This window comes from Sorex fumeus, unplaced genomic scaffold, assembly GCF_029834395.1.
Source record: "Sorex fumeus unplaced genomic scaffold, SorFum_2.1 ptg000014l, whole genome shotgun sequence".
Classification (NCBI taxonomy): domain Eukaryota; kingdom Metazoa; phylum Chordata; class Mammalia; order Eulipotyphla; family Soricidae; genus Sorex; species Sorex fumeus.
The window spans coordinates 25,076,605-25,220,783 of record NW_026606071.1 but is presented as its reverse complement, the minus strand read 5'-3'; the positions used below and the strand labels follow the sequence as shown (position 1 = coordinate 25,220,783).

At 40.8% G+C, this 144,179-nt stretch overlaps 1 protein-coding gene across 3 annotated transcripts; it reads left to right on the top strand.

Moving 5' to 3' along the window:
• Window positions 1-32,457: 32,457 nt before the first annotated feature.
• On the top strand, window positions 32,458-127,966 carry KLF7 (KLF transcription factor 7). 3 transcript variants are annotated; one of them, XM_056111565.1, is made up of 5 exons: window positions 32,493-32,560; window positions 32,768-33,007; window positions 76,959-77,586; window positions 114,556-114,679; window positions 121,676-127,966. In XM_056111565.1, exons 2-5 carry the CDS (start codon window positions 32,906-32,908, stop codon window positions 121,725-121,727), a joined length of 906 nt encoding a protein of 301 aa, XP_055967540.1. In that variant the 5' UTR covers window positions 32,493-32,560; window positions 32,768-32,905; the 3' UTR covers window positions 121,728-127,966. The 3 variants fall into 3 exon arrangements, with proteins under 3 accessions (XP_055967541.1, XP_055967539.1, XP_055967540.1); XM_056111566.1 differs by having other exon boundaries at window positions 32,458-33,007; window positions 76,959-77,583; XM_056111564.1 differs by having other exon boundaries at window positions 32,458-33,007.
• The last annotated feature ends 16,213 nt before the right edge of the window (window positions 127,967-144,179 follow it).

The following is a 144,179-nucleotide window of genomic DNA, read 5'->3' as shown; positions in this document are numbered from 1 at the left end:
GCCAGGTTCTCCAGAGTAAGAACAAGATAATAAGATGTCACACGGCTGCATTTGCAGCTGAGCACTTCCGGAAGCAGGGTTTTATAGTCTCTGGGTTTTGGCCTTTGATGGGATTACAAGGCGCCTGGGGCAGTTGGTGGGTGTAATGCCTACGTACCGGAAGATGGGGGATCTGAGTGGAAGAGGCCCCAGTCCCAATCTGAGCAGGCTTGGACATCTACACCCCGGGTCCCGCACACCTGGGTTCCTCTGCTGGTTCTTTCATGTTTGAGGCTCGTCCAAATGTGTGGAGAGTGGTCTTAAGCATGGCTGTGGCTGGAACCGGAGGTCTTCAGCTGCCGGGGCTTTGCTCGGGGTGGGGAGGGAAACTCAAGCCACGCTCCTCCAAGGGGCCCCAGTGAGGACAGTTAGGTGCAGAGTTAGGAGACTCTGCACTGTTCTCTTCCAGGAGCAGGGTTTTATAGTCTCTGGGTCTTGGCCATTGATGGGATCACAAGGCGCCAGAGGCAGTTGGTACGTGTAACGCCTACATACTGGAAGATGGGGGATCTGGGTGGATGAGGCCCCAGTCCCAATCCAAGCAGGCTTGGAGATCTACGTCCCGGTTCCCGCACACCTGGGTTCCTCTGTCGGTTCCTTCATGCGTGAGGCTCGTCGGAACATGTGGACAATTTGTTACTTTATGTTCCCCAGATGAATGCAGACTTTCTATGTCTGTTCCTCTCTTTCTGACTCATTTTGCTTATCATGATATTTTCCATGGGCTAGAGCGATAGCACAGTGGTAGGGCATTTGCCTTGCACGCAGCCAACATGGCCGACCAGAGTTTGATTCCTCCACCCCTCTCAGAAAGCCCGGCAAGCTACCGAGAGTATCGAGCCTGCATGGCAAAGCCTGGCAAGCTACCCGTGACGTATTCAATATGCCAAACACAGTAACATCAAGTCTCTTGATGGAGACGATACTGGGCCCGATCGAGCAAATCGATGAATAACTGGAGGACTGTGACTGTGACTGATATTTTCCATGTAGTACCACTTGTATGTAAATTTCATGACTTTATCTTTTCTAACAGCTACATAGTACTCCATTGTGTAGATGTACCAAAGTTTCTTTAACCGGTCATCTGTTCTCAGGCACTCAGGCTTTTTCCAGATTCTGACTATTGTAAAGAGTGCTGCAATGAACAAACAAGTGCAGATGTCACTTCAACTATACTTTTTTGCCTCTCTAGGATATATTCCCAGGAGTGGTATTGCTGGGTCAAATGGGAGCTCAATTTCTAATTTTTTGAGAATTGTCCATACTGTTTTCCAAAAGGGCTGAACTAGTTGGCATTTCCACCAACAGTGAAGGAGGGTCCCTTTCTCGCCACATCCACACCAGCATCAGTTGCTTTTGTTCTTTTGGATGTGGGCCCATCTCTGTGGTGTGAGGTGATATCTCATTGTTTTGACCTGCAGCTCCCTGTTGATTAATAATGTAGAGCATTTTCTTATGTGCCTTTTTGCCATTGGATTTCTTCTTTGAGAAAGTTTCTGTTCATTTTGCCGCCCCATTTTTTGATGAGGTTGGATGTTTTCTTCTTGTGGAGTTCAACCAGTACTTTGTATATCCTTGATATCAACCCTTTGTCAGGGCAAGTAGTTTTTAAAATTCAACCTTACAAAAACCTCAATTAGCGGTGTATGCATGCTAAGATGCCTAATTGTTGGTACAATAGCATGAGGATATAATTTACAAACAACTGAATTAGAAAATATTCTTTGACCATGTCTGCTTAAAATGTTCTTAGAGTTTGGAGTTGCCGGTCATGACTTGACAGCCTCTGCATGAAATGGTGGATCAGCTGCTTTGTTTTTGCACCTTTATCTCCCTTTTGTAAATGGAAACTCCTCTCAGCTCTCTTTCGGTGCCCTCCCTTCCTGAGAAGTTGGGAGGTCAAGAGAGAATAATGTTGCCCTAAAGAGCAAAATTCCATAAACATTATGCATTAACTGGGGTAATTTAATTCAGATTAAAAATTGTTTTATAGCACTTATTTTAGTTCATATGTTAATGGTCTCCATTTCCTGTGCTTAATTCATGCATGTGGGCATTCTCCCAAATACATATTCTGAATTAAATTAAGAAGCAAAAAAATGTCTAGCAAAGGCTTTTTGCTCTACCTGACAGGTTCATATTAAATCCCGGTGTCTTAATATATGAGTGAAGGGGAATAACATAAATGGACTCTGAATTTCTCCCATGTAGCTCATTTACAAGAGTACCTCAGCTTGCTAAGAATTTTCCTCTTGTTGGCCATTAGAACACTTACTAGAATATTTATTAGTTATTAACATGGGAAGTATGTTTGTATGTGTGCGCACGTGCTGAAAGAACCGTAGCTCTCTAGTTACTTATTGTTGAGGCTGGCTTAGAATGCAATATCTGGATTAAAAAAAATGAAGAGATGCAAGAGCGAATTGAGGTGAGACTCAGAAGAAGGCAGATGGGCTGACAGGGGCAAAAGAGAAGAGTACCCTATTGCCTAATGTATCTGTGCTCCTGGGCTGGAGGGGCTCCATTGCCTAATACATTCAGGCAGTAGAGCTCTTTAGGCCTGACACAATGGCTGTATTAGTTTACGCAGGCTGGCATACAAAGTACCACTGAGTGGGTGACTTAAAAAGTAGAAATTAATTTTGTTACAGTTCAGGAGACTGTGGTTCTGAGATGAAGGTGTCTATAGAGCTGCATTATGCTGAAGATTGTATCCTTGACCTGTGATGGTTGCATTTTCCCTGTGTCTTCACGTGGTTTTCCCTTTGTCTTTCTCCCAATCTCCTTTTCTCTTTCTTGTCTTTTCTTGCTTTGTCTTTTCTCCTTCCTTCCTTCCTTCCTCCTGGCTCTGAGTTCAAGGATCACATGAGAGACTTGGGGGACCATATAAGATACCAGGGATTGAAACATAAGGCAAACGCCTTACCTGCTGTACTAGCTCTCTGACTCTCTGACTTTCCTTTACTTAAGACTCTATTATATCAGGGAAAATATATAATGTACTATTCACACTCTCAGGACTTCATTTGAACTCTTAGGACTTTATTTGAACTCAGGTATAAAAGATCTAATATTAATTATTGACATTCTGAGATTTGGGGGAGTTAGGTGTTGGGGGGGCAGATACAATTCAACCCATTGATGGTGGCATTCCCACAAGATTATGAGTACACAATCATCCTACTAGCATTTCACTTAAGCTTTAGATAAATTCATACTGGACAGGAGGTCTCTTTGACTCAGACTATTCTCATACACTATTGTGAAATAGCACAGTGGGTAGGGCATTTGTCTTGCAAGCAGCCAATATGGCAGACCCAAGTTCAATTCCTCTGCCCCTCTCAGAGAGCCTGGCAAGCTATGAGAGTATCTCGCCCACACGGCAAAGCCTGGCAAACTAACTGTGACATATTCGATATGCCAAACACAGTAAGAAGTGTCACAATGGAGACGTTATTGGGCCTGCTCAAGCAAATTGATGAACAACAGGAGGATAGTGACAGTGACAGTAACTATTAAATAAAGTTTGCTGGATTCCATGCCATAAGTGGCTAAATTCCAGAATTAACTAAAATATTTCCTGTGCCTTTTCTGTAATAAGAGGAGAGAAAATTGTTACTGTCAATTGCCTTTATAAATTACTCAGTAGTGCAGAATTTATCTATAAGTTTAATTTTTTTGGTATGAATTATTTATATATTAACGTAAATTTGGTATATGTTCCTCCTGGTTCAGTTCCACTTGAGAGAACTTGAACTTTTCACAATATGGAGGAGAGTTTTGAAATATGATGGATTTGCTAAGCTGCCACATAGATTCTCTCGGTAACATTTGTAGGATTTCCCTTGGCTGACCAAGCACTTTTTATCTTTGGAAAGTAAATAGCAAATATCTATCTATGAAATGGGTCAGAGCAAATGTATTTAGTCAGGTATAGGATAAATAGATCTTTGATTGACTGAAACAGTATTAAACAAAACAATCCATGCTAATCCAACCTGAAAGTGTTCAAAGATAAAGCAAATGAAAGAGAATACCAAATGTATTCATGATGAGGTCATAATTTATATTAAAGATAAGTTTTATAAAGCTTTATTCTCCTAACTTTGGTGGCCCAAACACCAAAAAATCTGAGCTGGACAGAATGTTTGAAACTCTAATTCTCTGATGTCATACACCATGGAGATGGTCTGGGGATTCTGGAAATCTCAAGCTTATAGAGAACATTACATAATGGTTATGACCTCACTGTCACTGTCACTGTCCCTGTCCTCCCATTGTTCATCAATTTGCTCTAGCAGGCCCAGTAACATCTCTGCTGTGACACTTGTTACTGTGTTTGGCATATTAAATACGCCACTGGTAGCTTGCTAGTCTTTGCTGTGAGGGTGAGATACTCTTGGTAGCTTGCCTGGCTCTCTGAGAAGGGTGGAGGAATCGAACCTGGATTTGCCAAGTTGGCCATGTGCATGGCAAATGCCCTACCCACTGTGCTATCACTCCAGCCCAATATGGACCTCAAGACTTAGGAAAATGCAAGAATACTCTTGAATTTAGAATCAAATCTTATACTACAGTTGATAATAAAAAAAGGTAAAGGCCCTCCCGTTGATCATCGATTTGCTCGAGCGGGCCCAGTAACGTCTCCATTGGAAACTTTGTTGTTACTGTGTCTGGCATATCGAATACTCTCGGTAGCTTGCCGGGCTCTCCGAGAGGGGCGGAGGAATCGAACTCGGGTCGGCCATGTTGGCCGCTTGTAAGGCGAACGCCCTACCCACTGTGCCATCACTCTAGCCCGATATGGACCTCAAGACTTAGGAAAATACAAGAATACTCTTGAATTTAGAATCAAATCTTATACTACAGTTGATAATAAATATAATTTTATGACCAAGAAATATTTGAGGAAGTACAAGACAGGACAGGAATATCAAGAAAGAGAGTAAGTCATAAAACAAAGCCCATCACAAAGAAACACAATATTTCTCCATTTTATTTGCAGAGAAAATGAGACTTAACTAACGCTTTGGTACCAATTTCTAAAGACTTTCCCCATTCTGTTTCAATTATATCATCTTGCAGCAAAACAGCATTATTATATCTGTCAAGTGGGATCATAGAATTCTAGACTTCAGTGGGAACATAGAGTTTTTCTTACTGAAACTCTCACAGTTTCAATAAGATACTTATACCTTCACTTTTCTTGCAGTGATCTTGTTGATTTTTGTCTTCTTTCCAATCTTCATTGTTTGGCCTAGATGCTCCAGGTTTCTTTGTGTTTTTCTTATTCTTTCCGGATGACATTCACCCCTCTGTCTTCAGCTGTCATTTTATACTAATGACCTTCATTGCACATTTCCTCTCATCCACAACTTATAAACCCAGTTTTTTGTTTAAAGCCAATCAGATTGGCACCTTCGACCTCTGTCCAGTGGGAGTTGGTTGCAGAGAATGAGTCAAACACATAATTAGAAAAACACACACACATGGATGTCCAAGCTTTAGGGTTTCCTGGGCAACCATCAGTGAGTCCACAAGCTTACCGCTTATTCAATAAAATATCACTCCTCCAACCCGGATCCCAATACATTAGTCATTGTTTAAGTTGACAGACACATTAAGCACAGTTAGAAAGTACACCAAAATTCAATAGGTATGTGAGGAGCAGATGTTGGGATATTACACATAGCCAATCCAGCAGACACCCTTAAAGTATAAAATCATGAAAATTTCCTATTTTTCTTTTGCCCAGGTTGTCCTTTACATCTAGAAGACCCTAAATTGTTTTATTCTATTTTTTCCTGAGTGTATTTTTGCTTGCCCAGGTAATATTCTAAAAAAAAAAACACCATTAGTTTGTGCCCAGGGGACTGTCCCAGCCTTGAGGTTCTGTTAGGGAGATGAGCTTAGATGATCTTCCACAGTTTTCCACTCTCTCCCCTCCCCAACTTGATAATATATAAATGCTTTACAGTCAAAACTGAGATCTCCGTTATTTTTTAATCGTCTCTAACTGTGGTCAGTTCACAAGAGCACCCCCATGATGCTTCTTGTGTCCTTGTGTTTTGCTTCCCATGTTTGATACAGGTAATCCATAGAACCAAAAAACAAATTGTGCCTTAGGCTTAGTTATGAGACAATGTGGCTTCTTATGTGGCTTCTTTCTTGCTTTTCTGGGGATCACTTATCCTAGAGAAAACTTGCTGTTATGTCTTGGGGACACTTATCAGTCCCATAGGGAGGACAGTGTAGCATGAAAGATATTTCCTACCAATAATCAACACTAATTTGTGAGACACATGAGTGAACCAAACTGGACGATATCTCTAGCCTGATGAATCCTTGAGACAACTGCAATCCCGACCTTGGGGACCTTGACTTGTAACCATTTATCTAAGCCAGTCTCAAAGCCCAGCTGGCATTATAAAATCTCTGTGAAATTGTAAATGTTTCTTGTTGTTTGGGGGTCACTAAATTTGAGGTTCATACAGCAAATACATAACCCATCCTCCTACTGATATAAACTCCTGCAATTCTTCCTTGGACATGTATACTAATTTCTTCTTACTCAGAAATGTACCTTACCAACTAATTTCAGGACTCATGAAAGAAGTAATACAGACCATGCTTATGGTAATATCAATAGATGTAGCAAGAAATGAATGGGTTAAATGGACACTAAAAAGTACTTGGTAGAACTCAGTGATAAGAGGTGTGTGTGGCGGGGGGAGTAGTGGGAGTGTGTGATGAAAAGCTTGTCATTTGCTTTTGTGTTTTATTGATCTCAGTTCCAAAAGAAATGGAATAAAATTCTAGCCAAATACAGTTTAATGTGCTAGGTCTCCTTTCACAAATCATTTTGCACAATTTCTTCACAAGAATCAGATTTTAAATATTATGATTGAAGAGAGAAAACAAGAGAGTTGCCTTTATGAAACAAATTTATGCTTATGCTCTTGAAGTTTTCTTTACATGCAGTCTTGTAGTTGCTATTCACAACAATATTGCGCATTATGTTAGCCCGTTTCTATGAAAATTCAGAAAGTGATAAAAATGACAATGTGCCAGTTTGTGGAGTTTTAATTGAAATTATGACAGAGGACCAAAAAAGCCTGCTTAATCTAAAAAGGGATTTTATTGCTAAAAGGAGAGGATTAGGAAATACTGCTGGTCAGTGGGACTCAGTACTTAAGACTACAGGGTCCGTTTATTGGCTTTGCTTCATTCTTTGGGTTCTACATGGTACCTGTTCTTGGGCCTTGTTGCAGTGGTTCTGGTTCCTAGCATGACAACATCAAGCTCTCAGAAGAATAGAGCTAAAAAAGTCTCTTCAGGTAACTTCTATGAAAGTTCTGGAATTCACTTTGATTGGTTGCGTACCCTTGAATCATACATATAATCCAGAAAAATAGAAAATGCTAAAGGGCCAGGCTATTTCCATACTTCTTCCCTGAAACTAAAAAGAGATCCAGTTCATAGTGATATTTATGGGCCATGACAGGAGGAGAAAAAGTTCTCAGAGAAAGATCAGAGTGGGGTTACCAAATCTGGAAACTTAAGATGCTAGATATTTCCACATTAATGATTGTCCAAAGACTACTAATTAAATGATGGTTGGAGGGATGGCTCCAGATGGAGATGCTTGCTGCAGGTGGACTAAGGACCAAACATGATGGCCTTTTAGCATCTCTATTGCAAATAATAATGCCCCAAAGTAGAGAGAAAGTAAATAGGAAGGTGTCTGCCACCACAGAGGCAGGGTGTGGGATGGGATGGGGGTAGCAGGAGGGATACTGGGAACATAGGTGGTGGAAAATGCTCACTGGTGAAGGGATGGGTACTTGATCATTGTATGACTGAAACTTAACTATGAAAGTTTGTAACTGTATCTCATGGTGATTCAATAAAAATAAAATTGTCCAAAGAAATATATTTAAAGGCAGGAAATATATGCCTGATGCATAGTCACATTAAAGATATTGATAGGTCTAAATGTGAAATCAAGGCAAAGAATATGCCTAAGCTAAAATCCACATAATCTAGATGTTTATGTGGATGAACAGGATGAACTTGTTCTGTTTCTACTTGACCAGGCGTGAGATGGGAGGAGAAAAGACTCATAAATTGCAAAGTTCGTGGTTGCCCTGACCATCGACCTCCTTTCATAGTTGGGCCGAGTCATCATCCTGAATTCTAAATGTTGACAGTGGAGATCATGATCGTGTCCAAATACTCTGTTTATCTCTAAGTCTCCAATGATTATGATTCCATAGATTTTCAGAACAGAACCAGGGGTGGACGTGAGGAAAAGGTTCAGCACCTATGAATCATGCGGCAAACTGGAGACAAAGGTCATGTCTTCCCAAGGCAGGTGACTGGAATCATGGCTGAGCAATGGATAGATTGTGTATTTGTCACTAGCTCTGAGACTGATCTCTGACCTGGAGTCTATGGAAGGGAAATAACCCTCTGCACAGATTACTAGGTCCAGTAGAGTCACTGCTGCAGAGTTGCAGCAAAGACTGGAGTGCTGTAGAAAAGCAGGTTTCCAAGGAGGCACTAAAATGTTTCTTCAGAAACACAGTGCTGGGAAATGGTGAGTAAGAGGTGGATGAAGCAGTCAAGGCATGATCACTGAGTCATAAGAATTCTATTCAGTGTCATTCAAAGATTGTCCAGAAATGCCTGAGTTTAAGTGACTTATATTTTCAACCATTTACCATACCTAGTCATCTGTACTATGTTTAATATTCCTAATTTGGAAGGGTATTCTAATGCTGAAGTACCACTCTTCTAATGGAATTTTTTTCTTAAGAATGACTCCATTTGAATGGGCACTGGTGAAGGTACGGGTGTTTCATTATTTGACTGAGACTTAGACCCAAAAGCTTTCTAACTGCTTTCACGGTGATTCAATAAATAAAAGTATAAAAAAATTAAAAAGTAAGGTGGAGTTCATGCCCAATTCAATCAGCTAATCAGTGGCTGAATAAATAGCAGTACTCCTACATTAAAGAGAAAGAAGAATGACTCCATTTTCTATCTTCACGGGAGCTAAATGGTCTGAATATAAGAAATGAATGGAAGGATCCATTTTTCATGACTGTTAGACTGCATAGCATGTCACTCTACTTTTCCTGGCCCTAATTTTTACATCAGTCAAGCAGAAATTATAAGTCTTCTTCTTTATAGGGAACACAAGGAATAGGAGAAAATATAATATTAATATATATTGAGCTAGAAAGAAAAAGTGCTACTGAAATAAGTTCAGTATTATAACACAAATTATTATTAATAATGATGGTTGTAGTTGCATTACCACATCTTTGTGTAGAATAAAAAGAGAATAATTTCTATTGGGAAAATGTACACACACCTTAAGGGAAGAGTAGGAAGTTATATATCACTTGATTTTGCATTCATTATTAGGAAATGATTGAAATTTTGGAGAGAGAATATGTGTGTATTTCTCTGTGTGTGTGTGAGAGAGAGAGAGAGAGAGAACCTTTGTATGTAAACTGCATCAACTACAGCAATATTTTGAATTCAGAACCACAACTGGAAATGACTTCAAGTTGTGATGATTAATTCTCATACCTGTATAGTAATAGTCCCTAGGAGGTCAAAACCAATCCTGTAGTATCTAATTTGGAAGCATTTTCTCATGCAGAATGTCATAGATCTCCGTAGGAATTGGTTCCTCCCTTTTAGGAGTGAGTGGTGATTCCTTGCTGGGAGCAAAGCATCAGCTCTCATCACGACACACATCAGGTTTTCCGCAGTAGATGCTAATACTGGTCTGGTAGCTTTGGCGGTGCCAGCAAGTCCATGGTTACTGTCCGACTCTGAACAGGTACATGGCCTCACTTTTCTTTTCTAATGCCATCTTATCTTCCTAGAATCTCTTATAGTATTTAATATAGATAGGGAAGATCTTTTTTTTTAGAGTGCACAGTCATGTTAAAGGATAAGCCCCAGAGAAATGCTTTCAATTAAAATTCATAAGGTTTAAGAAAAAATCCAGGCTAGAAAGGAATCCCCTGACCTACAAAGCCTAATAAGATTTTCCTTTCCTTTTGTTCCCTCCCCATCCCCTCTACATATGTGGAGCCGTCCTGCTTTCTTACCTGATCGCCCCATTTAGCTCTACCCTCTAGACATTTAAGTCAGAAAATGACTTGAAAGAATATTTTGAGGAAACTTGACTTACTGATCTACTCTCGAACTCAATGAATTTTTTTTTTAGTTTAGAAAAGAGAACAAGCACTACAAAAACATAGCAATGATAAAATCATTTTCCACAAGAAAGAAAAATCTGACCAGGTGATGAAGAGATAGAAAACATGGTGGTATGGGAATTAAAAGAAGATCAGCATGAAATCAGGGGTTGTGAGACCCGAGGGAGGGCGTCAAGCTTTAGAGATGGGGGAGGCAGAGTCCTGTTAGAGGAACCATATGTTCTGAAGGCCTCAGGGACTCTTACACTCCCGCTCCCTCTCCAGGATTTATCTGCAAGACAGCATATGATGCCTGGGGCACAGACTCTTTTAGTGAGAGTTACACATAGTGTATGTAAAACACCTATATCTTTTATGAACACAGGTATTCCCTTTTCCTTTGGATTATTGTTGTAAAAAAATTATAAAGGCCTAGGTATGTGGTAAAAGAAAATTCTTTTTCTGTGAATGTATTCTTACTGATTTTCCCATTAAAAGCAAAAATGGGGGGCAGGGATGGCTGATGGACAGATGGTACAGGGGTTAAGGCACTTGTCTTGCATGGGGCAACACAAACTTGGATTACTGGCGTCTCATATGGTTCCTCTGAGCAAGGCCAGGAGTGATTCCTGAGTATAGAAACAGGAGTAAACCCTGAGCGCAGCCAGGTGTTGCCCAAAACAAAACAAAGGGGAAAAATCCCATAACTATTCAACAAAAAATTAACAAAACAAGTTAGAACCAAGAAGCTGATATGTAGCTACTGAAATGAATTCAAGCAATTAATAGTGCCTAACAGAGATTGTGCTTCCTCAGGGGCAATGGGTGAGAGAGAGAAAAGGTGGGAAGTGCTCAGACTAGCTTTAAGAAACTCACCCTCACCCTCAGGATCCTGCTTAGGCTGGATTCTACATCAGGGCCTCCTAAAATTCCCTCCAGAGATGCCTTTCCTCCATCGCTGTCCTGGTCAGAGGCTGCAGGCCTGGCCCATTGAAATTGGCACTTCCACCCCATTCCTCAGAACTTTCTTTGACTCTGAAGATATCCGGAGACACAACAGCCATTGTTGTCAGACCTCTGTGACTTCCCAGAGAATTACAAAAAGGGATCATAACAGGACGTGGCATGTGAGAGAGAACAGAGGTGCATTGAAGACTATAAATTTTAACAGCCGAGATGATCTCATTTGCAGTCGTCAAGAAGTACATGGAGGGACTTGTTAAATTTCCACGGTGGAGGGTAACAAGTCATGACCTCATTCTCTCCCACTCTAGCCTCCATATATACACTAAGAATTGCAAATTGCAAGTCAGGATGCTTTTATGGGAATGTCAAGAACAATGCTGGGACTGGAAGACACCAGTTGCCCCTAAGAACTGGCAACAAAGAGGAGGTCGATGGCCATCGGTGCACAGCCTTCAACACACACATTTTTTCCTTAGACATTGTTTTAAGAAGGTCTGTAAAGGTGTGATCCTTTCATTTGTCAATGCATTCACTCTTATCTTCAACCAAAATAATTTCTAAATATAGTCCGATAATCACTAGCACTCTTACTCTGGATTAACTGGTATTACTTGATCAAGCTATATAAAGTCAGTGTTTTGAGAACGGTAATATATTAGGAATGTGTTTGGCTGTAAGTAACAGGAAACTCAAGGACTTTTTTCACAGGGCTTTATTTTTCTGATGTAAGAAGATATGTAGAGTTAGGCAGTTTATTATGCTGATTCATCTCTTTACAGTCTTTGCTTCAAAGTCTCAGTAAAACCAGGCAGTCCCTGCCCCGCCCCGCCCCCCCCCCCCCCCCCAGTAGTATAGAAGGGAGAAGAGAGGAGGGACAGTGGAAGAATGGTATACCATGGTGGTCCCCTTTTACAAGGTAGATAAAAACTTCTTCCAAGATGATACTGTTTTGGACATTTACTGTACTCCCCTCCAAAAGATATGTTGCCATACTGAGCCCTAGGACTTAAATGAAACCTTATTTTAAGATAGGATCTTTACAGAGATAATAAAGTTAAAATAGATTCAACCAAATGTGGCCTGGACCTTCATGAATAAGGGGAAATCTGGACATGAATGAGTATATAAGGAGACTGCCATGTGAGCAGAAGATAGTCATTCATATAGCAAGGAGAAAGGCTTGGAACAGATCATTCCTTCATAACTATTAGAAGAATCCCACCTTGCCAATATATTGATGCTACCAGTGTGATGAAACAATATATTTCTGTTAGTTAAGCCAGATGATTTGCGGTAATTTGTTGTAGTAGCCCATACAAACTTACATCCCAATGTAGATCCTAATGTATCTAATACATTAGCCTGTGCTTCTGGTGACCCCTAATAACAAGTATCTAGAGAGCTAAACCTATTCCAAGACACTGGGATTCTGGTGGCAAATGTATGAAGGAATATGGACATTGGGTGAATAATTAAGAACATTTCCCATAGGAGAATGAAAGCTTATGTTTGCTTGTACCTTTGAACATATTATAGTTTATTGAGGTATAAAAGGACAATTAGGGATGAGATGAACTCATGTTTGAGGAGTGAAGATGGACTTTCACCTCCCTACCTTCCCCCTCCCCCTTTCTCTCTCTCTCTCTCTCTCTCTCTCTCTCTCTCTCTCTCTCTCTCTCTCTGTCTCTCTCTGTCTCTCTCTGTCTCTCTCTGTCTCTCTCTCTCTCCTTATCAGGAATTGAATTCAGGGCCTCACACATCCAAGACAAGTATTTGACCACATTCCTACCTAAATCTATTTTGTTCTGATAAGAAGATACTGGCAGATGAAGAAAAAGTGACTTCTTAGGGAGCATCTCCATTATCCTACAGTAAATTGTAGTCAGGTAGCCAAACAAGGCCAGATGAAATTGTCTTTTGGCTTAAGGAATCTACTGATAACAAGCTCTGAAATGGAGCACTTGACCCATATCAATGCTTCTCAAGCTATGTGCATGTGCAAACCACCTGAGGATTTGTGTGGATACTTATTGTAATTCAGTAAGTCTGAGATATAGCTTGTCATTCTGCATCTTAACAAGCTCTCAGGTCAATAGTTATGATCTGGGGACCTCACTTTGATTAGAAAGACACTAAAAGACAAGCTGAACCCAAGGGAAAAGGAAGTTTTCAAAACCTATTGAAGAATGACTCTACCAAGGTTAAAAATAAAAGCAGCAAGAAAACTGTGCCCTGACTGCCTTAGTGATTCCCCCATAAGTTTCAGCATCTGAAAAATGTATAAAAGTTGGAAGGAGAGATATATAACCAAGAACAGTTGTAAGAAAAATTTGCAGACATGTATAAGACATTTAAACAGAATGAGTCACATTATTTAAAGAGTGATTGAATGCATGGGTCAGAGATATAGCTCAAGTGATAAACTTCACCTGAATTCATCACACATACACCTTTCACTACACATACCCCTGTTTATTCCCACCAGCAAGCATCACCAGACTCCAGCATCAGGGGCAAGCATTACCAGGAGAGGGGCTTGTCTCTGCTATGTTCCCCCAACTCAGGATTTGTCGGTGCGGCTACTACATTAAAATCATTAATTAAAATGCTAGGCTAATGAAGAGAGAAAATCTTTTTTAAAAAAAATTTTTATTAGTGAAACACCATGAGGTACAGGTGTAGATTTACAAATTTTTGTGCTTGGGTTTCGATCATACAATGATCAAGTACCCATCCCTCCACCAATGCCCATTTTCCACCACCATGGATCCCAGTATCTCTCCCACACCCATCCCGCCATCCCACCCTGCCTATGTGGCAGGGCATTCCGTTTTGTTCGAAGAGAGAAAATCTTGATCCAAAATCTGTTTTTTTTTTCACTGTGATGAACATTTTTTAACAATCTATTTTGGGGTCACTAAATCCACTTTTTGGACACATTATATTTTAATTATTAACATTTTTTTAGCAAAATCATAAAATTTAAAATATTAAACTAATGGCTAATATGTACCCAGAAGGAAAGCTACAACTCATAGTAACCAGCATGGATTTTCTGAACTGAGAGTTAGTCCAAAACAGCGCAATGTTGTCATTTGAAAGATATCCCACTCTGAAACAAAGGGATAGTGGACATGATATAACAACAACAAAAAACAGCCAGCAAATCCTTCTGGTAGCCTCATGAACAAATGATAAATGTACAATGTATGCTAACCAGTCTATTGACTTTTTTAAGTCCTCCTAGAGAGAATCGGTTTTGCAATCTTGTTTGTATCTATTATCCTCTGAATTTGATGGGGCAAGGCAATGACTAAGGGCTTACACTATGAACTCGGGTCATGTGCCCTCCAAGATAGGAGCTATGTGGCCTTAATATGTTCGGTTACTTAAGTTCTCTATGTTTCAACTTGTTTGTATTGTCTGTATAATTGGCATTTGATTAGCATCAAACTAATACTCAAAGTATATTTGTAACTTTTATGCTTGTTAGCTTGTATTATTATGTTTAGCTAATTAATAAGTGATATAGAATTAAGGATACCAAATAAACTGAACTATAAAAATCTATAGACTTTAAGGAGGTTTACGAGACAAATATAAAAAAAATAAGCTTGATAAAGATAGAAGTTCTGTCCTGGGAATAAATCAACAAGAATAATATATGAAAGAGGTCTGTTTTAACATCAGCACATGATGTGAAAAAAGACCTGTGACTTGTAAGTTTAACACCTACCCAAAAGTAGACTTAGATCACACTAGTGGAAGTTGGTTGGAAACAAAGACATAACTCCACTCAGTTCACTGATCAAACTACACTTGGAAGAAGAGATTCCATTCTAGTCTATTTGAACCGTTGGTGCTGGAAAATAAGCATACCCACAGAAATTACAAGCTCAAGGGATAGAACCCATTGGAAAGAGATATTTGGTTGGAGAAAGGAAGAATTTGCAAAGACTGATAGTTGCCTTAACGTTCTTTTGTTTGTGTTTTTGGCACCTTATCTCCTGCACCATCTCTCTGGTCAACCTTAATGCCCTTTAAAAGCTGGTATATTAAAGGAGAAGAAATGTATGGGGACCATGGTGATTGAGGGGCTCCAAAAAGCAGAGTTGGAAGAATTTTAAGGTCAGATTTTAACTAGATCATAGAAGCAACAAAGTGCCACCTGAGAATGGAAAGGGCTTGCTTTGGTGGGGGAAAGATGCCAGATTCGTGCTTAGCTGAATGCTTCAGCCTTAGCTGACAGTTATCTCCCTGTGAAGGACGTTGCCAGGAGATGTGTTGGCAGGAAGAGGAAGAGGTGTGGTTACTAGTACAAAGGTTGCTTGAGGAGCAGAGCGTTCATATGCTAAGCTTGGTCTGCCATTGCTTTTCCTACTTTCAACACTACCCTCCACAAACACCCCCTACCCCCACCACACCCCCTAACCCTTTTTGAATCTACATTCAAAAGTCAGAAGATATAATCAGGAGCTATCACATTAAAATCCCTTTTCTTTTCTTTCTTTCTTTTTTCCCTTGAAAAATCAGATGACCTGGTAGCACTTCAGGGAGTCTTTCAGTCGTCAAGGGTACAAAGGACTGGGGTGAAGGGGCTTGTCTTCTTCAATTACCCACAGTCCTGACCTGCTCCCCCTACTCATTTGCTGAGACCTACCTGGAATTTCTGATTCAAGAAGCTTCTAGGGTCTCTCCTTATTCTGATAAACATTGCCTATTGTCCTGTACATGTTATACATGATTTAAATCTGTAAAGGGTGGATAAAAATTGAGATAGAGATAGGAGATGCATTCTATCCATAAGTGACAGATGCTTAAGCTAGTAAATGTTTGAAGATTCATCTACAGTTAGCAACAAGCAAAAAATGCCAAAATTTGCATTTGTGTCTTTGCTGAAATGTATAGAATTTATATACATATGTGGCTATTGCCGACATCTTCCTAACTGTGGCCAACCATTAGATGTTTTATAGTTATCGTGAACTATTGCATTGATAGATAGACATAGATAAAAGGCATGCTGGAAGGTTAGCACTGTAGCACTGTCCTCCTTGTTGTTCATTGATTTGCTCGAGTAACAAATCCAGTAACATCTCCCTTCATTGTGAGACTTGTTACTTGTTTGGCATATTGAATATGTAACTGGTAGGATAGAATAGAGAGAAAAATGCAAACAAATGAATACTATTACTTCCTTCTGTGACATATATTGTGTAAAGAATAGTTATTTAATAGCCATTCGGTGTCCTACAGAATGTTGGGTTCTATAGGGCACCAAAGAAGAGTGGGAAGAAATGGATTTACTTTTGAAGGCCTTTGATTTGCTCTTATAATCAGTTCTAGACTAGAGCATGGGGCTCTGAGACGTGAAATCCAGGATTACTGAGTTAAATTCTGAACTCAACTATTTACATGGTCTATAGTCTTGGACAATTTACTTAGCCTCTCAGGAAATGAGAGAAATGCCAATAATATCTATTTTCTGGTGGTGTTTTTGGAGGATTAAATTAGAGAATTCATGTAAGAGCACTTAGTGAAGTATTTGTAACATAGTGAGCATTCAGTAAATTATTCTAAACTAGCTTCAAGTACCTATAGATGGTATTCACACACACACGCACACACGCACACACACACAGAGTCAAAATTCATCTCTTACTTTCTCCTCTTTATTTTTTCTTCTTTCCCTTTTCCTTCCTCTGTGACTCTGTAATTGTAGTTTTTTCAACAATTCATTATAAATATTTTCAAATATAAAAAGATAAAAAGAATTTTCCAGTGAATAACCAAATATTTGTCACTTACATTCTATTGTTATGACAGTACTTTGTTTTCCCTATTGCATATTTCCATGTATATCATATTGAAGTATTCAAAATACATTTTAAAATTATTATGATATTGTCTTGAACTTGTTGGGTATTTTTCAATTTTACTTACAAGGACTTTAAAGTTATCTTTTCATTATTGATTTCTGGCTTAACTCCTACTATAGTATAATTGATGTGTCTGATTTCTTTGGTATTTGCTGAGATTTGTATATAACAGACTAGCTGTTCTAATTTTGGTAAATGTCCCACATGTCATTGAAAATGTTTGCTATAGGCAGAAGTGCAATCTTCTATACAGTCATGTGTCACTAATAATGAAGATGTATCATTAGTTTAACTGTGCAAGTATTGTTAAGTGACACAAGACTATTCTACAATTAGGTTGTCATCTTGTTGTTCAAATCTTATATATCTTCGCTGAATTTTGTTTGTTCTAGCAGTTAACAAGAAAATTAAACTCCATCAGTATGATTATAGATTTTTCAATTTCTTCTTTAATTCTTAAAAATTTGCTTTATTATGTTGAGGTTATATAAACAGTTTCACACAGATTTAGGGGTCTTTTTATGTTTTGATAATTTGATTATTATATTCCAAAGTGGTATTTTTGTGTTTAGCTTGTTTATTAAATTAAAGCCTAATTTGTCTAATTTCTTAGTGCTAAGCTTATTTTATTTTGATTATATTTTCATGATTGATTCTTTCCCTTCCATTCTCAGCCTGTATTCTTTTTTTAATTAGCATATCATATAGGCAGCATATATTTTCTGTTCTATCTCTTTTTCTTGCTTTCTTATATGAATTTTTTATTCCCACACTCTATTAGCTTATTAATATTTTAAATTCAATTACAATTCTTTTAATGGTTACCTTAGAAATGATAATTTTGTCTTTAATTTACTAAAGGCTAATACACATTTGTACTTTTCTCATGTTGTGGGATAGTGCAAGATTATTAGAATAATTTAATTTTAATTACTTCCCTATGTTTGTGCTACTTTTATGTGTATTTTAAAATCAACACAACTTAAAATCACATGTTCCTTGTTGTATAGTTGATATTTATATTTGGTCATAAATATATTTTGTCTATGCTCCATTCCCCTTCTTCTATCTGCATAGATCACTGCACATTCAACTGATATTATCACCCTTCTAACTGAATTCTATTTAGTACTATGTTTCAGGATCTTCCCTGCAACAATTTCTGAAGGATATTTTTCCTGCTGGCAGTCTCTATCTTTGTTGTCTACGCACCAACATCCAATTGCGATGAAGAAGAAATTGAAGAAGTTCTACATGGAGCTGAAGAAGTTCTATAAAGAAGACTGCACCTTCCACAAGATCATTGTCTGTGATTTTAATGTCAAGATAGGACTGAGAAGATCAGCTGAAGAACTCCACATCGGGACCCGTGGCCTAGAATGGAATGAAAGGGTGAGAGACTGTCTGCGTTCATCATGTCGACCAAGACCATCCATGGTAACTCACAGTTCCAGAAGGCCGAATCTAAACGCTGGACATGGGAATCTCCTGGTGGACGGTCCCACAATGAAATTGACCACATCATATTAAATCAACGGTTTTGCCTGACTGATGTTGCTGTTGTCCCAAAATTCCAAATGGGATCAGACCACTGTTTCCTTTGTGAAAAATTCTACTTCACAGAGCGGGGAGAAAGGGCTGCAAAGTTTAAGAAGAGAACTCCCAGAATGACCACCAATAGGGAACTCTTTGGCACTATTGCGGCAACATGGGAAGATGCCATTGTAGACAACATTGACGAAGAATATGATTGACTGGTTCAGCACCTTCATGATTGTGTGAGGAACACCGAGAGAGAGATAGCCACAAAAAGACGCCTGTCTTTGAAAACTCTCAAGCTCATTCATCAACGTGGCTTGGCGCGAGCCTCGGGCAACTGCAAGTGAACGTCCGAGCTCGCAAAGCAGTGCAGAGAAGTGATAAAAGACCACCTCAAAGAGAGAAGAGCAGCAATGCTGGCAAATGCGGCAGAAGCCTGGAAGAGCATTCGCAATACCCGCCTGTCCTTTACCAACTACAAGACCAAGATGACTGCCACGTCCACCTGCCCACATACGAAATTCCGCAGGATGGATATGTCTTTCCCAATGTTCTCCCTTCCAAAATCCGACACACCATTTTGTTGGTAAAGAAGCAAATAGCACCTGGCCCAGACGAGGTGAGAGCTGAACACCTGAAGAACCTGCCTTCAGTACTCATCAGTACACTGGCTTGGCTCTTCACACACTATCTGTCTAAATGCAAGGTTATGTCCCAGTGGAAACCAGCAGGACTGTTCTACTGTACATGAAGGGAGACACCCACAACATTGGCAACTACTGCCTGATCTGCCTATTGTCTGTCATCTACAAACTGTTCACTCAAGTCATCCTGAATAGGATTGGCAGAACGCTAGATGAAGGACAACCATGCGAACAAGCCAGGTTCCAAAAAGGATTCAGCACAATCGACATATCCACATGGTAACCAAGCTCATTGAGGTTTCTCAGGAGTTCAAGATGCCGCTCCGTCTAATGTTCATTGATTTAAAGAAGGCCTTTGATTCTGTTGAGACTGAAGCAGTCATCAAAGACCTAACCAAACAGGGCATTCAGACTCAATACATCAGGAACTTCCATGAGCTGTATTATGGATTCACTACCAGGATCTCACCATTCTCCAAGGAAGTGATCATCCACGTCAAGAGAGGGGTTCAGCAAAGTGATACCATTTCACCAAAACTCTTCAGTGCCACGCTCAAGAACATCATGAGACTACTGAAATGGGAAGGAATAGGAGTGAAGATAGACGGTTGGCAACTACACCACCTCCACTTTGCTGATGACATCATTCTAATAACACCAAACATTAGCCAAGCAGCTCAAAAGCTGGCCGACTTTGACCATGAGTGTGGAAAGGTCGAACTACAGCTGAATCTCATGAAGACAATGTTTATGAGAAACAGACACATTCCTGATGTTCCATTTGTTCTCAACAGAACGAACACCCCCAAATGCAACAGTTATGTGTACCTAGGTCGAGAACTCAACATGGTGAATGACCTGACACCTGAGTTGCACAGGAGGAGGAGAGCAGCTTGGAACACCTTCAAGAGTGTCGAAGAACTAGCTAAGAGGATGAAGAACCTCTGGCTCTTGGCACATCTCTTCGACTCCACCTTTCTTCCTGCATTAACATACACCTCAAAGACCTGGGCCCTACGAAAACAGGATGAGAACACTAATCGGGTCTCCCGAAGCAGAATCGAAAGAGCTATGCTTGTAATATCACGCTTCACTCAAGTGAGAGAAAGAATCCGGAATTCCAACCTCTGTCAATGATCCAGAATCAGGGATGCTGACTTGTTTGCCAAGGCATTAAAAATCAGATGGGCTGGACACGTAATGCGATTTGGAGACGACTGCTGGACTAGAGCTGTTACCAACCGGATTCCACAGGATGTCAAAAGATCACCTGGCTGCCCATCTACGAGATGGTCATACTTCTTTGTCAAGACTCTGAACGATCGGTTTGAGGCTCTTCGTGTTCCTGGAGCGATACCATTGGGCTACACTAGCAGTTGACAGGGATGAATGGAGACATTATTGGCGGGAGCTCGAGCAGGTCAATGAGTAACAGGATGTCAAGTGATCAAATGATTTTTCCTGGTATGGAAATATAAATTGGCATTTATTTTTATTCAGCCCTTTGGGTTAATTATTCCATTGTCTTTTGCTTCTAATGTTTCTGTTGAGAACAAAGAATTATTTTAAATTTTATATATTTAAAAGCAAAATATCTCTCCCCTATATGTTCTTCAGATTTTCTTTTTGATTGTTAGCATTTTTTCTGTAATTATTTTTTAGCAGTAGTTTTGCTACACATATAAACTTTAAAAGTCTACAGCTTTTTGTACCTAATGCCTTTTATTCAATTTTGGAATTTTTTCATTTTCCCTTCAAATATTGCTACTGTACAATGGTCTCTGTTCTCTTTTATGTATTTCAGTGATACATATGAGAAAATGTTTGTCTATTTACCTTTTATGACCTTTCCCCATCTTTTTGTGTTTCCCTTTTTTCTTTTTTTTGTCCTACTTCTCTCTAACCTACAAATGATCTCTTATTCTGTGGCCAATCTATTGTTAAACTCTGTACTAGTCACGGTTCTGTAGGGAAAAAGAAACCGATAAGGAGAGGTTAAAGCAAGATACTGGTTTATGTAATTATGGAAGCTGAGAAATTCCCACAATCTGCCATTTGGAAACTGAAGTCCCAGAAAAGCCAGTAATACAAAGCAGTAACAAGTTTAAATGCCTGAGAACATGGGCCACCACTGATGTGGCCTCTTTTCTGGGTTAGAAAGGCAAATGCTCCTCTCAAGGTTCAGGCCAGAAGACACAAACCTCCCTTCCTCTATCTTTTTTTTTCTGCTCTGGCCTTCTGAGTATTGGATAAAAAGCCCAACACAGTGGGAAGGGCCACTACTCTACTGAATCCATTGCATCAATATTGCCTTAGGGAAGTTTTACCTCTTCGTGCCTCTTTTTTTTTTAAATAAATGCTAGACATTGAAGTAAGTATAAACTAAAATTAAAATTCTTGAATTAGTTCAAGGTTCTAGTTTATTGTTTTACAGAGAGGATTAACAAACTCACCCCAATCCCCTTTTCAAGCAGCCTGTTGAAAGACAGTTCCCTGGATTCAGAACAGATACTACGATAACTCAAAATCATACATCAGTAAGGGATAGTCTATTTATACCCAATACTTCTCCTCCAGTCTCTTGGCTGAATCTAGACTTTAGTATTTATACTCTTGTCTTTTGAATTTACTGAAGTTTTTGTTCACCCATCTTAAGCTATATGTATTTTTTTAGCTTCATTAATTTCTCTTAGGTATGACAGAACCAAGCTGATTTTTAAATTTATCTTTGGGTTTCCTTTTGCTCCAGGATCAAGATTTGGTAAGCTCTTGCTATACTGCTAGTTATTCAACATCTTTATCATATATATATATATATACATATATATATATAGGCTTTTAGCGATGCTCAGGGGTTATTCCTGGCTCTTGCACTCAGGAATTACTCCTGACAGTGCTTGAGGGACCATATGGGATGCTGGGAATCGAACCGGTGTCGGCCATGTTGGCTGTGTGCAAGGCAAACACCCTACCCGCTGTGCTTTCGCTCCAGCCCTATCTTATATTTTTAATTTTGTTTTAAGCATCAGTTTTTCTCAGAAAGAAAGGTTCTCCTAATGCCACCTAGTCTAGGTTGAAAGTACAGGTTTCTCAGTGGTTTTTTTGTTTTGTTTTGTTTTGTTTTGTGGTCATACCTAGTATTACTCAGAGGTCACCCAGTGTTGTTTAGGAATCATGTACTGTGTGAGGGATATAACAGGGGTTGGCTGCATGCGAACCTACCTCCTTAACCCATGCATTATCTCCCTGGCCCCTACCCAATGGTATCTTTCAGAAACTTTGTAACACAGGCAGTGCAAAGCATACTGAATTAAAGAGTGCTGCTCACTGCCACAGTAATGGTGGATTTCACTTTTACTTATATTTTAGTCCAATAATTCCTTATTATCTTGTCAGCTCATCAATACTTATAGCCATAAACGTATTTTGAGTATTGTGACTGTTTTTACATAAAGTTTGTATAAAGAATACAGTTTGTTATATTATCCACATTATTTCAATTTTTCTTCAGTTAACATGCTAGTTAGTTACAGAAGGGTAAGGATTGTATTATATTGATTCTTATAGCCTTGGCTCCCAGTCTGGTGCTTACATAATAGGTGTTCGATAATTGTTGGGTAAATGAAATTATATGACTTTAAAAGAGAATCCATCTTAGTGGTTCTACCAGAATTAAAGGAGATAAAGTTCAGCTTACCTGTTGGAAAGCAAATGGTGAATTTCAAAGAGGTGAGATTCTGTGTTCTCAGGTCACTAGTTCATGAAGCAAATTGGCAAGGAAGTAATTTATAAATAACAATATAACTTTATCAGTACCTAATGGGAGACATGGCTGGAATTGTAATAAGATTTCTTCTTTTTTAGCCTTTAATTTCTTTTATTTAATGGTAACATATTCTGTATTTTTCTATGTATTTATTAATAACCTACCTCTGGAAATAAATGAAATAATAAATAAGTTAATAAATAAAATAAAAATTAAAGCTGCATGTTTACAGTGGACAATCTAATATATACAAATCTAGTTAAGAGATGAAATTAAAGGGTGTTTTGGTAAAAACAGGTGAGAAAGGGGAAATACAGAGTTGTCAAATAGCTTCAAGCTACTGGAAGTAGATCTCTTTCTGTTCAAAGTGATCTTTAAAGGTCATTTAACATCAGGACACCCTTAACTCCAGGCCAGTGTAAAAGAAACTCAAATTTAACAAATTCTTGTTCTTTAGCTTCCCTTTGGCTAATACTGTTACTAGTTCTCAGAAGTCTGTTATTACATCACCTGTGGAATGTTACAATATTCAAGATTACAGTTTCTCTTTAAAGGTAACTAATGTAACAGGCCATTTCCTGAGAGACTGGAAAGTACCTTACTTAAAAAAAATATCTCCAAGCCAGGCTATAAAGTGGATTCTTTGACAACGCGTCTCAAAGACTTTGTGCAAATTTTAATAATTTTAATTAGAGATTTTTGCTGGGATCTTTAGAAATTCTATTTTTTTTCCAACCATATTTGATGTTATTTAGATAATACCCTTGCTCAGGCCAACTTAATGGAAGCCAGCACAAACAAAACAATCCCCCAAGCAATGCCGGAGAAAGAATAATATTATTTTAAAATGTACCTAAACGTTTTTATGCTTTTTATTTATTTTTAAATAAATAAATTTATTTTAAATTAGCATTGTACACTGTAGCACTGTCCTCCGGTGGTTCATCGATTTGCTTGAGTGGGCACCAGTAACATCTCAAAACAAATTTTTGGACTTATTGTTACTGTTTTTGGCATATCAAATACATCATGGGTAGCTTGCCAGGCTTTGCCCTGAGGGTGAGATACTCTTGGTAGCTTGCCAGGCTCTCCGAGAGGCACGGAGGAATCAAACCCAGGTCAGGCTCATGCAAGGCAAATGCCCTACCCACTGTGCTATCGCTCCAGCCCTTATTTTTAAATTATTTAAATAAATTTAACTTATTTAAATAAATTTAATTTTAATTTTATTTTAAAATTTATTTGGTTTTTGGGGGTCACAACTGGCAATGCTCAGGAATTACTCCTGGCTCTGCATTCAGGAATTACTCCTGGTGGTGCTCAGGGGACTATTTGGGATGCCAAGGATAGAACCCTGCTTAGCTGTGTACAAAGCAAACACCTTCTCTGCTGTACTATTCCTCTGGCCCCTCATGCTCTTTTTAAAATATAATAATTTATACACACTTATAGAAGAAATTTAATTCCATGCAGAGTGATCAGAGAAATTTTCCCTAGTAATTTGTCATCTCAAAAGGGCAAGTAAGTACATGACACGTGGAAAGGACAGAAACAATTCGAGCAGAGTTTAATGCAAACATCCCTCTAAAGCCAAGAGGCGATCATGCAGATATGCAGAGTATAAGTTAATTTGTGCCACAGAGAACTGGATGGGAGTGTACATTTGAGTCAAGTGGATGAAGACAGGAAGTCTTCTGAGTGATGCCATCTGCACTAAATGGGATTCCCCTAGCTTCCCAAGCAAGGCAGGACCAATGAGGAAGCCAAGCAGGAAGAAGAGCATTTCTCCTGCAAGGCCCAGTGTGAGAGACTGAAATGACAGTGCGGAGCATGACCACATTCTCTTACCACAATGTTTGAGCATTAGCAAGCTATCAGGAGAGAAGAGAGCTGGAGAGCGGGCAAGGATGCTGAAGTGGACAGTGAAGCTTATGCCCCCTACATACTGAGAACGTGCAGGGGTAGGGTGATGGCTTCGGTAGGGCCTGAGAGGGGCACAAAGCAGTGTGAAAAGCTGTGACTCAGTGGACTCTGCTAACCCTCCAAATAATCTTGCTTCTGGTAAAGAAAAATTCAGTGAAATTCAAATGAGCAACCCGTCAGCAAAAAGAAAAAAAAAACTGCTGCTGACATTATGAATCTTTCAAACTACCCAGCTCTATCATACACATAAAAACTCATCAGTGGGCACTTGTGGAATAGATGTCCCTCACTTAAAGGAATGGTCACCGTCAGCAAAGTTTGCAGTGCAGAGACTTTCTATCAAATCAATCTTGTTCTCTCATTGATTTCCATTATCAAATGTGAGATGCTTTGTACGGTTAAATCCCATTAACTGTGTACTAAACCCTTTGGAAATGGCATGTTTGAAAGAAAAATTATAATGTTCTGATAAAACATTGACAGTGATATTTAATATATTAATCGGAATGCTGTGCTGTATTCAACATGTCACAACAAAAATTGCTAAGGATGAAACACAACACAGTCCTGCAAACTGTCTCACATACTGCAAACGATAATAATATTATCCTAAAATTTAGCAATGAAATTTCTCAGTAGTTTCACAACTGCCTTGGCATCTCTAATCAAAGGAGCTCTGTTTTATTATTTAAGGTTTTTTTTTCTTCTTCTTCTTTCCTCTGGGCCTCTTTTTTTTTTTTTCCAAAATCTTAGACCAGAACCTCCTGAACAGCTTGTGATGTTATTCACAGAAGAGAGAAAATTAACCAGCAGAGCTGTCAGAGTGGTTTATCCCAATGCCTGCTAGGATTTCCCTATCATTTGATATGACTGGGCATCTCCTGATGGGAGAAATGTTGCAGAGGAAAGCAGTAGAACACTGAACAAGATGCTCAAAATACTTTTCAACTTCTGAGAGATAGTAGTATCTGACATTGGTAATGGGTCTATTACCCATAGGTTTACCACTTTCAACTTATGCACTTTCCATAATACATGTTGAATGATTCAGCATTTTGCATAATATACGTTGAATCACTGATTGAATTTAGATGGATTTTGTTCATTAATGAATATCAATACTTCTAAGTATCAGCAGTTCACCCTGGAAAAGTGATGATAGACAGTAATCTCCACAGGAATCAGATGCCACAGATCTTGGTTATAAATTTTTTTCAAACCATTGAGTTCCTTACCATTACCATTATAGTAAATCCATTTTTGTTTGACAAGAGACTACTTGAGTCAGAGTAACTCACATGTTCTTTACCAACAATATACTATGTCCTTGCTTAATCCATTTTGTCTGACCCCTTGTAATGTGAAATTCAAGTTCAGAATTAACTTTGGCATTTTGTTCTAAAACAAATGTATTTATTACACTACAACATACCCACAGAATTCTGAAAAGTTCTGGTGGTATTTTAGTATGCTTTCTGGAGAAGCAGCTGTTTGTCAAGAGTGTTTAGGTAACTCACCAAGACTAAAGTTTTGTTTGAGTTCATCATATTTAGAAACCTCAAGATGACATCAGTCTCAATATTGAACACATCTAGGGAGTCAGACCCTGCTAAATAAACTCAAGAATACACAGAAGACTCAAGTGTTTCAGTACTGACAACACTGTCCAGTGACTGACCCCAGACGCTCTGGTGGATGAAACCAGCACATTCCTTCCATGCAGAGACAAAGAGAACCCACAGTAGGGGCAGAAAATTATTTTTGTTCTTTGCAGTATCAGGGATTGATCCAGGCCTCATACATACTAGCACTCTAGTGTAGTTCTTCCTTTTCAGCTCTGAGGAAATGTGTATTTGAGGAAGACTTTATCCAGAATAAGTGTCTGATGCTGCTACCATGAGTTTTCAATCATGAAACAACTTAATGTCTAAATGTATGTCTTAATAAATAAACTATATATGTGTTCTTCTACATGCAAACCATATTTCTATTTCTTTACCAGTTGGTATCACTGACACTTGTTTTTTATAGCTTCTTCCATACATTCATTTTTTTGGTCATTTTAGTTAATATTTGGAAAAACAAAAAAAACATTACTACATGAAATTATTTATTCTGCCACCACTTATAAATTAATCCCTAATTCAAGCACATTTTCTAATATCAGGTTCCCCTCCATTGCTGGTATGCATTTATAATGCAATGCAAGGACTTTCAATTTTAGTGCAAAGCAAAAGTGAAAATATTGTAGAAGGTTTCATGGTATCAATGAAAATGATGTAAGTAAAGCTGTTGAATAACTATAGAATTATGCTGGTAAATGACAATGAAATGAAAGAATGATGACTATTGGTGCTTCCAAAAAATAATTTGAATTAAAAAAACTAACTAAGGCTCTCGAGAAAACTGAGGAAGTCCTCAAATGGTTTTACAAAAATAAGCCTTCTTTTGATTATGCCATAAAAGTCAAATATGAATTAAAGTATGATGGAAAGTACTACACAATTTTTTGCTATTCTTTGGGGGACACACCCAGCAATAATTAGGACTTTTTCTGGTTCTGCACTTAAGAAATAACCCCTTGCTGAGCTCAGGAGACCAAATGGGATTCCAGGGACCAAACCTGGGTTCGCCATGTACAAGGCAAGCACCCTCTGTATTATCGCTCCAGCCCCATTTACTTCTTTTTTCAGGAAAAATTAAGCCAACAATCAAGCTTAATTTATTATTTATGTATTAGCTTATTTAATGTTAAGCTTCTTAATTTATTACTTATTATGTACTTAGCACATAATTATACATATAACATATTTTTTTCAATATAGAAGGATGTTTTCTTTTTGTAAACACCAAAAATTGCACTGAAAATGATGCTAAGGGGTTACTCCTGGTTTTGCACTCAGGAATTTCTCCTGGTATGCTTAGGGAACTATATAGGGTGCTGGGGATCAAACCCAAATTGGCGGCATGCAAGACAAGTGCCCATTGTTATCTCCCCAGCCCAAATAAATATCTTTAATAACATTTTATCTTCAAATAGAGTCCTTAGCAAACTTTTCTACTAATAGTTCTGAAATCTGGTCCCTGTTTTAAGTAGTCTTACTGTGAGGAAGCTTTTCTAGTGCTAATTAATTAGTTTCACAACCATATTACCATAATAAGGACTGACCATATTACACTTATAAGGAGTGTCTCTGACAATGAAGTGGGACATTTTCTAGTTTTTACAGACTTAACACACTAATTCCTTGACTGTGTCTATGACATTTTTACTAGTTTTTCATAAGACATCCCGATTTCTTAATATTAGGGAATAGACAATTTGCTTGCTTTTGACTATTTTCTATAGGGTCACTTTCAAAGTCTGATATGATTAAAAATATTATCAGAACTGGGCAGAGAGCTCAAGAGGTTGAGCAAAGGCCTAGCATGTGTAAGGTCCCGAGTTCAATTCCCAGCAAAGTTTGACCCTCTTCCCAGCAACTCCAGGTGTGTACTTAGTGACCCCCAAACACTGGAAGTGACTCCACCTCACAGCACTAGCAGACAAGGTTCCTATCAAAAATTTTCTTTATTTTTTGGTGGTGGGGGGCACCTGACTGTGTTAAGGGTTTACTCCTGGCTCTGTGCTCATGGAAAAATTCTGGCAGGGCTTTGGAAGTCCTTTTGTGAAGCTGGAGGTCAAAGTTTGGGTTGACTTTATGCAAGGCAAAAACCTTACCTACTATACTATATTTCCAGTCTCAGAGTGAAGTCTCTTAAGGAAACACATATGGATAAGGTAGACTTTAGTGTTTACTGGGAGTCAGAACTTTATTCGAATCTAATTCTGCCACTCCAGAGTCACAGAGTATTAGGAAAATCATGTGCCTTCTCTGAACTTTAATATCTTAATGTGTGAATATGGAGCAACATTATCTCCCTTATGAGACTGGTAAAGATCAGATGTAAACATGTGTAAAATATCAGGTACAGAGGAGGCACTCAATATGCCATGGTTATAGCAATGTTGTTTATTTTTAGTTTGTTTGACTGCCAAAGTTCCCTTGTAATTTTAATTTGTTGATTATTTCACACATCTGAATTCTTTGCATGTGTTTTAGAATGTGAACTTAAGGTCTCTAGGCTATAAAAAGTAGCTAAATATGACAAATATTGAAAATGTGCCTTTATGAGTGCCTAGCTGCATAATATCTTAGAATATATTCTGAAATATGTGATAACACTTTGAAAGAAGTCATGATAAGGTTTTCAGGATTTACATTGTAAATTTTTGGTTGAGTTCTTCTGCAAGTTGAATGGCTAATTTTTACATACGATGAGCTTTAATGGAAGCCTCCTTCTCCATATCAAATTTTTAGACAAATCTAGATTTAGAACCAAGAAAATCTAGTTTTTTACCGTGTAGTAAGTCTCCATGTAAAATCAATTTTAGATGTGAGATGTACCTGGATGTACCTCTTTTCTTCTGTATCCTACTTGAGTAATTTTGATCAATTTAGTATCATATCACAGCGGTAGGGCGTTTGCCTTGCACGCAGCCAACATGGGCGACCCGAGTTCAATTCCTCCGCTCCTCTCGGAGAGCCCTGCAAGCTACCGAGAGTATCTCGCCCGCACGGCAGAGCCTGGCAAGCTCCCCGTGACGTATTCGATATGCCAAACACAGTAACAACAAAGTCTCCAATGGAGACGTTACTGGGCCCGCTCGAGCAAATCGATGATCAACGGGAGGGCCTTTACTTACTTACTTACTTACTTAATTTTGGTTTTGGTTTTGATTTTTTGGCCACCTCTATCGGGCTTACTTTTGGCTGGACTCAGGTTATCACTTCTGGAAAAACTTGGAGGACCACATGTCTTGCTTGGGATCAAACCCAGGTCAGCTGCATGCAAGGCAAACACCAACAGGTTCCATGATCATTCCAGCCCCCCACTTAATATTTTAAAATCTGGGTATCTTTATTGATACATTTGGAGATAATAACAACCCATCTCAAGGTTGTTGTAAGGATGGAATGAGACATTACATTAAAAGTTTTTGTATGCCCATATACCCCAGCATGTTGAAAGTGACTATTAGTAACTATTATTTGTTAAATATTAAAATTCAAAGATGTTATACTTTGTCCAGAAATGGAAATAGTTTAACATAAAATACAAATTAAGTCCACTGTGTGACAAGAATTGTACTCTAATCTTTGGTTTTACCTTTCAAATGTCTTATATGTTTTTTTTCTTCCTCTATAGCTTTTCTGCTCCAGGATTTCTGAGCAGCCTCCTCCAGCTGGTATACACAATGGAAATAGCATACTTCTAGGCAGAAGGGCTGTCCTTACCAAAAACTGACAATGAGGTATCTCTGTATTAGGTAAATTTTACTTTGACTCTTCATAGCAACATTATTTTGGGTATTCATAGAATGCAAGAAAGGCAGATATCACTACTATTTCTCAAGTGGGTAGACTGGAAGTCTGAGCCAGTAATTTGCTCAAAGTCACATAGCTAGTAAGTGACAGCACCAATGACCATAAGAATCAAGTTAATGCATTAATTGGGACATGATGGCTCTAAGTGGTTTTCTACTTCTGGGAAAGGCCTATCCAGCCTTTCAAAAAGAGACAGTTGCTTCTCACAGTGGTGTTAACACAGATTTGTACTATCATGTTATCATTTTATCTGGATATGACTTTTAACTTTCTATGCCATTCACCCAAACACCAAGAGAGTTCTTAACAACTGAAGTACCAAGATCCTTGTGTATTCCTACAAACACGTGTTATAGCGAACATACCTATTGTACTCATTCAACAGATGTTATAGATTTGACTAATAGAATTGCAAGCACCAAAACATAAATGAGTAAGACTTTCTTGATTCCTGGTAATTCCTGATTAGTTTTCCCTGCCAATAATGAGTTTCAAACTGCTCTTGCACAATTTTTCAAATATTGAGATGGAGCCCTACAACGAATGCGGAAAGCTGAGAAAGGCAATTAAAAGTGTGTGTGTGTTTCCCACAAAAAGGAGAATTATAGTTTCTCAGCTCTGAATCAATGCAGATTTGTACAATCATTCCAAAAGTGGAAGTTCACCTCAGTACGTTTCTGGGGAAAGCCTGAACCACACTAACAACTTAAGGTCAAGCAGTCAACTGGTTCTGCGTTGTGTATTATCTAACAGGCTCTGCATCTATAGATGTCCCTAAGCAGTTTCCTCCTCCTCCTCCTGTCACAGGCAGACACCCCTTTCCAAAGCCAAGAGGGTAGGGGGCTCACGTGTAAGCCTAGCAAGCTGCAGGCTCCTGCACGTGCCACCCATCAGTCTACCACGACTGTCCTATTCAACACATTCAAGGGGTAAACCCTCTTCCCAATCCAGTCTAACTATAAATCTGACTTGCAGCCAAGTTTGCCCCTCGGGGTCAGAATCTAAGGCCGGGCAAGAGAGGAGGCAGCGGCGGCGGCGGCGCGCACTGGGCGCGCGCATATCGGGGCGGGGCCTGCGCGGCGCAGTGCGCGGGGGGCGGGTTCAGGCGACAGGCTCGGCGCTGCACCCCTTTGTTCTGCTCCATTGTGTAGCTCTTCCTCCTCGGCACCCTGGCAGGCCGTGGGGGAGCGGGGCCGGGGTGCCTATTTCTGTTTGGGGCTGATTTTATTTTATTTTTTTGCAGTGTGGTTCTCCTTTGCACTCCTTTTCCCTTGCAGTTCTCCGCCCCACCCCAACTCCCAAGCCCTGCAAGGGGGGACGGGGGTGGGGGGGTGGGGGCGACTGGTTGGGAAGTGTCATTCCCGGCTCCCCGAGCCGGCACCTCGGCCTTTCTCCCACCCCCTGCTCCTCCAGGAGACGGCTTGACCCCAGCCTTCGGGACTTTTCACCTCCCGACCCGCCGCGTTCCGCGCCACGGCGGCCACTCGTGACCTCCTCCCCTCCGAGGGGCACGCGCCCCGGTCGCCCAGGACGCTGCCAGGCAACACAGCGAGGGTCGGAGGCCGCCGTGCGTTCTCGGCCCGGTCACCTCCGCGTCCCGGGAGCTGCCGCGAGTGTCGCCGCGGCCCGGCCCGCCCCGTCCCTCGCGCTGGCTCTCCCCGGCCGCCGCGCGGCCGCCTCAGCCCCCTTATATAGCCCTCTAAAAATAGCTCGCTTCGCACCGCCTTGTAAGGCAGCAGGGAGATCCGCCACGCACCAATCCGCGCTCGCCGTCGGGGCCAAGCCCCGCCCCGGGTCCCGCTCCGCGCTCTCGATTGGTCCTCAGTGACTTCATGAGCCCCCTGTTTACCTTACATGGTCACACGCGGCCTAATGGGTGCCCTCCTCCGAGATCCCACGGCTGCGCGGAGAGAGGGGCGGAGGGAGGGAGTTTGGGGAGGGGGAAGAGCAGGAGGAGGAGAAAAGGAGGGGGGGGGAGGAGGGAGGAAAGAGACTACAAACTAGCAAGGATGGGGTGGGGGGTGGGGAGGGAAGGAAGGAGGGGGGGAGAGAAGCGATCGCGAGAGAAAAAAAATGCAACCTCCCAAAATAAAGAGCAAAGATTGCATTAGGAGCGAACAGCGCTGCAGAAATAGATGGCAGCTTCGTGTCAGTGAGTTTGCATCCCCTTTGCTGATCCACGAGCGGGAGTGATTAGAGCCCTGGAAGGGAATTGTTACTCCCGTGGAGAAGTCCCCTTTTCCTGGCAGCGGTCTGCACTGTACACGCTGGATGCCTCTCTCCATCCACCCCACTCACTCTCTGCTCTCTCACCTCCTCTCTCCCTCTCTCCAGCATTGATTTTTTTTTTCCTTTTTAGTTGACTGAAACAAAACAAAACAAAAGGGCCACTGGATGTCTGCCTTCTTGGGGGGTGAGCCAGACAGACTGACAAACAAACAGACCCAACTGTGTTCGGGGGAGGGTTTCTCCTCCCGTTTTGCCCGGCAGCAGCAGCATGGACGTGTTGGCTAGTTATAGTATATTCCAGGAGCTACAACTTGTCCACGACACCGGCTACTTCTCAGCTTTGCCATCCCTGGAGGAGACCTGGCAGCAGGTGAATGATTTAAATTACTTGTGTAAATCGTGTGGTGGCGGCGGAGACGCAAAGGGGCTGCGTTGGTGTGGGCTCGGGGTTGAATATTTTTTTGTTTTGTTTGTTTTATTCTCTCTTTCTCTCCCCCCCCCTTTTTTTTTTGACTGTTTGTTGTTTAAAATGTTTTCGGAAACAGTCATCTGCGCTTACCTCTCCACCCACCCCCTAACCCCCATCGTGCTGGAGCTGAGCAGCCGGTCCGAGTTGCTTGCGTTTCAGTCACCAACGCGTCCTTGCGCACACGTTGTCGGGGCTCCCTGTCCCCCAGCAGCGACCTGCCTAACTTCTAGGGGTTCGGAGAAGCTGGGTGGGAAGATAGTTTTTGGGTTTTGACCGGCTTGCGCGGACGGGATCCCGAGCCCTTGTAAGCGGGAGCCTTTCCCGACTTGCGTGTCTGGAACCTGGTTGACCGCTTTCAACTGGTGCTGAGGACTGTCAGAGGTGGTGGAGGTGGGAAGGCAGGAGCGGAGCGGAGCGGTTTCCCTGGTAATTAGCGAGTGTCAATAAAGACGAGGAGCTCGATTTTTAAGATCAGAAAGGGGGCAGAAGGGAAAGGAGCCCAGTGACCAGAGATACTCAAGAATTTCTCGCGGAGGACTTGGGGGAAGCTGGATCAGTCTGACGCGGTGTGGCGGTGCCTTGTAGGTTTCGGCAGGGCAAAGAAACCAACCAAACAAAAAAGACGCAAAACCCTCTCCGGAAAAGAAAACATCCTCTAGGGTGTACTTCTTTGTCTTTTCTTTGTGTTGGGGGGGGGGGGGGCGGGGGGTTCCCTCTGCAGTTAAACAGCACAACCCCTGACAAAGGGTGCCGTGGTCTCCCATGCCTCTGACTTTGTCTTAGAGGACTAGTTAAGAAACTCGGAGGATGCTGAAAGCGCCGCTGCCAAGTTGGCTAAGATGTCCCAGTCAGGGTGGAAGTGGGGCTGGTGACAAGTTGTCTGGGCTCCGTGGAGTGGAAGAAAGTGATGGTCAGTGGAAAGGGCTAGATGGGCTTGCAAGGGGGTGATTTTGCAACGCGTGGAGTCGGAGCTGCTGAGGGACATTCTGCAGGAAAGATGGTGGGCGGGGGTGGGGGGCCGGGGTGATCGTTAAACATTCTCCCGGGTGCATTAAGAGAAGTCCGGGAACACAGTGGGGATCTGGGTGAACTTCCACAGTCGGGGTCTGGAGAAAGCTGCTTGTCCTTGGGCAGGGCTGCGAAAGGAGAGACTTGCTTGGTGTGTGGCTGCCCCCGGTAACTCCTCTGTTCCCTGACAGCAGCTTGTTAAGGCTAATGAACGACTGAATTTCCTCTGCCAGCAACTAAAGCAGGATTTGTCAGCTAGACGCTGGGATGTAACAGTTGCTGCTCTAGCGCGTGTTAGCGCGTGAGGTTTGGCTTCGGGGATACGGTTTGGCTTTGGGGATAAGGTACCCCGTGGCAAAACCGAGCCTCTGTAGCATGGTTGCTAGTTGCTGGTGTCTCCTGATTAGAGGCTGCTGAGTTTTCCTCTGGGTACTTGCCACAGTGTCTCTGTGTCCACACATGCCTTCCTGCCCAGAGATGTTGGCAGTTGTGCTTGACTTTGTCTCTGGCTAAAGGCATACAGAGCTCACATGTTTTTAGCACGAGACACTTCAGAGCATCCTTTGACTATCTCATCAAGGGTCTTGCTAGATCTCTTTCCTCCTTTGACTTTGCATGCTAATTAAACCAGAGTGTTGCCAGAATTTCATTTTCTGAAATAGCATTCCTTTCACACTGTCAGCCCACTGGTGTCGAATTAGTTGCGTATTAACAGCTGTCTAGACAGGTCAGAGAAGGGAATCTGTTGATTTAGTCAGCCAGCCCAAGACAGCCCTTGTTTGTGACTAACTGCTAAGCTGTGTTGGAGAGAAGAAAGTTGACTTTATTTGTTACAACGTTCCCTCCTGATGAATCACACAACTTTGTTTTGGTTCGTTTTTCACAGTAGTAAAGCTAGCTTTTGGGGAAGGCCTCTCCAGAGGAAACCTGCTTTTCTAGATCTCACTAGACCATCCAGGAGAAAGTCTAGATCTGTAGAGGAACATCAATGGTCTAATAATTAAGAGCTGTATCAGATCTATTGTTTCCTCTGAAGCCTTCTGGCTTTATCATTGCCTCCTCCCCCTCTTCCTCATCTCACCTCCTTCTGGGAACCTCTAGCTTAGTTTCTCTCTGCAGGCCATGGAATTCACACACACACACACACACACACACACACACACACACACACACAGCCCTTGTACGTTCCTTCTTCCTTATTTCTTGCCTTAATATTCTCCAACCGACAATTACCCTCACCTTAAAACCCTTTCTGAGCTATTTCAGATGCACACACAAAGTCCAGACTGAAGCATAACTTGTGGCGAAACACTTCTAAATAAGATATCACATACCCTGGAGCTTTCTGCTCTGGAGTCTATGGTCACAATTGCGCTATAGAGAGGCGACTGGTGACCGCAATTCCAAATTCAAATTCATGGCACAACCTCCAGTCCCTACCTCTTCCTTCCTCCCTCTGGTGCCCCACCCCTGGCTGTTTCTGAGTAGGGGGTGGTGGTGGTCATATGCAACTGTTGGTTCCAAATCAACCCTCCAGTGGGGAAATTTTGAGTCGTCTTTGCTCAAAAACAGCCCAAGAAGATTGCTACAAAGAGCCCCAGGCAGGAGGAAGTACACTGGTGCTCTGGGGTAATCAGATTTTAGAGGTCAAATGAGGAACATTTATTAGATGTTCTCCTGAAAGTGAATAATATACCTGGCCTTTAGATGAGTGAAATACAAAGATTCCAGTAATCTGATGTAGTTTGTAGAGAAATAGTACATAGGGTGATATACTCTGGAACATCTGTGTATTTGAACATTGACGATAGATTATCTGGGGGATTTTATTTTAAACTTATTGTCTGTGATCATTGTCTTGGATGTCCCCCTTGTGATTTTTTTTTTAACTTTAGTTTTTTTTTTCTGGGTAGTGGTATCTCAGCCACATACAACTCCAAATCTGAAAATCATTGCCGATGTAATTTTAAAATCCAGATGGACTTCCTGCATTAACAGCTTTCCATTCCTGGGCTCTGACTGCATACTTAAGCACTTGGCCCAAATAACATCATCTCTGCCTGTCATGTAACTGTAAATTACACTGTGCTTATGTGGTCTATTATTTTATGGAATTCAGCTGACGCACAATTCTTAAGGTTACCATCCTTAAGCTCTTTGGGAACTTGCAGGAAATCTTCCAAGAGCTGTCTGAGCAAAAGTCAGGACAAGTCAGAGATAGGCCAGAAGCTGAAGTTGCTTATGGGGTACCACTTGATAATGGATCAAGGGAGACCCATTCATGAGTTTTGTTGCCAAGAGAAATCAGGAGTTTTTCTGAACCCACCAATGACTTGAAAAATACCAAAGATTTGACCCTACATTCGTGATTATTTTTTATTTGGGGAAGCTATAAAGACTTTTGAAATTTGATCAGATTTTTAAGTTATTGCATGATTGCAGGTTAAATGATGATGTTCTGAGTTTTATTTGCGCCTCGCTTTGCTACATGCCATTGAGGAGCATAGCATGTTTACTTGAAAACTCTTATGGAATTATGTTTGTTGTTATTGCTGATTCATAATTGGCAGATGGGGTCAGTTTCAGGCCTCCTTTTTGCTCAGAGAAAATTTTCCACTGCTACTGGAAACAAATAAATAAATCATAGAGCATTCCTCCCTCCTCCCCCACTCCCCCATTGTTTTAAACTAATGGCATACTTGGCTACAGTAAGAACTGTAGCGTCCCCATAATGCTGCAATTTCATCTGGGTTACAGGCACCCAGACCAGAAACACTTTTCACAAGGGCCTTTGATAGGAGGAGACTCTAGGGGACAGGCTGCAGAAAGGGGTGCCTTCCAAGAACATCCTCATGATGCAGGGGATGGGATTTGATCTGGGAGCTGCTTTGCCTCCCCTGCTGTAGAGTATTCTTGCCTGCGAACTGCCTTCTCCAGGCCTGAGCTGCCAGGTGCTGTCTCAGCCAGAAAGACAAAGCAAACTGTAGGGTCCTTGCCTTTGCAGGTTTGCCTCTGTCCCAAATTTACAGAAAACCTTGTCATGAATTAGAATTTCTTGGCAACAGCACCACCCAGGGAAATTTGTAGACACAAAGGAGCCTTGCTAACCACACTGAAAGGATAAAATAGCTGTTTTTTTTCCCTTGTCATGTGATTTGTGTGCTCTTCAGTTATATTAAACCTGTTTTTAAAAACAATTTGGAAACACTGTCTTATAGATAAAAACAAAATTTAGGTCTGCCCCATTATCTAGCTTTTTAAAAAAAGAAGAAAGCAATCACTAAATAAATGTAGCTTTACAATGAGAGCACGTGTGAATGCGATCAATCACACACTTAGCCTTTAAGAGATTCATTTCCATGCTCTTTTTAATAGAGACATCTTTGTGCAGGTTTAGGGGCTCTTAAACATTAGCATTCCATTTACCTGTGCCCAGTCTGCTATTTTAAGTGGGTAAATGTTACCGTGCAGATCTTTTTTGCTACATCTGTCCTTAGTGAGGGGAATAAAAGGAAGTGATGACTTCTTTGTTCTCTATGAAACTTGCATTCCCCCCCCCCCCCCATTCCCTACCCTGAACAGGATGTGATCTTGGGCTCCAATCTATTCGAAGGGCAGAATCTGAAGGGACACTGTGACAACCTTACCCTGAAATGATTGATGTATGGACATGTCAGAAACCTTCCCTGTTCAAATGTGGGCGCTTTTCTCGGAGCCCTTTTTAAATATAAATGCCAGTGTGGACTCTTTGCCATTTAGAAGGGATTAGCTTAGAGGGACCTAATGGGGTTATTAGTAGTCATTCTCTTAAAAATCTTCAGATTCTGCTCCTTTCAGGGAATTCCTGTCTTTTAACTATTTTTTTTTAAGTACAGGATGGCAAAGCGGTCTTTAATCACTCTGTGCCCATGGCAGAAAGAATTCAGTTTACTCTGGCCAGTGCTATTGGCTCATGTTGATAGGACAGCTGTTGACACCAATGGGCTGGTAGATGGATTAGCAGGCGCCCCCTATCTCTACAGTTTGTCGTAGCTTTTTATCCACTTACTGAGCCTCATAACTGGGGAATGCAGAGAATGCCTCTATGATTCTGTTCACTCAGTGTAGCAGTATGCATGCAGCATGCATGTTGGAATTGGAATTTGCTGAAAGTTTAGGACAGCTCCCCCACTTAACCTGAGTGGTGCCAGAAGGGTGAAAGGTGGAGATTGAATCTCTCTACAAATAAATTCCTTTGCTTTACTAAATCATCTTAGCTCTCGCTTAGTATAAACAGATAGGGCCATTTTCATCCAAATTGCCACATCTTGCCAGGTGCAGTGACTAGGAATCTGTGTAACTACTGTGATGTTAAAGTTGGTGGAACAAGATACAGTATGTAATTAAGGTTACATGTAACAGCAATATCTTAAGAAACTCCTCCTGTAGTTACAGTGTACGCCTATCTCACAGCATCCACCCGAGAAACCATCCTTATTCAATTTCGTTTAAGAGGTCCTTCCTCTCAGACAGGCTTTTCCCTGAAATGAGTCATGATCTTGTGTTTCCAACTCTTTTATTTTCTGCTGCTGACTTGCAGGATTATTTCTACTACCTTGAGTGCTTTATGTTTTCGTTATTGGGTGTTTGGGTGTGACCCTGAGAACTTGGTCCTGCTGAGTGGATTGCGTCTTTAGCACTGTCTGTTAGAGAAACTGTCTGCTGCCCCATCTACTACATGTGCTACATGTGTGACGGATAAATGTTACAGCTGAGCAGAAGCAGCTGCCTATGGATATGGGTCTGGTAGCAGCCTGAAGAACGTGTGAATGTCTTCTGATTTAACAGTGATTCCATTCCTGATTGGGCTGCTAGATAGATACGGGTCATACCTTGTGGGCTTTTCTTTGTTTATATTTAAATATTTCACAGTAAATACTTTATTCTTTAATTTTGGCAATGCACACTGGTGAAGCAAAGTTGAATTGGAACTAGATTTGTGTCCTCTCTGAGCTTGACTCCAGGAGGAAAGTATGTATTCAAAATTAAGTGCACCATTTGTGGAATATAAAGTAACAGTATGGGAGACTAACACCCAAGGATAATAGAGATAAGGGCCAGGAGGATTGTTCCACGGCTTGGAAGCTGGTCTCAGATGCTGGGGGAAAAGGCATATAGGATGAAGAAGGGAACACTAAATGAATGCTGCTTGGAGAACTTGCTCGGGATGGAAGATGTGTGCTGAAAGTAGACTATGGACAAAACATGATGGCTACTTAGCACTTGTATTGCAAATCCTAACACCCAAAAGGAGAGAGAGAGTGAAAGGAAATGTGCCTGCCACAGAGGCAGGGGGTGGGAGGGATGAGGGGGGGTTGGCAGGAGGGATACTGGGAACATTGGTGGTGGAGAATGGGCACTGGTGGAGGTATGGCTACTTGATCATTGTATGACTGCAACGTAATCATGAAAGTTTGTAAGTCTGTAACTATCTCACAGTGATTCATTAAAAAAAATAATAAAGTGCAACAGAAATGGAACGTAGTTTAATTTTATTTATTAAAATTTTAAAATTAAAATTATTAAAAATTTTTATTTTATTAAAGCATCGCAATTTACAAAGTTATTCATCAGTCAGCATTAGAATACAATGTTTCAGCACTGATCCCACCATGAGTATCAGTTTTCCTCCACCAGTGTGCCCAGGTTCCCTCTCCAACCCCTCCCCCCCCACACCCCCCAGCCTGTCTTCTTGATATCTTTTTAAGTATTTTTAAGTTTGGTTCTTAAAGTTTGGGTCTCGTCTTATGATTTCAGTATTGTTTTCTCTGTGGCTCGGATATTTAACTCCATCGTTCCTTAACACCACTGATGTACCTTTATCCCCTTGACCCTTGCTTCCTGTTGCTTCTTATCTGTCTCTCCCTGTCCCCCACCCCCCTTTTCCCTGACACTCCATTTCTTTTCTTTCCTTCTCCTCCTTGCTCTGGTGACCAAGGGTGAGCTAGGCATTATCCCTATAAACCGTTGTATTTCCTCATCCAGGTTTCTAAATACCACATGTAAGTGATATCATCCTGTGTTTATCCTTCTCTAACACAACTGTTAAAAATGAAATAGAACATTCTCTGAGTGCCTGAACTCTGACCTGTGCCTTATCTGGATTTTTCTGTTTTGTTACAACCTTGCTTATAAAAAGTGCTAATTTTTGTTGTGTCCTTCAGGTAATGGTGTGTTGGGATGGGAGGGCAAGAGTGGTGATATTGTGGGAGCAGAGGAGTATGTCATGTGCATACACATGTTTGTAATGGGCAGGAAACAGTGTCCATGTCTGTGTCATTTGGAAATGATTAGAGGGAATTAAAATAATTACCAAAGAGCCATATGCGATATCTATTTCTGAATATGGGCTTATTGACATTTCCTAAGGGTCAGATTGAAAAGTCAGGTTCCAGGCAAAGCTAAGAGCACAGAATATCAGACTTTGTGTGCTTGAAAATGGACGTGGTTACCTCAACTCTTAAAAACAGTAGTATTGGAACAATTGTTCTTAGGGTCAAATGAGGCTTTGAACATCTTAGGTTATGTGGCTTTTTTTGAATACTAATGGAGGTACCAGACCTAGGTCTCTTGTGGCAGACCAGTCCAAAGTCCTGCTTTTCATTACAGTTTTCTCAGTATTTGAGTCACTTCTCCTTCATTCCTCCTCCTCCTCTCTCTCTCCCCTTCTTCCTTAAAGAGAGATCAAGAAATCCTGTTCTTGTTTTGAACTGTACTAGCAAATGGAATTTTGGAATTTTGAGGGCTATGGAATATCTTGGAGAGGACCTATGTTTATAATTGAAGCTCTCTCCTACTTTGAATTATTGTGGTACCCTGGAAAATGTACACTGGCCCATACAATAAAACTCAAACCTCTACTTCTGACTCTAGTCATCTGTCTGTTCACATGTGTATATGTATGGTTGCTTAAGTTATACAACTAGATTGGGAGGAAGAAGAGGGAATTGAGATCCACGGGACAGGGAGCTGGCAGGATGATAGATGTGGAGGCGTCCGATGAGAAATAGCTTTCTCTCAGACACCTGCCGGCAGAGGGACTGTGTGAAGCTGCAATAGCAGTGGTGTTCCTATTCAGGGACATTTTTTTTTAATTCTTGGGAGGGTTGGATGGGCATCAATATAGTCATAAATTTAAGTAGAAAATTGTTTTCTGTTATAATGAATAGTTGCAAAGAAAGTCTTTCTCTATGAGTTTTTTTTTAAATGTCCTTTGAGTTGCAGGAAGATGAACAAGCTTAATTTCACAATATCTCTGCGGAGGGGGTCACTTCTGGAAGTGCTTGGGGACCATGATTTAGTTCTTTGGGTTTTTTTCATTTTGTTTTGTTTTGAAGTCACACATAGTTGTACTCAGAACTTACCCTAGACCCTGTGCTTAGAGTAACTTGAATGCGGAACTCTTTTCACTCTTCACTCTTTTGCTCATAGGTTTTTATGCCCTTCCTTACTTTATTCTAATCTTATAATTATGATAGTGAAAAAAATCTGTTTTGAAATGTGTCTCAGAGATCTGTTTCTCAGATGTGTTTCTCTTAAGATTTTAGAAACTTGTTTCCTACCCTCCTCCCGTGCCCAAGGATATTCTTCATTTCTTCAGAGCTTTAATCTATATCTCCAACTCTAGATTTTCCATGTATTTAGGTCTCATTTCTTATTTGGAAGCATGGCACTAGAAGTAGAAACGTGGGGGAAAATGGGGGCATACCCAGGTGCTCAGGGCTTGCTCCTTGTTCTGCACTCAGTGATCACTCTTGGAAGGATTCAGAAGACCATATATGGTTTGCTGGGGGTTGAACCCAGGTAGGCCACATGAAAGAAAGCACCCTACCTGCTGTCCTATTGCTCTAGGCCTAGAAGTAGAAACTTTGAAGTCTCACCATGAACTTTTCAAATGAATATGTCCCAAAACTGGGTTCATTAACATCTTTCCTCCTTTCCTGGCTTCCAGACTTTTTTTTCATAGGATAGGATCTCTCTTCCTGTTATCTATCTAGGTATGAGCTGCAGTCAACTTGAGCTGCAGTCTCTTTGCTTCTGAATCTAGTCAGTTTGAAAAGTCCCATTGCTTAGCGTTTCACCTTCAATATTTCACCTACAGCCTGTCATTTGGGCTTCCTCACCCTTGACTTTTTGCCTCCATCCCCTCCATTAGGCGCTTAAATGCCAGTAGCACCCTGTTGCACACAGGAATGGATGTGTGAGAGGATGTTTCATTTGTGCCTAGAAAATAGGCACAGATCTCCAACCTCTAATGTGTTAGATAATGACATCCAGAGGGAATGCCTGCGTTATTCCTGCGTCTGTCTTGATGCTTGTTCTTTCCTTCAGCATTTTCCTCCCTTCCTATTCTTTTTAAATTTTACCCACATTTATATTTCAGACCATTGCCCCACATCTTCAAGAAACTCTTCTGTTTCTCAGCCAACAGATATTGCTACTGTTTCCTCATGCTTGTGTCAGACTTCTTGCTTCCTCATCATGGTTTTTAGTTTTGTCTTGTCATATAGCTTTTTCTTCCTTGCAGCTGTCACTTATTTTTATAGTTTGGTTTGACTTAGGAAAGAGTCAATTCTCGTATTTATAACTTTGTCATTAATATTTTAATATACTACCTTGAACTTTTAGAGGGCCTTGTCCATAGTGGGCAGTCAGAAGATATTTAGGAACTGTCTTATGACAATGACAGTATTTCATGATGCCTGTTGCAATGGTTGTCATGGTAACTGCATCCAACACCAATTAAATTTGTATCCCTTTGGGTGAAATCCAGATAATAGGTTTTTTTTGGGGGGGGTTAAATCTTTTCGTGATTTCAAAATGTAGTCAAGACTTTGAATCATAAATATACTACATAGGCTTACTATCTGGTGTATCAGTTTTAGGTATCTGTTCCTTACATGGAAATATTTCATTTATTGTGTTTTTGGGAAGTATAAAAAAGATTTATAATAAAGCTGGTGATGCTGGTGCATGTGCTTTTTCTGAGCCTGTTAGTTAATAAAGTAAAAGGCCCTCCCTCTGTTGATCATCGATTTGCTCGAGCGGGCCCAGTAACATCTCCATTGGAGACTTTGTTGTTACTGTGTCTGGCATATCGAATACTCTCGGTAGCTTGCCGGGCTCTCCGAGAGGGGCGGAGGAATCAAACTCGGGTTGGCCATGTTGGCTGCGTGCAAGGCAGACGCCCTACCCGCTGTGCTATCGTGACTGCAAAAATGGTTTCATCTTTTCTTGTTTTGCTTTCCCTCACCTTCAAGTGCCTAATACCATCCCATTTGGCTCATATTTCCTGCGACCCACTAGAGGTTTGTTTAACCTGGTCAAATTCTGTTTATGGTCCCATCGTGGTGGTATGGGGCATTAAACTCCAGCCATGCTATGCTTCAAATAATTCTTTCTCGGCAGGTCCTCAGCCATGATTTTCCACTTGCCTCAGCCTGCTCTGTGGTTGGAAAGAGAGGGATGCTTGCATGAGCATCTGTCTGATGCCAGGTTGGCATTAGGTAGCAGCTCTCCATATTTCTTCCTGACCTCACTGTTTGGAAGTGGATTCTGTTTATAAAGAAATTCAAAGGAGCCATGTTTCTAGTAAGAGAAGTAAAAATAAACTGTGGAAGAATTGCCACTGAGGGCATCCAGGCAAGGAAGCTGGGTTCCCATCCATAGAAGGCTTAGCTCTTGCAGTAATGACTGTGGGCATGTGGCGATCTTCACAAAGAAGCCTTAGAAATGCCTCTTTGTCAGACTGTGATGTTTGCAAAAATGTATGTACTGTAGCTGCATACTTTTATCTATAAACTGCCTTTGATGGGAGCCTGGTTGGTAAGAGGGAACATCATGAGAGAAGCTCAGAGCCGGGTTGAAGGATGTCTTTTGGAAAGCTCAACCCAGCTGTGAAAACGGCAATTAGCCATGGAGCACTGGCTCTGCAAGGTGCCACCTGCCCCTGCCCTGCTCAGCACTCACCTTCCGAGCCCCATTAGCAGCGATTCAATGGAGTGGCCATAGTGTTGCTTCTTATTTTCGGAGAGGCAGCAAATTTGCTCAGCATACAAAGGAATAGAAATAGATTTCCCCTACCATTTGAGCTTTTACTGTGTGCTCATCTGGTCCCCCGGGCACTGTGGAGAGAGCCCAGACCTACCCATCCTCTGTTGGCGAAGGAGGTCTTCAGAGAGAAGGTGCTTGTGCAATGCTGATTCTCCTGTGAGTGACTTGCAGTGCTGCTCAGTGTCAAACTGGCTTAGTGGCTTCATGTTTGCCTGCCAAGAGTGTTTATCCGGTCTCCAGTTCTTGTATGCTCAAAACTGGGGCCAAGAGAATTTCTGGTTTTGCTTGTGAGAATCTAACAAACATCCATAGTAAGATTTTGTTCTCTTTGGACTTGGTGTTTTGCTCTCAATGCCTTGTCATCTATACATTCTTTCTGTAATTAGTGAGATGGAAGGTATTACAGAATTTCCCATTTAGTGGTAAGAAAATTGGGGCAAAAAAGGGTAAAACAAGTTATCTTTTATGTAGCCACAAAACAAATGAATTGCAAAACCCATGGTGAAACAGTTTCCTGTTCCCTGCTTTCATGTAGCATCATATAAGGTGTAATAGATGTCAAATACTTCCTCAAGCTCATCTCATTGGAGTACCTGAGTTTCAGTAGTGTTTCATTCCTCCCAACAATCTTGGGAATGCATGTTCTGTGTATTCCCATTTTGTAGGTGGAGACATTGAGGTTGGAATTATTGTATGGCTTGCTTAAAGTCACCAACTTTAGTGGTGGTTAAGTCAGGGTCCAGATCTGGGCAGCCTGCTCAACACTGGGAATGCTGACATCCAGATTGCTAGTTAGAAAATATCTGGGCAGAAGCCTCAGCAATGCCTGGTAACTAGTAGACTGCGTGGATTTGAACAGTTCTCTGGTTTGTTCTCTTCTGGACTTTGGTGTCCCATCTTTGAAATGACCAAACTGTGCTATAGTCTGGGTTATATTATAGCTGCCTTTATGATCACAGTCTTTTGTAGTAGACACGTTATATGGCGGCTTTGAGATGAGACAGCTAGAACCGAGAAAATTACTTAATGGCCTGAGTCTCACTGTCATCTGTGGGATGGAGGTAATAAATACCTTTGTAAAAACAGCCATGCTGTGTCTCTGGCTCAATATCTGGCACTTGGCATCCACTCAATAAATGCTCTTTCTGTGTCCTATTCAATTATTATTTATTATTATTGTGGTATGTGTGTGTGTGTGGGGGGGGGGGGGTTGGGCTACAGCCAGTTGTGCCCAGAGAGCTTACTCTTATTCTTGTGTTCTGGGATCTCTCCTGGTGGTGCCAGGCATGGAATTGGAGTCAGCCACATGTGAGAAAGTACCCGAACCCCTGTCTATCTCTCTGGACCAACAATTATTATTCCTCCCCTTAGTAACAAAGTGGAATAGTGCTTCATTCTCCTCCACCCCATCCCACGCCCTCCCAAAATACCCCCCCACACCCACAAAGTAGAAGAAATCTCCCATATCTTGGTTAGGCCCCTTGTTCCTAGAGTATCTGAAGACAGTGTTACCCGAAGTCATAATCACCCAAAGTGGGTGATTCCACCTCTGAGAGCACTGGAATGACTCAGGGTGGGCAGTAGGAGCCTCGGGAGCAATTGAGGGACACTTTCATTTTGTTTTCCCAGGGAGGTAGGTTTCCAGAGCAGTGCTCTGATTTTTTTTTAAAAGGAGGCCAACTAAGTTTGGGAACCTCTGGCTAAGAGGAGAATGGTGGAAGAAGACAGGGCAAAAAAGAATGATGATAGAGAATGCTGGTCCACTGTCCACTGTCCACTGTCCTCCCGTTGTTCATCGATTTGCTTGAGCGGGCCCAGTAACGTCTCCATTTTGAGACTTGCTGTAACTGTCTTTGGCATGTTGAATATGTCATGAGAATGCTGGTATTGGCCAGCATTGGATAGGTCGTTGTCTGTCCCACAGAAGCAACTGTTTTGAAATCACTTTATTCAGACTGGGGAGGGATCACAGTACTCACTGTCTACAGAAACTGTCTCTTAGTGTAAAACTGGGCCTTGAAATTTTCTTGACCTGCTCCCACAAATGTTTAGCCAGTTCCCTTTTTTTCCTTTCAAGTCTTTCTTAGGACCGGCCTCTCCTAAGTCTTTCCGGCAGGCAGTTATTTATTTATTTTCTTAAAGAGTCAGAATTATACATATATAACATAATAGAGTGCTGGTTACTACACCTGCCATTTCTGCCTTACCTGATGGCTCAGCTCACAGCAGCTTATGAGAGTGAATCAGGTTTTATGAGATCTATAAATATCTGGGATAGGATTTTTATTTCATTTTCCCCCTTCAAATAAGACATAATGGAAGCACTCACGCACACAAGGAATATTCTCTCTGTGATAAAGTAGGGTGTTTTGGAATTGGCTTCTGAAAAGCAATCATTTGATGTTGGTTGTTTGCATTGGGTGTTTTCTGGGGGTGGGGGGGGTAGGAGGGGGAGAGAAACTCATGCATGCACCACTATAAAACTTAGTGATCGTTTCCCACGTGGAAGGGTGAGCCTGCACCTATGGGGACATTTATTTCCCGATGGCCAGCCCCTTTAGGCAGAGTGCATCATCTCTTACCAGGTCTTGTGGACTTGCATCTTCTTAGGCACACAGAAACATGGGAAGCAAGGCTCACTATCTGGTTAGGAGGGACACCCCCAGAGAGACTTCCAGTCCTTTTCCTGGGTAGTACACAGTTGTCCAGACATAAAATGTGCCTGTATTTCTCCCCAACTTGCTGGGCTTCTTAGGAAGATTTCTCATCACTCAGTATTTCACAAATTCCCCGCCCCCCCCCCCCCCCCCCCCCGCCGCATCCCACAACCCATACCCCATGGGAAATTTCACTTAAAAAGATACTATACTTATCCAATTCTTAGAAATATGTGTAAGCTCATATCAGGAATGAAAAGGAATTTCCTTACCTTGCTCTTCTATGAGAGCTCTAAGTATATTCACTTCTTCTGTGTGGAAAATGGAAATCACCGACACCATTTGCCGTATCTTACTCAGGGCTGTCTTGAGGATGGATTTCACCCAGTATTTTACAGCTGCTTTTGAAAATTAGAATATTTGACTTTCTAGTTAGAAGTATTTTTTGTTGTTGTTTATAAGAGCCACACCAATGGTTCTAGAAGCTGCAAAGACCATGCTCCATAGTGTTGTGGCTGGGGTGGTGGGGAAGTGTGTGTGTGTGTGGGGGGGGGGTGGGCAGAGGGTTGTGGCAAGTGCCCAGAATTGAACTCAGGGATCAAACTCAGGCCTTCAGACATGTTTTGGCATATGCCCTACCACTTGATCTATCTCCCTGAGCCCTATTTGAATTAAAAAATATATTTTCAAGTACTTACATATGCTCCATGGGCTGGAGCAATAGCACAGTGGGTAGGGCATTTGCCTTGCATGCAGCCAACCTGGGTTCAATTCCTCCACCCATCTTGAAGAGCCCAGCAAGCAACTGAGAGTATCCTGCCTGCATGGCAAAGCCTGGCAAGCTACCCGTGACATATTCGATATGCCAAATGCAGTAATAAGTTTCACCATGTAGATGTTACTGGTGTCTGCTCAGACAAATCGATGAACAACAGGAGGACAGTGCTACAGTGCTACTTACATATGCTCCATATATATTGTAGATTATATATCTATATATGTTATATAATACACACACACACACACACACACACACACACACACACACACACACACACACACACACCCTTACCTGTTCTCTTAAAGTGTAAATGTGCACTTTGTGCACCTGAATAAAAAAGCATGTAGAGGAATTTGCCTTAATTTTTTTCTTTCTTCTCAAAGAACATCTTGGTGTGTGATAATCTTAGTTCCTAGTCGCAGCTGTGTATCCTCTATTTGGTGGTTAAGATAGCATGACTTCTCTAATCCTTAATGGAGGATCCAGTGTATCCAGCGTATAGTGTGCAAAAGAGTCAAAAGTCACCAACAGGAAACCCCAAAGCAGAAATACTTGAGGGGGTATTTTACTTGGCCAGCATTTCTTTTGAATTTAAGTGTTATTTTCAATTGTGTGGTCATTAGTTAACCTTCTCCCACCTGTTTCTGTCTGAGTTAATTTCTGATCTTGGACCTGTGAACATAAGTTTGGGTTGGTGATCTCTTGAGGTCCCCAGTGCTACATTTGGGGCCAGCCTTTATTTCTCCATCACAGTTTTGCACTATCTTGCTTTCTCTTCTCTCCCAGCATCTGCCTTTATGTCTTTGTAGATTTTTTGCCTTGTTGAGTGTCTTTGTTTGGGATTCTATTTTATAAAGCAGTTTCCAAAGCACATCCCGATTTCTCCTAGTCATCCAGGTTCTGTTGTAGATCATCGAAATCTGGGAAGGAAAAGACCATCTGGTTTACCCTTCTTGCGCCTGGGCTGAGCAGTTGCTCCAGAGCATGTTCATTCCTTATTGGTATTTGCAACATTTTCCAATTTGGAAACTGGTGCTGAATTTCCGAACCTGCATCCTCCTCTTGGTCTAAGTAGGAGTAAAATGGGACAATACCAAACAAAGGTTTTTCTGATGAGACAGCCCTCATTAAGGAATGATAGTCAAAATTGTGGGAGAAACTCCTTTTTCCTGTGGAGAAAGGAGTAACCAGGACTGAGGTTTGACATTAGAAGCATGTTGTAGATAATGCCCTTAGCGATTTTAACTACTCATTTTTTTGGTGGAAGTGGATTTTATATGACTTTCTTCACAGAGGAAGTGGTGTGTGTGTGTGTGTGTGTGTGTGTGTGTGTGTGTGTGTGTGTGTGTGTAACTGCAGGGCATTATAACAAAGTACTTTCCTGAGAATCAAGTAATTTGCTTTCTTCCTACCGTTGGTGTCCAAATGCTGCCAGCAAGGCACTTGGCCTTTATTTTTGAATGCTTTCAGGATGCTAGTCTATATTAGGGATGTTAAAAAAATACTCTTTCATATTGGCTCTCTTATATTACTAAGGATATTATTTAAGTTGATTAGATGGTGATTTTAAGGGTCTTTTTGTCTGTTAAATAAAGCCATTCCTTTTGCTTACTGGATGTTCCTCCTTTTTTCCCATCTCAAATGACTTTTCCTTTTTAAAATTGTGTTTCTTCAGAGTGCTCGTAAAGCCTTCGGTCAATATCTTGTTAATATGTACATTTATTATTTTTCAAACTAATAACTGTTTGTGTTTCCACGTGAATGAGCTGTTCCTGAGCTGGAGGGCAGGGAAATACTAAACTTCTAGAAAGAGAATGAAATAGAAAGGTAGACATGATGTGGATATAAAAAGTTCCTTTGGATAGAGTTTTCTTGTGAAAGAAGCAGAATGCACACCGTTCGTCCTCCTATCCAAGACATGCCTGCCTCATTGTCCTCCAGCTTTTGTAGCCAGGACCATGATTATGCCCCCTCTTTGTCGAGACCAGGATTTTTACAGCTACTGGACTCCGAGGACCCCTCCTCCTCCCCGTCAATTTGCAGATATCCTGTCTGTGCTTTGGAGATCTTTATTTACATCCCAGTTAGTATTGGGTCTTCAAGAGCTGTGAGCTTCTCTCCACTCCTAAATGCCATACTCTAGTTTAAGGCAGCACTTCTCAAAGGGTGGGAGCAGTCCTGGTGCTTTATGAAAAGCAGGATCTTAAGTAACTGCAGATTCACTTGGAGAAGCAATGCAGTCCTTTTTTTCCCCCAAGATTTGGCTTTTTGGGTTTTGTTTTGTTTTGTTGCAATCAAGGAGCGATTCCGCTTTGTGGTGGTGTGTCTTTAACACCTCAGAAACGCTTGATAATTTTTCCTCTCCTTCTCCTGTCATCCTTCCCCCTCTCCCTCTTCCCCCACCTTCCCTACCTGAGACCCAAAACTTGTAATAGGGGAACATTCAGCTGATGGTTAATACACTGATTTGGGGTTTTTGTTTGCTTTTAATTTTAGAATTATCTTTTATGCACAAATCGTTACAAGAAAGGTAATTGAAGATGTTTGTGCCTTAATGATGTTAGTGTGTTAGTGAGAAAATAAAAAATGAGAAGAACAGGGAAGTGATTATGCAGATGAAATGTTGATTTGGCCAAAATACATAAAGGAGGAATGAAAATGAAGTTTGGGGAACTGCTAGTATGGTAGAAAAGTCAAGGAGGGGACTCAGAATCAGGAAACAATGGTATTTAGTCTTAACTTTGTAAGTATAAACCGGGGGACATTGCTAAGCTGCATTTTCCCATTTGCCATGTGGGGATTATAATAATAGGTCCGTTATAATCAGATGATGTATGGATGTGTGAGTCCTTTGTAAACTGTCCCATGCTGTACAATGTTATTGTTCCTGTGGTGGGGGAGTTGCTTTAAGACTTAAGCTAATACTTCTTGTTCGCTTTCTTATGCCAAACGATTTCTCTTTAATTTCCTGAGAAGGAATGCAGAAAGTTCTTGTTTGTTCAAATGGAACTTTTACTGGTTTCTTAGTTGTGACAAATGGGAAAATTTTCCTACCACTTGTCCAAAGAGGGACAAAAAGCTTTCTAATTTCTCTGTAGGTACGTGTGTGAATTTTAAAGTAACTTTTGAAAAAGTAAACTTAAGTCTTAGTCTGTCAGATCTGCTGGATAAAGCAAATGCATTTATGCTTATTTAATTACAAAAATTTTTTTTACCATAGTTATGAAACAGTGGTATTTATGTGTCTGTGTTGAAACTTAGGGATTAGGGAAGTTTGGGTTTTGTGTGGAAAGGAGAACCCTGGGGACAGGTTTCTTCTGAAAGTCAACGTCTGCATGACCAAAATGACTCATGAACTGTGGACTATCATGTGTTATTGGATGGTAAGATGGGGACTTACCAAGCCCTCGCACCTGACTTCCAGGAAAACCCAGCTTAGACCCACAGGCCGAGCCATAGGTGTGCTTTCTGAAACGTAGACTCTGACCTCAGCCAGGGGTAACCTTAGTGGGAGCGACCTACAGATATAAAGGAAGGTCAAGCTCTGCCATAAAGACCTTTCTTCCTGGGTTGGTCAGCCCATGACTCTGACTGAGAATACTCAGAGCTCCCTACTGCTTAAGATGGGTGTCCATATTGACCAGAATTTAGAAACACTGAGCGTTAGATGCAGCAATATATTCTCATATTGTCTCAAAAGGTCTTGGGGGAAGTGAGGGCCCATTTGTATCTCTGTATACAATTTTATTTTAGATACCGTGGTTTACAATACTGTTAATGATAGGGTTTCATGCGTCACAAGTCCCTCACCACACCCTACCCTAGAGTGTCCACTTCCCTACACCATTTTCCCAGTGTCCCCCACCCACCTTAGTTCCCCCTTTCCCTCTCCAGTGGTAGCTTCCTACATAAACTAGTTCTCAGTTTTTGTTATCTTTGGGTATTTGTTATATCTCTACCAGGTACCTTTATATCGCTCATGTGAGAGAGGCCATTATGCTTCTGTCCCTTAGGACATGGTCTTGAGTATGCTCTGTTGCCAGTGGCTTTGTAAGGAACGCTTTGTGCACAGTAAGGAGCATTATCTTTGTGTATGTGTGAGCACTGGAGCCCACTGGGGTGATGTTTGGCTCTATCTTGAACTACTATGTTTTTAGAAGAGCAAAGACCCTTCCCTTGGGGCTGGAGCAATAGCACAGTGGGTAGGGTGTTTTCCTCGCACATGGCTGACCTGGATTCGATTCTCAGCAGCCCATATGGTCCCATGAGCACCGTCAGGGGTAATTTCTCAGTGCAGAGCCAGGAGTAACCCCTGTTCATTGCCAGGTGTGACCCCAAAAAAGAAAATAATAGACCCTTTCCTTGGGGTTCCTCTGGCACTTCTGCTGAACTTCAGTTATGATGAATGCCTGACAACTGTACAGCAATTCTGCAAGACAAAGGAGAAACTCTGGAGAGACAGCAGTGTCTCTAAGTGAGGATGTTGCATGGATAATACTTTAAATTTATTCTCCTCAGAAAGTTATTCAAGTTCTACCTTAAAGGGGAAAGCACGGCAATCCCTTGCTCTGACTAAGAAATGAACATCATTATGAAGGAAAAGACTTGGTTTTTATCAGCTGCCAAATGCTGGATGGAAGCTGCGTGCTTCAGGGAGAACAAAGAGTTGGGTGTATGGAGATATTCTTTTGTTCATGAGTGTTAATAAAAAGGAAGGACATTCAAGGGCACAGGTAATAGCTGGGTGTTTTTGTATTATGTGTCATTGAGAATTTTGAGAAGTTGGGTTTAGGGGGAGTGGCAGTTCGTCTCCCCAAAGCAGGCACTGGGGAGAGTATAGAAAAGCCATAGAGCAGGAGGCTCCAAGATGGCCGCTGGGAGCCAGCTGGCAATGCCATTGAATGGGGCTGATAGAGTGTAAGACAATAGAGAATGGTGGGGCCTATGGCTGCATATAAAGAACATTTGCTCTGTGTTCAGCACCAATGCTAGCCAAATATTCCTCTAAAGAGATGCAGGATCTGGGGCTGGAGAGATAGCACAGCAGGGTAGGGCATTTGTCTTGCATGCGGCCAACCCGGGTTCGATTCCCAGCATTCCATATCGTCCCCTGAGCACTGCCAGGAGTAATTCCTGAGTGCAGACAGGAGTAACCCCTGTGCATCGCCAGGTGTGACCCAAAAAGAAAAAAAAAAGAGATGAAGGATCTGTTGGCAGATTTTCCAGTTTTTCAAGAGCTAGAAATCTGAAGTTTGATTGTATGGCTCCTAAATATTTATTTTGAACATGGACAAATTAAATCTTTCATGTGTCGAGAAACTACCATGGGCTGCATCTGGTCACAGGCCACCAGGGTTTTAGCTTTCTGTTCAAGAGGGTTGAGTAACTGAGTTGGGAGTTTGCATGAGGATATTTCTGAGATACATCCCTCTGGATAGTGATAGAAGGACCTCTCTGGTGTCTGCCGGAGTCACATCACAAGAAGTTCCTCCTCTTCTCCAGGTAGAGTTACATGAGGTCCCCCAAACTTCCAGCTTGCCCCAGTCTAGACTTTGACAGGGCAATCCAGATAGAGAGGGACAGGAGTGTCAGCTTCTTGACCCTTCTGTAGGGATTGTTGGGACATAACTTTGGCTTGGCCTCCCACATAAGAAATTTGATTCTGGGGTCAGGAATGTGACAAAACACTTGAGTCTGCAGCTGGGTTTTTGCCATCAAAGTGATTTGCAAGGAAGTGTGGCTATAAAACGCCTGAGATCATGAATTGGTCTGACTCCCCATCAGGAGCACCATACCTTTCTTTGCAAAATTAAATATTTATGTACTTTTAAGGTTTAGATTTGATTTTTTAAGGTTAGAAATTCACTGTACTGATAAGAAAAATAAATTGCTTTGAATCAAGAGGTAGCATTTCAAAGATTGTAACAAAGAGCTCTATTGAAAAATACTGTTTTGTTCTTTAAAGAAAATCATACCCATTCTAAAACATCTCAAGAATTGGCTGATGCTACCACCATAGCCAGCGGATGCCATGAAAGCATCAGAGGCAAAGTGTGGTGGGTGGTTGCTGTGTGTGTGTGTGTGTGTGTGTGTGTGTGTGTGTGTGATGGTTTCACAGAGCTTTATTATCAACAGTTTCTCCTCCCACAATAGGGCAGATTTTGGCTTTTTTACCTTTCTGCCTCACATACCTGTTTTGAATCTCACTATGTTCATTACTTTAGATTTTGTTTGAATGGGGAACCACACCTAATGTCACTCAGGGACTGCTCCTAGCTCAATGCTGGGGAGACCATGTGGTGCTGACCATTGAACCAGGGCAAAACAAGCTAACTACTACCTTTGAACTATCTCCCAGGCCCCACTTTACATTTTTAAAGGAAAGTCTATAAGATGGAATGAAGGAATCGATCCCTTAATGTTGTTCTTGTTTTATATGAATTAATATGTATTTTTGATTGAAATGTTAACATCGTTTTTCTTTTAGTGAGGACAATAAATGTCCTCTTCTCTTCTTTGTAATCTTTTTGAGAAAACTGATATAAGACTAGACATAGATTAAATAACAAGTATAGCACTGATAAAGCTGAATTTATATGGTTTAGACCTACTTTCATAAGGTTCCCTTTACAAAAAATAATTTTCATTGAGGTTGTTGTGGCTTTTGAGACTATGTTCTAGGAGGCAAGGTTCACTGATCTTCAGTGTATGAGACCACAACATACCCACAACCAAGATAACATTCTGCCCACTCCAGTGGATCCCCTCCATATAATCTAGATTTGGACTGAGTGGACAAGTGCAGGCTCATTCTAGCGCCAGTATTTACCCTATGCAAGCCCCACTGGCTTGTTTAGCACTCACCCACTGGAGAGAAAGTAGATACTCCATGGATCTGCAGGTTTCAGGAGATTTGTCATACTCTCCTCTACTTCCTCCTTGGTATCAGGCAGGGGGTGAGTCTCCAAGGGTGAGGGAAGAACCGGCTCTTTACTTTAAACCCCCCACCCCCTTTTTCTCTTCTTCCTTTCCAATAACACCCATAACACTCTTACTTTGGTGGGTGTTAAGTAAAGGGAACAAGGAAGCTTGTAGGCCTTATATCCGTAAGAGATGTTTGCTTCCTGGGTTGGAGGCTCCTCAAGGAGACACAGGCCACAGGAAAAATTTCTGCACAGAAGGAAGACTGAGGAAGAGAGAGAGCTGTGTTGACACCAAATTCCAGAGAAGTAGGGGTTAAAAACCTAGCAAAGGGATGGGCTCAGGTCTGACTCAAGTGAAGAAATCAAGAGTACACTGTTTCAAGTCCTGGAACGTGAGGAGCAAGTGTCCAGAATGAATCTAGGATCACTCAGTAAAAGGAGTTTGTGTGTAGTCTTAGTGTGTCTTGAATTCCATGAACCTCACAAGAGATAATGGAGATAACTGAGGAATACAGAGTAGTAGACTTAATGGATGAGTGGTATCATGGGCAGATAAGATCAAAGACGCTGGATATGCCAGAATACTTTGACTGTGGGGACGCATGTTCTCTTACCTGTCCCAACTATCTTTGTGCCTCTTGTACACTTTACATCTAAGGAGAATTCACTCCCAGTCCTTGAAGTTGATCAAAGCACTTCATCCATAAATCAGGAATGCAGATATGGGCATAACCACATTCATAGTAAGCTATTAAGATTATTGAGAAAGGAAGTAGAGAAAGTTAGATTGATAGCTCTGCATCATTTTTCTTGTGATTATTTTTATTTTTCATTTTCATTCTTTAGGATGTTCTCAAAGGTGTCTTGTTCATGGATAGTTCTTCATTCTTCTTGTGAAGGGGAACCAAGTCAAGACTAATCAGTAGTCTTATTTATTTTAGTGATATTATCCTCCTGATTATTTTTCTAATTTATTTAATTTCTCCTTCTTTTTTCTCTTATTCCCTTCCTTTTTTTAAAAAAAAAGATTTTCAACGTGCCAAACACTGTGGTAGGTGCTGAGAATGTAATAGTTACTAAAACACATTATTTCAACCCTCCTGGAGTTTGGCATCTAGAGGTCAACTCAGAAGATAAATACACATAAAAGTATGCCTTGTGATTGGGACATAAAGAAAAAACAAGATGTCAGGAGAGAATATTTCTTTAGTGAGTTTCCCACTCACATCTGAAGGAGTCAAAGAATTTTCCCATTAATTTCACAGCTCTTCCCCAAAATGTTCTTTTAAAAACATTTCCCTAGAGTTTAGTTACTGTTCAAAAGGAATCTAAAATGGAACATTCGGGGTTGAGAATACTTAACAACCTTTAGACAACTGGATTTCATTTATTATTAATCTCCTGTTGGATTTATAACTTCCCTTTTATATATGTAGCTGGAGTTTTAATCTTGCTAAGCAAAGGAGCTGTCAAATTCCATACACCCTATATATTGTAACATTGAATAAATATATTATTTAAATATACTTATTTTCTTTAAAAAAAAAACCAACTGCTTTTCTAGTGGATTTACATGTTATCTTTCATTAGGAAAAAATGGGGAAAGAAGCAAAAAAAGGCAAAGTTCTTGTATAAAATAGATCATGTAAAGCAAGAAGTTTTAAAAATCATTTTATATTGTTTGTTTTGCTTAACACCTCTCTTTCTATATAGGATTCATCACGTCACCAAATTTCTAGTGTCATTCCACCACACAAAAAGCTATTTACCCATTCTACTATTTAATCCCCCCTCTCTGGTAGCCATCATAGGTTTTACTGAGTCTAGAAGTTAATTTTCTCATTTTCCATCAGTTAGCATTATGTATTTATTTATATTCCACATATGAACTAAGCCATCTGGTAATTATCTTTCATTTCCATATTTATTTTATTTGGAATGATCACCTCAAAATCTCTTTCATTTTTGTCCTAAAAGGCACAACTTTGTCTTTTCAATGGCAAAGTGGTAGTCAATTATGCATGAATATATGTATTTATCTTATGTCTAAGGCATATATCTGTAATATGTGTGCACATATACCAAATATATTTTTCCTGTCATCTGTCAGTGGGCATTAGGTTGAGTCCATGTCTTCTACTATGAACATAAGGGGAGAAAGAATCTTTTTGAATCTGTTTTTATATACGTTGAATAAATAAGTTGGGGTGGCATAGCTTGTACCAGTTTGCATTTCTACCAGCAGTGTACAGTGTACCAGCAGGTTTCCATTTTCTTCACATCCTCATCAACATTTGTTTTTCCACTTTTAAATATAGGGTTTTCACTGATACCAGATTTTTCCTCGAGGTTTTGATTTTTATATTCCTAATAATAAGTGATATTGAACCTTCCCCCCGCCCCCCATGTGTTTGTGGCCATGTGTATGTGTTCTTTGGAGAAGTCTGTTCAAGTCTTTTGCTCATGTTTTGATTGGGCTGCCTGGCAAGAGATTTTAAGATGCGTTAAGACCTTAATGATATGTGACTCTGCTGTGTTTCCTAACAAAGTCTATAGGCATAAAAATAGCAGGCAGTTGATGACCATGTGTGGGGGCATATATTATAACAGTAGACATGAAAAGCATTCTGTTTCTTACACTCCGTTCCCCAAATTGATAGGTGAATTGTTATTATTCCCCATTGAGTGATATGACTAATAGGAAAAATATATCAGGCTGCATTTGGTTCTGGCATGATATGTGGCTAAAGGAAAAAACCTTTTCTGGGAAGAGTGATGCTTCATTAACATAAAATGGATTGAATTGATAGCAGTATGATTTGCAACAGGGGATACTGAACCTTCCAACAAGAATTAAATGTCCAAGTCAGAGGAACTGAAGACAATGATAGCATTACAAAGATAAGATTTTGCTTGATCCAAATGATTGAAGGAAAGATTTTATGATTAAGCGATACTGGAAAACTTTTATTTTGTTTATCTTTAATGTCTGCCAAATTGCAGCCCTGCAATGACAGTTACTGTCATGACTGAAAGATGGAAGCAGAACAGCGGGGAGATGAGGCATATCAGAAGAGGGGGAAGATGAAAGGCGCTCCTGCTCATGGGTGGTGTGCGTGAGATTTGTTGATGACACTGACTTGGGGAGAGAGGCAGATGGATTGGGTCATAGGATCTAAGAGAAGCAAAGCAGTGACCCAGCTGGGTGGTCATGCTAGCCAGTCAGAAGGGACACATGAGAAGCTTGGTCATTTTATTTCTAATACAGCCCTCTGTATTTTCTTCTACTGAAAAACATTTCTTAAGTGTGCCTTTTGATACTTGTCAGTGACCCTGAAGAACACAGTTGAAAAATCAGTCACAGAATTAAAATCTGTGTCTGCAGATAAAAGAGTGTCACTTTTGTATGATGAATTGAAAATGTTCCCTGGGTTTAAAATGCCCCCCTGCCCCCACCAGCATGACATTTTGGATATCTATGCCAAACAGCAATTCTTTGCCATCCAGCCATTGCCAAGTCTAGCTGTACTTTCTTCCGCTGCGACAATTCCTGGACTAAGGACAGGATTTTTATGGAAGTCTTTGGGCCCTGGTTCATGTGTTGAGTTTCACATGGCCGTTGCCTCCCCGGCGTTGATACTTTAATGAAGCATCCTTTCCCTTGGAGCCAACCTGCCTCTCCCCTGTCTTCACTCTCCGCCCAGGCAGAGAGCAGAGCCCTCTCTTATGATATTGCAGAGTTAATAATGCTGCTCTATTGATTTTGTGAGCCGCTCAGTCACGGGGGAGATGATGGGGGGATGGGCCCAGCCTTCACTGTGTGCTGAGCTTCCGGCAGCTCTCTTTCCAGCCCTGGAGCTTTTGTTTTGAATCTGGAAGCTTCTGACCAAAGCTAGATTTCCAAAGGTCAAATGTGCCTGCACATTTTGTCCTTAATGAGTTAGCTCTGCCCTGGAGCCCTCACTGAATTCGCCAGCATCCAACCTGAGTGGTAGCAGTGGCGGCGGCAGCTGCTTCGTAACCAAATCCAATTGCCTGACTCTCCCTCCACCCTTGAGAAGTACCTCAAGGAGCCGCGGAGGGTTCTTGGCAGGAGAGTGTGGTCATAAATGCATGTCTACAGGAATGGGTGAGGTTTCCTTTTTGCTTAGAAAGCCAGAAAAACATCAACAGAGGGAGGCTACAAAGGAGAAAAACATATCCAGGCATCGAACCTCTGGTCCACTCACCAACAAAACATTTGATGAAAGAATTTCACCTTTGTTTGTCAAGGAGGAGACTTTGGTATTTTTTTTTAGAACACCATTTCCATTTCTCCTTTTTTTCCTGTTCTTGTCCACGTTTTCTTTTTCTTTTGTTCCTCATTCTTTAAGCCCCTTGTGTGGACAGATCAGCTGATCTTGAAGGAACTGATACTTCTTTTATTAGATTATGAAAATTTTTTGTTCTTGATCTTTTTGCCTTGGTTACCAGGAAACTCAGGACTAGATTTAATTCTGTGCTTGACTCAGAAGCATTTAAAAATGTTTATTTTTAATCTTCTATTGTTCTCATTTAAGTTTTATATGTCTGCTTTAAATTAGGAGTATCCAATCTAACAAAGAAAACTCCATAGATTATTTTTCAATAAGGACTGTGCCCAGCCATGCTGGTAGATCTGCGCGACTCCTGGTGATGCTCAGGGGCCACCAGGACCACTCCAACATGTGATATTAGGAATCAAACTCCAGGCCTTGCACATGCTAAACATTGCTTTACAACTGGAGCCATCTCCCCTACCTTCTCTTAGATAGTTTTTGAAAACATTTAGATTTAGAAGTATGAATGTGACTATTGAGCCTCACTAGTGCTTTCAAGTCTTTTAACTTTTTCCTGAATTATCACTTTGCAAACAGAGAAATAGACATTGCTGTTTAGTAATCATACTGAAGAAGCAGAGCCCAGAGAAAACCATCAATGTCGTTATTTGCTGGTTGACATTTTCTGGGCCCTGAACGGCATTTTTGCTGTCCTTTATTGTATATATTTCTATTATTCTGCTCCATCTGTACCAGTAGCACCTTTGAGGTAGATATCAAATCCTGGAATAAGTCTCCAGAAAAGTGTCTGATATAATGACACTCAGCACATAATTGTTAATTATTAATTTAAAGGAAGTATAAGAAATAGTATTATCTACTGAAAGCCAACATTGTTTCAAAAAGTAGAATCTGCTTGCTTCAGCAGAGCTTTTCTCTAGGGCCATTATCTTCATGGACAAATCTGTCAGGCTAAACTCATAACCCCAGAGGACATATCATGAGGGGGCAATAATGATTCTGAAACAGGATTTAAAACTTCATTCAGGAATGGTGTGTTGAGTAGATACTGGTTATGATGTGTACTGTGCTTATTAGTCTGTGGGAGGTTTAAAAGTTGGAACAAGACTTCCAGGCCCCTGTGACTTGGGTCATAGCTTTCAAGTCCTACTTGGCATTTGGTACCGTCCCTGCAGATTTCCTGTTCTGTGTCAAGATTTTTCTTTTTTAAAATTAGAAAAAATGTTTTATTGAATCACCATGACATACAGTTACAAACTTTCATGATTGAGTTTAAGTCATACAATGATTGAGCAACCATCTCTCCACCAGTGTGCATTTTCCACTGTGCTCCGTATCCCTCTCACCACCCCCACCCCATCCCACCCCCTGCCTGTGTGGCAGGCATCTTCCTTATTATTCTTTCTCTACTTTTGCACATTATGGTTTGCAATACAGATACTAAGAGACCATCATGTTTGGTCCTTAGTCTAGTTTCAGCGCGCATCTCCCATCCAGAGCCATCTCAAGATTTTTCTTGAAAGCAGGGCTTCCAGCTGAGATACTGGCAAAGTTGCTGAGTGGAAGTCTAATCAAAGTGTTACTCATTCATGATTTTCCTCTTGTAAGTAAGAAATTCTGCAGGAAAATTTGGTGGGAAGTATTTATTGCAGCTGCACTGAATCTGTTTTGTCCTTTTCCTTTATTTTTTCTCTAATTTTATTGCCCTCTTGACTCCTTTGCTATTTGAATATGTCAGTCCTACCCTAGATTTGTTAGGAAGGGTGTTGCAAACTCCTAGAGGAAATAATTTTCATAAACAATACCTGTATACTCTGTCATCTGAGAATAACCCAGAGGCCATGTATTGTGGAATTTTGTCCCGGAAACTGAACAGAAATAGCAGCCCAAAGTGAAATTTTGATACCAGAAGTATGGTTTTCCTACAAAGTGAGGAATCCAGATTTGTAACTGCCATCTTCCTCTTGCCTTATTTTCTTTAGGCAAGCAAGATTTGGTCATGAAAGAGCTTGCTAAAGAAGAGGTTACTTAAAAAGTCCACAAAGCTTATTATGTAGGAGGAGCTGGTAAATGTTGTCCTGAGTTTGGTCCGTGTTCCCTTCTTGAGACCATGTTGTCTTTGATTTTATATAGCTGTTAAAACTCCCAAAGTTGGGGCTGGAGCGATAGTAGGGCATTTGCCTTGCATGTGGCCAACCCGGGTTTGATTCCCACCATCCCATATGGTCCCCTGAGCACTGCCAGGAGTAATTCCTGAGTGCATGAGCCAGGAGTAACCCCTGTGCATTGCCGGGTGGTACCCAAAAAGCAAAAAAAAAAAAGTCGATAAATTTTGATTCAGTTATTTTCTTTTATTAGAATCAGGAAAGATTTAAAAAATTTCAAATATTCCTCTTGAAAAATGTATCACTTCCAGCTTTTATATAGATAGCATTAACATATAAGCAAAATTATTCTTTAATAAATTGTATTTATGCGTTTTTTACTTCAGATATTTAAATGATATTAGTTCTATTTCTTTCAGTAATTACACTTGGTGTTGACCACTGAGATGACTGAAATCCTATTTATTCTCAACAATCAATTTTTCCAATATTAAAGACCCAGAGAAAACTCAGAAATCTTCTTCTAAAAGTTGTTGTCAAAACCAAAAGCACATTTATCAGTCTCATCAGAAGGAGTTATACTGAGAAATGTTGAAAAGTTGTGAAATAAAATTTGGGACTGAGTGTTATATTTCCAGTATGAACTTTGATCAGGAATACTTTCTATGTTTCTAAAGGGTGATCATGTGTTTAAAATTTTTAGAATGTTTTGAAATGCTGGTAGAAGAATCAGTGTTGAACTAGAAAAACTTAATATTATTAGCCAAGAAATTTTTTGTCTGCTTTTGGTGTTATTGATGACAGAATTTTGTTAAAACCACTTTCTTTACTATAGGGTTCTTAATAAATAGGATAGGAACTTTATTATTATTTATTTTCAAGGATTTGGGGTCCTACCTGACAGTGCTGGGAACTAGTCCTGGATCTTCTTTGGAGTCACTCTTGGCTGTTGTAGTAGGGATCGAACCGTGGCCTGCTGCATGCAAATCTTATACTCAGCCCTATTGAGCTATCTATCCTGCCCTTGCTTCCTAAGAATTATCCAGGGAAAGAAAAATACATTTTATTTCACATGGATTGGATTAGAGTAGTTCTCAGTTACACTTGATTTTTTTTGTAGTTACAAATTTTCTTCCTAATTTTGCAAACCTGTTTTCTAGTGAAAACTGAAGGTAGCTATAGTTTTTCTAATTCAGTGAATCATGGATCGAAAGTTTAGAGTGTCCTTTTAAAAGAGTATAGATAAAGTTTACTCTGCTTTAGCGAAAACAGTCCTTTCACTCATACATCTATTTGCAAATAATCATAGATTGATGTTGTTTTCATTTCCTTTTCCCAAAAGCACATATAAATATTTGATTATTGAACATTAAGACAATATGACCAAATTTCAAGCCAATCTTGGATATAGACACAACATCAAAATATCTTCTTAATTAAGACAGTGGCTCTGCTGGGGCCCACATTCCAGGATTCTCAGTAGAGAAAACATGTTTTCTTTATAGGGGAGTTTTATTAGCAGCAATGTTCCGGTATGTGGTTCAGGTTAATTAATGATGTACTCACACTTGTGTCTTGCCATGAGGTTTATTCCAGTAAGTAGGGCACTAGGAAATCAAACTGGCATATCCTGTCATGCCAAAAAAGAATCTTTAATTTGGTCCATTAAAATAAATCTCAGTGAAACCTGTCAACAAGGTAGTTTAAGAAAACTTAAGGTAGATTCAGCCTTTGACTGAGAAATCATTCACCATAAACTCTTTTATGTAGCCAGTGCATCAGTTTTAATTAATATATGTTGTTCTGAAATAATTTGTTGACTTCAATGATGGAGACCCCCTCAACACCCAGACCACCTACCAGCTCTGATAGAGTTGACCTTCATTGTGTAAGGAGATTTGTATCAAGAAGCACCTTTTCCCCAGGAGAGTTTTTATTAATTTAAAATCACGGTGGTGTTTTAAAACTTAATTTATGTTGTGCATATGTAGCAACCTTCCTTGGAGGTTGAAAAAACAAAGCAACTGGATTGGAAATTAGATTTCCCCCCCTTATGCTGCTAATGTAGTTCTCCTTCCCTTGGGACTTCCCCTTTGCATGGGCTGATGATTTCTTTGAGACTGTATGGAAATTGGTTCAGACAGGAACAAAGGGGAGAGGGGATGGCAGTGATGATTCAGATTAGTGTCTCTTCTCAATGAGAGTCTGGTGCACCTGAAAGCGCGTGTCATCCCGTATCAGCTGAGCCACCTGAGGTTAAGTGAGGTGCCGGAACGACTGGAATCCAAACTTCACCTCCTTCTCCAACTCAGTTCTTCCCTGTCAAGTGAGGGTGAATTGTTCATTTGAAATCTGCAGCATCGTTATGTGGTTCAGAAATGAGCCAAATAGGAATTTGCTTTTCTTTACATGATGGAAAACCTTCTCTGCCGTTTTCTCTGGGTTTCGTCTTTTCCCAGCCAGCCAGCATGTAAAAAATTCCTATTGCTTAACATAATGAACAAAAAAGGGAATGGCTTTGTGACTCTGGGAACAACAACAGGTTTAGAGAAAAGGCATCCAAAACACATTAAAAAGAATCTGCATTTCATTGTCAGTGACATGTGGGTACACATATGCACACACACAGACACAGGAACCCTGTAAAGCTTATATTCAATATTTTCACCCTTAGCTCTTGCCTAGTTCCAAAGCCATACCCTCTTAATTGGATTTTGGCTCACTTCCAGGTTCAGTGTTTGAGGCCTCTGTATCTGTGAAATAATGATCCTGAAATAAATAGCACCTCTCAGTAGAGATATCTTTTTATGTAAAATTCTTAAAGGGAATGGAGAGGAACGAATTGCTTTTCTGTGTTTAGGAATTTATTGGAAGATCACCAAAATGTGCCAAAATAGGAATTTCTAAGACCTCCACTTCTGTCAGTTAGAATGATAGAAAACACAAATTCTTTATGAATGTAACATTTGAATGGACCTTTTCATGTGAAGACTCATGAATGTAGGGATACTGAAGTTTGGGAACAAATTAACGTGATTCTCAAGTGCTACAAAAAGTTAATGGCTAAGGCTATTTATTTGAGGAAGATCCTTTTAACTGATGGAAATGGTAATCAATGATAGAAAGTGGGTTTAGCCTTTATCTTTAATCTGTTCCCTCAGGATACCAGTTGCCAAGCACCTGGTACAGATGTCAGGAGGGGAGTGGGGTTTTTTTTCATTGCACAACAATCAAAGTGCATGATGCAATGTGGACCATGGAGAAGAAATACCTTTTTTTGCATGTTTGACAAGGACAGATATGAGAGCCCAACAGGAATACCTTTGTCTTGACAGGAGGTTCCTTGTTAGTCCTTTCTAATTACTTGAAAAAAATCTATGAGTTCCTTCCTAGTGCTAAAAGTTGAACTGAATATGAACTCTATCACATGGAGTGAAAAATATCTCCCACATTAAGGCAAATAATATCTACCATATTTTCCCAAATATGGTAGACATGTTAGGATAGATTTCCTAGTGGGTTGATCAGATAAAATGTTCCCTGCAATTCCAGGATTGAATAATGACTTCATTGATTTATTTATTCATCCATCTAGTATATTTTATGTGCCTTTTTCTGATCATTGTGCTAGAGTAAATCTTTTCTCTTGAAGTTTTCATCCCAATAGGAAGATAGACAACAAGAACAGATAAACAAATAATTCAGACATTTCAAGGGATTGGTAAGTATCCAGAATGCAAATAAAATGAGATAGTGTGGTGTAGAAAGAATAGGACATTTGAACTACTTAAGCAGATTATGATAGACTTTCTAAACAGGTAACAAACTGAAAATGTGATTAAAAACTGATTAAAAGAAATAGTGTAGTCAATGACCCAGAAAGATCGTACGTGAATTGCAGAAATAGAAGTTACTATGGTTCTAAAATAATTCTGAGTTTGATATGTTTATGTGAATGGTAGCAAGATAAGATTCAAACAAAGCAAGGCCCTGTCACCTAGGATATGCTTTTTCCATGACAAATTAGATCGACAGCACATCATTGAGGTATGAGTTGGAAAAGGATTTTGAGAGTGTGATTCACTGACTTTGCAGAGAAGGAAGTGAACTCCCTGTTCAGGGTTAGCAATTTAGTTGGGAGGGGAAATATTGTGTGGGAAAAAGGTATAGAACTTGCTTTTCAGGCTGGGTTCTTCTCACCCATCAAGAATGTGAGTTGAAAATAGCATGTTGGGCACTTTTCTTTGTTTCTTTACGTTCTAGTGGGTTTTTGAGGCCAGAGGAGAAAGAAGGTGGTGTTAGAAGGGAGAGAGACACTTTCTGGGTCATGGGAATGATATTTTTCATCTTATACAGGTCTATACTATGACAGTTAGCTTGTGTTCTTTTATGAATCTAAATGTCTCTGTTTCAAGTACTGGGACTGTCCCAGACTACATACTACATTTTGTAAAAAATGAAAAACATTGAAAAGAAAAGTTAGTATCCCTTATAATTAAATCTGAAAATACCAATGTCGCCTATTAGAAATGTTGACAATTTATACATGTACATTTTTTATGATTTTCATTTGTTAAAGAAGGAAGAATATGGGGGTCTCTGCCTGCCCAGAATTGTAATAACTATTTAATTTTTGACTGGACTGGTTGTTTGGGAGTTGCTTCAGGTATTCATCCATGCATCCAGTCATGCCTTTGATCATGCATCTAACCATTTATCCATCCAGCCACCAATATACCCATCCATCCATCCATCCATCCATCCGTCCGTCCATCCATCTGTCCATCCATTCATCCATCCATCCCTGTATCCATGTATTTATTTCACAAATGGTTGAGGTCACATTCCAGTGAAGTTTGCATTTAGATGTTGATAAGGGTGATAACTGTGTTAAAGCAGAGAATTAAATTCTTCGTTTCATGTGAAGTTGCACAAGTGAGCTTTTAAGCTTTACAAATGAATGAAACCTTGGGCTTTCTAAGAGGGTACAAAGACCACCTTCCTCCAGATTTTTCAAACCACTCAAATGGGCCTCAAAGCTAACGTTGCTTGGAGCTTGTTACAAATGCTGTACTCACTTTTCAGTCTTTATAGTTTTCAGCATCAGAGAATTCCAGGATGACAGGTATCTTAAGAGCCCAACACATTTACCTGGTTGATGAGAAATATAGGCCAATGAAACAAATCACCCAGCTAGTCTAAACATTTTAGAGTCAACAGTTTTACTCTACTTTGATATTTATTTGATCTCTTTAATTTCCCCTTTCTTTTCTTTTGATATCTTTTATCTATTGTCTTAGATGTGTAAATGAAAATGACAATTGTTATATAGTGCTGCAACCTATGAAAGTATGTGTTTCAAAGAAATTGTCATAAATCAAGTGATTTAACTGCTACACTCTCCTTTGTGGTAGGTTCAGCTGTAATCTTATTTTATAGGTAAAGAATCTGAGGCATAGACCGTTAAGTAACTTGTCCAAGAGTGCTGTGCAGTGGTAGAGAATGTAACGTGAGTTTTAGCCCTGGCAATCTGCCTGCAGAGCCATTATGCTTTCTCTTTCGTTTCTTAGTGTATGTGGGGCTAGTCTATTTCTTAACCAGGATAAGAAGCAGAGCAGCAAACCCACATAACCATCTTAAATATTTGGGGAAGTTGGTTTCCAGTACCTTGAATTAAGTAAATATACAACCATTCATATCAGAAAAAGTGACTTTGGGCTTGGTTTTGTTATGTTTTTGGCTGCCATATTATGTGATCTGAAGACTGACTGGCTAACATTCTTCTTAACACCCTCTCATTGTCTTTAACATTCCACAGTGGAAGTTCCTGAAAACTTTTGGCTTTAAAAAGATCCTCTGTGATCAGCAACCACTAAATTGCATCTGTCACTGAGGGCTCCAATGGGATTTGAACCTGTTGTTCTTGGGAAATTCAAGCTCTGTGTGCTGTGTTCTCTCTCTCTCTCTCTCTCTCTCTCTCTCTCTCTCTCTCTGTGTGTGTGTGTATGTGTGTGTGTTTGTGTGTGTGTTTGTGTGTGTGAAAGAGAGAGACACACACAGAGAGATGCAATCATGTTTACATACATAATTTTTATGAAGGGGACAGAGAAGGGCATATTTAATTAACCCAACTGAAAAGGATCTAACAGTGTTCCAATAAGAAAGTCAATGAAATGAGTTTGCTTAGGAAAAAAAAAATCCCAGTAGCCTGAGTCAGCCTGTGCAAATGATTTGGGAGAGGAAGGGGAGGTGATGTCATGGGTTCGGCATGTTCCCGTCTTGGCCACTCAGTACTGAGGGGCCTGGGGAATTTGGGAGGGTGTGTGCAAAGTTAACAGGAGAGGGGGGGCTTAGTCAGAGTAGGTTGTAAAACAGGATTAATAACCCCTTGTCAGACCTTGCCCTGTTGCTATATTTTTTCAGTCGTTTGGGTTTGAATGAAGGCTCTGTAGCCAATTAATGTTTATTTGTTTCCCTTGGCAAAGACCCATAGGGGGGAAAGGATGAGACTGGTGTGTTTAAAATTTAGGTTTTGTTTTTGCCTTTGGAAAGAAGAGGCCAGTGGTCTGAGCTCCAGTTTGTACTAAAGGCTCCCTGCCCACCCACCCACCCACCCACTTCAGAGGCAGGAGGCAAGGCATGGCCAGCTGGTGCCTTGAACTGACACAGGTGCAGAGGCTGTGGGGGGTGGGGGGCCAAGAATAATTACAGGTTTCTGAAGCATCAGGCCCTGCCTAACACAAGCGGTTGTCCTGAAAACTGCTCTTTATGGAAAATTAATGATGAAGCGGAACAACTGTCAGGGCCATTGTTGTTCTTTGGGAAGCCCTCACTCCTCAGAAAGGGGGCTTCTCCCCAGTCCTGGCGCTGTGCTGTCTGAGGCTCTGAGAGAGAGTGTCCTCACTTATTACACTTACATTGTTAATTAATTACCAATTATTACACTTTTTACAGTATTAAGGCATGAAAAGGTACTGACCGTAGCAGGATCATGGAACAAAACTTGTGTTTAGGAATCAAAGTGGCAAATGGGATTTCCTCCAGTGTGTGTCAGATCAGAAACTTGATGGCACGTAAGATGGGAGCAGTTGCAAGCATTTTGCAAACCAGCTGTGTCTCAGCAGTGGTTAACTATTAATCACTCAAAGTTTGAATTTAAGTATAGTCTGGGGGTCAAATAAAAGTAAGGGACTCCTCTTAGGGGCTGATGGAGGGTAGGTACAGCAATTGTGGGTAAAGATAAGTGTGATAGACTTTTGATTTGATATGATCCACGGAGGATTTTTTACATGTGGAAGAACCACACTGAGCTGCGGGCTATCTTGTCCTTAGTGGGCACTGCTAATTTAAAAGATATTATGAAGGAAGAAAAGGCTTTTCCAATTTGTTGGAGTGTAAGAAACTCCAGTGTCTTCTTTCTGGATGTCAGATCTCTCCAGGTTATATGACTTGAAAATGTTACATTTCAGTCACATAACATGTTGGATTTTAGTGGTTTGGGGTACTTTTTTTCTAATGCTCTGTAGCTAAGGAATTCTTGGAAGATGAAAGGGATATTTCAGGCTGCATATTTCAAAGACATCACCCTTTCCCCAGACCTTTCATCTTCTCTTCTCCCTCCCCCGCCTCCCGAAGGAAAAAATATATAAACAAATATTTTCTTTGTATGTGGAAAATAGTTTGGGGAGAAAAATTTCCAACTTAGCTATTTGTTTAGGAGTAAATGAATTTTCACAACATTGTCTCTCAGAATTTATAAATTACTAGAGAGATATATTTAATTTGGGTTTTAGCTCCAGCAACCAGTTGATGTGAGAAACAGTAGGAAGGAATGTGAGCTTATATTGGCTACAGCAGTGTGGAGGTTTTGTGGGGTCAGCAGTTCTGACTTCAAGTGGAATACTGTTGTACCTCTGGGGTGTGTTATTGATGTGGTTTTTTTTAACCTAATAGCTAAAAAATGCAGTAAGAGATTTTCACTTATATATTTTGCTTACCCACATTTTTTAGACAAAATGTATTCACTCCTAATCTGCCACACTGATGTTTCCTGTCCACGAAAGCGAAGAAAATGGGATTGTTTAACATCTTTATGTTTTAAATCACTTCCTAAGTTTTATTTGATTGATTATTGCACCTGGTTCATACATTTCCTTGGCCATTAAGTAGCCCAGTATTTATGATTCTGTTCAAACCCACTTTGAAATGTGGGAATCGAGGATGATGGGCACCAGAGTTCAAACACTTGGTGTCTGAGCTTCTCCCTTGGGTTTCCTGAGTTATTAATCATGGTGCTCTGACCCCTTCTCCAGCCCCTGAGAAAAAATGGTGCCAGAATTCTCTAGCCATGCTTCCCACTTCCTTTCACATCTTTTAGCTCTGACCTAATTTCAGAAGACTAGAAATGTGTCAGAAACATTACATCATGTCATCCTCTGAAGGGAAAAAAATGTATAAAGTCCCCATAAATATCAGTCCCTGCAACCCTATAGAGTTTTTCATGTTGGTTTAGGCATCAGAAGAGCAGATTTTGCTTAAAAGTATGAAAAGTAGTCTAATAAAAAGCTCAAAAACAATTAGTATTTACAAAGATAGTTTTAAAACAGAAGTCTAATATTACTCTACTACTAGTGCATTGTTTTGTGTCACTTTGAATTTCCATTCTGGGATGTGTGTGAATATTTCAAAACACACAAAAAAGTAATTAAGCTTTGGGACATTCCCAAGAGAAAGGTAAGGGATTCATCTTCCCGTTTCTGTACTTTAGACTCTTTGGGGACTGTGGCACCATGGTTAATAGCACGTGACAAAAACCACACATAATAAATGTCAGGAAAAGTGTCCCATGGGCAGCCAAGTGTAGTTCACCTGTGTGTGCAATTACCTGAGTGAACATTCTTTCTGGGAACTAAAGTTCATCCCTTTCTTGTTGGAAGGATCATAGTCATCATTATCAATTTCATCATTATCAGATCAAAATCTGATCTGAGAAGAATCGTGACTTTTAAAATTTTCACGAAGTGTAATACTATATTTTCCCTTTTTTCATTTGTAATCTTCTCTCAATTTGTTCTGTTTATTTGTACTTTTGACTTTCAGATTTTTTGGATTATTGAAAGGTGAAATGATTGGGATCAAGGGCGCCAGGCTAAAGGGATTAAGTTGATCATAAACATAAGTTGTAATAAATGGCATTTTATTTTATTTACTCCATTTTATTTCCCAAGAGCTTTTAATAAAATGCATTTTTAAAAATAATAATTGCTTTCTTATGCAGCAATTTGAATTTAACTGGATGCAGTAACTTCAAATAATTACTTAAAATGACCAAGTTATAGATGGTGGCAAAAATATTGAAAAATAGATACTGGTCATTAGAACACAGAAACAGTTGTGCTCAAGTTATAAAAGACACAATGAAAAATGTAATAAACATTTGGTTTATAACAAGCCTCTGCTCCAACTAAACATGGATGTTGTTAGAATAGTGGAGATGGATGGAGGTTGTGATGTAATTCCGGATTAGTGTGTGTGTGTGTGTGTATTTGTGTGTGTGTGTATGTATGCACATATTCATGCATGTGTGTGTGTGCACTAGCATCTTCAGTGGTTCTCTGAGGCCTGGTACATACCAGGCATGTGTTCCACCTCTTTGAGCTATCTACTTAGTCTGTCTAGCTCATTCTTTAACGAAGTTCTATCTCTTCTATCACTTTGAGTTCTTAGGTATCTCTACCATATGAGGTAACACAGTGGGAATTTATTTCTAAATGAATATATTTATTCATGCATTTGAAAACCCTTGTGGTATAAGAAATATGGTCATTTTCTGTAAGGGTATGACAGTCTTAATAAACCAGACGTATCACCAATATGTGAACTTTTGGATTCATTTGGAGATGTATAATTTTTCAGAGTTAAGGCAGATTACCTCTGCATACTTAACAATAGACGCTGTTTTTGTTCCTCCATTCCTCCCCCACTTCCTCTTTCTTTCCTCTCCCCATCTTCTTCCTATTCCTTTCATCTCCTCCCTTGCCATGGGGCCACAAGAGCCATGAAGTGCCAAGATGCAGCAGAGGGCCTGTGCATGCCAGACATGCATTCCAGCCCAGTAATTTCTTACTCAATATTTTTTCTTTGAATAAAAGAATGATTAGTGGGAGGAAAGATGTAAAATTGTGTCAAGCTTATGAACATGAGGCGAAAGTAAAGAGAAGAGAAATATGTAAAGGAAACTCTATGGGACTTTAGGGGAAATGGCAAGAGTGACTGGACATGTTTATAATCCTGACTGGCAAATTTTATGTAATTTGTGATAAGATAAGGACAAGTTGAACAAAAGCCACTTGGTATCCTTGACATCATTATATCCATTTATGACCACATTTCTTGCATATTTATTGATCCCATAAAAATAGCGGTAGCTCACTGGGCTGGAGACCATGCTTTACATGCAGAAGGCCTGGATTCCATCTCCGGCACTGACTGATTCTCTCAGAACTGCTGTAGGGGCCTCCCCACCCCCCCACACAAGTACTGAGCCCAAAGCAGCTCTTCAGCACAAGGTATGACCCAAAAGACAGGAAAAAAAGAGAAAAGAAAATAATTCCCTTTTACCAACTGTGGGGATAATTTTGTAAATTCGTTTTGTGCTGTAAGACTTGGGTTATCTTATTCTGGAAATTCTGTATTTGGAACCTATCATAGAGTAGACATGGCAGGATTAGGATTTAATTTTTTTCTTTTAAAAACTAGATCTTGGATTACCACTTTATTTAGTTTTAATTTTTTGGAGGGGGCACACCCAGTGGTACTCAGGGCTCATTCCTCCCTCTGTTCACAGGGATGACTCCTGGTGGGGCCCAGGGAACCATATGGGATGTTGGGGATTAAATTCAGGTTGGCCTCATGCAAAGCAAGTGCCCTACTCACTGTTCTATTGCTCCAGTCTCAGATTATCACTTTTTTTTTTAAATAGTTTATTTCTTTATTGAATCACTGTGGGAAAAGTTACAGAGCTTTCAGGTTTAGGTCTCAGTCATGTAAGTATCAAACACTTTTCCCTTTACCAATACTTATTTTTAACCGCGAACCCCAATAGAACCTCACCTCCCACCCCTCCCAATTCCTGTGAGGCAGATGAGTTCTAGTTAATACTCTATCTTCTTTGACTAGATACATTGTTTCGATAGAAGATGTACAATTATTGTTTTGAGTTTAGGACCCCCCCCAATCAGATATGCTGAAACAGTGTTGTGAAATGATTTGCTTTCTACAGCTTGGTTTAAGAATAAAATGATGTCTGTTCATGGTTTTGGATTTCTGCTGTTTCACTTATTAACCCTGGAAGTATTTCTATTAAAAGTTAGATAGTTAAGAGATTGGTTTCTGTGCTCTGGAGTCGTGGCCGTGCCGGAGAGCCGCTCGTGGGGGGCAGCTGGTGACCTCGGTCGGGCGTGAAGGACGGCCCAGAACGCCCCCCTTCCCATGAGGCCCCCGCTGCCCCCCGCCCCCGGCTCAAACCTGCTGTCCACAAGGCTCCCGTGCGGCAACCATCTTTCTTTCCAGAGAGGAGCTGGCGAATGGGACAACACCCTTTCCCCTCCGGGCAGGCTTGGTGGCGCGGTTTAACACATAGTCCATTTGCTTTTCTGCTCCAAGCGGGTGGTTCTCTGTGCTAAGTCCTTGTGCCTCCGGGGCCGTGGCCGTGCCGGAGAGCCGCTCGTGGGGGGCAGCTGGTGACCTCGGTCGGGCGTGAAGGATGGCCCAGAACGCCCCCCTTCCCATGAGGCCCCCGCTGCCCCCTGCCCCCGGCTCAAACCTGCTGTCCACAAGGCTCCCGTGCGGCCGCCATCTTTCTTTCCAGACAGATTATCACTTTTAATAAGCAGGTTTCAACAAGTTTTGAAGATCTGAACAGAATGTAGAGTATCAAAAAATTTAAAGGTCATCATTTCAAAATAAATTTCAGGCAATTTTTATTAGATAACTAGGACAAGCAGCTATATATTTCAAGGTTGCGATATAGGAGGCTTTTTGATGCTCACCTGTGACTCAGAAATATATAGGAAAATCACTTTGCATTCAGACACATTTCCTTCCTTTTGTTGACTTTAATGGATATTTTTGAGTGGGTAGAGGTTGACTCAGTGGCCCAAGCTTTAAGTTGTATATTATTAAAACCAGAACCAGAAAATACTCATAATAATCAAGGTGAGAGACCAGACATTTATGTCATTAAATTGTCATCTGTCAACTATCATTTGGAGCTTGCTGACAAGTGTCACTGGGGCTGAGTACCTCTGGTGGGCAAACATTTGAACTCTACATCCAGATTTATGATCTGGAGATGCTCCTAGTGTTTGGATGGGTAGTTCTTTTCCTTTTTCTTTTAATTATTTAGACTTGCTGAAAAAATTGCTAAAATAATACATTGATTTCTCATATACACTTTGAAAAGCTTCTCCTAATCTTTAATAACCATAGTAAAATGATGAAACCCAGGAAATTAACACTGATATAATACCTTTAACTAATATATACACTTCATTTGAATTGCATCATTTTTTCCACTTATGTCCTTTTTCTTATCCAGGGTCTATATCATTTAGATTTTATCTCTCCTTAGAGTCCTTCAACCTGTGACAAAGTCCTCCCTTATTCCTCATGAACTTCACACTTTTAATGAATACTGGTGAATTATTTTAGAGATCATTTATTTGCATTTTAGGATTTTTTCCAAAGTAGATTGTGAAGTTATGTATTTTTTGGTCAGGACTGATGCAGAATAAAGTGTCCTGTTTAGCTTATGATATTATATCTTGCTACTACTTAAGTTAATCATATGGTTAAGGTGAGGCATGCCAGGTTTTCTTACTGTAAATTATTATTTTAATATGTGCTGTTAATGAATATCTTATTGGGGGAACTTTGAGACTAGGCAAATGCATTTTTATTTGTTTTGCTTTTATCTACTAGTTATTAGTATCCATTAGTGATTCTTAGCAGTAGTTATTACTTTGTTGTTTGTCGAGGACAAATTTCTATTTCTGTCATTCATTCTATGTTTATTAATTGTAATTTTAAATTACAGAGTTGTGGCTAATCTTTCTGCATTTGTTTATTTGCTCATCCATTTACTTGTTTAATTCTGGGTTTATTGATATAAACATTATTCTATGCATTATAGTCCATTATTAATCATTATTGAGTTGTTGCTCTAATTGATCGGGATTTGCCATTGAGAACTCCTTCAAGTGAGTCTTGTATACCTCCAATACTTTATTGGCCCTTTCCTACACCTAGTATCACAAGATATTGTAGGCTAATCTCTTATTTTTTTCCCTTTGACATAGCCCTTGAATCACTTGTTTCTCCAAGGAACTCTGGTTACTTTATAAGTAATTATATAGAATTCAAGATACCTGTTCTAGGGGGGATCACTATCCCTGGGATGTCTTTGTAGACGCTTTACACAAACAGCTAGGAAATAAATGTATTTATAGTCCTACATGTACATACTCATTCTCTATTTACCTCTTTGTGTATTAAAATATGTGGCAAATTCTGATCCCTGAAATTTCAGTTAAATATCATTGGTTCCTCAGACCTTAGAATATGAATAGATAAGAGCTTTCCAGTCACGGCAATTTTTCAGTGACTTTTAAATCTCTAAGTTAGAAAATATGTAACAAAACATGGAATGCATAAAATCTCCTTCAACAGTGTTAACTGGTTATGTAATATAATCCTTGTGTGTGGAATAGCAACTCCTCCAGGACTTCTGATAATCAGCAACTCAGATGACTTTTACCTGTAACTTGTCTGTATCTTGAACATTTGGTTGTGCCCTTTGGACATAGCTAAAACATCCTTGTATTTCTATTCCTGAAGACATATATTTAGTGGTCATTTTTAATGACTATGTTTCAGCATGGTCCAAAACCAGATAACAACATATGATTTGTAAAGATCATTGGAGATAGAATGACCAAAGAAAGAATATAATGTTGATTTTATCTTTGATAGACATTGTGTACCTCTTGGGCACCTGGCACTGTGCTTGAAAACTAATGACATATAAAGGAAAGAGGAGTTTTAAGGGATAGGATTTTATCATTCAAAAGTGAATTGAATGGACCTAAGGAAGGGTTTCAGTACTGGAATGAAATAAATGACAGTTCTAGTAGTGAGATAAAAGGAGGGGAGGAAAATTTTCTAGATGAAACTCAGAAAAGGAGCAGGTGAGATAACAAGAATTTCTAGACTTAAGAAGATAATGGTATTGGTTTCTAACATAAAGTGGTGAAAATCTACTAAGCCAAAGTTATTATTTGATCAGTAGATAAAAGATAATCAAAACTTCTTTCCAATAACTTTTTTGATCTATATTATATATTACTGAGTGTAGACTTTGTTTTCTACTCATTCCCTAGGAATCCATCAATATACTTTGTATTATGCTCTTTATTTAATATCACATTGCTTTATAAATCCATTGTTTTATCTGTATTTATTGAATACCTTTTTCACTTAGTTACATAACTGTATTCCTTTTTAACACATAAAAATTGTTGTACCTTGTTGTGAACATAGTGGTTGAATGAACATTTGTGACATGAATGTTGAATGGAGATTGGGACCATTCATTAGTTTCTACTACTAAACACCAACAGTGAAATTCAAAGGTGATTCATAGTTGAAAATCTGGGCTTTTTTTATTCAGTTATGCAGTTTTACCAGGAGATGATTAAAAAACATTCTTTGGAAATGTCACCAAACTAAAAACCTTGACAGATACAGCACAACTAGGTATATTATTAAAATATATTCTGAACAATAAAAGCCTACTATCCAGAATATTGGCTGGAAACATAGAAACCCTTTGGAGCTAGTAAACTTGATGCTAATGATATTTTAAACTTGCCATCAGAGTTTTTTGTTGAACTTCAGAAATTAAAGCAGAGTAAAGGGTGAAAGTTGGAGCCACAAGGTTTTTTTTTGTTTGTTTTTCTGTTTTTTTTTTAATCAGACTCTGGAAGAGAAAGATTTTTAAGTAAGGAGAACATTTTAAATATAAATATAGGTGGTCATAAAATTCTTCATTTTACAAAGATTCATCAAAAACACGAATGAAGATTTGCTGAAACTTTGAATTTTTAAATTTCCTTTCTCTGTTTTATTACCAAGTGAAAACTTTATGTTGAAATGGACTGTCCTAACTTTATCAAGTCACATAGACACGTTTGAACTTATTTTTATCACATTGTCAAGCATGCTGACCATTGTAATAGGACTCTTCCTCCTTGCCACAAAATACGTAGCTATTGTATTTTTCACTTATTGTAAACAATAGGAGTTGTGCCTTATGCATCAAAGGTTTTATAAGAAGCATTCTTTAAAACAATATGCATTCCTACAGGTTACAGAATCCATGCCTGGTTGTGGCTAAAGTCACTTTTTAGTTTACATGAACATGGTTTGTCTTTCAGTGTTGTGAAACTGACTTATTTTGAGACTTGGTTGTGTCTCTTTGAGAAATGCAACCAGGACTATGCAATTTGTATGAAAACCCTGTCTGATTCTGTTTTCTTCTGGCTTATGTGGGAACTTCTTGGGATAATAGGAATATATCTTGCCAGCTGGATTGAGTTGGGATAGGAGATCATTTTGCTGTTGACTGTTACCTGGGATTTTGATGGTGTGAGATCACCCTTCGGGGCTTTTTGTATACCCTTCAGTTATAGTAACTGAATTCCTGTGCTGTGACCTTTGTGGTCCCTTTAAAAGAGCTGAGGGACCGAATCACAAGGTCAGACCTTTCAACAAGAGAATTTCAGACATCCACCGTGAGACCATTCTCTGTAGCTGCCTGTATTTTCCTCTTCTGCCTGCCCACACATGATCCGATGGTATACTCCGCCTCTGATGGCTGTTTCTCTCCCTTCCTTGTTCCCTTTTGCAGACATGCCTTGAATTGGAACGCTACCTACAGACAGAGCCCAGGAGGATCTCCGAGACCTTTGGGGAGGACTTGGACTGTTTCCTCCACGCTTCACCTCCCCCGTGCATTGAGGACAGTTTCCGGCGCCTCGACCCCCTGTTGCTCCCGGTGGAGGCGGCCATCTGCGACAAGAGCTCAGCTGTGGACATCCTGCTCTCTCGGGACAAGTTGCTCTCAGAGACTTGCCTCAGCCTCCAGCCAGCCAGCTCTTCCCTGGACAGCTACACAGCCGTCAACCAGGCCCAGCTCAACGCAGTGACCTCATTAACGCCCCCATCATCCCCTGAGCTCAGCCGCCATCTGGTCAAAACCTCACAGACTCTGTCTGCCGTGGATGGCACGGTGACATTGAAACTGGTGGCCAAGAAGGCTGCGCTCGGCTCAGTCAAGGTGGGCGGGGTGGCAACCGCAGCTGCAGCCGTGGCGGCTGCGGGGACAGTTAAGAGTGGACAAAGCGACAGCGAACAAGGAGGGGCTGAGGCTTGTCCCGAAAACAAGAAGAGGGTGCACCGCTGTCAGTTTAACGGGTGCCGGAAAGTTTATACAAAAAGCTCCCACTTAAAGGCCCACCAGAGGACTCACACAGGTAGTGGTACAAGTTGTCCGCACGTGGTTTTCTTCTTTTTTTCCGCCTTTTACCTTGCAGTGGGAAGGGGTGTGTCCATTCCCAGGAGGTGGGAAAGTGATAGGAGGGCTTGGGGAGGAGGGAAAGTGACCCACTTACTGCTTTCCAGTCTCCAGATGGCCCCAGTGTGCGGGTTCTGAGCCTGTCTGTTGCTGGCCAGGCAATCTTTTCGAAGCAATGCCAGTACCTGCATAGAATGAGGCGGTTCTCTGCAGAGTGAACAGGGGTTCTGGAAGTCTGGCTCATGATGCATGTAGAGGGTGCCCTTGTCACTTTCCAAATGCTTCCCGGGGCTTTGCGAGGATAGCACCTCTGTACTGGTATCTGAAGAGGTACAACTGGCAGAATTCACAGTGAAACAAGGTACCTAGAGTGTTCCCAATCACTCTTTCCCCAGCATTCCTGATTTTTCATCAAAGTCACCAACAGCAGGAGGGTTTCAGAGTTCATTAGATGTGATCATTCTGTAATTAATTGGCATCTCCTCTTTTGCATTGTTCTCTGGCGCGTGCTTTATGGAGAGATGGCAGAATTGCTTTTTAATGAGCTTGTTACTGAGAAGTTGCTAAAGTGATTACATTGCTATGTGTGTGGTAAGGGCGGGTGGGTACTGGCGGGCGGCTGTATATTTTACCCCAGACTACCATGATGTCTCCCAGAAACCCTACTGATCTTTGGAGCAATGGGAATGATGGCAAGAGTGGGGTTTATAGAGAGGGACATTGGCGTTTTCCTTGATAGCAGACTTTGTTCTTGGCTTGGTGGTAGAGGTTTTAGACAGTGTCACATTCAGTGTTAGTATCATAGGAGCAAATATTATCACTGATAGTTTCAAATGAGTCCCTGAGCATATTTTTTTCTTATATACTTTACATGTTTTGCTGGCACAGGCAAGTGAATAGGAAGACTTAGGGTAAGAGTAATATCAGAGAGAAACAAGTGACTGAACTGACAGAAGCATCTGGTGAGACCTCTTCTAGGGCTTTGTCTTCTAGTGCTCAATGATGGTGTGGATGGTGCTACCAATGAAATGTGCAGTGCAAAATTCATTGGCCTGGGACTTAGACCAGCCTGGATTCAGCTTTAACTCTTCCATTAACTGGTCTTATGACCATTCACTTATACCTCAGGTGCCTATTTTTTCACATCTGCCTAACAATCTGGCCCTATTCTAATGGGGACATTGAGCACATCCATAGAATATCTTAATGCATTTACAAAAATCATTCCAAAAGTAAACTGCCTGTTTGACTAGAAGAAATTACCACTTTGAATCTCAGAGTTGTTCCCAAAGGTGGGAAAAGAGAGCTGGCATTGATTCCTTATAGTGCAGGACTTAGGCATGTATGTCTCTAATTTGAATTTAATTTCCCATGTGGTTCCTGCCTAGTTCATGGGAAGGTCTCCTAATGAAATTGTTGAGCCCCATGGCTGTCGGGTAGAGTCCTGTCAGAGTCTGGATTTGGGTTCTCCACTCAACATACACCAAAGTGGATGCTATTCATCAGTCCTTTTGGGCTCTGTGTATTGTCCTGGAGATCATTTTTCCTTCCATTTCTTCTTTTCAAAAGTCAGTGAATAAAGTCGTGACACGACGTTGCTGAGCTTCCAGACTCTGGTCTGATTTATTGCCTGTCTCCCCCAGGAAAGCAGAGAAAGCAGGATAAGACAAGAATGTTGAGCTTTGTTGGATTTTAGAATTACTATTTATGGACATATTTTTCAATGACTGACACTAAGGCGAGCCGTGACTCGCTTCATAGGGAGGTCAGACAACAATGGGGAAACAGATTCATTATTGGGGGGAGTTCAGACCATTTTCTTCTTGTTTGCATCCCCAATTCTGAAAAGAGATGTCAGAAGAACATTTTTTGGTGCTTTGCGTTTTGGGTACCATCTGCTCAAAGTCATTATGAAGTTGGAGCTCATTAGGTTCCCCAGCACCTGCAACCACTGCTTTATGGTGGACTGAAGTGGAAAGACTCTTCCCCACGGGAGTTTAGTCAGGGAGACAGCAGGCGCGAGAAGAAAGGCAGTGTTTCAGAGTGGTCTCAAGTGGGGCTTTGTAAGCAGGTCCACTTGGGTTTGAGTTCTGGCTCTCTCGATTCAAAGACAAGGTCCTTATTCCCTGAGTCTTGTTTTCTGTCTCTATAAAATAGGGATACTTATGTCTATCCTCTAGATTGTTGTGAGAGTTGAGCAGATTATAAGTATTAAAGGTAGTCTTGGAGCTGGTTGTAATTATTACTGTTACATTGATTAGTGAAGAGTGCACAAAGAAAACAGAATGGTGTGAGCTCAAAAATAAGGCAATTAGTCAAAGTGAAATACCACCCCAAACCAAGAAGCTTTTCTTTTCTCACTTTTATGCTTTTCAGTGTGGAAGTGATCATTTATTAATCTATTGTCGAGAGTGCAACTGGACATGTAAGCATTGGCCCATTGGAATTGGTAGTAATGGCAAGCATGGTTTTCCCAAGACAACACAAGAAGCAATCACTTTATATTATCTAGAAGCATTTTGCCTTTTTAAAACCTCCCACAGTGGAGCTGGAGCAATATAGCACAGCAGGTAGGGCAGGCGTGCCTTGCATGCGGCCGACCCGGGTTTGATTCCCAGCATCCCATATGGTCCCCTGAGCACTGCCAGAGGTAATTGCTGAGTGCAGAGCCAGGAGTAACCCCTGTGCATTGTCAGGTGTGACCCAAAAAGGAAACAAAATAAATAAAACCTTTCAGAGAGACATGACTGGAAAGAAAAAATAGGTTCTATAAGAAAGAGAAAGAGAAAAGAGGGAGGAGGAGGTGGGAATGGAGATTGGGGAGAGAGAATATGAATTAATTTGGATAAAATGGATGAGAATCAGAAGTATTTATTTGGAATTGGTGTGAATGGGGCACATGGGGAATTGAAAACAAATGTGATAATTTATGTGGTGTGGATGAACTAAGAATAATGAAAAAAGCATGAAGGATGGAATCAAATTAAGTGCAAACATATAAAGGAAATGGACCAGTAAAAGCTTGAGGGCAAAGGTATACAGCAATGGAGATTCATGGTGGAGAAGAAACTGCTGGTATGTAAGTGGCATGGGGAGCAGAGCTGATGACCAATTGTTGAAATGAAGTTTACAAAAAGAAAAAAAAATGTTCTGGTCAAATGAGGAAAGCTGTTTTAACAGAGGACTCACTTTAATTCAGTAAACACACACACACACAAACACACACACACACACACACACACATATATAAAATCTTTCACTTGGGGAATCGTTTTGAGACAGGAAAAAAAATAGATGAGAAAACCATCCGGGGATAGAAGGGAAATACTGGTATTTTATTCTCTAGAGTTTAGAGTCATGTACACAGTACATCACTTCTATATGGTAATATATTGAAAAGGAGACTCAGTTGTAAAAATGAAAAACAATGTGTGGGGCTCTGTCTGTGCATAAGAAAAAATAACGTTGATGGTAACATAAGCTTGCCTGCATTGGAGAATTTTTAACTTGTTATTCATTTAACCTTTATGTGGATAGAATTGAGTTGGAAAAATATATGCTATTTTCTCCCCTTCTGTGGCTGCTTTTTGAAGATGCTGAATTGTTCAAACTTTTTGCCCTGGAGGATGTTAGGCAATGAGGTGTTTTTGTGTGTGTATGTTTTTTTTTTTTTTTAGGTAGCAGATGTTCAAGTGGTAGCTAGCACAAAAATACTGGTTGCCCAAGGAGGTGATATTAGGGATGGGGGAACTAGACTGGGGGAGGAAGATGCAGCAGGGACAGGGACAAAGGGAATATTGTAGAAGTAGCAGCGTCTTAGCGAAAGGAAGCGTATACAAATGGGCATATGGCTTATTCATTGGGAAGAGCACTTAGTGCTGGCATGAGCATAAAAAATGTCCTTTAGCAGCCAAGTCATTAGAGACCTTTCCCACTCGGTTTTTTGGTCTTTGTGTGGTATATTTTTCTTTTTCAATAAATCAACCATTATAATCATGGTTTTATTCATCTTCTTAGAGTTAGCTAAATTATCCTTAAATTTTGATGCAAGGAACCGCTTCACTTTCAACTTAAAAAAATCACTTTATTATGCTCCTTTCAGCAAGAAAAAAAAATCAATTTGTTAAAATGCATGTTATTTCTATGCAAAATGGGAATTATTTTCCTCATTTCTTCCTGATCACTTCTGAGAAAATTCACATATCCGGTGACTTAAGTGGTGCTATGTGTTAACACCGTTTTTCAAATTAGAGACTCATATGAAAGTATATCCACATTTATACTCTGAAAAGTGAATCAGGTTGGGACAGTTAGAGCAAAGACCCACTAAAGAATTCTTTTGAGTGTTGATTATGTTTGGAAGGAGGAGAACCCATGTTCTCCTTGTTCTCTGCTACTTGTGGAGTTTAGCTAAAAACTGGGAATGCTTTTTTCTAACCCTTGGCGCCAAAGGACAGGAAGGACTGCTTCTGAGGCAGAAAGGCAATACAATACATGTGTGATGTTTAGTTATCATTTTATTTCTGTTTTGGGGCAGATATAGATTAATTAGGATTTAGGAGATCATTTGTCTTCAAATGGGACAGTGTCTGAAAATATATCAAAGAATAATATTGGTGTTTAAAAGATGAAAATGCTTTTTAAATATTTCTTTAAACTTTGAAATATAATTGCTCATTCAACAAATTCTTTTAAAAAACTTCCTATATACCAGGCATTACTCATTTTGTTTTACAAGTATATTAACCCTCTTAATCCTTATTTAAGTTTAGTCACCTATGTATTACCCTTATTTTATAAGTGAAAATGAAGCTCAGAGAGGTCAAATAACTTGTGCAAAATCACACAAATCCTAGCCTCCTGGGCTAGGATGGAACCCAAACAGGATTGCTCAAGTCGGAGTACTTCTGTGCTAACTAATAAGGGGAAGAGAAGTCAAGTCATATCTTCCTTTACAACCATTATAAAAAGGAAATGAGAATTTATTGTTTAAATACAAATTGACAATGAAAGCTACCTTAAGTATCTTCTAAATAGATATAAGTTGGGAGGGTCCTTCAACAGATTGCCTTATCAAACGACTGAGAAGCAGACCAAGGAAATGACAGAGTAACCGTCTTCCGCTCCCAGACCCATTATTGCAAGTGCTATAAGCTACTCTTATTATGGCCATTACTGTGGGATTCTAGGGAGAATTTCTTCTAAGGGTCACACTTCACTCATTAAAATGACAAATGTGAATTTGCTGTCCCTGTGAGGTCAGAATGGTAGGCGTTATCACACAGAAGGGAACCTGAGCACTGCAACATGCAAAAATGCCAGAGTACATGTTTGACAGCCTGCCCTGGCAGAATTTATATTTGACTCATTCTGCTGCCCCTTCGGCTTGCATTGTCTTTAACAGAGTATATCGTGCTGCTTATTTATTTTGTTCATTTGGTCATTCCACAAACCGGCATTAATAGCCTGTAGATATCAGGCACCGTGCCATAGAGTGACTGGCAGAAGAGAAAGAAAGGGCTTTCGGGAGAAGGAAGAAAAACAGAGCATTTAAATAGGAATAGGGGCTACCATCCATGGTCAGGAACAGCACGGATGATTCAGAGATGAAAAAGTTGCTTTTCTTTCTCCAGTCGGGGGTGTTTATTGATGCTATTCATCTTTTTAAATAATGCCAATGTGATAATACTCTAATTTATATAAATAGAAGCCCTAATTCAAGGTCAGGACTACCAGGGGGATAAAATTAAATACCTCAGTCTGAAACAGTAGGGGGCCCATCGACCACTTCCAACCTTTTCTTTGCTGCAGATAAAAATTCTTTGAATTTATACAATAGCAACTGAAACAGGGCAATTTTAAGACATTAAAGGGCCTTTAATATGCCAGGACACATGGCTGCTAATGAAGTTTATCCATGTGTTGAGGCAGAAACTCATTAAACCCTGATTATGGGATGGAAACTAAAATAAGGGTTAACCATTTAGTTCACAAGGTGGAGAGAGTATAATAGTTTAGTAGTTTGGATTTAGCATTTGAAAAAGAAAAAGCCTGAAAAGAGGTGGTGGAAACCAATTGGTGAGAGGATTTTACCAGTTAGGAAAATCGTAAGAGTTTCACCACTTGATAGTTCAGCAAAATGCTCGCTGTGTGTTAACATTCATGGAAATATATCAGTAAACATACTGTGCAGAATAACTTAAGCTCAGCATATATAAGCAACCAAACTAATTTTATTTTCACAATAAAGCAATAAATGTAGACTTTGTGGGATAGCTATTCCAGATATCCTTTTAATGGGTCACAAAGTAAACAAGCTTGTAAAGTAAAAACAGAGGAAGGGAAAAAAACATAAAGTTAATAACTATTTGGTCATAAATAATATTTATTATATACTTAATAACTAAACATAATAATATTATTACTTAATAATATCAATATTTATTGAACACCCACTCTCCTAGACACTATTATAGTCCCCTCATCTCCACGGACCTCACTTTTTGATGCAGAACCTGAAATACAGTTTTCCATAATAATATGCAACCTCATCCCAAATGAGCATAGAACAGAGAGTGGGGCTTGGAGTTTAAAAAGGAAAGGGGGAATTTTATTTCAGTAAAAGCAGTGAAAATAGCAGAATTTTACTAGTTTTGGGTCTTTTTTTTTTTTTTTTGCTTTTTTTTGGGTCACACCCGGTGATGCACAGGGATTACTCCTGGCTCATTCACTCAGGAATCACTTCTGCTGGTGCTCAGGGACCATAAGGGATGCTGGGAATCGAATCCGGGTCAGCCACATGCAAGGCAAATGCCCTACCCACTGTGCTATCACTCCAGCCCCTTAATATTGAGTCTTAAAGGTTGGGTTGGCTTGGTTTAATTAAAAATAAAACAAACAACTGTCCTCCCATTGTTCATCGATTTGCTCGAGCGGGCCCAGTAATGTCTCCATTTTGATTGTTGTTACTGTGTTTGGCATATTGAATATATCACGGGTAGCTTGCCAGGCTTTGCCACGTGGGCGAGATACTCTCGGTAGCTTGCTGGGCTCTCCGAGAGGGGTGGAAGAATCGAACCTGGCTCTGCCGGGCTGGCTGCGCGCAAGGCAAATGCCCTACCACTGTGCTATTGCTTGGGCTGGAGCGATAAAAATAAAAAGAGCATTATAAAAGGTTTTCGCAAACAAGGATAGACCAAGTATGACCATTGTGAAGACCGCATGTGCAAACTTAAACAACATACTGTTTAATAAATAATGTAAATAAGTTGTTTCTACCATAATAATATCGATAGACACCTCTACACAATATATATGAAGGTTTGAAGAAAATTACATAGAGCATTTTAGAAAATTAGGCTAAGATGCTATTATAACATTTCGTGTCAGATAATAATTTTCCTATGTTTCCTGATGTTTGAATAAGAGTGGCGTGATTCTGCTTAAATTAGGAAAAAAATAGAAAAGAAGTGTTTTTTAAAGTTGTAAAATAAATAGTTTTGAATAATGCTTTATAATTAAAAGAATTAACATAAGGAAAATATATGGTGGTATTTATTTCTTTGAATTTTATTGAGTTATAGTTGAATTTTTGAAAATGGGTTGGTAAGGAAACACACTTTTTGTATAAGGAAATTAGTTTTGATCAGCAAATGGAACTCTGGGAATGAGTATTCCACTATGGGACCCATGTATCGCTGCAGAGCTCAGCTATCAGATGGAGAAAGCCTGACCCTTTCTAACCAGTCAGTATCTATTGGCTTTTCCTTATGGAGAAGGAATGGATGGCCTTGGGCAAAACCATCACCCTTTCTTCCTTCATGCCCCACCTGAGAACCTTATACTTACTTCCCTATACTGACTCACTTCCTGCCTTGCAAGCCTTTTTCTTTTTTAATACACCCTCATATTACAAAATACAGGGCATCAGTATTCTGTTGATTGATAATGGCTAAAGGATCGTTCATTCACCTAGAACTGTGACCTTTTATTATTATTTCTTAAGTCCTCAGTGATGGCATACTTTAATGGAGTTTCAGGAGTCTGCAGTCAAGTAGGGAGAAAGGCTGGGTAGCTTTGGAAACCAGAATACATTTTCTCCCCCTTAGTCCACCTGTCTCCTCCTGCAGTTGAGTTTTCTAAGAGTAACTTCCCTCCAGCTGTTCAAAAAAGTGAAATGTTACACCATACAAATTCAGTGCAGTTCCTGTAAGAATACCCATGAGTTTTTCAAAGAAATAGATTAAACACTCCTGAAATTCACATGGAATAATAAAACCCCATGAAAAACTAAAGCAATCCTTCGGGAAAAGAAGATGGAAGGCCTCACCTTCCCCAACTTCAAACTGTACTACAAAGTGGTGATAATTAAAACAGCATGGCTTGGGGATAAAGACAGACCCATAGACCAATGGAGTAGAATATTCTGGCACAGACCCTCAAATATATGATCATTTAATCTTTGATAAAGGAGCAAGTAATTTGAAGTAGAGCAAGGAAAGACTCTTCAACAAGTGGTATAGGAAAAACTAGGAAACTACCTACAAAAGAATAAATTAAGTGAAGGTGAACTATTTTCATGAGTATTAAGGTGAAGACTAGTGGAAGCAAGACCATCAAGAAAATAAAAAATAAGTGACTTTCCCCACCATAGTTTTATTAAAGCACCATGATTTACAAAGTTATACGTAGTTGTATTTTAAACATACAACGTTCCATCACTGATCCTGCTACCAGTTTCAACTTCCCTCCACCAGTGTTCCCAGGTTCCTTCTCCTCCTCATCTGCCCCTAACCTGACTTCTCCACAGGCTTTTTAAATTTAGGTATTAAAGTTTGGGTGTCATGATTTTAGTGTTGTTGACTCTCTGTGTTTTGGATATTTAGCTCTATGATTCCTTCACACCAGGGATGGACCTAGTTGTTGTCCCCTGTTGTTTCTCATCTCTCTCTTCTCCCCACTCCTATTCCATTCCTGTCTTTCCTTCTTCTCCCTATACTTAGGGGCCAAGAGTGATCTAGGCATCCCCCTACCTCCCTTAAATCACTGCATTTATGCATTCAGCTACTCTAAATACTTGTATGTGATAGCATCCTATGTTCATCCTTTTTATGACTTAAAAAGTAAGTATCTTTTTACTGGACTGATCATTTGGCCACCCAGTGATGGAATTATTTCCCATTCCTGCAGCATTTTCTTGTTTAGTAGCCAGTGTTAGACCTGATTCACTTATATAATGGAGGTCAAATCACTTAAATTATTTAAGAGTGTCTGCAGTGAAAATAAGCTTTCCATGGTCTGTTGCATATTTCAGTTGACCTTACCATATCCTTCAATATCTGTGCTTATTGAGGTGTTTGGGGAATTGACCCAGGATTGCAACCCATAAACTTTTAGGGATGGGAAATCTAGGCTTACTATTACAAGTTATTCACAGTCTAGATTGTGCATTTTCTTAATCCAGGCCTACTTTTCAGATTCCTTTCAAACCTGACCAGCCATGCATATTTCCCTCTGTTTCCTTCAAAAAGTTATTTACATTCAAGATCGAATCTGTTTATTGTGCATGAAAAATATGAAACATTTATAACTGTAAATGTTTTAAAAATATAAACATTTATCATACTGATCATATACTATTACAAACTGCTCAAATGCTATAATATGCCATATTTAGGCTTATTTTATTTCTGTCTTCAGAATATATTTACTTTCCATTGATATGATTGATGTTTAGCTTATAGAATTCACTAACAAAATTCACTAACAAAATGAATCCTGTTTTAAGGCAAGCAATGCAAAATATTAAAAACTTTCAAATAATATACATTCTTGTTATATATCTGCATTAATAGAGATTATATAATGGTATGGTTTCAGCCTTTCCATTAGATGAACTAAAGTTGAGAATATCCATCCAAGCTTTTGTATCAGAAAGGAAGGTAGAAGCCATCATTAGTTGAGAAAGTCTTTTCCTTGTGAACCCTTATTCCAGTTAAAGGTTTTTATGGGGTCTAATGTTTTCCTCTAGAGCCCTTTGCTCTTTTTATATCAGAGATATTTTTTAAGAAGTTTACAGATTGTTCCAATATTTAAATGAGAATTTCTAGGAGTCTAATGGTCACCTTTGGAAAAATGTAAAATAATATCATCTGTGATCTGGTGAAAGATTGATTATCACACATATTCTGGAACACAGGAGCAGCAAGATGCAATAGGGAATATTCAGAAGAGGCATGCAATAATCATATTTAAAAGTTTTCTGTCTCATTTTATGTGTTCATAAGTTTAATTTCACCTCATTGGAATCGTTATTACCATTACGAACTTAAAACATGGTGGTTAAATCTCCTTATGATGGGGTATGGGCCACTCTTCATGTGTGCTAAGATTCTGTTGTAGAAAGGAAATAATGATTCTTTATATTGAATTCTCAATTGGTCATGAGCCTGTTGAAAGTGGTATTGGTATTTTAAAAGGAGCAACAAAAGATATATCTCCTTTCTCTGATATAGGTAATAAGACATTTTATGTTCCTAGTGTTCAGGAGAGAGTGTCAGAAAATCAATATGAATAAATTCAAGTACACAGAGGAGATGCAGCCTATTTGAAACATAGTGTATGGCAAAATGGAAGTATGCATTATTAAATATTTTTTTTGTTTTAGCCTCATGTAAATATTAGCAGATAGGGAAGGTACCATTGGCTTTTGATAAATATAGACAGAAGGCGATTTGCTTGTTGTTTCCCTCCACCCCCCCCCCATTCTTTGTTGTTGTTTAGTTTCTTATGGCTTACAGCTAATCTGAATTTGAAACTAAATACTGTCATTACAGAAGATTTTTTTTTTCTGAGTTCTTCCAATTTCTCTGGGGACAAAATAATGGCCGCTCGAAGCAGTGGAGAAACAGTAATTAGGGCAAATAGTAATACTGTGCATGATTGAGGAAAACGTGAAGAAGGGAGGAAGAAAATGCAACAGACAGACTTGTACAGCCTGTTACTAGGAAACCACATCAGCATTAAATACAGTGTGCTAATTGGCTATCCTGTCTCTGCCTGGGTACCAGCCTGGGCCTGCTACACAGCTGTTTCTGCTCTTCCTGGTTGCTAGGTAACTGCATCATTTTTCTCCCCTCTTTGTATTCTGGAGGCTAATTGGCTACTTCTGCTCCTGGTGTTGCTGCTGGGTACCAGTCTGGGCCTGCTGCTCTGCTGTTTTCCAGAGGGATTTAATTGGGGGAGGGGAGGAAAACGGGAAAAGAAGATATGCTTGCAATTAATGGAGCATAAGTGCAAATTCTACACAATGTCTGGCACCTGCGTCCCCTCATCCTGCTTCCTCAACTAAATCCTTTGGCTCTGACAACACTTTAGAATCTTGAAATCTTTCTTTTCCCTTTCCACCTTAGGAATGTAGTTTAAAAGAAATGAGACATTTGGAGACATCACTGGAATGATAGATTTTGTTTTCTTAGTATGCATGTCTGTTTTATAAGGGAACTAATAGAATTTATGATAACATTAAAATTGCTAACTTGCTAACAAGGTCACATTTTAAACATCTTAAGGATTGTGCCACTTTATGTCTTAGCCAAATTATTTTGTAGCCATCTTCTTGACACCATGCAGAATACAAAAAAGAAATAAAATGTACTAAAAGCAATTATGGGATGTTCCTAAATGTTTTATTCATTAAGAAGTAAAGGAAAGCTTCTAGACCCTTACAACTTTCCATTAGGTTTTTAATTTCTCTGATAGGCACAACACGCATGCCTCACAATGAACTTATAGGTGATATATTGCGATTACATGAAAATAATGCGCATTTCCCACACTTTAGTTTCTTTTCTTATGGCAAACAAATGTGCTGGGGAAAAAAACCCTGAAAACCAGTTTTGTGTCTTAAAAAATGGTAATTACATTTCCTTATAGTTGTCATCTTTTATTTAAGCAAAGTTTTCCATTTGATCATCGCTCAAATTCTCACTGAAAGTGTGGGGAAGAAGATTCTTCAGCAGTGAAGTAATGCTTCAAGGAGGTTTCACTTTAAATGGTGGAGACAGTGTATGCAAATTGGAGCCCCTTGAAGAGGCAGCCTCATCCCCCTGGGAAGGATATAGTTTATTGAGAAAACTCAGAGCATGTTGTGTGACTGTGCACAGAAATAGTTAGCAATGGCAACTCTTATTTGACGCTAATGGCTGGTACTGGTTTCCCATACTAATGAGATCTGCCATCCTCTACCGAAAGCAAAGCAGGAGGAGCTCTATTCTAAGCCCCAAGCTCTGCCTTGGGAAGATCACAACAGGCACCACTGAATCATTGCTGCAGTTTCCTTAAAATAGGTGAAAGACCTCAAACTAGCCTGCCCTGATGGAGAGAACATTGCACTGTTCCCTAGATCTTAAGAAATCAGCTAGTCACTAGTAGCGTTTCAACTGAGATAGTATATTCCAAACTGAAGACTATAAATAGTAACATTCAAGAGGAAATTTTATTGTGAAGGCACTGAGGTGCCTCAGTGGTAGAATCCATTTCTCAAATATGTGAAGCCCCGTGCTAGATCCTCAGCAACACCAAAATAATAATAATAGTAATAATAATAAACAAACATATAAATAAGAAGGTATTAGGAAACCTTCTTATATCAGAACTAGCAGAGTATTATGTCTATGTCTTTATTAAAGGAACCAGTTGTAATTACTCAGAAGTATTTGTCTATTAGAGGATTCAGCCATCTGATTATGAGGCACCTTCAGAAGGTAGTATATTGCTTTGTCACTTGACATGTTTTATAGTCTGGCTTTGAAAGGGCGTAGTTGCGGTGATGTTGAGTGTTTAGTCTCTGTGGATGACTGATTGTCCAAATAGTACATTTTCATGTGGCCCTAATGGGCTGAAGCAGGATGTGGAGTGAGAAGGTCTAAGAAGTGTTTGTCTTGCCACCAATCTTCTCGATTGATCGGGTGTGGTTACATTCTGCCTCTGGCAAGACCTAGGAAACCCCAGGCAGGGGATTTGGAGGCTAGAGGCATCTTGGTTTGTGTAGTGATCCAGCCTACATGTGCCTGTTTCCCAGCATCATTGTTCTGGGAAGGCTGGCATTGTTCCTCAGTCAAGTGGTTCTAAAGATGAGGGTACTGCTTTGGTAGCTGAGGAAAGGAGCTGATTCCAGGTAACAGCTTCAAGGTTCTCATCCTCTGTGGTCATAAGCACCTCTTGTCTAAATCATGTGGTTATGTAAAGCTACTACCTCTCCTAGAGCAGTTGACAAAACTGGAAAAGAGGAATCTGGTGGCAGCTAGCTGCCCCGAAGGGCTACTACCAACCTATGTTATACCTTTGTGTGACTCAGAAGAGAGGGGGTGCCCCTTTTAGGGGGCAGATGCAGCTCTGTGCTTGAGGAATAAGAGCTGGCTTTGGTCCTGCCATTGGGCACCTGTGTCCACAGACTCACATGGCTGCCTGCTCATCTACTAAGGTGGGCCGTCTCTGACCCATCAAGAACGTGTGAGGCTAATGAGGTGTCAGCAGGAACATGAAACTCTCATGACAGCTCAAGGGGGGTCTTGGGACTTCCTCTCAGTGGCTGAAGGGATCATTATGTGTGAGCACAAGGTCTTTATCTCAGCTACTTCTCCCCAGAAGTGTGATCATTTGTTGCCTAATGTAGTGTGATTCTAGACCTGGGCAGGGTTTGCCTCTCAGGGGATATTTAGCAACGTCTGGAGACATTTTGGTTGTCACATCTTGGGGAAAGGGGTTACTGCTGGCATCTGGTAAATGTAAGGACAGGAAGCACCAAGTGCCTTAGAGTACGCGAGAGTTCCCCGCAAAGCATCGTCCAGCTCAATGTCGACATGACCAAGGTTGAGAAACCCCAGACTAATGCAACCTTAGCTGCCATTGCCTCTTCTCTTTGGGTTACTCTAAACCATTTGCGAAATATTTCCTTGTCCCTTCAGACTAACAACCTGGTATGCCTTCCCTTTTATGATATTTTAAAAATTGAACATAAATATTACATAATATATCACTACTGTCAAGACTTAGCAATGAGGCTGAACCCCCAACTTTCTCCTTACTCCCAGCCTCCATGATATGAAATCTCTCTCTGCATGCTTGCTTTCTCAATGAAGATTTAACATTGGTGATTGTGGCAATCACAAATGAGATCCCCTCCCCTCTCGTTGAGGTTCCCTGACCTGTAATAATTTGAGAATTTGCTGAGGCAGGGATTTGAGGAACATGAGCTGCCAACCTGGTATGTGGGATGGCGGCTTTTGGCCAGAAAATAGGCCTTGCTGGGAAGGCCCTAATGGCTTCTCCTCTTTTTACACAGCTTCACAGAACTGTACAGTTATTTCCTTGTTATTCAAAAGAGTGTGACTGTTTGGTACAGGAAGAAGATTGAGCAGGAGTGTTTTCCGTCAGGAAATAGTCTTTGGGGGACAATGGCATTGCACAGGTATGGCTACTTCAGTGCCTTTCCTGTCACTCACTCTTCTGGTTCCCTGAAGAATGTCCCATAAAGCATTTTGGATTTTCAGGGAAAAAGATCCTCTCTCAGGTGAAAGGATTGAAATGGCATTATCTAATGGACACATGCTTTCTGCCTACATCTTGTCAGGAGATGTGAATTATGCATTGGCCCTTTCAGGGACATCCACATGCATAGAAAATAACATCATCAGATGTGTCACCCCCATATACAATGAACAATATGCTATTATAATTGCGTGGCATTGTCCTTGCCGTTCGGAGATAATACTGCTGACATTATTCCTCTCATACATGTGAATGTGGCTGTAGGGAGTACGTGACATCTGTGTCTTTCACACAGATTAACTTGTTCTTTGCCACTTGGTGAGATTGCGATTTAGTGAGCTGGCCCCCTGGGGTCAGGGTAAGTGCCATGTTTTGGATCACAGTGTTATCAGACCTTAGCTTTAGGCCAGTGGGGAATCAGTCATATTTATATTGATGACCTGAAGATGCAATGACTATGGAGTCAGCCTCTAGAGCAGATGGGCTTAAAGAAAGCATAGGTGGAAGCATTCCAACTCTGACTGGATTTGGGGAGAAGAAGAAGGCACATGAAGATCAAGCCTATAGAAATAACAGCCTCTACATTCTTGCTTTTTCAAGTAAGCAACCATTATCACTGTTTGTCTTTATAGCTTAACATATTTTCAGGTACATCATTTCATTTAACTGTTACCTACTTATCCCATTTTATGGATAAGGCAACTGAGGCTTAGAGAATGATTTGGGGGTATGGTTGGGCCACACCCAGTGGTACACAGGGCTTATGCCTTGTTCCTGCTCAGGGATCAGTCCTGACAGTGCTGTGGGTCCATTAGTGATGCCGGAGATTGAACTGGGATCAGTCATGTGCAAAGCAAGCACCTTAACCCTTATACTATCTCTCTGGCCTATGGAGAATGATCTTTGCAAAGGTTTTGCTGATCAACTGAAGCAGAAAGTATTCCCCTCTGATTTTCTGTGGCACATTGGTCATTTTGGGGCTAGGAAGATAGTATAGGGTAGATAGCCTTCTCAATTTCACTGCATGTAATCTTGGAGATCCAGAGTCAGTGACCCGTGGAGGCCCCTGAGCTTAGCCCGAGTAGCTTGATATTCCCCAACAATGCAGAACCCGAGCACCACATTCTCACATCCTAGCTTTGAACCTCCAGTCCAGTTGGCCAGTGTCGTTGGGAGTAGTCTTTGGACTCTCTGAGCACTGCTTGCGAGAGCCCTCCAAGATAATTTCTTTTAATATTTAGATATTTGAGAAAGCATGCATTGAAATATGTAATAAATGAATTTAGGTTTATTGTAATTTAGGTTTTTTTGGCTAAACAAATGACAATATTTACCATTGTATTTCATACATCCCCAGAATAACATTGAGTTATATCTTATCCAGTGTAACAGATTTAGTACAGTTAAGAAAACAATGGTTTGTGTATTTCTGTGGCCTCTTTTTGTTACGCTTAAGAATCCTTTATCTTAGTTTGTTTCTTTCCCTATTTAAAACATGCTGCTGGAGAGAATCCAGGGACTTGCACATGTGACATATGTGCTATATCACTGAGCCGTATATCTCCTAGAACAACATTTAAACCATCCTCAGAATTTCTAGTTTCTCTTCTCTTTTTTCCCTAGGCCCCTTCTCTGCCTGTTGTTATGTCCTGGTTGTGATGTGTGAAGTTCGCACACTTGGCTATGGTGTGAAGGGGATGGCACATCTGTTGTGGCACCTGGAATCACAGCGCAGTGCTGGGGATGACACTTGGCTTGTGGGACTGTGCAAGGCTCAAACTCCTGGGCTCACACCTCCTAGGCAGGTGCTTATCCACTGACCCACATCTCAGGGCCCTTTGTTTCCCTATCAAAAGCAACCAAGCTAGTTTTGTAGGTACAAGGTGTTGACTCTTGAATTTATATCTCTGTATGAGCATGTTTGCATAGTTTAGAAAATTTGTGGAGAGAATTTCTAGGAGAAAACTTCTCCCTGGCACTTTAAAAGAGACTTTATCAGCAATTTTCCTTTATTATTACTCTGAAGATGATAAGGGAAGTAATGGATCTTGGTGTGTAGGTTGCATATTCCTGTCTTAGTAATACACAGCTTTCATAGATGAGTTTGAACAAATGGTTTCTATAATTTTATTTTTATTTGTATGTCAAATATGGAGTTTGGGATAATCCTGTTTAGAGGCAGGGCCTGGCATGTTTGAAACCTTGCGTTCAATCCCCAGCAAGACAGACAGACAGATACACACACACAGACACACACACAAACCCCACACATGAGATAATCTTGTTTAATCTAGTTCCCCCTTTCACCCACATTTCTGGAGGATACTAATGTATATATTAAATGTATTAGGGAAAAATACCTGGTCAATACAGAAATTAAAAATCCCCAGTGATTTTTAATAATCCTAAATGCTGGTCAGGATTGGGCTTCTCATGCAGTGATCTCACTTCTGTCTTCACATGGGCATGCAGTAGAGAATCATTGCTTTTCACAGTGCTGCCCCAGGATCTACAAGAACCTCAAGTAATGGACATTCCCATTGATGTCCCAGTGTGTAAGTAGAAACTGTTTCATCACCAACAGACACATTCCCACATATGGGCGGGGGGGTGGGGGGGTGGGAGGAAGGAATGGCACCTGTCGCCCTGCAGGCTCTATTCTGTGAGGACTGTTTGCCGTAGATCTTTATTGATCCCGCCATCCTGCATCTTTGGATTCTTAAAGTTACCTTTGCCCTTTGATTTCTTCTCCCTGCCAAAGAAATAATCTCTATATGTTGTTGTACTTGGCAAGGCCTATTTCTGCGAGATACTCGCCTCTGGCTTGCTTACAACAGCCCCTCAGTGTGTAGAATGCCACCAAGGCCACCTGTGTCATTTGCCCTCGCAAAGTCAGATCTTTGGATTTCCCTTTTTGTGCATCCTCTCTGCAAGGACTCCTTTCAGCAGAGGAAGGCATCTCACACCCTCCCCACTCCTGTCCAAGCAGGGGGAGAACCACATCACAACTACCAGCACCCTGTTAAACATGGTGTTTTAGAAATCAGTTGTGAGAAGAATAAAGCAATAATTAAAATGAACTGAACAGCTTTTGCTCTATTGAGGCGTTAAATCTTTGTGTAAACACAATCACATTGTGCAAACATTGGTCTTTTCAGTTGGGTGATTTAGACTGAACCCGCTGAAGTTGGAGGGCCTCCGGGTCAAGGACCTGTTTTGACACGGTTTGGAGAGGTCACCTGCTCATTTGTATCTGTGCTGGGCTGCGTTGGAGGGCCGGGGTCAGGAGGGTGAGGGTCCACTGCAGCAAAGAGACGAGCCCAGCAGCAGCAGTGGGCAGGCTGAGACGAGGGGCAGGAAACTGCACACAAAGCAAGATCGTGGCACACGGGCGGTCAGCGTGCAGGAGCCCCTGGGGCCCAGGCATAAGCTGGCTTGAAGGTGGAGAAAACAGCAGTGATAAAATATAAATGTGTTTATTATTACACTGGGCCCATGCTATATAATTTTACGTGCACTCATATTTGTGATTTATGGCCGCCTCTCCATACGGAGGAGAAGCTTGCTAATTTACCCCTGTGGATAGGGAGGCCTCTAAAGATGAGCAAATTGGAAAGGAGCAGTAAGGGGAGTAGCTAAGAAAAATGACCTTTTAAAATATCCCCCACCCCCCTCGCCCCACCAAAAAAAAAATGTGGCTGTGATGTCAAAGGCATGCTTGGTTCATTTATTTGGACAAGCAGAGCCGCACTTTAATTATTCATGATAATGCTTGCCCTGGAAAGAGCCGACCAGCCACCTCCCAGCAGCCTCGCTTGGGGCTTGCTTCTCTGTGCTGTTTGCAGCCAAAGGCTTCCTAGCTTTTCTTGACATTTGTCGTGTTTTCACCTGCAAGAGGGGTGGAGGGTGGCAGCTCCCAATTAGAGAGTTCCTCTGCACTTACCTGCTCTCTCCTTTCTGGGCTGGAAAGGAGAAGGTTATAGCGGGTCTTCTCCTGGAAAGGAGAAGGTTATAGAACCTTCCATCTCCCAGGTGCTGGCCACGGGCCCTCCCTCTACCTACCCAGCAGCTGGCTCCTTCTGGACCTTGGTCCACTGCATTGACTGATCTAGGGAGGAGAAAACCAGGGCCTAGAAGCACCCAGGACCACCCAGCTAATACGTGTGGCCATGCTGACTTTTAAGTTGGGCTTAGAGCCCAAAACCTGTTCTGTTCTCTTTCCCTGGTATTTCCTCCGTCTGAAGCCAGGAAGGGGTACTGGAGCAAAGACCCCACCCTGCTTCCACGGCAGCCCATCCCCTGTGCTGGGCTTTCAGCTCATTTCCTGGTGGTAGCAGCAATTACCATCAGCACTTCCGACAGCTTTCCAAAACGCTTCTGGTCTTGGCAGAGTGTTGACTTACTTGTTCTGGGCGCTCCTCAGAAGGAAAGCACTTAGGAACAGCATGCGCTCCTTCCAGAGTACCCAGAGCATCCATGATTCATGCGCCTTAGAGGGAAATGTTCTGCAGACCGACTGCTGCGACCTCAGGGTCATTTAATGGCTCTTTGTTACCTGGACAGATGATAAGTTGGGGAAGGATGCTGACTGCTCACCCCACTCTATTCCTAGCTGAACTCCGGGAGTCAGCCCTCATGACCACCCTCTGTTTTCCCTCTCTGACCGATTACTGCAACCTCTTGGCACTACTTCAGAATGCAGATTTCCTTCCCACCTGGCTCTGCGGAACCACTCTGAGCAGAAGCCACAGCCTTCCCTCTCCCAGACAGTGGTGGAGTCTCCTGCATGGTCTCCCCGCAGCAGAGTGTCTCTCTCACAGTCCCTTGTCCTTTCTTTTACGGAGTGATCATTTTTACAATTCAGATCTGATCATATTATGCCCCAGTTTCAAAACCCACAATGGTTGCCATCGTTCTTGTGATAAAATCCAAATTCTTAAGCATGCTCCATAAGAATGCTGTCCATTGCAAATCCATTGTGAAATGTATGTCGAAGTTTTAATTTTCCAGCAGACTTGTTTAAGATGTGAGTATGTGGACTAAAATGAATTGTCATAGTAGACTTTGACTCAGTATATCCAAATTTAACTCATAATCAATATAAATGATTCTTAATGAGCTGTTTTGCACTCTTTTTCAAAAATACTATCTTTGAAGTCAAGCGTGCTTTATGCTTAGAGCACGTGTCTGTTCTGAGGGCTCACATCGCAGTACTCAGAGGCCACATGGACCTTAGAACACATGCTTCAGTGTCTCCTCTTTGCCACACCCTGGGCTAAGTGTGGGGAGGCTGTGAGCAGAGACCTCGCCTATGCAAAGGAATTTGAGGTACTAGTCAGATCCTCAACTATCTTCATTTTCCCCTTCCCTCCTATGCAACTTTTTTGGCTATGCAAATTAAGGGTTAGGAATGAAATCCTTGTTTTGCTGTTTGCCTGGCAGGGGTCCATTTTGGTTTATTCTATGTCAGATGACACTTTTTTTTTTGAGAAGTAAAGGGAATGATATGGGAGCATGATGATCACATTGATCTGCAACATCATTCTTTTCAGAGATGATGACTGACCCCTGCCCCAGAAGCCCTGTAGTGAGCAATACAGTTACATAAGTCGAAGAAGGAACCATGAGACCTCTGGGAAGATGAGTGACTGGAGATCATGCTCCAGGCTTCTAGCCTCAGCAACTTGCATTCCTTGGCCTGTTGACTTCAAAGAAGTTAGAATAGCTATTTTATGGTTGCATGTAAATAGTGCTGGCATTCTTTCCAGCTGAAAAGTTTATTTGATCAGAAAATGTTTCCAAGGGGAATGCAAACATTTATTTTAGTTTCCTTGTTGGCATTTAAATATAAGCAGGTGAGGTTGTGGCTAAGCATGTGGACTCTGAAGGGGAAAGCTCCTGGGTATAACTGGAGAGCGTGATCAATGGCATCATTTCTAGCATGTACCTCAGGGGACTGATAGAGGCACCAAAGAGAGACTGGACCTACATTCTGTACATACTTCCCTGTAATAATGAGTGTTCCCAGACGTTTAGCCAGGACCTCTAAATCCAGTTGACTGTGGGTAGGATTGACACACCATTGGACTCAGAATGACCAATCTAGGTGTTCTCTCTGGAAAATATACATATATATTGGGACTGGAGCGATAATACAGTGCACAGAGTGCTTGCCTTGCATATGGCCAACCCAGGTTCAATCTCCAGCATCCTTTATGGTCCAAGTTCATTCTCCAGCATCCCATATGGTCCCCCAAGGACCATTAGGAGGGACTCCTGAGTGCAGAGCCAGGAGTAAGCCCTGAGTGCCATCAGGTGTGGCTCATTAACAACCAGACAAAATACATATATTATCTGGGGTTTTTTTGTCTAACAGTTTGCCCTGACAAATAGATTTCTACCATTTCCACCATATGTGTAACTGTGTGAGGAAGGAAGGTAAAGACATCTTGTTGGGATATGATTCTGCCAAGTATATATCCTATAGAAAAAAAGCACCCATATATATTTGAGTTGAGGGCTGTACTCAGCAGTACACAGGTTTTCCTCCTGTGCTCAGGTGTCACTCCTGGCATGACTCAGGGGACCAAATGTGCCAGGGATCAAAACCAGGTAGCCATGTGCAAGGCAAGTACCTACCCACTGTGCCATATATCTCTGGCCCCCAAATAAGATACATATTTAGTGGCTGATATATGATCTTGGTTAGTGGTGCACAATCTTTTAGGGATGCCTGGGATTTTTCCATTTTAGGTATTAACCTGTATAGTTTGTTCCTTGACTTTCTAATCAATAATGCATTGACAGTTGACTGCTAACATTGGCAGTTGGGATATGGGGTGTTATCTGCTATTAGAAAGACCAACTCCTAAAGGTTATCGACTCCTAACACATTAGGAGTCAATACTACTATTACTACAGTACTGCTACTGTAACCTCTTAGTTAGAAATGGGGCTGCAGGCCCTATTCACCAGAAAGCTATACCTGGGCACTATATGTTGATATATCATATTGCATAAAGAAGGAATTTGTTTGGCCCACTATAATGATTACCTTGCCTATATAGTGCTTTACAGTATACAAAGCGTTGGTGTAGACATTATCTTTCTTCATACAGCATGATTGTCTTGTGAGGTCAGCATAATAAAGAGATTGATCCCTTTCTGCAGAAGAGAAAGTGAGACTAAAGAAGTCTGTATCTTTTCTATGACCACATAGCAAGCTGTGAGCTCTAGGCCTACACCCTCATGCCCTGATTTCTACTCACACTGTCAGATGCCTGTATTTTCTACTGAGCTGTACTTATACTCCTAAGACACTATTTCCAGCAGAACTGAAAACTTTCGAAGGAAAGAACTTAAATTGAGTTTTGCACTAATTTTGTAACGGAGTTTGGGCCAATGGGGCATGTTTTCTATTATCCTTTGAGTTAATAAGCCCATAAATGGAAAGTGTATTTGTGATAGACTCACACTAATTTGGCTTAAAGAAATGTAAGATTTTTTTTTTCCTCTGTCACATGAAAGTCCAGAACATAATGCCCGGGGGATAAGGGGAGGAAAGGAGGAATGTAGATAAAGTACCTGTCATAGAGGCAGGGAGGGTAGGGGGCAGGAGGGAAACTGGGAACATTGGTGATGGAAAATATAATGCATAGTGGTGAAGGGATGGGTGTTAGAACATATTACTGAAACTCAATCATGAAGAACTTTGTAAAAAAAAATCCAGAACAACAGATAGTTATGCTGGAAAAGTTGTCAGAATCCCAGACTCCTTCTGTTCTGCATATACCCTATCCCTAGAGTACCGATTTCGTAGGGAATTGGCTCTTGTCCACTCAATTCCCAGTGGGCTCCACCATGCCTACTTTCTTGGAACCAAGTGTTTGAAACTGGGAAGGAGAGGGGCTGTCCCAACCTTTAAAAGTATAGCATGGGGGGCTGGAGCAATAGCACAGTGGGTAGGGCATTTGCCTGGCACGTGGCTGACCCAGGTTTGATTCCCAGCATCCTATATTGTCCCCTGAACACCATCAGGAGTAATTCTGAGTGCAGAGCCAGGAGTAACCCCTGTGCATCGCTGGGTGTGACCCAAAAAGCAAACAAAAAAGTTTAGCATGAATTGCCCTTATCCCTTCCACTCACTCACATTTCATTAGCCAGAATGTAGTCAGATGTTCACACATACATGCAAAGGAACTGAGAAATAGTCTTTATTCTGGGTGGCAATGAGCCCAACTAAACTTGGGGTGGGTCCTCATGACAGGAAAGAGGAAAATGAATATAGGAGGGCAACTGACAGTTGCTGCAATGTTGTTGGTCTTTAGAATAGTTTCTTTCTAGCTTGCAATGCAGACATTTTGCTATCAGACATCTGAGATCTGAACTATCTAATATAGTAAGGAGGATAGTCCAGTGTATTTTAGTATGTGGCACGTTGGAAAATCAAAAGAACTACCTGAGAATTAGTAGCCTCAGCAATGACAGAAGTTCTGAATGGACATTTTACTTACAGTTTACATTTTATGAGGATATTGCATTATTGGAATACAAGACATGATCAAGAAAGCAAGCACGTATGCTCTGATTAACAATTTTCCACATTCTTTCATTTTCATCCTCTCCTAAATGTGAAGTTGTATTGCATTGATATTTTCATCCTCAGATGAACATTTAGTAGAATGAAGTGAGTCCTTTGGTAGCTTGGCTCTAGCACAGATTAAGTTAACATTGCTTCAGGTTAGAGGTCTACATACTGACAGATTGTGTAAGGGCGTCTTCACATATGTGGGTTTCGGTATGTTTGTGCTGAATTGTTTGCAGATTAGTGGGAAGGAAGGGATCATGTGTTTATGTATGTTAATGTAGATTCCATGGGCGGCTTTGATAATTGTGTTTTCTTCCTGATTATTTCTACTATAGAGTAGCAGAAAGGATATATAAAAGAACCTAAATTACAGTACTTAAAGGATGGCTTGAAAAAAGACTAGTAGTATTTGCATGTTTGTTCAGCCAAGTTACTTGAAGGTCTTTGGCTGTCTCAACGATTTTCAGTTTTACAAGTACTATGGCGAATAAGACTTATCTCTGCCCTAGTGGCTACCATTCGGATTTATAGGCTATGCACATCAACAGATTAGTCAAGCTATAGCAGAATAATTATGGAGGAAGTTAGAGGAGTAAAAGTTGATCTGAATCACTTCCCAGAATATGTGCTTTTTAAAGAGCTCTGCCGTACCCTGGCTGCGCTCTGAGGATCCAAATATGCATAGACATGGGCTGTGACCCGAAGCAATCAGTCTCTTGGGACAGTTTGTCAGCAAGGCCCTGTAGGGCTTGGCTCTTCCTGTCTTTCCAGTTCATTCTTGAAATTCTTCCTCATGTACTCATTCTACACTTCAGCTAACATAAGCCATGGCTTCTTGTCTTTGGGCCTTTTCATATGCCTTTCGTTCTCTCTGAAATTGCCGCTGCCATGGTCCCTGACATCCCTTCATTTTCATCCAGGCTTATTGCCTCCGGAAAAAGTGTCCTCATGATCCTGCAAAGTCTTGGGTATTTCTCCTTCACACACGTATCAAACACCTTTGGCTTTGTGTGGTTTGTATTCAGGCCTGAGGCTTTTCTAAACTGAAAATTCTTCTAATTAAGAGACTCTTTCCTTTTGGAATGACTCTTCACCAATATCTTTGTTCAGTATATATTAGAACCAAAAATTAATGTTGAACCAAACTTGTTACACTGTAGTGACTGTTTCTTATATGTTTGTTTGTTTGTTTGTTTGTTTTACCATCAGTAAAATTAGACCAGAAATGCAAGGGTTTGACTTTGCCCATGCGTGGACAGAGATAAGTGTTTTAGAGATAATACTCATCAGGCTTATGAATCTGGAAGACCAGGTGGTAGCAAAGCCCTTAGTACTGTTGATTTTTGAGTGATCATCAGCCTGTTAATTACTAAGTGTCATATTGAGTGTCTGTAATGTGCCAGGACCTGGGCTCCACTGGGTGATGACAAAGACACAGTGTCTAGTAACTGGACACCCAGTGGCTGCCTAATCAGTATTTATTTAATTGGCTTTGAAAGTATTTAATATGCTCCTATTTTAAAAGCACTCCCCATGGAATCTCTGGGGTGAAGGCAGAGGGAGGGGCAGGGCTAGGGATCAAGACCTAAAATTATCAACAGGAAATAGTAAGTGACCAAAGAATGAATGTTCATTCAAGGCTGTGGGTTTTGGAGGAGGAAAAGTTCTTTGGGGCACGGTGATAGGTTGAAGCCAGACACGTTCTGAATCGAGGACATACAAGTTAGTGGGGCACCCTGCAGAGCTTCTTGGAGTTGTTGCAGAGTGAGGACCGATGGAGGGATTGGGGTGGGTAGGTGAGGGAAGAGCCTGATGGCAATGTGACATATTAAGGACTCATGTGAAGAGGATCTGGGTTAGGATACTATTTGTCAAAATGAAAACCTAAAATTTTCTTTTTATTTTTTTCCTTAGACTTCCTATATTGGTAACATGAATTTGAATAAAGAGTTATTTTGGCTAATGTGGAAATTCAATTTTGGGGTGGGAGAAATGTTTGATCAACTTGTAAGAGATTTGTGTAGACAAGTTGATATTTTCATCTTGACGTATTTAGTGTTTGTTTTAAAACTCACTAGAGAATTGGATCCATATCTATTCAACAGGACTAGGAGCTGGTCCAGGGGATTCCCCATTTCTTCATTATCTTTATGTAAATGATCTAATTTGAGTTCTTTGAGCATTGATAACTTTTCCTTTTTAATTTGAGGGAAATTTTCCAATATAAAATATCAATATGTTTAGGGCATTTCTTCATCATCTACATGTGTATAATCAAGAAATAACAATGAATATTTACATTGGCTTAATCAGAACAAATTCAGGGCACTGAAACCAAGTGTTTGATAGATTCCAAACTCTGATATGACTGGGTTTTGAATTATCTATAAAGAGATTTTTTTCCCAAAATATTATTAGGAAAATTTTTATACATGGCAAATCTAATTTTTCATTTCCATACTAAATGATTATTTCTCTCCCAGTTAGCTAGCAATAAAAAAGAATTTTGTGTATCTGGGAGAATGACTTGGTCAGCATCAGTGTGTGCTAGCTAGTGACTAGTTAGGATCCCAGACTAATGAGATTTATTTTAGCCTTTCCTGACCTTCTGCACGTCCATGCTGTTTCTATTTCCATGACTCTCTGGGACCCAGTACCCCCACTCTATTCTCAGGTGACCCAAATCCTGTAGTCCACAATTGTTCTTACTACCATTACCCTTTATATAAGATGAATGAGTTGTTTGCCAAACTCTACTAAAGTCATACACTTGACTTGCCACCTCTGAAACTGATAGATCTTGTGGAGAAGGGTTCCTGTTTTTATGTTGGTTTACTGGTGAAAAATGCATTTCTTTGTTGGAGATCATGACTTATTAAGATATTTGGGGGGATATTTTGGCTATTAGCTATGGTTGGAACATACTGTTGGGAGATAAAGTAACCTTTATTCTTTTAGCTCTTGAAATGAGATCTTTAAAAGTAGTTTAGGAGTGAAGTATTTGGCCATTGTTATAACAAGCTTTTCCTGAGTGTGTAGAGATTTACAGAAATACCTACAGTTTGAATGTGAAAATCAAGAATTTGCTGTAGAAATTATATTCTTAATAATAAAATTCCTACTTAAATATATCAAATTGAATTTTAGGACTCTGTCTTACATAGTTAATCACTTTACTGGTAAGTGGACAAAATATTTTACAGATACATTTCAAACAAATTCACATGATCTTCTCTCTTGACAGAAAAAAAGATTTATATTTTAACAAGCTTTCCTTCAAATTTAGTACATAGCTAGCTTTTAACTTGATTGTAATTTTGCTAATTGCCAAAATGTACAAAAAACTTCATAACTTAAATTTTCTTTGGATATATAATAAAACTGGCAAAAATAGCTTTTCAAATTAATATTAGCTGACATTGACCACAAAAAAGTAATATAAACAAAATAAGACCACATGCAAAAAAATTAACCACAGTGCTAGAAGAACACTTAATTTTTCCAAATGGCAATTCTTACATGTTTCATAACCTGAGGACAGATATCTTCAAGTATGATTATTGAGATCTAATTTTTTAAGTGGCCTTCCGTCTTTTGAGAATTACTGAAATACTTATTTTATGAGCTGTGGAGTTTCATTTTGTTTTATTGGTGGTATGAAATGTTTTATTTCTCACTGAAAAATATTAGCAAACCATGTGCAATTTAATTAAATAAAAATTAATTTGTGAGACCAGAGAGAATACTTAAGGGCTAGAGTGCAAGCATTGACTGTACCATATTTTGAATTCAATCCACAGCACTCCATGGTGCTGAGAACATAGCCAGGTGGCCCTTAGGAGACTTTCTTTTTCTATAGTCCCTTGGCTTATAGGAGTCTTGTTACAGTGTCTAAATATATATGTATTGGAATTATAGGTTGCGCATTACAAAAACTCTAATTGCCAGCAGCTATACTTGTTTCAGTGCCTGGGATGGTTGCCATTTTCATGACCATCCAGCTTTCCTCCAACATTCTTAACAAATTTGCCAAGAATCTCACACTTTCCCTTAAAAGGAATATTTTGGAGAAAAGTTAGCTGTCATTAAAAATGGAGTATGGCCTCAAAATTGTTTAAACCTGAATATTTCATATGGAATTGCAAAGTGGACCTGAAAAATGATTCAGTGTGATGTTTAGACTCCACTTTTTTTCCCCCATGTCACACCCGGCATTGCACAGGGGCCACTTCTGGCTCTTGCACTCAGGAATTACTTCTGGCAGTGCTCGGGGGACCGTATGGGATGCTGGGAATTGAACCCGGGTTGGCCACGTGCAAGGCAAACACCCTGCCTGCTGTGCTATTGCTCTAGCCCCTAGACTCCACTTTAGTTCTCATCAATAAACCGTTTTACGGTTGGCCTGCACAGAGAGGTGACAGACTCCACCATTCCCATAGTCTTCTCCAGATGCTTGCATGCCTATGTACCCCCTTTTGATATCACTATCGTCTCACTAACATCTTTCATTCATTCAGGACTTTGCAATTGGCTGATCACCTTTATGTGCTAGGTTCCACTGAAGCCTCCTAGCGACAAGGGAAGCAGAACAGGCATTTTGTTTTGTTTTACTTATTCCTCTCTCACATAAAACAAATGCTAAAGGAGTTACCTGACTCTGTAAGATCACGTTACTATTATGAGGCAAAGCCTGAACTAAAAGGATGCTTTTGATGACAGTCAACTGGGTCCTTAAAAAAAAAAAATTGAATCCAAAATTATTCATGATTGAGTTTCAGGAATACAATATTCAATTATCGATATTCAATTACCGATCTCTTCACCAGTACCTTCTTCTCTCCACCAATGTCCCCAGCTTCCCTCCCACTCACCAGCCACCTCTATGGCAGATATTCCCTGTCCCCTGCCCTACTTTAGGTACTTTGGTTTCCAAAACTGCTACTGTTAAGGTATCATGCATATCACTGTATCTTCTTTTCTCCTTTAGAGCAATGTTTCCATTTCATTGAATGTTATCTTTTCTAGACTACCTTTCCTCATAGTTCTAAAGAGTCTTGAAGATCCAACATTGTTTCTAATGTGTACCAGATGGTCCCATGCTAATTAGTGTTGGTTGTATCAAACTTTTTACATCAAAGAATATTTATTTTCACCATCAGTGAATTTGACTAGATGTCTAAAGTATTTTACTTTCCTTGATCACTTGTAGATAGGGATGAGACTTTTCAGAGATTGTGCGCGTTAAGATTTATGAATGTGGAAAGCAAGGTGGAAATAGAGATTTTTGATTAAAATATGAGGAGAAGTCTAAGAAAAATGCATTCTTACACTTCAATTGACAATATGATTTCCACATATGTATTTTTAACTGATGCTGTCAAAAATAGATATATATATATGCAAGCCATATATTTAAAATTTTCCTATTATATTTTTTAAAAAATAAAATGAAATAGGTACACTAATTGTGCTGGCATGGTTTATCTTAACCAAACACCTTTAAAATATTATCAACACTTTTAAAATACAATCACTTAATTCCACTCAGTGTGAAAATTATTAATGTGATATAATTACTTTTTATACTAAGTATTTTTAACTCAGCATGCACTGTGATTGGATCCTTATCCCATATCTAAATGTATGTGTTCAATACTTTTCTTGTTTTGTTTTGGTATTTGGTATTTGCCATACTCAACAGTGCTCAGGGTTTACTCCTAGCTCTGTGCTCAGGGCTTACTCCTTTTGGGCTTGAGGGATTAGATGTAGTGCACGAGATGGAGCCCAGGTCAGCCGTGTGCAAGGCAGGTCTTACACTCGCTGTACTATCACTTTGGTCCCTGTATATTCAATTCTTGCAATCCTACCAAAACAAGAGTATGTGATATCACTTATACCATTTCATTTTTAAAATTTCAGTTAAAATGAAATAAAATGTTTTTTGTGTGTGTGCGTTGTCACCTTAAGCATACTCCAAATGCTCGTAACCGCAGGAAGCTACTGGCAACCATCTTGCACAGAGCAGTTTCCAACAGTTGGGTGATAATCCCTGAATTCTTTCTTGCCTCCTTCTATGTTCTGAAGAGGCACCTAAACCTCATGGAAGAAAAGACCTAAATTTTAGATTACTTAAATAACCATTTAACAAAACCAGGAGCAGTTATTGTTACATTAGTTTTTTCAAAAGGAAAAAAGAGTAAATGTTCATTCAGTAAAGTGACTGGGGCTTTGTCTAAAGACAATCATAACTCAGATCCTAGCATCAAATAGACTTTTTGGGAGAGTCAGAAATGTATGAATGAAGAAAATCCACATGGAATACAGATAAATGAGTACATATCTTATGTCATAGTTGCAAATGCTTTTGAAATTCTGGAAAATAGAGCCCCTGTCACAGTACCATCAATCCCCTAATTAAAAATCTTGAAAAGAGGAAACATTTAAGATTCAGCTAGAACCTAAGAGGAATTTTTACACCAATTCCCAAAGAAGACTTACAAGTAGGGTATTTTTTTATTTATAGCACATACACCCTAAGAAAGGACTGCCAAGCGATGAAGTGATATTTTCTGGTGACTCTTTATCCACAGTTAAAAAGAACAATAACATTTTCTCTAAGTATCCTTAATCCCCAGGCGTCTAAAATTTTCAAGTGCTCCTTATTGTGATGTGAAAGCAATTAATGGTTTTTGCTGATTTCCTCTAGATATACTCTTGGCAATATAAATCCATTACAGATATTCCTCCTTCTTCCCATTTTGCATTTTCATTTCCTGGCCTGTGGAATTTCAAGTTCCTAATCCAAGCCCTAAAGAGGTTGGGACTCTGATTGGTTCAGGTAATAGGAATCTAAAAACCATATTTGAAAAGGAAGAGATAACGTTAGTTTGAACAAATCTAGGCATGGTAATGACATAGTTTCCTTAAAAGTTGGATTAAAAACTTGAATTCAAGAAAAGAATGCAGAAAACTTGCAGTTAGGGATGTTTATTTTCAGGGAAACTTAAAGTCTTAACAGAGAGAGTTAGACACATGTTCCCATTTCATGCCAGTCTGTGTCTGAAAGGCAAATATCCAGTATAGTGCAATAGGTTTGACATATCACTTCTGCTCTCCCTAACACATCTTCAGTGAGAACCTTTTACAAATGAGTTCCATAAAATGACGCACTTGGCTTCCCAGAGGGCATGTTGCTGAGGAGACTGTGGTCTCAAGTGTAAGATTTAGATGACAGGAAGATTTTCAGGATATTCCTTATTTTAGTGTCTGGCAGATAGGAGAAAAAGAAGAACGCGATCTTTGATGGGGAAAGGAATACTTACTCCATTTTATAATTTGACATTTTGGTTCCTATCATAGAGGAGTGAGTGGCCATGCATCATCAAGCAAGCCAGTGTATTCCAGTCTTAAACCAATTCACTGTCACTGTCACTGTCCTCCCTTTGTTCATCGATTTGCTCTAGTGGGCCCAGTAACGTCTCCATTGGAGACTTTGTTGTTACTGTGTCTGGCATATCAAATACGTCATGGGGAGCTTGCCAGGCTCTGCCGTGTGGGTGAGATACTTTGCTGGGCTCTCCGAGAGGGGCAGAGGAATCGAACTCGGGTCGGCCATGTTGGCTGCGTGCAAGGCAAACACCCTACCGCTGTGCTATCACTCCAGCCCAATTCAAGGGACTCAAATCACACGGGATGTCCAGGACCTTTGTGTGCACTTGGGTCCTGGTTACAAATCAGGATGCTTTTCTTAGTATTCTTTCTGCGGAATTGAGCCTGGACCAGTATCACAGGGAGCAAACTCCACGCCTCCATGAAGCTTAGGTTTCATGGAGTCTTAATAGAGTTTTAGGAGAAGCAGAAAACAATACAGGCTTACCTGCATAGTACATAGGAGAGTTTAAGAGGAATTTCTGAGTGCTGTTGAAAGGGTGAAGAATCTGCTGTTTCACAGTAGATAGTGAGGGATGAGATAACTTGGAGAGTCACCTGCATGAAGCAAGGGAATGAGGGGATTCAGATAGAAGGAATGGGAGGTGCAAATGCCCTGACTTGAAAATATGAGATATGAGATATGAGACCTGCAATTAATAGATGGTAAATGGGGAGTACTTGGAGATGAGAGAAAAAGGGAAGATGGGGTCTAGATTATGTTGATGCTGTACTTTAGGATTCTTTTTTTTTCTTTTTTTTCTTCTTTTAATGAATCATCATGAGATACAATTACAGACTTACAGACTTTCATGATTGCATTTCAGTCAAACAATGTTCAAGTACCGATCCCTCCACCAGTGCCTATTCTCTACCCCCAAGGTTTCCAGACTGTAGGATTCTTGGCTTTAGTTTTGAGATTGATAAGAAACCACTGGAACAATTATGCTTCAAGGTCTCTCAACACCTTTTTTTTTCTTTTTTTTTTTTTTTTTTTGGCTCATGAATTTCTTTGGAAGTCTGGGGAAGCCTGAGAACCTTTTGCAGAATGTTTTCCAGGGGATGTCAGTTGCATGGAAAATGTCCTCTATAGGAGACATACATTTTTGACTTACAGTTTCAATTTTTTTTTTCTGTGCAAGAAAAGAAGCTCCAAAGACCAGGGAGCATGGAGCCAAACTGTATTTATTGACCCTGTGTCATAGTGTCTAAAGTAGCACTATGCCACAGGCTAATTTGAATGCAAGGAGAAAAACATATACCTTCTATTTATAATCAGTTGACCCTTATTTTTTTAAATATCTGTATTATGACCTTAGTACATTCATACCATTCACAGATAAATGTACACAGATTGGAAGTACATATTCAAAAATTATTTAGGAGGCCAAAGATCTAGTACAGAGGTCAGGGCACATGCTTTATATGCTCACAACTTGGGTCCAATCCACTACGAGAGGTCCTGGAGGTCCCTGCGATCACTGGGGTGGCCCTGATGGTCCCCAACATAGCAGGACCTGAACAGCTCTGCATTCTTAAACCTTAGTGATGAACTGCCTGTCTGTTTTTTCAAGTATTGCTGGGACTGGCCCCTAGCTTCCCTGAACACCGCCTGGGAGGTCTCCCTCCAAATTATTTATGTCTGTTTTCTTCTCAATCAAGAAACTAAAAATGTCACACTGGTCTAGACCACATTCCATTTCAGAGAGGTTATTTTGAGGGAGAGCAAGCATTCTTGCCCTGATTCCCCCTGGCTGAAAGTCTGTCCTATTTCTCAAGCATCCTTAACTCTCCTTAAGAGCCCTCGTATGGCTATAAACCTATTTACACTGGATTAGACCTACTATCAACTCTAAGCTGACACGTTCTCCCCCAGGGAAACAAGTTGCCTACAGTTCATTTCCAAATAGGAAAACTCCTTGATTTGCTTCCTAAAATGTGGGGGTCTCTGAAGTTGATCCTCCAGCTCTGGGAACTCTGCAGACATAGACACCCTCCACATTGTCCCTGCGTTCATTAATACACTGCTCCTACACTCCGGTCCTCCTGCTGGAACCCTTTGTCCCCACTTTCTATCCCATCTAGACCCACCTGGAACATTTTATTTTTCTGCTCACTTGAGACACTCTGAGCTGAATTGTGGGCATTGTTCCAGGTGTCCTGTAGATAGTGTTATGAAGGGTATGGTGCTTTCTATTTTATATCTCGAAATAGTATCTCGAGGGGAGTGGAGAGAGAAGAAAGGGTGAAGAGGTTGTAAAAGAGATGGGTTGATTTTGCATTGAATCTGTTCTGGCTGCTACAGAACTGCCTTTCTCAAACCCTCTCCTTCCTCCTTCTATCTTCTTTCCCTTCCCTTCCTTTTTTTCTTTCTTTCGCTCAGAGTGAAGACCTTTGTTTTCTTTTGTAAAGAAAGACCAAGATTCTTATCAAATGAGCAGATACTATCAAGTTGGCAATTAGAATGACACCAAATTCATTGGGTTTGGTCACTTCCTGTCCAAGATCAAGGGGTGAGTGCGAATGTAGAGGGAGATGTCACCTTTGTCCTGCAAAGCACTGGCAGAAGAATTTCACTGACCTGTCTTGTGAGAAAAAATTGGTTCATGGAAGGAGGGAGAGATCCAAAAATAGGGTTAACCACCCACCACTATGAACCCTAACTTTGAAGTCATATTCTTCACCTCTCATTTCTGAACTCTGTTCATTTCTGGAGTTCTTTCATTTGACTGAGTTCTTTCATGGTTATTTTAACCTTCTCAGTAGTCTCAAAGAAGAGTTTGACAAATCATTCTTAGTTAAACTATCAGGCACAAAGAAACTAGTTTTGTGTAGTATTAGGAAGGGTCAGGTGGTAGGATTCTGGGCTTCGGGAGCTGTGTGTACTTTCTGTCTGTGTGGTGGTTTACAAGACATACATAACTTCTAGAATGGTGCTGAAATAGTTAGTAGGTCAGTGCCTTGGCTTGTGCTGGGAATAAAGCAAATGTCTATGCCATTTTTCTGGGAAAGAACTCAGTCCTGATAATATTCATCAAAATAAAACCCAAAAGAGTTCATTTAAACATTTTTTCAGCAAAGGGGCTGGAGCTATAGTACATCGAGTAGGGAGTTTGCCTTGCATGCAGCTGACCTGGGTTCGATTCCCTGAGCACGGCCAGGAGTAATTCCTGAGTGCAGAGCCAGGAGTAACCCCTGTGCATCGCCAGGTGTGGCCCAAAAAGCCAAAAAAAATTTTTTTTTCAGCAAAGAGAAAAGCAAACAGTTTGCATTTTAAAGAATACCCAAAGACATTCACTTTGATATCCTTCATTCTCTCTGCCCTTCCTGTGTGCCCTTAAAAGTGTGGTTGAGTGCAGTAGATGGCCAGTTTGATTGTGGGATTAATTTTAGAGCCTGGATGTCTCCCTTGGCTGCTATAGAATGGGATTTCCAGGTGCTTCTTCTTGTATTTTGTATTTGTTCCAAAGTTTTCAGGAACCCCTGATGTTACTTTCATTGAAGGGTATTTTAAATTTTTGATGTCTTTAATGTTCCCCCTTTCATTCATATATATGTATATGTTGTATATCAGTTTTCCTTGACGTCTTAAGGCCTTATGGTAATCTTTGTCATGAAGCAAATGATGCTCACATGCCTCTCTCTGAGCATGCTCACCGTTCTCCAGCCGGCCTTGCTCCTTTCTCCTTGATGTCTTAGAGCAGCTTCACTGTGTTTTCTGATCTAGTCTCCGTCAATCTACAGGGAAAATACTGAAGGCTGATAAAGAGGACTCTGTTTTCCAATACACAGGCTGCTCGGTGTGAATCCAGACTCACTGGCTGGCTGGAACCCCAGCTCTGAAAGTTTTTCTTGGGTTATACTCGTTAAACCTGTTCCTTCACAGCCTCTGAGAACCAGGTGATGGGGGCGGAGAGGGAGTTGAAATGAGTATTTATTTGCTTGTAGGAGGCTCAAAGACCCTGTCCTCTGCAGAATGTCTCCTAAATGGACAGCACACAAAGGAGCTTACCCCCATTTGACAGATAGGGACACTGAGACCTGGAGTCTCGGTGGGTTAACTCAATGGGTTACCTCCCTTCTGTTCCTTCTGAGCAGCGCACCTTTTCTTTAGAGGACCTGGGAGAATCCTTTCCATGGGGCTAGTAGGGGGTCTGAGCACAGGCACTCTGGGCACTAACTCAGCCCCACAGGACAACCCTGGCTCAGGGCCCAGGACTCATGGTGCTGGGCCTCAGCAGATCCACCCCAGAGATGCTGAGAATGAGGGGTGTAAGGGATGATCCTCAGAAGCTCAGACAGTGAACTTTCACACTGTTCAGTAACCTGGCTTTTTGGGTTTTTTTTGGGGGGGGGGGGGGGGTTTTGGAAGCGGAAAGGGTTTCCTCTCGCGCCTGCAGCCTCTTCGTGTCTTCTTGGCCTTCTAAAAGCGAGATTTGTCTGTGTTTCTCTTCCCCTTCCCCACGGAGCTGACAGAGCAGCAGCCCACTGGGGCACCGATTTAATGAAATAAAATGTTCTGTATCTGGTTTGATTCTCAGTGAAGGACATCAAGAATTGTGAATGCTTTGTAGTCAGTTTGAAAGGAAAGGAGAAAGGTGAGGAGAAAAGTGGGTCGAGAATAGTACCCGGGCAGGAGCCTCCTTCAGTGGTGGAGGCTGGAGAAACGGCAGGACAGCCCGAGGCTCCTGAAATGTGGGGTGTAAAGTTTCTGCTTATCAGGTGTGTGATGCTGGGGTGTACAGGCTTTCGATTCACACATGGCCGACTCATCAGCTTTTCCCCAACCTTTTACGACTCCTGATGGTCACATCTCTAAGATATGGGGGGAGGGGAGGTTATTAACTTGCCCAAGAGGGGAAGGGCAGCCTCCAGGGTCCAGGAACGTGCGCCCCAAGCATGCTCCTGATTTCATGGGTTTTCAAGATCTTTTTTCCTTCTTAATTAGAACCAGTTCGCTCCGGAGTTGGAAGGGTAAATGTTTGTCATGTTTAGTGACAGATGTTGATGGATTTTTAAAAATGGCGGGTGGGGGGTGGGGGTGGGGGGTTGTCCTCAGGAAAAGTCATGTACTTTCTCTTCCATATCCCTCCATCTGTATTTACTGCACCACCAAGGAAAGGTCACTTGAGCGCAGGAGCTCAAATTTCATGCTCCTAAGCAGCCTCACTGTGGCAAAACCTTGCTCTGACAAATTGACTTTAAAAATATTTTGTAACAATGTGTACCTCTCACGGAGTCATTAAGTTCAGGGCTCCCTAAATGGGGCCCGTGCGCCTGGCTTTGACATAAATGCCAGGAATGGAAAGCGATTGTTGCCTGACTCTCAGACTGTCCCCCTTTCTCCTCCCTGACCATCCCCTTACCCTTCCTTCCTGGAAGGCTGGGTGGTTCTGGGACACCTGACCCGTTTGCCTCGTCAGGCAGCTACCTGGCGATGGTTTGTGGTAGGAGGGAAGGACAAGGGAGAAGACTAAAAGGGCTGAAATGGTAAATGACTGTAGGTTCTGGAGAAAAATAGAATTAGAAGCGTTTGTGGTTCAGATGAAAATAGCACATTTCCTTTATGCTTGGACTGCGGGGGTCACCGTGCTCCAGGGGATAGAAAATAAATAAAAATTGATCCCTCACCAGGCGAAGGAAATGCTTGGACTCTGGGAACTGAAATGACAGCTCCCAATTTAAGGATCTTGTGAAACCGCTTTTGAAGGTTAAAGTATATGTATATAAAACAATAACACTCAAAATCCACACTCTCTCTCTCTCTCTCTCTCTCTCTCTCTCTCTCACACACACACACACACACACACACACCAAGGTAATTAAAACACAGTGACAGATTTTGTTGGGAAATATATTTTCTTTTTTTCCCCTTTCTTTAAAAAAAATTTTTTTTTAATTTTTGGGTTTTGGGCGATGCTCAGAGATTACTCCTGTCTCTAAGATCAGAAATTATTCCCAGAAGGGGCTGAAGCGATAGTACAGAGGGTAGGGTATTTGACTTGCACATGATTGACCTGGGTTCAATCCCTGGCATCCCATATCATCCCCCAAGCACTGCCAGCAGTAATTCCTGAGTGCAGAGCCAGGAGTTACCCCTGAGCATTGCTGAGTGTGTCCCAGAAAGGAAAAAAAAAAGAGAGAGAAATTACTCCTGGCGGTGCTTAGGGAACCGTATGAGATACTAGAGATGAACCTGCACTGGCCGCATGCCAGGCAAATACCCTAAATGCCATAACACCTGTCTGGCCTCTGGAAATATAGTTACGCACCCCTTTTTCCGATGGGTGGGTAGCTGCAAAAAACGTGGGTCTGTGGCCATTTTGCTGTCTCCACTGACCATGCTCGTTCCATCTCTCCTTGCAGGTGAGAAGCCTTATAAGTGCTCGTGGGAAGGGTGTGAGTGGCGTTTTGCACGAAGCGATGAGCTCACAAGGCACTACAGGAAACACACAGGTGCAAAGCCCTTTAAATGCAACCACTGCGACAGGTAATGAGAAGCTGCCTGGGGAAGTGTGGGGGTTGGGGATCTCTCTGGATCGTGAGACTCAGAAATTCGGGCCTGGCAATGCTTGTTTCCCTCCCTGGAGAGAGCCATGAGATAAGGGTAATCTTGCATGTAATCAAGAGAAGAGGACCAGCATTCTTGGTGGAGTTAGGCAAATATTTACTGAATACCCCTTTGGGCCTGAGAACTATGTTTGTCAGTTGGATATTGACAGACACACAGTTCTACTCTCGAGAAGATGATGCAGAAGATAATTTTAGCTTTAAGGGAGAATGGTAACCTACCTGTAGCTACTGTAGCTTCTAATCTTTTTATTAACATCAGTACCATTTCCCCTCACCTTAAATAACGTGAAAGAATAGAAAGGCTGCTTAACAGAAAGACGGCTCATTTTTAAGGCTTTCTCCTTAGAAGCGTTATTAGAAATGAATTTACTTAAGGGAAGGTCATCCTCGGTGAGGGGTTGTGTGTGTGGGGGTGGGGGTCGGAGCCATTCTCCTTTAAAAATAGGTACAAAGGTCTAAAAGATGGCAAGACTTTGAGAATTCATGCAGTAATTCAATTTCAAACCTTCAGCATTTGAGAGTGGAAGAAAGAACACGTAGCAACTGATTCTACACAAGTAATAGTATCTGACAGCCCTGGCATTATCAACCAATAAACCCCAAAATGGAGGCTCTGCAGGCCAAGGTGAAGGCAGGATTAGGTTTAGACATAATCAAATAATGGGCTTGCATCTGAGCGTGTTATCCTTCTAATCCTATTTCTGTGTTTAAAAGGAAGCTTAAGAAAATTAACCATCTTTTTAATGCAATACTAAAGGTCTCAGTTATGATGAGAAAAATGCTTCTAATACGATAAAAGCCCTGAAAGCCTCAGGGTTCCGTGGCTGGGCCCGAAGCTCGCAGGATGGCAGGAGGCGGGTGCAGGATGTCCGCAGAGGCCTGGCCTTCCCCCGGGAGGAAATGCGATCTTGCTTTAGCATCCTGTCTCCCCCAATCCTTGTGCTGGCCCTCCCTCTCACCAGGCCTTCCTCTCTCTGCTGGAGGAGTTCTTGTTTGTTTAGAGAGCCTGGCAGTCTCATGGGTGGCCAGTTGGCTTGGTGCTCCTTTAAGATGCTTATAAAGGAGCATTCATGTTTTTCCTCCTTTTTCCCCCTTCTTCCTGAAGAGGCTATTTTATTCTTATCTTCATTCTTAAAGAACTAAATAAAGACCCTATGCCTCCTGGAGCTCAGAGATAACCTCCCACCCCAAGGCGGAGGAAGTACCCTTCAAGGAGCTATTGTCTCTCATTTCTTTGGAGTTCTCTTCAGCTACCCTGGAATTCTGAATGGTTTTAAATTTTGCTCTCATTATGGAGAAGTGCCCCTGAACTTGGTGGATTGACAGCTGTTCTACAAATTGTATCTCAGCAAAGATCTTCCCTCAACTCCTAATGCAATATCATGTTCTACGTTGCACGCTAGCCCTAGCTACAAATAAAGAATGGGGACCCACAGTTCTTTGAGGGAAAGCATTATATCAATGGGAATAAAGATGAATCCTCTGGAATTCATATAGCGGGATAGTCACCCAATCTGGAAAGGTGGACTGAACACTATAGAGTGAATACCCATAGTTCTTAGAAATGGACCAAGCATTCTTTGGGGAGAAAATGGCCAGACTTAATATTTCTCTCCTCAGCTAGGAGTTATTAGGTTAGGATCAAATCTGCTCATGTATGCAATTTATCTGTATAAATATTTTAAAGGAGTTGTCAGAGATGGGGAATTTGGTTTGTCTTTTGCTTTCATATTTTTATCAAAACCCACTGGTTTCTGGAGCTTGCACTTAGCTGGGTAGATGATGACAAATTCTTTGCCATGGTATTTGAGGAAGACTGGGGGAAGTGCAAAGTCCTTGCAGCACTGACAATCAAGAGTGCATTTTCAAACAGTGTCAGAAGACTGAGGCCATGGACTCTCCCTGATGTCTTATGACTGACAGCTCCCTGTGTTGCAATTGCAAGTATTTTTATTAAGAATAGAGCAGGTCTGGGAGGTGGATTGGGGAGTTGAAGTGGTCCTAAAGCAGAAGAAAGGAACAAACGGGATGACAAGGGAATCGACATTCCTTGGAAGACTTTTTCCTGCAGAAACAGAGGGTATCAGCCACTGATTCCGTTTGGAACCATGTGTACATGATCATAAGAAACCTACTTCTTGCCTCTTACAATATGAGAACCATTCTCTTCCAGGAACCGAATTGTCATTTTCTTTCTTTTAAGCATATACCAAATCTTGTTTTGTCCTTAAGGCAAATTTTAAAAATTCGTGAATTTTTGGTTGTTTTGCTCACATTTAAAATTGTTCGTTGGAACAGTAGGTCTGTGCTTATGATTTTGTCTTAAAAAAAAAAGAAAATCTGATGACTATTGGGCTTGTGTGCCCTGGTGACCATAATTTTGTGATGGCCACATGACTCACATGACTGCATTCCTACCTATTTCCAACGGTCCCCCTACACTCGCCAATGTGAATGCAGTCTATCCTAGCCATGTACCAGTCTGCTATTCTGTTGCTACCTATTATAGAAGAATCTGATCTCTTCGTGACTTCTCAAAGGTGGAATCAGATAGGCCAAGAATGTCATGAGTTTCTTACAGTTGACTCGCTGCCTGATCCCTGAAGACACAGACTTTCTGGCCTCTGGCTTCAGGTTCAGTTGGATGATAAAATAGCGAGGTAGCTGTTTTTTTTCCTAACCTTCGGACAGAATAGTGCAGCCTTCTAAGTGACCAGCTGTTAGAGCAATGAGCCTGGTTCCTTAGCTCAGAGAACAGAAGACTGCTGCTGATTGTAAACACAATTCTGTTTCCACTAGCGGTGATGCATAAGCCATTGTTCTCCCAACTCTGTCTGATTCCAGCCAGCGAGACTGTTGCCAGGGTAGCACCTCAGACATAGTGGGCAATTTACGGGAGGTATTTTGAACTTTGATCTTGAGTCAACCCACTTACGGAGATAAGAATTAGCTGCTAGTATCTAGCCTTTTGATGCTTTAGAAGATTGCTGTTGACTTAATGCTCAGGTAACATCAGTGGGCCTTTTTTATAAGCAAGAGAAGTGACAAAATTATTTGCTTCATTCTCTGCAATGAATAAATTTCAATTATCAAAGACCTTATTTTAGGTCATTTGACTGCTGTACAGTCATAAATACTCACTCAGGATATATTACCCGTAGAGTTATTTGATTCTGTATTTCTAGATGCTGAGTTTTGTCTGCTGCCTTTTGCTATTCCTAAGTGATGCTCAGTACATATAATTTAATAAATTAATTAATCAGGACTGAGTACCCTAATGGTATTTTGGATTTAAATAAAAACATCAGTAGCCTGGGAACTTGTCTAACTCTAAGCATCATAATCTTTCTAGAATTTGAACAACTGATGCTTATTTGATTCAGGAGAAGTATAATTACATTTCATGCCATGTTAAAAATTTGCGTTTTTTTGGTGGGGGAAAGAACCTGAGGGGTAAAAAGAGGTGTTTGTGCATATATATCTGGATTCTCAGTGTAGAACAGACCTCTGGAAGAGGCAGAATAAATATCCAGAACACATGCATTTCTGAGTGGTTACTTCATGAATTTTCCTGTAACTTCCCATGAAATAAGTGGGGGGTGGAAGGTGTCCATTCCCCCTCCCCCAAGATGGGAAAAAGGGTGTCTGACTCTCCCTCATCCCCTGCCCACCCCAGATCTCTACATCACTTCTTGTCATCACAAATCCCTGTGTCTTTTTTTTTCTTTTAAATTGTTATTAGTGAAACACCATGAGGTACAGTTGTAGACTTACAAATTTTTGTGCTTGGGTTTCAGTTATACAATGATCGAACACCCATCCCTCCACCTGTGCCCATTCTCCACCACCGCTATGTAGCTGTTAGAAAAGATGAAGTCATGAAATTTGTATACAAGTGGTACTGCATGGAAAGTATCATGCTAAGTGAAATGAGTCAGAAAGAGAGGGACAGACATAGAGAGATTGCATTCATCTGGGGAACATAAAGTAGCAAAATAGGAAACTAACACCCTGTGTCTTTCTTAAGGTCAGGCAGGGTTTGGTGCTTGCTTTGTCTCTCACTTTTTACTTTTTAAAGTAAAAAGTGAGAAACTTTTTACTTTTACTCAGATCTGACCAGACACACTTGTGTACTGATTTCCAAGTTGTTGCGGTGACCATTTGCCACAAATGCGGGACTGTCTTTAGTTTCAAAAAGTAAATTTCATACATTTCTCTAGATGAGAAATCAAACAGACCTTTCAGGAAATTTTTTTCTAGCATCTAGAAAAGCTTGCCCACATTCCTTGACTTCTGACCTCGTTTCTCAGTCATCAAAATTGTGGAGCCCTCTCATGCTGGCATATCTATCCCTGGTTCACTCAATTCCCCATTCCATTTTTCAGGGTCCTGTTGATGACATCGGACCTACCTAAATATCTCAATAATTTCTCTCTTTGAGTCATTTGATTAGCAAATTAACTTCATCACCTTTGCCTTGAAAGCTAACAAATTCATAATTTCTCTTGAATTAGATTCGACATTTCAGGTGTGTGCAATGCAGGGGGCAGGGGGCAGGGGCATGTTATTCTACCTACTGCAAACTCCTGAAGTTGTCAGTTCAGCTCTCCCTTATTTACCAAAAAATCAAACATGGCTAAAGTTATAGGTCCTGGAATCATACCACATAGGTTTAAATCTTGACTTTGCCTCTTTTTAATGAACATCTCTCCTGGTTTGGGTGGTGTAGCGGGAAGAATGGTTCCTTCTTTATGGGGTTCTTCTAAAAAGGTTGATTTTAAAAGAGGGATACCCACGAAGGGAACTTTCCATTTTCTATCTGTTTTCTCTATTGAGATGAATAAAAGAGCAAGAGAAGGGAAGAGAATAGGATGTGGGCAACATGGAATGTGTTGTTAGAACAGGGCACAACTGGGCAATTTAAATGCTAAATTCCTGTAGGCTGTAGTGACATCAAGTACTTGCTCTTAAAGAAAATCGTTCACTATTTCTAGTAACTTCTTAGATGAAATTATCCAGACACATTGTTCATATAAAATCAAAGCCTGAAATAAAAGGAGTAGTAGTTCACATATTACTGGATTAGATTGTCTTCTACTACTATTCTCCTCCCTTCTTTTGTGTTTTTCATTTTATCTTGTTCTGTTTTGCTTCATTTTGGGAGGTGCTGTCCTGCATATGTGCCTATTTAAGAAACGAACACAAACAGAATGTGTAGAGAAGGTCGGGGTCAGGGGATAAGGGTGAGGTTTTTGTTTGTCTATTTTAAGAATGAGCAAACATAGGGAAATCCTGCACTGAACAGGAAATTTTGCTTACTTGAACAGGGTATCTTGCTCATGTTCCAAACAGGAATTCTGGGAGTGTTCGTTCAGGTAGGAGAGTGGCCAGATTCAGGAGGGGAGCACGCACCCAAAGCTAAGAAGGACTCTAGTGGGGGTGGGGTGGGGTGGGGTGGGGTGGGGGCTTATGTATGTTACTCATAAGCCCCAAGGCCAGAATCTTACATTGTGGGCTGTAGGGATATGGGAATGCCCACTCTCTTAGTTACAAGGTACAGACTTGACTCACACTGGTATAAACTTCACAGGGTAATTATTAACTCAAGAAAGTACCAAGAAAGGGCAAAATTAGATTTGTCTTAAGGCATGGTTGCATCAGATTCTCAGTTGTCATCCTCAAGACCCCTCTCTTTCAGGGCTAAAGCAATAGTACAGTGGGTAGGGTGTTTGCCTTGCACGTGGCCAACCCAGCTTCTATTCCCAACATCCTATATGGTTCCCTGAGCACCCGACAAGAGTAATTCCTGAGTGCAAAACCCCTGTGCATTGCAGGGTGTGACCCAAAAACCAAAAAAAAAAAAAGACTCCTCTCTTTCTACTTTATTGTCCTCTTGACCTCATTCTCAAGCCAGCTCCTCCCCACCAGCAGTGGGGGTATCAGCAACTTCAAGCTTTAATCTAGTGACTAGTACAAGAGCTTTGCTTCCTTCCAATAATTGCAGTAAATGTCCACTGAGGGCTTGCTCCCATTGGCTAAAAGCCATGTGAATGTTACTCATAAGCCCTAAGGCCATCACTTCTGCCTTCTAGGGAGGGTTCAGCCCCACTCAACGAGAACACAGCTGAGTTGTTGCTCCAGCAGAGTCAGAGGAAAGGAAAGAGGATGAAGACACCTCCTCACTGGGCCACCCCACACACAACATCTATTTTGAGGCCGAGGAAAGCATTCAGTAGTGGAACATATGTATCGAGATAGGATTTGGAAAATAGGGCTTGCAGACTTTCCCAGATTCCATTCCCCGTTTGCTATGTGACCCTGCCCTAAACTTCATTACCACACAGACAGGATGTGGCTACTCAGTAAAGATGTTCCTAGATCTTACTGGATCTCACTAGAGAATTGGGGGCTGGGGAGAGGATACTTAGTACATGCCTCCATGTTAGGCCATACATGTCCTCTCATCTCCATTCTTTTCCTTAATATAGAACATCTGATGGACCTTTAAGTATTAAAAGCAACATTTCTGAGCTTTCCATGTAAAGCTCAGGACTGAAATTTTAAAGGTCTCTGTAGCACTGTCCTCCTGTTGTTCATCAATTTGCTCGAGCGGGCACCAGTAACATCTCCATTGTGAGACTTGTTACTGTTTTTGGCATATCAAATACACCACGGGGAGCTTGCCAGGTTCTGCCATACGGGCGGGATACTCTTGGTAGGTTGCCGGGCTCTCTGAGAGGGACGAAGGAATCGAACCTGGGTCAGCCACATTCAAGGCAAACACCCTACCCACTGTGCTATCACTCCAGCCCTAATGGTCTCTAAGGGAGTTAAATCATATGTAGAAGGTGATAGAAGATGAGTTCTCCGATGGGAACCTCTCTAATGTCCACACTTTTTTTCTGTTTTCTAGGTGTTTTTCCAGGTCTGACCATCTTGCCCTCCACATGAAGAGACATATCTAAAAAACAAAACAAAACAAAACAAAAAACCCTAAAGGCCAGAGTTGCCAAGGCATCGGCCATTGTCTGAGGAAATGCTGTGAGGCAGGGGCTGGACTTCAGGCGGGGGAACCTGTTGCCTCGCAGAAGAAAGTTCTCACTTACAAACCTCCGTGCACACACTCCCACACAGACACACACCCACAGCGACACAAGCGCACTCTCAGACCCCCCTCCCACACACACACACTGTCATGCACTCAGCTATATTTAAAATATATACGTCTATTCTTTATGCCTTGCCCTAGCCAGATGGTGGAAGACAAAGCAGAAGGAAACCAGGTGAACTCAGCAAGGCAGACTGGCTGCTTACTTCAGCACTATTGGAATTATTTCCCGCTGTTGCCAATGGAAATCAAAGAAAATGGATGTGACGTCTCTGCAGGTGGACAGCAGTAAGAGGGGCTTATTTAACTTGCTTCTCAGTGCAACTTGATAGGAGAATCCAACGTCTTAAAGTTGCATATGTGTAGCACTAATGTTTCTTTTTTTAAATAGTTGGGGGAAAGTGACCTAGAAAAACCAAATTGCAGTTTGGTAGCCAAAATTAACTCTTGGTTTATCTGTCCTTTGTGTGTGAAAAGTCCTACTATTCCGTGCGTCCAACTTCCTCACAGAACTGTTGATCGGTTTTGGTTCTTCTTAGTACTCTTGAGATCTTTCGAGTCGATAACCGACGGCCTTAGCGGCGGCAGACTCTGGAATTACACCATACACCTTTCTGGCCTGCATTTCTCTAGACTTCACTCTCCAGGGAGGAGTTTCCTTTTTTTACTTTTTGACTCTTGCACACCATATGCACTAGGGATTCTGGAAACTTCTAGCATGACTGCAAAGTGGCCAAGAGAATAAAGTCCTTGATGATAAGTCACAGTATATCCCTTCTTGCCAGTGCTAGATTTTTTCTTTTTAATCTCTCTGTTTTTGCTAACGAAAACTTGAAAAGCTTATTTGGAAGCTTAAATGTTTTATCTTTTCTCCATGGACTAAAACCTCTCCAGGACTCTCTCTCTCTCTCGGCACCTGGATGTCCAGCTCTCGAAGCAGCCAATCAGATGGAACATCACAGTTCTCTCAACCTCCTTGAGGCATCATGACCTCAGCTCATAGCGATCGACCCTGTGCTGTGTGTCATTGCTCCCCTAGAACCTGTTTCAGCATAGATGTTGCTAGTCTCAAAGGGCAGCTGCAGACTTAACCTAATTCTGGGTTAGTGCCTGACAAAAAGCCAAATATATCCCTCTTTCCAGGAGTGGGGGAACACTGAGGATGCCTCCCAAGTCTAGTGGCTTCAAAAACCATCATTCTCTCTTCCTTTCTCATCCCCACCGAGTTCCTATTGCCCCACTCCTTGTTAAAAAACACGATTCAGAAGGCCACCGTAGGAACAAAGGGTTTCCATTAAAGGAAAAGGGTTGAGATGTTTCTCTCATGGCCTGTCTAAAGAGAGAGACGTTTCTGTTTTTTTATTTCTGGCTAGGCCCACCATGACTTGTGACTCAGAACACCTAGGATCAACAGAGGCCTCCCATTTTCTCTGCAAGCTGACTCCAAGGGGAGGGGGGGGACAGGCCTCACTTTTTATCCCCCATACCCCCCCACCCCCATACACATCCAATATCAGTCTCTACCCGCATTTGTAGCTAGCTGGCACTGGCCTCAACTCCAAAGACTGCCTTTAGGACCATTCAATGGCCTATGCAAGCAAGCGGGGTGGTTATTAGGACAGGTTGTATATTCTGTATATTCTGGGACCATCCCTTCAAGACACGTCTCAAAAATAAAAATGGCATTTGGTCCGAACATGGTTGCTGCTCCTTCCTACCAGCTGGCTCCCCTCTGCCCTCCTCTGACTGTTTGACTCATTGACTGTTAAAATACCACCCCACACCTATTTGGGATGCAAAACTGAAGTCTTTAAAAAGAAATAATAATCAGAAAATGCATTTATGACAGCAACCTTCAAGATGCTTGGCATTTGGTTTTTCAGCTCTCTGCAACCTTGATTTCACTGAAACGTTGAAACTACTCGTCCGAGGGTGAAGGAGTCTCCTTATCACAAATGCTGTAGCTGCCAATTGGACACTTGGGGCATTTTGAGGTCTTGCCCATAGAATTTTATTTTTTTTCCTTTTTTTAATTTTCACTGTAGACCAAAACAGCAACAACAAAACAGCAACAACAAAAAGTGAAAAACTACCCTAAAACACACATACACACACACTCACAAAATCTGCCCACTTGCCAGAGGCAATTATGTATATGTTACTTGGAGGGTATTAAAAATCAGTTTTATTCCAAAGATTTAAAACTAGACATGACTTAGAAACAATTTCTGGAGCACTGCTTGCTGACAATCTTGTAGTTCTCTACTGCATTTGAGTGCATTTTGTGGCCAGTCCATCAGGGCGTACCATGGGATTATATTTGAATGTGTGGTGCATCTTTTCTGGATGAAGGATGTATGAGGGATCCTGAACCTCAGCTGTATTAAACTGTGGCACCTCCAGTCAGTGCACTAGATGAAACTTTAGATACCCCAGATTTTGTTGGTTCCTGATTTCCCTTTCTATAGCAGCTTCCAGCATGAACGCACGCACACGCCAGTGATGGCATTAGCCATGGCTGCCACGATTTACAAATGTTCTCTCCCCAGCTGGAGCTGCTCTTGCCTCTTGAAATACTATTATTAAGGGTTTAGAATACTTAATTTAATTTTTGAACTGACCAATGCAAGACTCTATTAAAAAGAAAGTATAAGAAAAAAAAAAGAATGCAAAAGAGTAACCATTGCTTGTCTGCTCCCTGTTGTCATCTGTGGTCTTAAACAGATCTCATTTGAATGTGGCAGAACAAAGGCTCTTTAGTCCTCATCAGTGTCTGAAATGTGTAGTAATTCCTCTCTCTTCTGTATCAGGGAGGTCCTTTGTAATCTGCTCCTGACCTTTGGCAGAGCAGGGTGCGTGAACCGTGACGGGTGGGGGGCTTGCTTTTGCTTCAGAGTCATTTTGTTGACTGTGCGATTTGGCCTGAGAATTTGGTGGGTGCTAAATGTCTGGCTTGGAAACGGTTCTTCTCTAGCCCAGCTGACACCTGTGAGTGATAACCAGTCCTATCCATGGGAGCAGGGGTAGCCCCTCACATTGTTTAGAAGCAGATTGGTCGTCAGTCATCAGATGCCGATCATCTCTCCCAACTCCTCGAGATGGTCGGTGGGAGCCTGCTCGTGTGAACAGGCTTTGCGAGAAATAACAGGAAGAGAGTTTGCTCCCAAGAGGACAGGTTATTGAAAACAGTGCTTGAATGGACATTTGAAACATATTAAACTGCTTTCTCACTAATATTGTTACCTCCTAACATTTCAGGGGATCCCAGATTTATTTATAAAGGAGAAATCTGGCATGGTGTTTCTTGTGGTTATCCTCTCAAGCACGCTGGATCCAGGGTTCAGAGTTTGATGTATAGAAAAAAAGTGTTTCTAAGCCATTGATATTTTTTTAATATAATTTCAAGTTGTACTTCTTTCCTCTACCACTTGGCTGTAAGTCAAAGATGTGGAAACCTGTAACTTTAATGCTGCTCCTAGCTACTGGCTCCCTGCCCCACTAATGTTTAACCTACTCATGGTTAATTGGCCCAGCCTCATACCTGGTGGTGATGAGTATTATGTCCAGAAAAGAAAATGCTTGGATTCCACAAAGCTGCATTTTATACAAATATTGGAGACCCCAAGGTGAATTTCATGCTGACCATTTCTTCTCCTCCTCTCCATGTGCTTTTCTTGCCAAGCTCTTCAAATACCCATTTCCTTCCCTCCTGCACCTCTTGTGCCCTTTTTACATCTTGGATTGCCTGATTATAACAGGGTAAAAAGACAGTCAACCTCATGCATGAATAGCAGAACTGATAACTATTTTTTTCTAAAAATCTTCTTTGAATTTCAAAGCCAGAGAAGATTTTTAAAGAACTTTAGTTTGGGATAAGCTTCCGGATGAGCCATGTCTGTTTGGATCAGAGAGGAAATAAATGGGATTTTCATGGAGACTCTTTCAGTGTGTTTGGCATATTTCACCTGTAACTCCTGAACCTCCACTTCTGAATCCTATGGTAAAACCAAAAGAAATGAATTCAGACGGCAAGAACAACAAAATGTAGTGGTTCATTTTATTGGTTTCAAATACTTTCCTCTATGGAAGTTGCTTCATAAAATATAAAATACAGTGCAAAGTAGTTTTGTTTTCTCTTTTGCACTTACTGGTATTACAGAAAGCAAAAGAGAGAAGGAGTACATTTAGCTGCAAAAATCGGGTTTGTTGCTCCTTTTTCTGAAAAAAATTAAAATCTTTTGGATTACTTGCATTTCTCTGGCAACAGTTTAGCGCCCAGATCTTTGCCAGAGTGAAACATTCATAAAGTCAAATGTGGTTCCAATGGGCTTCTGAAAGCTTTTTCTGTTGTTTTTCAGAAGTGACCACCTGACCAATGTGGGGTGGGCCAAGAGGAGAGAATTGGCATTCTCTGTCTGGATTGTATTTCCGTAAACATGGTGATATCTCAGTTCAAACACAGGAGCACTGGCCTATGTGTACATCAGTGGCCTCCTTTCCTCAGTGAGGGTCTTTGGAAATACTTGAGATAGAACCGCAGAAATGTGTCCAAGGAAGTAAAAATGACTTGTCCATGTGAAATCCCATGATTGACTAACAGAAGAGGCTTTTCTCTTGCTTTTAACACTCTCTGAAATCTCCTCTGTTAGTTCCTAATAGATCCCAGACAAGGGAGTAAAAAGCTGCGATTAACTTTCTTGCATGCATCCATCCAGTATCGTACTGTATTCTTCAGGTGTTTTGCATTTATGTACAAGTCCTCGGGAAACTGGTATCAAAAATGGAGAGAGAGAGAGAAAGAGAGAGGGGGATCCAGGCCGTCCTTTCGCAGAAATCCCAAACTAGATACTCTTTTCAAATAGGGCTCCCTCTCAATGGTCAGGAGGGAAGGTCGAAACATTCTTTGTTGGGGACTGTTTATACAATTTTTTGCAACTGTGAGCTTTGGAATCGTAAATTGCTTTGACTCCAGCTTCTGTCTACTGCCATAAAATGGACCCCACGTCAGAATAATGAGGGTGGTATGTGTGCACACGCCCAGACACGCGTGCATCTGTACCTAATGTACCTTCGCAGAAGGAAAACAGGCTACTGACGTTTAAGAGGAGTAGCCACCAGTGCCTAATATCTTTGGGGGGGATGTATGCTTCTAATCGCCAGTATACTGACACCACACGGGAGTTCCACAGAGAGGGAGGGGCTGGGGGGGTGGGAAGAGGGGACATTTTAATCCTAGGCCTTTGGGACTGGAGGCAGAAGGACTTCTGTAAATCTAAGTCCAGAAAGGCTTTGGGGCTCATTGGCTGGTTCTCAATCCCCACCCCCACCCCCACCCCGCATGCATTTCCTGTCTATACCGAGACTTCATTTCATTTCCTTACCTTTCACTTCTGCTTCATTCCAGGGAGGAAAAATACACCTGTTATGGCCAAGATCTCCTTGCTAACACAGAGGCAAAAATAAATGTTTCATGTTTTTGAAGCCTCCCCTTTTCTTTCCCCAAATTCTTCCCAAACTTCTGTCATGTCATCTCCTCCCTCCCTGTGCCCGCCAAAAAACATCCCAGTCACTACCACTTTTCTTTCGATTCTCCATTCTCCTCCTACCAGTTGGCGTGAAGAAATTTATTTTTGCACTATACATTTTCTTTTTGCCACAGATGTGTCTAACAAGTGTGTTTGGAGAGCCCTACTCCTAGCCCCGCCCCTCCCCCACCTCCCCCTTCACATTCTCTCAGGCCTTCTCTGGTATTTATAATATATCACAGAAGTACCCAGTCTTATAGCCCTCGGTTATGCCTTTTTTTGACATTTTATTTTTTTTAAGCTTTTTATATATATATATATATATAAATATATTACTTTGTCAAGTTTTTTTGCTGTACAAAAGTCTTAAGATTTCAAACTATTATTTGTATTATATGATGGTGGTATGTTCATGTTACAAAATTATTAATGAAGAAAAAATTTATTTTTGTTACTGGTCTGTTTCATAATTCTTTTTTAAATTGGTATATTGTAAGATATCTATGCAAAAAATGTTATGTGACGCATTTTTATTTAAGAATGTAATATGTGTAATAAACAGTAGAATGTGTTTGGCCTTGGAATGTTTTACTATATTTTTCCTTAGCTCATTTCCCCGGGAAGAAAAAAATCCTCAGAGACATCAATGAATCTGTATATTCATCAGGCGAGTTTTCTTTATCAGAGAAAGAGAAGGTGAAAGATTGTATTAGGTCAGTTTTCTTTGTCGGGAAGTTGGCTCTGAGTGCGTGTGTGTGTGTGTGTGTGTGTGTGTGTGTGTGTGTGTTTTATGGTCTCAGTGAGGTAGCTCAATGCCCAAAGAAGAAACATCGAAAGCAGTTTTATTTGAAGGGAGAGGGGAGTAAATGGTTGGAGGTTATGAAAAGCAATATTTTAGAACGAGGTGGATTATGGGATGTTGTTTAGGGGATTAGGAGAGGCCTAATGGAAATTTTTTATTTGTTGCAAGAAAGAGAAAGTCTGTTCTGTGATAATGTGCCTTTGGATTGTATTGGAGTTGTTTGTGGAGAAAGAATGAAGGACAAAGGTTAAAGGGAAGAACTTAATGAGGGGTAAGAGAATTCTATTTAGAAGGAGTGGTTGATAACAGAGTGGGGAAGAGGTATCCAAGCAGAAGTGGAGACACTTGGTTGGCTGCACATAGAACAAGGAGGTAGAAGCAGATAAAAGTCGCCAGAAGCAGCAGGTAAAAGGCCTAGAGTTTGAACTGAAAAGAACATTCACTACAATCTCTCCTACATATGACTTCTAGGAAAGCATATCCAAGTAAGGAGAAAGGTACAGAGTATCATTGCTAGTTTATATTCCCAGTGTCCCTTACACACTGACTTCCCAAGAAAAGTAGAACCTTGAAACAGAAACTCACTTATGTGTACAAACATGGTGGTATCAATGTCATGGAGAGCTGGAAAGTAGGGTAGCAATGGGTTTGGAAGAACAGTCCAGTGTGACTATTGTCCACTTAATAAAATTTAAAGAAAGCAGTAAAGTGCTTCAGGGACCAGGAAAATACTTCTAAAATGTTCACACATGTGCCACAACCTCTTTGGAGCAGACAGGTAAGCTGGGCAGCAAAGCAGCAGTGGTCACTGAGGAGGAGCTGCAATGACAAACACTGACCTCAAGTCTGCAAACATGGCACTCGGGCTCTGTTTCTTCAGTTCTTTCTTTGACTCCATGAACAATTGAATTCTCATAACCAATGCCATTTGCCTTGAGGTTTCTTTGCATGAGGAAGGGTGAGATGGTTTTTCAGTGTCACCAAAAACAAAGCTTATTATTTTGTAATAAAAAGTGTTACTTTGTAAAAGGATATCAAATCTGATATCAGGTGGAACATTATCAGAACTGAATGACAACATTGAAGACAGGATGGTAAGTTCTATATATATTTGTTATAAGAAAATTATTTGTATAAGTATTTTCAACAGCTGGACTTTTTATAATTGACATAATTTTGTTTAAATTATGACATTACCCACTTCAAAATCTCTTTGGAGCGATAGCACAGTGGGCAGGGCTTTTTGCCTTGCACGCAGCTGACCTGAGTTCAATTCCCAGCATCCCATATGGTCCTCTGAGAACCTCCAGGAGTAATTCCGAGTGCATGAGCCAGGAGTAAGCCCTGTGCATCTCCGGATTGACCCCCCCCCCCCAAAAAAAAACAAAACTTCTGAGTGTCTTGTTGCTAAGACATAATAGAAATTCAGAGGTGACTCAAGAGGTTGATGACTTCACATGAAATGATGCCATATCTTATGTTGCATGATTCTACTTTTTATTCTGGATCCTCCCTATTTGAAACTTTCAGGCTCCCTATGTCACCTTCCAGCAATATTCTTTTTTTGTCAGCCAGCAATTTGCAGAAGCAAACTTGGTAACCTAGTAAGTGTAAAATACCTGTAATTCTAACTCAATAGACACAAGTCTGAAAGGGTAACCTGGATATCTCAAGGGAAGAAAGTGCATAAACCTTGTGACAGCTGTCAGCTGTGGTTTCAGATCCAGTTGGGAATTTTGGGCTAATGGAAAGGAACCTTGTAAAAAGCAGAACTCAGTGGAAATGATAAATAATTTAGTACATCTAGCTCATCTTCCACTTATGATTTAGGTTTAGAAGAGAAGATGGTTAAAACTTTTAACTTAAGGGGCTGGAGCAATAGCACAGCGGGTAGGGCGTTTGCCTTGCACGCGGCTGACCCAGGTTCGATTCCCAGCGTCCCATATGGTCCCCTGAGCACCACCGGGAGTAATTCCTGAGTGCAGAGCCAGGAGTAACCCCTGAGCATTGCTAAGTATGACGAAGCTATCTAATAAATAATGGTTTTCTGGATTATTCATGATAGACCAACTCAAAATTACTTCTCTGCCATTAATCATGTTGTCTGAACTATTAAAAATTATCATCATTGACTGGTTTGACTTAACCTACTGCTTTAAAAAAAATCCTGATCATACTAGTTTTAAGACTGCTCATGTCAGGCATATATACTGCCACACGTTTTTTAAAAAGTAAAAGTAACTACAAAAAGAGTTACAAGAAAGTAAAGCAGGATTTTTGTTTTCATAGAATTCTTCACTTCACTTACACTGTAGTTCAGCTGTCTGACAGGACTGCATAGCAATGAATAGGTATCTTTCACCACCATGACCTTTTGTCCTCACAAACAGAGAAATTGGGTTCAAGAGGTCACATAACTATGAATATCTATGGGATGCAATAAGGGACCGGGCTGGAACATAGGTTCCGTGATTCAACACAGTGAGCTTTTCTCTTTACCTCTCTTCTTTTGGGCAGCCAGCAGCTAACTGGATGCTTATGTGTGTCTAATATGACATCACCTTTAACAACACTGATTACTTTCCCCCTTTCTCATTCATCACAGAAGATAAATCATTATATGCTGGAATTGAAAGAATCTTGGAGATCTTCATTCCAACCACTGTACTCAAGTCAAGGGAATCTTAGGTTGCATATTGCCCAAGGTCAAACATCACATTCCTTGTGGTATAGGAGTCAATTAAGGGTCGTTTATTGGTACTAACATTTGACTGTTCTTGGCAGTGCTTCTTAAAGTTCATCACAACATTCAAAAATTTTTGAAAACCTTGCACTATTACTTTCTTAATATTTTAACACATTTTTCTAAATCTTAAATACCTGCCTTACATTTGTTCACTATCAAAATATTCCTGAAGCCACTGCTTTGACTGTATACCCTTTAAATACAAATGAAAATAAATACATAACTCAAAAATGCTCACTTTTCTATTCCCTTAAAACCAACAACAACTGCAGGTTGTACCAAAGACTCTAAAATCCAGGCTGTGCCCTTTTTCTTTAGCTAATTATTTAGTCCATATGACTCTCCTCAGAGAACATTTCAAATTGAATCTAAAACTAAGTGCATGTGAAAATTTAATAAAGACAGATTTGATGACTGGGAAGTTACTTAAGGACCGGAGGTCTCTTAGGAGGAAGATAATGTGGCCATGAGTGAGATGGGCATATATGCTCTGTCTTGCTTTCCGATCCTTGGAACATCAGCTTTTGCAGGGACAGGCACTCACAGTGGATGGAGGCTGGCCAGGTGACACTGTTAATCTGGAAGTAGGGCCATGAATATTGGACATTGACCCATGAAAGAAGTTTTTCTATCTTTGAGACTTCTCATCAATACCTAGAGCCTAGAATCTAGTCTATACTGTGAGACCTGGTTTCAAACTTTGTGTCTAGACAGAATACCCTGGGCCACCCTCTATTTTTTGTATATCATTATTCAACTCAGCCCCATAAAGATTTTTCTAACCAGTTTCTAGGTACTTGATATGGTACTATAAAATATTTTATGTCTCAAAGCTTCCTTATTTTTATTGTTTTATTAATTTAATTTATTTTTTTATCAGTGAAACACCATGATGCACAGTTATAGACTTACAAATTTTTGTGCTTGGATTTCAGTTATACAATGGTCAAGTACCCATCCCTCCACCAGCACCCATCCTCCACCACCACGGGTCCCAGCATCCCTCTCACCCCCATCCCCCCCCCATCCCACCCTGCCTCTGTGGCAGGGCATTCCCTTTTGTTCTCTCTCTCCTTTTGGGTCCCTTATTTTTAAATAACACATGGAAGAGGTAATTGTTCATGCTTTACTCATTGCATATACTTAAATGTGAATGAGTTTTACTCTATACTTTCACAAGAAAAGATTTTGTTGTTGTTGCTATTGTTTATTTTTTGTTTCTGGACCACAACCAGCTGTGCTTAGGACTTCCTACTGTCTCTAAGCTAAGGGATCTCTGCTGGTGGGGCTCAGGAGGTCATCTGCATGGAAGGCAAGAGCCCTGCCTACTGTACTATCTCTTTTACCTGAAATAAAAGTATTTGTTGCTTAGTTTTTTTCAGGGAAACCATAGGGCAGGGTCACAATAGGGAGGGGTCACAACCAGCACTGCTCAAGGCTTACTCCTGACTCTGTGCCCAGGGATCACTCCTGATGGGTCCCAGGGAACCATATGGGGTGGTGGGGTTCAAATTTAACTTGGCAGCACACAAGACAAATGTTTTACCATTGTACTCTAACTCTGGCCCCTAAGAAAAGGTTTTAAGAGAAAGAAGGATGGGAGAGATAGGGTTGATGGAAAGGAAGAAAATAAGAAAACAACTGGTCTTTGGGGGAAGGGGTGGGAAGCAGTAAATTGACAGATTGACAGTACATTGCCATGATGAGGAGCCACAAGATCGCAAACAACCTCACCAAAAGACCGAGCAATTATTTGTTTCTGACAATGTCTTCAACATAATCAAAATGAGTCTGTGAAGCCTTGATCTGCAGAGGTACTACAGGAAAGAGCAGCTGATCAGTGGCTTCTATGTGTTAATAACTGCAATGACTGGACTCTAGCTACTGCAATTGATTTTATTTTTTGATGCAACATCTGGGATCTTGGTCTTGTGAGCAGGTTAAGATCCCTTCATAAAGATGGGGGTGCATTTGAGAACCTAAGGGCATACTGTGGGCTCTGCATGGCAGGAGAGCCAAAGAAATTCTGTTATGTTTTCCACACCTCAATAATACAATATGGCCAAATTTGCAGACTTTTGTAAAGAATACTGGGATTACAGGGTGGGATTACAAGATTGCTTGTCAAAGTGCCCAGACTATTGGAAATAAACACCCTGATCTTATTTATGGGCTCCTATGAACTCAAGGAAGCAAAGATAGAAAAATTTTCCATGTGAAACCTTTCATGAATTGACTGGTGTCAAAATGGTCACAAAAACATGTTCCACCCCCGCTAAAAAATACCTGATCACACTCCAATGTATGTAGTATGTAACGACAATAAATACCTCACATTTGAATCTTGTCTTTGGTTCTGGGAACTTGGAATACCTTTTTATTCTTAATTGTTCATTTTCATTTTTCATTCCATTTCTTCCCTTTCCCCATCTTTCCTTCCTCTTTCCTTTTCACTTCCCATAATCTTCAAAAATCACTGCATGAAACTGCCCCATAACTCCTATTGGATAAGTCGGTGTGACCTGATGATCTGTCCCATTCCTCTCGGGCCTCAAGCTCATTCTTCTCCATATCTGTACCTGTATAAGACCACCATCTCCGAATTAGAAGGTGTCTATTTGTCAGCATAGTCCAGATAATAGAGAAGTTTGAGGTTGGTTTTCTAAGGGTATATTTAGAAAGAGAAAACTGCAAGGATAACATGGAAAATTCCAACACCTCCTCACTGGTTAAGCCTCTGTTCAACCAGCAGCCCGTCAGTCACTTGGGATGTATGTATTTTGTGAGGTGTACCATGCACTAATCCACCTGAGCACTTTTAATGAAATTCATGAATTAAAACAAAATGATACTAAATAGTTGTTTGGTGAATCCTTTGAGAGTCGGGATTATAAAATGTCAAATATAAATCTTCTTAATATATAGGTAATCTTTGATTTAAGTGATGTTTATTTTCCAAATAGAAGCTTATTTCTGATCAAATGTATGAGAAACCTCACTGTGTGCATTATTTCTCAAACTGAGCAGCAGCAGCAAGGGGTTGGGTTTGGTTTTGGTTTTGTGGTGCTTGTGATTGAACTCAGGGCCTCACACATGCAAGGCAAGAGTTCTACCAAGGTCATACATTTCTGGCTTTATTATTTCTCTCTCTCTCTCTCTCTCTCTCTCTCTCTCTCTCTCTCTCTCATTTTTAATGAGTCTTTTGAGTTTTCTGAGGTGTTTTCTGAGTCTCTTCCCAGACATGAATCAGATTTGGGGGAGTGAATGGGACCTTCACATTTGTTTTTTGTTTGTTCTTTTTATTAGTGAAACACCATGAGGTACAGTTATAGACTTACAAATTTTTGTGTTTGGTTTCAGTTATACAATGATCAAGTACCCATTCCTCCACCACTGCCCATTTTCCACCACAGGGTCCCAGTATCCCTCCCACCCACCTATCCCCCTCAACCCACCCTGCCTTCACATTTGTTTTTAAGAGTGCATTTAACAATGACCCTGAGAGATCAGAGTCATTTTTTGGAGCTCCTCAAGACCTGAAAATACTCATATGTGAAACAAAACAACCATTCGAAACAGCAAATGAGTACTCCCCAGATTTTATTCTTTAAAATATATATTTGGGGGGAGAGGAGGGTGAGTCTTGTGTTCTGGATTGCTGTCAGGGACTCCCAGGGGACCATGTGGTGCCAGGGATTGAACCTAGGACTCCTGTGTACAAAGCATTGCTCCATTCCTGTGAGCCGTCTTCTGTCCTGCCTCCCAAATAAATTTTATATATATTCAGAATTTCTTAGAGGATGGTGTTTATGTATTGGACTATGAATTTGGGGTCTATTCCAGGGAAAACCACCTTATCACCAGGTACTACCAGATGACCTTTAAGGAAGTGTCTAATGAGGGGCAGTCCCAGGACCCTCAGCTGAACGTATTCTGGGAGGAACCTGCCCTGGAGGGATCGCTTGGGGATAAAGAGCTTCTGTTTTGTTGGGTTTGGTCCATCCTCTTATTTGCCCTTGGCAGCTTGTGGCCTTGGCAGAGATGATAGATCTGGTTGAGGCTCTTAGCTGGCATCGGTGCAGAGGAGAGTTACCAAGAATCTTATACTCCTTTGGATATAAGACCATGTCTGGGCCCTGTCTTAGCCTCTGAGTCCCCAAATCCTTCACTCTCCACGTCGAGTCCTGAGCATTTTTTAAAATATTTGCTTCTTTCCTGCTGCCGTTACACTGTTTGAGTTAGCCGAAATTCTCTGGGATTAAGAGCTTGGAGGACCCCCATACAAGTCTGCTGTCTGTCAAAAACATTCTCAGTTAAGGTCAGTTTTGCATTCAGATTTTATCAGCCCAATTGGAAGAAGGAATCCATGTCACAGTTGGAAAGACTTTGGGGCTTTTCTCTATTCTGACTGAGGTGTTCTAAAAATAGGCCCAGGGAAGACCCAGCAGGGGGAAAGAGGAGCAAGAGAGGAATTTTCAAAATGATTACGAAAGCTCTTCCTGAGAATGTTCCCACACAGCGTCCCTCTTATCTCCTTCCTCTGACCTGCAGTACCCCATGAGATGGAGGGGATTGGCTTGGAGAACAGGAAGGGAATTGCCATAAATCTGAGCTCATTTGGGAAGGGAAGGATGAAGCAGATACTCAGCAATCAATAGCACAACGGCTTGTTTTGTGGTAAATGTTTACGGCTCTGTTGCTGGAATGTAATCCTGCTGTATCAGAGCCGGGGCCATTAGAGGTGAAATGAGTTCACCTAATGCCTCCTCGTGTAATTGTTGGGCATCAGTCCTCAGTGTGCAGGAGTCCAAAGTCTCTTTCTTTCAGCCATTGAAAAGGTTTTAGATGATTCTCTACATCCCTTTACCTTTTATTACTTCACGATGCTCCAGGAAAAAAAAAAAAAAGGTCCACTTTCTTTTCCCTTAGCTCTTGAAGGCAGTACGGGATGTAGAAATACCACTTAACCTTTACCTCCATGCTCGGAAGTTGGGGTAGCAAAGGAAGAAAGGCAACCAGAGGGGCTAAATGATTCTTTTCCTGGACACTAAAGGAGGGGGGTCTTGATGGGTTGCCCAGGGTAAAAAAGCAGCAAAGCAAGTGTTTTTCTTGTCAGAGAAAGGAGAGGCTATAAAAAAAATGCTTTGACTGAAAAGCAAGTGCACTAATTGATTGTTAATGACTACGTGGCCCTAAATGTCTGGAATTTGGTTTAGATTCAGTGTAATTTGACATTTGCCAACCGTTATTAAATCCCCTTGCTGCTCTCCCTGTGCAGTCAAGATGAGCAGCTGATTGGCTCATGGGGATGGAAAATGAAGCTGGCGAGGCCCCAAGGCAGTGGGGTATCTGGAAGGCAGCCCTTGTCACCCAACTCCCCTCAGCTTTGCCACGCTTGCTCACTCCCTCGTCAGAGCTAGATTCTCAGTGTCTTGGGCTTCTCCGGTCTCCTCTGTTTCTGCAGGTTCTCATCTCTTCTGTTTCTCTTCATCTTTAAAGGCGTTTTCCTCTTCCCAGCGCCAGTCCCTTATAAAGCAAATTTTTTCTTCTTCTAGACTGGTTTCCCTCATGCAGAAGCCAACCTCTCTTTGCAAAGAAAAGAAAATGACTATAATTGCATCAGGATAATGGGATCAATACAAATAGGCGAAAGGATTTTATGAAAACCTGATATGGAAAAGTTCTGTTTGCCCCCTCTGTCTTTTTCTCTCCCACTCTCTTGCCTATTCAATTCTGTTTCACCTTGCCTATTTGCTCTTTGCTTATTTCCACAAACAAGTTTTTTTGTTTACTCATCCAAAGCATGTGGTCCAACATTCCTTCCTTCCCAACTGCCCTTAAATAACTCCATTAGTTACAGACTCCATGAGACCTATCACCTGGCTCGCCACAGCAACTGACACAGTCTTAGGGTCCCAATTCTAATTTCCCTTGGGAAATAATTTAATTGGCTAAGCTTAAGTCTGTGGCTCATCCCTGGCTGAATTAGCTATGGCTGGTGAGAGCAAGAGGCAGGCCTATGGCATTCGTCCTTCTAGAGCTGAGAGTGGGCCATAGGCAAGGAGAAAATTGTGGTCAACTGAATCGCATTTCTTCAGTGTGATCTGTAAGAGTTTATCTCTACATCTTGGGGTCAAATATCTCAGAATATATAATACCGCCCTGCAAATAGTTTTATTTTTTCATATTGATAAATTATACTCAACATTTGTACTGACCTCCTCCTCCTCCTGCACATATCTGCTATGTTATCTTACAAAAGATTGGAGAGGTATATAAATCAGAGCCCCTTAAAGAAGAATTCTTCCTAGAGAAAGCCACAGCAATGAGAGAAGGTGGCACACAGTTGAATTTCTGGAAGATCCTTTATTATGAGTTCAAGTGTGGGGCAGCCCAGAGTACAGACAAGAAAGGACAGTAGATGAGCTGTCAGGAAAAGACCTTGGCTCTAACTATGCCTTTGGTGAGCTGTGGAACTCAAGGAAAATTGATTGTCCTATCAGGTACTTGATTTTTATTTTATTTAGTAAAAAATTATTGATTTTTACATTGGTTTACTGTATTATTTAGATGTCTTGAATGCAGCTTCTATTTGTGTAAAAACCTCAGTGGAATATTATGCAGCAGTAAGAAAGGATGAAATCATGGAGTTTGCTGCAACGTGGATGGAATTGGAGGGTATTGTGTTATATGAAATAAGTCAAAGGGAGAAGAACAAATACCAGATGAGCTCATTCACCTATGGAATGGAGACAAAACAAGAGAATAGATATTACTAAACAATGTCAAACACTAGGCATTGGAATAGAAAACCAATTACACATATTTGAGGAGGGGAATAATAGAAATCAGACTTGAGGTGATGTAGGGACCCTGGTAGAGGGTCATGGGCACTTTTGTGGTGGTTGAGTATAGTAATGCTTTACGTTGGTACTCGAAACTTTAGCACTATTATAACTACCTGAAGTATATTTTTTAAAGCTTTTGTAAATGATACTTTCTGAACCTCACCATATCCTTCACCAAAGATCTAGTGCCACCCTTGACTACCAGCTCCCCTTATATTCTGGTCACCAGCATAGTTTTAGAATCTAGAGCTTATTCTCTGTGTGTGAATTGTTTGTGCATTTGCTGTGGTTTTTATTTATATCCTATCAGCAAAACCATCTAGTAATTGCTTTTTCACTCTCTGACTTACTTCTCTTAGCATAATGACCTCATGTTCTATCCGTGTTTTCACCAAAGGCAAGATTTTATCTTTTATGAATATCTGAGTGGTATTCAGTTGAGAATTCATACTACCACTTTATCCAGTTATCCATTGATGGACATTTAAGTTGATTCTGTATTTTGGCTCTTGTAGATAAAACTGCTATCAATGTTGAGGGGAAATTTTTTTTGAATTAATGTGTTTTCGTATTCTTCAGTTAGAAAATTGGGAGTGGACTGGCTTGATTCTGTAGTAGAACTATTTTTAGTTTGTCAAGAACTCTCCATACCATTTCCCATGGAGACCACATCAATTTGCATTCTCACCAACAGGATGTGATTGCTTCATTTTTTCCTTGCCTGAAAAGTGGAGAGACTAGATCTGATGACCCAGCCATTTCCCATTCTTGAATTCTGTGATAATATAATTTCCTAAAATATTTGATTCAAAAATTATAGAAAAGCAAAAGAATTGGAACAGTGGCAGAGAATATTCTTATTTTCATTCATGAAACAAAAATTTCCTGAGAACTTTTTATGTTAATTCATCTATGTGCTAGGTTCTGGATATGCAAATGGGAACAAGCATATATGATCTCTACATAACACTTCAACACACTGTAGCACTGTCTTCCTATTGTTCATCAATTTGCTTGAGCAGGCACCGGTAACATCTCACAACAAATTGTGAGACTTGTTTTTACTGTTTTTGGCATATCGAATACATCACGGGTAACTTGCCAGGCTTTTTCCATGCAGGGGAGATACTCTCGTAGCTTACCGGGCTCTCCGAGAGGGGCAGAGGAATCAAACCAGGGTTCGCTGCTTGCAAGGCAAATGCCCTACCCGCTATGCTATCACTCCAGCCCACTTTAACACACATTTTAACACATTTTTTTCCCTTTTTGGGTCACACCCGGAGATGTCCAGGGGTTGCTCCTGGCTCATGCGCTCAGGAATTACTCCTGGCGGTGCTCAGGGGGATCATATGGGATACTGGGAAATTGAACCCTGATCAGCCGCATATGAGGCAAATGCCCCACCCGCTGTACTCTCGCTCCAGCCCTCACTTTAATACATTAAGGAAAATCTTTATCATCTATATTGCAATATCTCTGAAGTAGAATTTCTTTCGATATATATGCTATTTTCTCTATTAGAACTCTGTATCCATTAATAACGCGTGGTTTCTTTCCCTATGCTTAACTCAGATTGAAGACTTCACACTGATTTTAAAACCCTAATTCATAGCTCCAGCCCAGCGGGTAGGGCATTTGCCTTCATGCGGCCGACCCAGCTGACCCGAGTTCAATTCCTCCGCCCCTCTCAGAGAGCCTGGCAAGCTACCAAGAGTATCTCACCCATACAGCAAAGCCTGGCAAGCTACCCGTGACATATATGATATGCCAAACACAGTGACAGCAAAGTCTCACAATGGAGACATTACTGGGCCTGCTCGAACAAATCGATGAACTATGGGAAGACAGTGCTACAGTGCTACAATTCATAGCTGCTGCAGAAAACTACAGAGAAAGCTTGATAGAGAGATCGGTTCCCTTTCCATTTCCCATATCTGGTCTTTCTAATAGATCTTCCTAAGTGTGAAGTAAGTTCCCAAAATGTGGAAAGTCCTTCTATTTAAAGAAATGTGTAAACGTGCCGTGAAACACCACCAGATGTTAATTCTGAAGAATTCCCATTTTGACTGTCCGAAATGACTGACTCTGTAGCTCCTTAAGGAACTTTTTAAGAATGATTCCGTTAAATAGGAGAGATAATATGGTGGTTAAGACACTGACCTTGCATATGGCCAGCCTTAGCTCAGTTCCCACCACTGCCTGTGATCCCCTGAGACCCATGAGGAGTGGTCTGTGAAAACAGAGAGAGACGTAACTTCAAGTATTGATGACTGTGATTCCAACCCCCAAATTATTACCATAGTTATGCAATTAATATGTGAGAGCCCATAACACAGCTGAGGAAATGCTGGAAGTTATTTTCATCACTAATAGAAAGTGGAAATATTTCAAGGGAGAGTTTCCTAGATTTAAATCTGAGTCCTTAGACCTGGTACTCACAGGGAGTAGAAGACAATGGGCAGGAGCTGCAGTCAGGTCCCCTGAAACATGCCTGTTTTCTTTCCTCAAGTGCACTCACAGCGACTGCCCAGCTCAGGTACTCCTTATGTGGAATCCCAGTGAAGTCCTAGGGTAAAGGTTTCCCAGGTTCAAACCTGCTCTTTCTGCCAGAGACAATGTCTCCAAAAAATCAATCAATGTGTTCTCAGAAAACAGAACCCCGGTGGAAATGTTTGCCATGTTCTTTGCTAAGTGTTATTTTTTCCATATTAGAGGTCCGATTTCCTGCAATTCTTGGAGAGTACAGGGAGGAAGAAGGGTCAGGAAACTCAGCACAGAGGGGGAGCAGTGATTAAGCGCCCACTCATTTCCGTCCTGTTCCTTCACAACCGCGGGAAAGAGGTTTCCGACGTTCCTGCTGGGGTTATTTTTGTGGAGAGAGAACAGGGGCTTTGTTCATGGATCCTTGATGATAACCACAGAAGATTCAGCGTTTTCCTTTTGCTTCTGTCACTCAACAGCCATGTGCATTTCCGGGAGCCCTGTCTGCTCACCGGGCCCGTTTCTTCAGTCCTTAAAAGGGGGCAATATTTACTTGTTAAATGATTTGGATTTCCTCCCAAATCAAACGTCAGGTAAATCTACCTATTATGATAAAATGTTTCTGTCCTGGAAAGTGCCACCCAGAGCAGTGAAGGAAAGAAGGGGAAACTTTGAAAGGGGAAAGCATCCGAGGGTCTGAGAGAGGAGAGTCTAAGCTATTTCCTCCTTGATCCTCACTCCTGGGGGTGAGGAACCCCAGGCACAAGATGCAGCCCTTACCATAGTGAGAGGAATATAAAATCCTAAGACGTGATAGGTTTGTTTCAGTTATGTCTATTTTATCAACAACTCACTATAGGAACAAAAGGTAAAAGGTAAAGGTAAAGGCCGTCCCGTTGATCATCCATTTGCTCGAGCGGGCCCAGTAACGTCTCCATTGGAGACTTTGTTGTCTGGCATATCGAATACTCTCGGTAGCTTGCCGGGCTCTCCGAGAGGGGCGGAGGAATCGAACTCGGGTCGGCCATGTTGGCTGCGTGCAAGGCAAACGCCCTACCCGCTGTGCTATCGCTCCAGCTCCAGTGGTGCAATTGGTTAGCGCGCGGTACTTATAGGAACAAAATGAAGAGAAAAGCTATCCCAATATTTACTGATAGCACTACACTGTAGCACTGTCCTCCCGTTGCTCATCAATTTGCTCGAGCAGACCCAGTAACGTCTCCATTGTGAGACTTGTTACCGTGTTTGGCATATCGAATACATCACAGGTAGCTTGCCAGGCTTTACTGTGTGGGCGAGATACTCTCCGTAGCTTGCCGGGCTCTCTGAGAGGGGTGGAAGATTCAAACCTGGGTCAGCCATGCCGCATGCAGGGCAAACGCCCTACCTCATGCAAGGCATGCATGCAAGGCAAACACCCTACCATTGTGCTATCGCTCCAGCCCATTTACTGATAATAGAGTAATATTAACAGGAAAGTTTTGGCTCTTTTGGTTCTTATTTTAATCAATTATTGGTATCTTTATTATATTATTCCAACTCGTAGACATTATCTTTGCCCAACTCCCCAAACCCTCTTTGTGTCTTGGATGCGAAAACAGAAGTCTTTGGAGGTTAAGTGGGTTGTCCAATGCCACCACAGCACTAAGAAATAGAGTTGAGGTGGCAACTTTCTCACCTTTCCCAGCTACAGAATCATGTGGATGTCATCATACACCATATCTTATGGTGACGATCTGCTTCAGAGCTGCTTAAAAGATGATCATGTTTACCATTAAAATTATTACTTTTACTCTTTATGTCTGCTCAAAAATGAGTTTTGATATTTTTTATCAATTCGTCCATGCTTGGTTGGAGCAATAGCACAGCGGTAGGGCATTTGCCTTGCTCGCAGCCAGCCCGGCCAAGCCAGGTTCAATTTCTCCGCCCCTCTCAGAGAGTCTGGCAAGCTACCGAGAGTATCTCTCCCGCACAGCAAAGCCTGGCAAGCTACCTGTGACATATTCAATATGCCAAACACAGTAACAACAAGTCTCAAAATGGAGACGTTACTGGGCCTGCTCGAGCAAATCGATGAACGGAAGGACAGTGACAGAGACAGTCCATGCTTAAAAGTTGAGAACAAACTACATTATTATATTTAATCTCATATACGACCAGGTGTCTCTATCTGGTGAGTACAGTGAATGAAAGGCTGAGTTCACATTGGTGATCTAAAATGCACAAGGCTTGGAAATGTGTGTCTATTTTTATTTCTCCACTGTGGGTGAGATCATAATTCAACTTGAAGTGGCCTTGTTCAAAGTGTCATTTCTCATAAGGATTCTTGTATAATGGTACAAGAATAAAATTCCTACAATGGTAGGAATACCCATCGTGAGACCCCCCTAGGTATGAAATATAGTTTCTAGAATTACTAAATATGAGAATCCAAGAACTCATGGTTCTTCATCTAAGCTTTTTTCTTTTCAGCATACTAATTTTTTTTCTTCTCTCTCTCCACTTTTATTTTGGTGGAAGTTGGTTGGACCACACCTGGCGATACTGCTAATATAAAAACTCCTGTCACTGCATTCAAAAATTATTCTTGGTTGTGCTCAGAGGAACATATGGGATGATGGGGATAGAATCCTAGTCAGCCTTATGCAAGGCATGGACCCTAGCTGCTGTACTATGACTCTGACCCCTTATTTTTCTCTTTTTAAAGAACTTCTTAGGGCCAAAGAGACATAAAAACAGGGAAGTCCTTGCTTTGTATACAGCTGACTGGAATTCAGTCCCTGACCCCTCATATGGTCCAATAAGTCCTGCTAGGAGTGATCTGTGAATGCAGAACAAGGAGTAAGTTCTGAATACTACCAAGTGCTTTTAACCCAAAACCAAAAGCAAAATTAAAAATAAAAGATAACTTTGCTTCTTATGTCAAAAAACATGGCTGCTAGTAGTGCTGAAGATTATTACTTCAAAACCAAGTGAATCTGAGTTCCATTTTTTCTATTCCATTTCCCAAATTGGGCAGGAGCCCATGATACACTAAATTACTTTTCCCTTTTGGGTTGGTTATTTTGATGGGTGGAATTAGCTCCAGGGAAACACCATTTAAACTAAGGCCAGTCACAATAAGAGAAGAGAATGAGCAACTGTGGATGGAGCTGAGAAGGAATTTTCTGGGAAGAGAAAGCAGGAGCAGAGACCAAGTAGGGCACAGATCAGCAGAACTAGGGGAGCAAGAAGGAGCCCCCTGGGGCGAGAGCCCAGGAGCAAAGGTTCTGGGGAAAGAGAGAGGCTTGGGAGAGGCTCCAGGTCATAGAGAGTTTTGTAGGACAAGGTGAAGGATTGAAGGGGACTCTAAGACCAAGAGGAGGTTCACTGACTGACTGACACCTTTATCTGATTTGTAATTTTCTTTTGGCTTTATGAGTCGCACCCAACAGTGCTCAGAGGTTACTCCTGGGTTACTCCTGACTCTGTACTCAGGATTTATTTCGGGTGGTGCTGGGGGGACAATATTGGATGCCAGGGATCCAACTTGGGTAGGTCATAGGCAAGGCAAGAGCCCTCCTACTGTACTATCACTCCAGCCCCCTGATTTGTATTTTTAAGCAAACACTCTACCCCACTAAAGAACATCAACACCGATCTCACTGCTAATATAAAAACCCAAGTCTTCCTGGCTTCTCAGTTTTTACTTTCTACCCATCAAAAATCCAGAGAACCTTACTCAAAACCAAAAGCCAACATCTTCATTTCTCTTCTCCTCCATTTAGATAAATAATGGACTCTTGTAGAGGTGTTTACAATGCTGTCTAAGGGTAAATTTGAGAACTACTCAGATTTTCAAAGGAAAAGGTCAAAGAACTTGCTGCATATTTTGAACTAAAGCTCATTCTGCAGGTTGTATGTGATT

Coding starts and splice junctions, on each gene's coding strand:
- KLF7 (XM_056111564.1), top strand. CDS start 32,906: ATGGACGTGTTGGCTAGTTATAGTATATTCCAGGAGCTACAACTTGTC. Junction 33,008..76,958: donor TGGAGGAGACCTGGCAGCAG/GTGAATGATTTA, acceptor TCCCTTTTGCAG/ACATGCCTTGAATTGGAACG. Junction 77,587..114,555: donor CCAGAGGACTCACACAGGTA/GTGGTACAAGTT, acceptor CTCTCCTTGCAG/GTGAGAAGCCTTATAAGTGC.